Source organism: Astyanax mexicanus, unplaced genomic scaffold, assembly GCF_023375975.1.
Source record: "Astyanax mexicanus isolate ESR-SI-001 unplaced genomic scaffold, AstMex3_surface scaffold_31, whole genome shotgun sequence".
NCBI lineage: Eukaryota > Metazoa > Chordata > Actinopteri > Characiformes > Acestrorhamphidae > Astyanax > Astyanax mexicanus.
Window position 1 is genome coordinate 307,299 of NW_026040041.1, and position 130,202 is coordinate 437,500.

Here is a 130,202-nt window from a genome sequence, read left to right on the forward strand (position 1 = left end):
TCTAGATCACTTGAAATTGCCAAGTGCCTACAAACTTGCTCAGGCTTACATGTACGACCCTACTCCCTACACTACAGCTCTGCATGCTCTCCAGGAGAAATATGGGCAACCACGCCAGCTTGTCCAGAGCGAATTGGGAACTATCCTGAATGCCCCTCTCCTCAGAATTGGAGATACAGAAGGCTTTGATAACTTTGCGCTTGCCGTACATGCTCTAGTTGGCATGCTCCGTTCCCTGGAGGGAGACAATGGCTATGAGCTAAAGTGTGGCTCGCATGTGGATAGACTTCTAAGTAAGCTTCCTGCAAACTACCGTGATGGGTTTGTTGAATATTGCTTCAGTCATGGTATACTGCAGACTGGAACTGATAGAACTTACACACTTCCTGAGTTCTCTGCATGGCTACAGCTGAAATCAAAGGCCAAGCGTATCTCAAGCCGCGCTGCTGAACTGTTCCATGAGCCAGTTAAACCAATGAAGAAGGTACAAAGAAATCAGAGACTGGCATCCACCATCTACTATGGAGCAGAGCACAGTGTTGCGAGAGACTCCACACCATCATCCATCAACAAAGGAGCCTTCATGAAAGGTAAAGACAAGCCTAAACCATACTGCCCTTACTGCAACACCAGGGAGCACTACCTTAGTGTCTGTGCCAAGTTCAAGTCCCTAAACCCCAGCCAGATCTCAGAATGGCTAAAGGACAAAGGCTGCTGGCGCTGTGGACGAAATCATAAACCGGAGAAATGCACTCTTAAGAAACCTTGCAGCATCTGTAAAAGACAACATCTTACCGTACTGCATGAAGCAAGTCAGCAAGAGACTCGTCAAGTCCTCATGGTCAATGCCTCTCCAGACACTATATATCTGGATCGTCCCAATCGCCCTCAGAGAGTTATGCTAAAGGTAGTCAAAGTCATTCTGCACAGTGGGGACAAATCATTGGAAGCCTTCGCAGTGTTGGATGATGGTTCGGAGCGAACCATAATCCTCTCCCCTGCTGTCCAGTGTCTGGGTCTGAGGAAAGAGCCTGAAATCCTTTCTTTGAGAACCATCCGCCATGATGTCATACAACTACAACGATCATCTGTCTCGTTTGACATTTCACCTGCTCATAACCCAAGCAAGAGATTCAAGATTCATCATGCCTTTTCTGCAGATGAGCTTGGACTATCCGAACATAGCTACCCAGTAAAGGCTCTGACTGCAAAGTACCATCATCTACAGGGTCTACCCCTGTCACCTATAGACAGAGTTCACCCAGTAGTACTTATTGGGTCAGATTTCCCCCACTTGCTTGTTCCTACCCAGCCAGTCAGAATTGGTCCACCTGGAGGCCCTGTCGCAGTCTGCACATCTCTTGGATGGGCTCTACAAGGCCCATCAAACATATTTCCTTTGACTGCAAGTGACCAGCAATGCCTCTTCACAACAGTCACGTCGCCTGCTTCTGATCTCCTGCGCCATGTAGAGAAACTTTGGCAATTAGACACACTGCCTTATGCTGGAGACAAACGTGTCACACGCTCAAAGTTGGATCAGCAAGCTCTAGCTTTATTGGAGCAACATACTGCCCAAGTCAAGGTTGATGAAGTAATGAGGTACGCAACACCTCTGCTGAGGCGCAAGGACTCACCACTTCTCAAAGCACCCACAACAGCCTGTCTTTCTTTACTAAGGAGCACAGAGCGCCGCAACGCAAAAAATGTGAAGCAAGCCCAAGACTACCATCAAGAAATGGCAAAATTAGAGCAAGCAGGTCATGTCCAGAGGTTGTCACCTGAATCTGTTGAGTCTACCACAGAGTCATGGTTTCTTCCCCACCACCTTGTGTACCATAATGGTAAAGCCAGGCTGGTCTTCAACTGCTCTTTCCAGTATGGGGGCCAGAGTCTCAATAACAACCTCCTAGCCGGTCCAGTCCTGGGACCCTCCTTATTGGGAGTTCTACTACGGTTTCGTGAACACACAGTTGCCATAAGTGGGGACATCAAATCCATGTTCCATCAAATTTGTCTGCTTCCTCAAGATAGACCACTGCTGCATTTCCTCTGGAGAGAGAGAAAGGAGGATGAACCCACTGTGTTTGAGTGGCAGGTGCTCCCCTTTGGGACGACATGCAGCTTCAGCATCACGTGAGAGAGCACAGAGAGGGCAATGAGGACATTGTGAATTCCGTAGAACAGGCATTTTATGTCGACAACTGCCTCCAAAGTTTCACTTCTGTTGAGAAAGCCAAGAACCTCATCGACCGCATTCGAGCACTGCTAGCTGCAGGGGGCTTTGAAATAAGGCAATGGGCCAGTAACGTCCCAGAAACCATAAAACACCTTCCAGCAGATGCTAAAGCAACCAGCACAGAACTCTGGCTGTCCCAGCAAAGTCAAGACCCACAAGAATCCACCCTGGGCCTGCGCTGGAATTTTCTCACAGATTGTTTGGGCTACCGACATCGACCAGTGGAATACTCCGAGCCTACTCTCCGAAATGTGTATAAAGTCCTAGCTACACAATATGACCCCTTGGGGTACCTTGTACCCTTCACGACAGAGCTAAAGTCATCATACAAGATCTGTGGAAGACAGAGATTGGCTGGGATGAGCTACTTCCTGCTGGCCTACTGGAGCTGTGGAGAAATTGGGAAGCTGAGCTTGTAAATCTACCTCTAGTTGAGATCTCTCGATGCTATGTTCCCCCATGTGCAGACAGTGAAGCAGCAATAAGAGAGGCACATGTATTCTGTGACGCTTCAGAAAGGGTGTACGGCTCAGTAGCGTATCTTCGTACACAATGTGCACAGGAGCATGTCCATGTTTCATTTGTGATGGCAAGATCCAGAGTGGCTCCCCGCAAGCAGATTTCTATGCCACGCCTAGAATTGTGTGCCGCACTCACTGGAGCACAGCTGGCAGGAGTCCTTAATTCAGAGCTGGCCATTCCTATCAGTGACATCACCATGTGGACTGACTCAACAACTGTGCTAAACTGGATTCAGTCTGATTCATGTCGCTATAAGGTGTTCGTGGGCACACGCATCTCTGAAATCCAGACTCTCACAGAAGTCACCAACTGGAGGTATGTCAACACAGCTGATAACCCAGCAGATGATCTGACCAGAGGCAAATCACTGCTAGAGCTCAGCCGCCCACATCGCTGGAATCAAGGGCCGCAATTTCTTCATTACCATCCAAGTTCCTGGCCATCTTTACCCGTCCTAGAGCCCCACAGCGAGGATAAAGAATTGAAGAAAGCTGTCTTTTGTGGCAGTACCACAGTTACAAGTCCTCAGCTGCCCGACATCAGTCAGTTCAAGACTTGGACTGACCTCATAAACACCACTCACCAGTTCCTTTATGGGGCGGCTTGTGGTCCAGAAAAGTGTAATGGGACTGCTGCAGATGCCTTGGACACCGAACTCTATTTACTGAAAAGAGCACAAGAAGAGAGTTTCCCAGATTAACTATCTGCTCTGCCCACCAAAGGATCAGTATCTCCTCAAAGTCGATTAGCTGCTCTTGCTCCAGAGTGGGACAAAGCTCTTGGTCTCATACGGGTCGGAGGAAGACTTCGGAGGGCAGAAGACTTAGATCCAGACACTATCCATCCTATAGTGCTGGATTCTAAGCACCGTATCACACAGCTGCTTATTCAGAAATATGATGATGAATTGCACCATCCTGGGCCAGAACGAGTTTTTGGTGAAATTAGGCGCAGATACTGGGTCTTAAGAGGCAGAGAGGCAGTTAAACGTCACCAGCATAATTGCCCCGAGTGTAGAAGGTGGCGAGCTACTCCTGTGATACCCAAGATGGCAGATTTACCATCCGCCAGGCTCCGTCTGTACAAGCCACCCTTTTGGTCCACTGGAGTGGACTGTTTTGGCCCGTACAGTGCCAAGATTGGACGGCGATTAGAGAAACGCTGGGGAGTCATATTCAAGTGTATGACTACAAGTTGTGTACACCTGGATCTATTGGAGAGCATAGATACAGATGCTTTTCTGATGGCACTGCGGAGATTTGTAGCCAGACGGGGTAAGCCTTTTGAGATTCTGTCTGACAGGGGCACAAATTTCAGAGGTGGAGCAGCGGAACTTCAAGATGCCTTTGCTTCACTGGAAGATTCTCTCCGTCAGCATCTTGCAGACCAACAGATTGCCTTCAGATTTAACCCTCCAAATGCACCACACTTCGGTGGTACGTGGGAACGAGAGATCAAATCTGTTAAAGCTGCTCTTCAAGTGGTGCTCGGGAATCAGACAGTGATGGAATCCGTCTTGCGCACTGTCCTGATAGAAGTTGAGGGCATCATTAATTCAAAGCCACTCGGATACATCTCTTCAGACGTCGCCGATCCTGACCCTGTAACCCCGAATCTGTTATTGATGGGCCGAAAAGATGCTTCACTTCCTCAGGCAGTCTACTCTCCAAGTGATCTCTGCAGACGGCGCTGGCGCCACAGCCAAATTCTGGCAGACCATTTCTGGTCTAATTTCATCCGTCATCATCTGCCAGATCTTCAGAAACGTCAGAAATGGCAAGCAGAAACTGACAACCTAACCACTGACCAGGTGGTAATGGTAGTGGATCCTCAGTTGCCACGAGCCATGTGGCTTATAGGCCGAGTGACTAACACCTTCCCTGGTGAAGATGGACGCATTCGTGCAGCAGAAGTACAGGTGAAGGGTCGGACATACATCCGGCCAGTTGCGCGGCTGGTGAGGCTACCAGTATGGACTGATGATGACGACACGTCATGCTGAAGGAGCTTAAAGACTTTCCTTTATACATTCAAATTTAGTTCTAAATTTGGGGGCGGCTTTGTAGGAAAGTCTTATTGATTATATTTCAGAGGTGTAGTTCATAGACGCCCACTAGATGGCGCCAAAGCCCCACAGTTAATTGTTATTTTCTAAGTGTTAGTTTGTGTTTTGTCCCTTGCGAGCTCCTGTAGTTCCCTCGTGCAGTCTACCGAGCTGGAAGCAGCTGCACTGTGCGTTTGGTGGCAAATACTCTTTAAATTCACCATTTGTGTGCGTCAATTTGACCAAAGTAAGTTTCTTGGTAAATATCTCTCTAATGAGTCATATTTGGTAATTAGTTCATATATTTACGCTATATTTTATCCATTTCTCTATATGCTAAATGCCAGTAGTGAACACGAGTAATTAGCCGAGTGAACTGTAGGAGCTGAATTCAGTGATATTGTATGTATGTTAATTCTATGTCGATATTTGTGCTGTTTAAATACTTAAGCACTTAGTTAAGCTATTAATGTGTGTTTATTGGTAGAGTAACTGCTTTGTGTGATTAGTTTGCACTAAATTTAATCAGTATGAGAGATGTGAGTCTCAGCTGCTGTTTATGTGTTAGGCAGACACATTATACACATTGTAATTTATTTTCTCTTCTCTGTTCACAGCCACACATATACCATACACTTACGCTCCACAGACACACACCTCTGATCACAACACTATCTTGTACCGAGCTGATGTCCCAGTGCTGTGTACTCAACACTAAATTGGCTATTAAAGATCTGTTGAATGAACATCTCTCTGAGCCCTGCTCTCTTACCGGAGCCTCCTGTTTCTAAGAACTACTAAGCCAGCACCCCCTGAGTACCATACTCTATTTCAGTTTCATTATTGCTGAGTGGATGCCAAGTTTCTGTGTCCCAGAAATAGAGAAGGGGGGGGGGGGGGTGGGGGGGGTCGTGATTTGGTGTTCACAGCTAATATACACAAAAACACACTAAATATACACAAAAACACACTTAATATACACAAAAACACACTTAATATACACAAAAATACACTTAATATACACAAAAACACACTTAATATACACAAAAACACACCTAATATACACAAAAATACATCTAATATACACAAAAACACACTTAATATACACAAACATACATTTCATATACACAAAAACACACTTAATATACACAAAAATACATCTAATATACACAAAAACACACCTAATATACACAAAAATACATCTAATATACACAAAAACACACTTAATATACACAAAAACACACTTAATATACACAAAAATACATCTAATATACACAAAAACACACTTAATATACAGAATTAGGCATAAAAAAAGAAAGAAAAATATTATTTAAAATTCCAGGACACTGTCATATTATTCTGATATTTCCCTGTATGTTAACCTTTTCTACATTAATTTATGGATGTGTGATGTAACCTGTTTCAAAAAGCAAATACTTTCATTATTGCTGAGTGGATGCCAAGTTTCTGTTTCCCAGAAATAGAGAGGGGGGGGGGGGGGTCGTGATTTGGTGTTCACAGCTAATATACACAAAAACACACTTAATATACACAAAAACACACTTAATATACACAAACATACACTTCATATACACAAAAACACACTTAATATACACAAAAACACACTTAATATACACAAAAACACACTTAATATACACAAAAACACACTTAATATACACAAACATACACTTCATATACACAAAAACACACTTAATATACACAAAAACACACTTAATATACACAAACATACACTTAATATACACAAAAACACACTTAATATACACAAACATACACTTCATATACACAAAAACACACTTCATATACACAATAACACACTTAATATACACAAAAACACACTTAATATACACAAAAACACACTTAATATACACAAACATACACTTAATATACACAAAAACACACTTAATATACACAAACATACACTTCATATACACAAAAACACACTTCATATACACAATAACACACTTAATATACAGAAAAACACACTTAATATACAGAAAAACACACTTAATATACACAAAAACACACTTAATATACACAAACATACACTTCATATACACAAAAACACACTTCATATACACAATAACACACTTAATATACAGAAAAACACACTTAATATACAGAAAAACACACTTAATATACACAAAAACACACTTAATATACACAAAAACACACTTAATATACACAAAAACACACTTAATATACACAAAAACACACTTAATATACACAAAAATACATCTAATATACACAAAACACACTTAATATACACAAAAATACATCTAATATACACAAAAACACACTTAATATACACAAAAATACATCTAATATACACAATAACACACTTAATATACACAAAAATACATCTAATATACACAAAAACACACTTAATATACACAAAAATACACTTAATATACACAAAAACACACTTAATATACACAAAAACACACCTAATATACACAAAAATACATCTAATATACACAAAAACACACTTAATATACACAAAAACACACTTAATATACACAAAAACACACTTAATATACACAAAAATACATCTAATATACACAAAAACACACTTAATATACACAAAAATACACTTAATATACACAAAAACACACTTAATATACACAAAAACACACTTAATATACACAAACATACATTTCATATACACAAAAACACACTTAATATACACAAAAATACATCTAATATACACAAAAACACACTTAATATACAGAATTAGGCATAAAAAAAGAAAGAAAAATATTATTTAAAATTCCAGGACACTGTCATATTATTCTGATATTTCCCTGTATGTTAACCTTTTCTACATTAATTTATGGATGTGTGATGTAACCTGTTTCAAAAAGCAAATACTTTCATTATTGCTGAGTGGATGCCAAGTTTCTGTTTCCCAGAAATAGAGAGGGGGGGGGGTCGTGATTTGGTGTTCACAGCTAATATACACAAAAACACACTTCATATACACAAAAACACACTTAATATACACAAAAACACACTTAATATACACAAAAACACACTTAATATACAGAAAAACACACTTAATATACACAAAAAACATCTAATATACACAAAAACACACTTAATATACACAAAAACACACTTAATATACACAAACATACATCTAATATACACAAAAACACACTTAATATACACAAAAATACATCTAATATACACAAAACACACTTAATATACACAAAAATACATCTAATATACACAAAAACACACTTAATATACACAAACATACACTTCATATACACAAAAACACACTTAATATACACAAAAACACACTTAATATACACAAAAACACACTTAATATACACAAAAACACACTTAATATACACAAAAACACACTTAATATACAGAAAAACACACTTAATATACACAAAAAACATCTAATATACACAAAAACACACTTAATATACACAAAAACACACTTAATATACACAAACATACATCTAATATACACAAAAACACACTTAATATACACAAAAATACATCTAATATACACAAAACACACTTAATATACACAAAAATACATCTAATATACACAAAACACACTTAATATACACAAAAATACATCTAATATACACAAAAACACACTTAATATACACAAAAATACATCTAATATACACAATAACACACTTAATATACACAAAAATACATCTAATATACACAAAAACACACTTAATATACACAAAAACACACTTAATATACACAAAACACACTTAATATACACAAAAATACATCTAATATACACAAAACACACTTAATATACACAAAAATACATCTAATATACACAAAAACACACTTAATATACACAAAAATACATCTAATATACACAATAACACACTTAATATACACAAAAATACATCTAATATACACAAAACACACTTAATATACACAAAAATACATCTAATATACACAAAAACACACTTAATATACACAAAAACACACTTAATATACACAAAAACACACTTAATATACACAAAAACACACTTAATATACACAAAAACACACTTAATATACACAAACATACACTTCATATACACAAAAACACACTTAATATACAGAACAACACACTTAATATACACAAAAACACACTTCATATACACAAAAACACACTTAATATACACAAAAATACACTTAATATACAAAAAAACACACTTAATATACACAAAAACACACTTCATATACACAAAAACACACTTAATATACACAAAAACACACTTAATATACACAAACATACACTTCATATACACAAAAACACACTTAATATACACAAAAATACATCTAATATACACAAAAACACACTTAATATACAGAAAAACACACTTAATATACACAAAAACACACTTAATATACACAAAAAACATCTAATATACACAAAAACACACTTAATATACACAAAAACACACTTAATATACACAAAAACACACTTAATATACACAAAAACACACTTAATATACACAAACATACACTTCATATACACAAAAACACACTTAATATACAGAAAAACACACTTAATATACACAAAAACACACTTAATATACACAAAAATACATCTAATATACACAAAAACACACTTAATATACACAAAAATACATCTAATATACACAATAACACACTTAATATACACAAAAACACACTTAATATACACAAAAACACACTTAATATACACAAAAATACATCTAATATACACAAAACACACTTAATATACACAAAAATACATCTAATATACACAAAACACACTTAATATACACAAAAATACATCTAATATACACAAAAACACACTTAATATACACAAAAATACATCTAATATACACAATAACACACTTAATATACACAAAAATACATCTAATATACACAAAACACACTTAATATACACAAAAATACATCTAATATACACAAAAACACACTTAATATACACAAAAACACACTTAATATACACAAAAACACACTTAATATACACAAACATACACTTCATATACACAAAAACACACTTAATATACAGAAAAACACACTTAATATACACAAAAACACACTTCATATACACAAAAACACACTTAATATACACAAAAATACACTTAATATACAGAAAAACACACTTAATATACACAAAAACACACTTCATATACACAAAAACACACTTAATATACACAAAAACACACTTAATATACACAAACATACACTTCATATACACAAAAACACACTTAATATACACAAAAATACATCTAATATACACAAAAACACACTTAATATACAGAAAAACACACTTAATATACACAAAAACACACTTAATATACACAAAAAACATCTAATATACACAAAAACACACTTAATATACACAAAAACACACTTAATATACACAAAAACACACTTAATATACACAAACATACACTTCATATACACAAAAACACACTTAATATACACAAAAATACATCTAATATACACAAAAACACACTTAATATACAGAAAAACACACTTAATATACACAAAAACACACTTAATATACACAAAAAACATCTAATATACACAAAAACACACTTAATATACACAAAAACACACTTAATATACACAAACATACATCTAATATACACAAAAACACACTTAATATACACAAAAATACATCTAATATACACAAAACACACTTAATATACACAAAAATACATCTAATATACACAAAACACACTTAATATACACAAAAATACATCTAATATACACAAAAACACACTTAATATACACAAAAACACACTTAATATACACAAAAACACACTTAATATACACAAACATACATCTAATATACACAATAACACACTTAATATACACAAAAACACACTTAATATACACAAAAACACACTTAATATACACAAAAATACATCTAATATACACAAAACACACTTAATATACACAAAAATACATCTAATATACACAAAACACACTTAAAATACACAAAAATACATCTAATATACACAAAAACACACTTAATATACACAAAAATACATCTAATATACACAAAAACACACTTAATATACACAAAAATACATCTAATATACACAATAACACACTTAATATACACAAAAACACACTTAATATACACAAAAACACACTTAATATACACAAAAATACATCTAATATACACAAAACACACTTAATATACACAAAAATACATCTAATATACACAAAACACACTTAATATATACAAAAATACATCTAATATACACAAAACACACTTAATATACACAAAATAACATCTAATATACACAATAACACACTTAATATACACAAAAACACACTTAATATACACAAAAATACACTTAATATACAGAAAAACACACTTAATATACACAAAAACACACTTCATATACACAAAAACACACTTAATATACACAAAAACACACTTAATATACACAAACATACACTTCATATACACAAAAACACACTTAATATACACAAAAATACATCTAATATACACAAAAACACACTTAATATACAGAAAAACACACTTAATATACACAAAAACACACTTAATATACACAAAAAACATCTAATATACACAAAAACACACTTAATATACACAAAAACACACTTAATATACACAAAAACACACTTAATATACACAAAAACACACTTAATATACACAAACATACACTTCATATACACAAAAACACACTTAATATACACAAAAATACATCTAATATACACAAAAACACACTTAATATACAGAAAAACACACTTAATATACACAAAAACACACTTAATATACACAAAAAACATCTAATATACACAAAAACACACTTAATATACACAAAAACACACTTAATATACACAAACATACATCTAATATACACAAAAACACACTTAATATACACAAAAATACATCTAATATACACAAAACACACTTAATATACACAAAAATACATCTAATATACACAAAACACACTTAATATACACAAAAATACATCTAATATACACAAAAACACACTTAATATACACAAAAACACACTTAATATACACAAAAACACACTTAATATACACAAACATACATCTAATATACACAATAACACACTTAATATACACAAAAACACACTTAATATACACAAAAACACACTTAATATACACAAAAATACATCTAATATACACAAAACACACTTAATATACACAAAAATACATCTAATATACACAAAACACACTTAAAATACACAAAAATACATCTAATATACACAAAAACACACTTAATATACACAAAAATACATCTAATATACACAAAAACACACTTAATATACACAAAAATACATCTAATATACACAATAACACACTTAATATACACAAAAACACACTTAATATACACAAAAACACACTTAATATACACAAAAATACATCTAATATACACAAAACACACTTAATATACACAAAAATACATCTAATATACACAAAACACACTTAATATATACAAAAATACATCTAATATACACAAAACACACTTAATATACACAAAAATACATCTAATATACACAATAACACACTTAATATACACAAAAACACACTTAATATACACAAAAACACACTTAATATACACAAAAATACATCTAATATACACAAAACACACTTAATATACACAAAAATACATCTAATATACACAAAAACACACTTAATATACACAAAAATACATCTAATATACACAATAACACACTTAATATACACAAAAACACACTTAATATACACAAAAACACACTTAATATACACAAAAATACATCTAATATACACAAAACACACTTAATATACACAAAAATACATCTAATTGTCACATATAGGCCTGGGAATTCTCCTCCCAACCACCAGAGGTCACTCTCTCCAGAATACTGAATGTTTGGTTCTGCATTAGGCGGCCATTTTGTCTTTGTCCTTGAGCCTTTATAAGGGCAAGCTTGTGTGTGATTCTTTGCAAGGTCTTGTATGTATCTCAGTTAATGTTTGCTGCAAGTCTGAGCCTGGATTTTGTTTATATTGATCTGATCTTTCGTGTTTCTGAACTTTTGGACTGTTTTTGGATTTTTGCCTTTGGATTACCCTCTTTTTGTACTTTTGCTGTGTGTTATATTAAACCTGCTCTTGGATCCTAAAAACCTGGTCTGCTGGGTCTTTCATGACACTAATATACACAAAAACACACTTAATATACACAAAAATACATCTAATATACACAAAACACACTTAATATACACAAAAATACATCTAATATACACAAAACACACTTAATATACACAAAAATACATCTAATATACACAAAAACACACTTAATATACACAAAAATACATCTAATATACACAAAAACACACTTAATATACACAAAAACACACATATTATACAGAATTAGGCATAAAAAAGAAAGAAAAATATTATTTAAAATTCCAGGACACTGTCATATTATTCTGATATTTCCCTGTATGTTAACCTTTTCTACATTAATTTATGGATGTGTGATGTAACCTGTTTCAAAAAGCAAATACTTTCATTATTGCTGAGTGGATGACAAGTTTCTGTTTCCCAGAAATAGAGAGGGGGGGGGGGGGTCGTGATTTCCTATTCAGCACAATCCCGCTACTGCAGAATAAACACGCAGACCTGGATATACGACTCTATTATATATCCAAAAGACTTATGTAAGATTTATGTAATTTACAGTGAAACATTTCTTGAATACACTTCATTTTTAGTAGTGTCTTATTTTGATTTAAATAGACATATCAAAATAAAGAAACAGAATGAACAACACTAATGTAAAGATCATTCAATCTAATTTACAAAAATAATAAATAAATTAAGACATTTAAAAAATCTGTTTTTATTTACTTACTTTAGTCCTGATAGCCCGGGTCAGCAGACAGAGTGCACACAGCAGCTGCAGTGATCTACTGGAAAATAAAAGTATTTTGTCTTTTATACTGCTAGCATCCAGCTTCCCAGAGGAGGAGGACTGTAATCCTACACCTTCCCTCAGGATCTGCCACACCCTGTTTCATCTGAGGTGTTTTGTTCATGTTTTGTTCTTGTTACGAGTGCACGTGTGTTTTTTCTATTTGCTCCCTCCCCTGTGTCTCTCTCTCGCTCTCTCTCGCTCTCTCTCTGTCTCTCTGTAAGGTTACGTTAATGGAGAAAGGTGATTGGCTGAGCACCAATGAAGATCCTCCTCCAGCTTGGCTGCAGCTGCCAATCACACTCTGCGCTGAGACAGGAAGAGGCGGGCCTTACTGTGTAAGAGGAGCCTGAGGGGAGCCGCATGGCACGCAGCAGCATGGAGCGGTGTGAGCGCGTCCGAGGCGGCAGATACAAACGCTGGTTGTGAGAGTGAGAGCGGTTTAAGAGTGTGTGCATCTGAGTGAGTGTGTTTGCTGCCCAGTTAATGTTGAGGTAGTCCTGTTGAACAGTTGTGCTGTGAGTTTGTTCATTCTGATCCTGTGTAGATCCTATTGTTGCACTCTAGTCCAATTGTGCTGAGTTTATTGATTCTGATCCTATGTATACTTAAATCTACACTCTAGCTCTTAAATCTAAACTTTGGTAACAACTCACATTGTTTGAGCACATTAATTACTCCACCTCACTTCTGTTTGTCTACTGTGTGGACAGGTAAGATGGGCGCCCTACATTTACACACACGCAGGAGCATATTTGTTTAGATACACTAGGTTAGGGGCGGGTGCTACCTCTGTATTTTGGTTAGTTTAGTTTTTGGTTAGGCAGTTTAGTTTGGTTTTATTATTTTCTTTTCGTTAGCACCGTCCTTTAGTCCACCTTTAGACATTACAGTTTCTGTTGATTTATTTTCTCTAAGATACACTTTCTAGTTTTGTTATCAACATACTTAATTGCTTTATTCTCTTTATATTCAGTTTATTCACTTATTTTCCTGATCCATTGTATATTTGTGTTTATACTTTGACTTTTGTAATAAATTTCCATTTGTTTTACCGCCAATTGTTGTCCTCCCACTTCCTCCTCATCACATGCATTAATGTTACTCCTCCTCACCCCTAGACAAAAGGGGAGGAGCATAACAGTTCTCCTTTATTTCATTCATTTCTTTTTATTTTCAGTTAGTTTAGTTTTTAGCACCTGTCTTAAACTCTATCTGGACATAATTAGTTTCTCAGGGGGTTCTGGGGTAATTTTCTCTTTTATGGGGTTTTTATCCTCTGTGATTTCAAGATTTTATTGTTATTCACATCACATGTGGTACATGAGGTGGAACGAAATTGTGATCTCACGATCCAGTTTACACCCAGGAGCAACTGTTAAATAGATCAATATAGATAAAATAAAATAAAATAAAAATAAGAACACAATAAAATAGAATAGAACAAAGTAGACAATAAGATAAATACACAAAAAATATGGAGAGTAGACAGGTAGCAGCAACATGAAGTCCAGAGTGCAGGTTTTGCTATAGCAGCATGATATGAAATTAGAGCTGTAGAAGATAAATTGTCTCAGTGCGGTTTGAGGTGACAGTCTTTGTAAACAGTAATTTGTCCTTAGTGTCAGTGCAGTGTGTTGATAGGTGGAGTTTAAGAGTCTTACAGCTTCCGGAATGAAGCTGTTTCTGAGTCTTGTTGTTTTGCACTTAATGCTCCGCAGCCTCCGGCCTGAGGGGAGCGGGACAGGAAGTGCGTGTGCTGGGTGGGTGGGATCCTTCCTGATGCAGGTGGCCCTTTTCCTGCATCTGGAGGTGTAAATGTCTGTGGTGCTGGGGAAGCTAACTCCAACAATCCTCTGTGCAGCCTTCACCACCCTCTGCAGAGCTTTCCTGTCTGCAGCAGAGCAGCTTCCATGCCACACGTTGATGCTGGAGCACACGACGCTCTCCACCACACATCTGTAGAAGGAGGTGAGGACTGCGCTCCCGAGTCCAGCTCGTCTCAGCCTCCTGAGGAAGTAGAGCCGCTGATGTGCCTTCCTGACCAGAGTGGAACTGTTGTTGCTCCAGGTGAGGTTGCTGGTCAGGTGCACACCCAAGTACCTGTAGCTGTCAACCACTTCCACCGCAGATCCTCCAATGTGCAGGGGGAGGTGGACATGCTGGCCTCTTCTGAAGTCCACAATCATCTCCTTTGTCTTTTTTACATTGATGCAGAGGTTGTTTTCTCTGCACCAATCCTCCAGGTGTTCCACCTCCTGCCTGTAGCTGGACTCATCTCTGTTCGTGATGCATCCAACCACTGCCGTGTCGTCCGCAAACTTCACAATATGACAGCCTGGATGGAGAGGTGAGCAGTCATATGTGAGCAGTGTGAACAGGAGGGGGCTCAGCACACAGCCCTGAGGGGAGCCAGTGCTGAGGATTATGGAGGGGGAGGAGATGTTGTGAATCCTCACAGACTGCGGCCTGTTGGTTAGGAAGTCTAGGACCCAGTTGCACAGGGAAGAGCTCAGTCCAAGTGAGAAGAGTTTGGTTATCAGTGTCTGAGGAATCATGGTGTTGAAAGCAGATGTGAAGTCCACAAAGAGCATACGGACGTAGGAATCCTTCTGCTCCAGGTGGGTGAGGGCAGTGTGGACCACGGAGGAGATGGCATCCTCTGTGGATCGGTTCTTCCTGTATGCATACTGGTGTGGATCCACAGTGATGTTGATGGTGGCTTTGATGTGGGTCTGAACCAGTCTTTCAAAGCAACTTGTGACTATCGGAGTGAGGGCTACTGGCCGGTAGTCATTCAGACCTGTCACTGTGGAGCTCTTGGGGACCGGGATGATGGTGGCAGTCTTCAGGCAAGTGGGGACAGCTGCCTGGAAGAGGGACGCATTGAAAATGTCGGCCAGGACGTCCGAGAGCTGGTCTGCGCAGTCTCTTAGCACCCGTCCGGGGATGTTGTCCGGGCCGGCAGCTTTCCGGGGGTTAATCCTCCTCAGCGTCCTCCTTACTTCTGCTGGTGTCACGCTGAGGGGCTCCTCTCCTGGTGAGTGTGGGAGTCTGGTGCTGAGGGGTGTGTCAGGATTCTCAAATCGGGCGTAGAACTTGTTGAGAGCCTCAGGCAGGGATGGGTCTTTGGAGCTTTGTGCAACGTTAGATTTGTGGTCCGTGATGCACTTGATGCCCCTCCACATGCTCTGTGGATCCTGGGAGGAAAAGTGTCCCTGGATTTTCTGAGCATATGCAGCTTTTGCCCTCTTAACTCCAGCAGTCAGCTCTCTTCTAGCCCTCCTGAGTTCATCCGAGTCTCCAGATCTGAAGGCAGCATCCCTGGCTTTCAGCAGGGAACGCACCTCTGCGTTCAGCCAGGGCTTCTGGTTCGGGTAGCAAGTCACAGTCTTGGTAGTAGTGACATCCTCCACACACTTGCTGATGTACCCGAGAACAGCAGATGTGTATTCCTCCAGATCCAGCTTCCCCTCACACTCAGCAGCCTCCCTGAAGACCTGCCAGTCTGTGCAGCCGAAGCAGTCCTGCAGCACAGCGTCGCCGTCACTGGGCCACACCGTGATGGTTTTCTGTGTGGGTTTGGAGTGTCACAGTTGTCATAAAGCTCCTTTAGCGCATTGTTAGCATTAGCATCTGGTGCTATGTATACAGCAATCACGAACACCGCCGAAAACTCACGAGGCAGATAGTGAGGACAACACTTCACAGTCAGCTGTTCTGTCGCCTCGGAGCAGTGTCTGTTTACCAACACGCAGTTTGTGCACCAACCTTTGTTTATGTAGACGCACAAGCCGCCCCCCCGGGCTTTCCTGGATAGCTGGCTGCGGTCCGCTCGGAACAGCTGCCGGCCGGCGAGCTGGAAGGCTGAGTCCGGCATGGTCTGGTTCAGCCAGGTTTCCGTGAGACAAATCACAGCGCAGTTCCTCATCTCCTCAGAAACATTCATCCTCAGCCGCAGCAGGTCCAGCTTGTTATCCAGAGAGCGGACGTTAGAGAGGAAAAGCGACGGAATCGGGGGTCGGTTAGCATTAGCCTTTAGCCTGGCTAGCACCCCAGCGCGTTTTCCTCTCTTCTGACGGCGCTCGCACCGCCTCCTCCTCTTGCCTTTTGTCTGCAGCGATCCGCTCCCCCACGCCGGAGCGCGGAGGAGCTGCAGCTCGCCCAGCGTAGCTCGGATATTATTGTCCATAGTTGCTGTTTTACTGACCAAACTGTCCTTAATCCTCAGAAGTTCGGTTCTGCTGTAACTCACATGCGTGGAGCGCGTAAAGTTCAGAACCAACATAAAAACAGCTCAAAATAGGGTCTTTGCTAGGAGCGTGAGAAGCCGCTGCACTACTGCGCGCCGCCATCTTGCCATGTGCAAGCAGTGTGTAAGACTGGTGGAGGAGAACATGATGCCAAGATGCATGAAAAAAACTGTAATTAAAAACCAGGATTATTCCACCAAATATTGATTATTTCTGAACTCTTAAAACTTTATTAATATGAACTTGTTTGTTTTCTTTGCATTATTTGAGGTCTGAAAGCTCTGCAACTTTTTTGTTATTTCAGTCATTTCTCATTTTCTGTAAATAAATGCTCTAAATGAGAACAATGTTAATTTTACTCAAACATAAACCTATAAATAACAAAATCAGTGTGATTTAGAGTGTTATTTAGATTAAATTTAAAATTAAAATTAAATTAAATGTAGTGATTTTATAAAAAATAAAAACTCCCATAAAAAAGTCATAAATATTTGGTTTACAAATCTTTGTGTTTCAGTTTCTCGATGGAGAAAATCTATTTTGAGCTACAAATACATCAATTAAATTAATTCATAATTTATCTCTAAACAATGGAGCTCTCAGGATCTCAGATTCATTTTAGACCTATTATAATCAATTTTAATTATAGTTTTATTTAATTGTTAGTTTTATTGTCCATATTTGCTTTGTTTTAAAAAAAAACATATGGTCATGGAATTTTGCCTTGAAGGCATGAAAAAGTCCTGTAAAAATAATGGAAATTTATTGGTTATTTTTGAGGGGTTACTCCCCTCACACGTTTATTCCAGAGAATCTCTATAGAGGAGAATACGCACTTAAAGTGAGTTCAGAATGAATGGGTTTATATGAAGCAACTGAGTAAAATCTTATGGGTTCATAAATGTCTGGTGAGCACTGCTGGAGCAGCATTAGCACTGTCCACTTACCGCTCTAAGCGGTAGCTCTTTTGTCATTCAGAGGCGAGTATTATTGGCCTGTAGCATGCTGCTAACCATGGCTAGCACTGCTGGAGCAGTATTAGCATTAGCCATTCACCTCAGCGCTAAGTGCTAGCACTTTCACTGTTCAGAGGTGAGTATTATAGAACTGTAACCTGCTGCTAACCATGGCTTGCACTGCTGGAGCAGCATTAGCATTAGCCGCTAACTGCAGCACTAAGTGCTAGCTCTTTCACTGTTCAGAGATGAGTATTATTGACCTAGCATGGCTAGCACTGCTGGAGCAGCATTAGCATTTGCATTAACCCTCAGCACTAAGTGCTAGCTAGCTCTTTCACTGTTCAGAGGTGAGTATATCAGCCTGTAACCTGCTGCGAACCATGGCTAGCACTGCTGGAGCAGTATTAGCATTATCCCTTTACGCTATGTGCTAGCTCTTTCGCCTTTCAGAGGTGAGAATTATAGGCCTGTAGCCTGCTGCTAACCCCAGCTAGCACTGCCGGAGCATTATTAGCATTAGCCACTAACCGTCTGCGTATTTAGAGTGTTAAAACAAGCTACGTGGGACGAACGGCTAGCTATCATCACTCTGGGTTACCAAAAAACTCTGTCGGGCTGCGATTACTAGCGCTAACCGCAGCTAATTACAGTTTTATTTATTTAAGTCACTCCCCCAGCGGCAAGATCTGGTGAATTAGAAGGAAAACATGGCGACACCCCTGTTCCTTACTATTGTCACATAAAATGTGACGGTAAAAAATACGGTAACTTGTTTGTGTCGCTGCTTAAAAATGCTTAAAGTTAGAGGGAACTCTGCAGTGAGACTCAACTTTTCACTTTTATTTTAAGTTGCTAAAATTTATACTAAAATATAACGTATTATTTTTCGTTTTGCAGTTCGTAAGTCTGTGAGGAAGTCCACTAGTGAACACACGAGGAAAACGTTCGAGCGTTTGCAGGAGCGCCAGCAGGAGGCGCCGCGCCGCAGGAAAGCCAATACTGAACCGGTGCTGAGCCAGGAAGAACTGCTGAAAGAGGCTCAGATCACAGCCCAGAGTAACCTGCAGTCTTTAGGTATCTACAGTCTTAGTCCTGTCTGTCCTCCTTTACAACACAGTCTTAGTCCTGTCTGTCCTCCTTTACAACACAGTCTTAGTCCTGTCTGTCCTCCTTTACAACACAGCCTTAGTCCTGTCTGTTCTCCTTTACAACACAGTCTTAGTCCTCTCTGTCCTCTTTTACAACACAGTCTTAGTCCTGTCTGTCCTCCTTTACAACACAGTCTTAGTCCTTGCTGTCCTCCTTTATAACACAGTCTTAGTCCTGTCTGTCCTCCTTTATAACAGTCTTAGTCCTGTCTGTCCTCCTTCATAACACAGTCTTAGTCCTTGCTGTTCTCCTTTACAGCACAGTCTTAGTCCTGTCTGTCCTCCTTCATAACACAGTCTTAGTCCTGTCTGTTCTCCTTTATAACACAGTCTTAGTCCTGTCTGTCCTCCTCTATAACACAGTCTTAGTCCTCCCTGCTATGTTGTTCTCCTTTATAATACAGTTAGTTACTTAGTCCTTCCTGTTACACTGTTTCTGTTTATAATGCAGTCTTAGTCCTCCCTCTTACACTGTTCTCTTTCATAATGCAGTCTTAGTCCTCCCAATAACACTATCTCTTTAAAATCTTGTTTTGTCTTAGTCCTCCCTGTAGCACTGTGTCCCTCAATAACATAGTCTTAGTCCTCCTTGTTAAACTGTTCTCCTTTTTAACGTATTCTTGGTCCTGTCTGTAACACTGTTCTTCTTTATAATGCAGTCTTAGTCCTGTCTGTTCTCCTCTATAACACAGTCTTAGTCCTGTCTGTTCTCCTGTATAACACAGTCTTAGTCCTGTCTGTCCTCCTTAAACACAGTCTTAGTCCTGTCTGTTCTCCTCTATAACACAGTCTTAGTCCTGTCTGTTCTCCTCTATAGCAGTCTTAGTCCTGTCTGTTCTCCTTTACAACACAGTCTTAGTCCTGTCTGTTCTCTATAATACAGTCTTAGTCCTGTCTGTCCTCCTTTATAACACAGTCTTAGTCCTGTCTGTATTCACTATTGACCTTTATAACACACTCTTGGTCCTCCTTATAACACTGTACCAATTCATAACCTGCAGTCTTTAAATATGTCCACAGTCTTAGTCCTATCTTTAAAATGGTTATTTTTCATAATGTAGTCTTAGTCCTGTCTGTAACACTTTTCTTCTTTATAATGCAGTCTTGGTCCTCCCAATAACACTATCTCTAAAATCTTGTCTTGTCTTAGTCCTCCCTGTAGCACTGTGTCCCTCAATAACATAGTCTTAGTCCTCCTTGTTACACTGTTCTTTATAATACAGTTTTAGTCCTCCTTATACTACTGTACCTATTTATAATCTGCAGTATTTAGATATGTCCACAGTCTTAGTTCTGTCTCTAACATCATTCTCTTTTATATGTAGTCTTAGTTTTCTTGTGTAACACAGTCTTAGTCCCTTTATAACGCATTAATAACGTGTGTGTGTGTGTGTGTGTGTGTGTGTTGTAGAGAACTACGAGCGTCTGGAGGCGGATAAGAAGAAGCAGGTCCATAAGAAGAGACGTTTTGAGGGACCGACGGTTCGCTATCACTCTGTACTGATGCCCCTCGCTACAGACGCCCTGCTGAAGGAGGAGAACGTGGACGTGGAGGGGTACAACACACACACACACACACAAACACACTTATACACACACACACACACACACACACTCACACACGCACACACTTATACACATGGATTTCTGGACAAGCTGACTCTGCGTTCACTCTAACAGGAGTCAGAGTAACGAGAGACGGGTCCTCATCATAAAACTTTACATCATAAATCTTATTCAGTCTTTAAGCATTTAATTATTTAGGTGTCCCAGTCTTTCAGTTTCTATTTATACATTTTTTGTGTCCTTGTGTCCTGTTATTTTTATTGTCCCAGTGAGCATTCCCTCCTTTACTGTCTCTTAATCTTTAGTGTTTCATCGTTCGTAGTGTCCCAGTCTATTTTAATTTTTATTGTCTACCTGTCCTGTTCTTTTTAGTGTCCAATTTTTTATGTAATTCTATCCCATATTGGTAGCGTCTCAGTTTGCCAACATTTTTTTTCTGTCCCTGTGTCCCATCCTGTTTTAGTAGCTGTAGTAGTCTTCAGTATCCCACCTTTTTACTGTCCCAGTGTTCTGTCATTTCTAGTGTCTGAACATTTTTGTGTCCCATTCTTTCATGAATATGTTTGTCCCTGTGTCTTTTTGTTTTTAGTGTTTCATAATTTTTTTATAGCTATTGACTCATCATTTTTAGTCACCCAATATCCTTTCATGTTGGCCCATTGTTTCTTTGTTGTCCATCATATGTAATTTTGTCCTAGTGTGTCCAAGATAGACCATTTCTTAGTGTCCCATATTTTTATTTAACTTAACATCCTGATGCTTTTAGTCATTTTGTGCCTTCTAATCTGCCATCATTTGTAGCGTCCCAGTGTCCCACCGTTTTTAGTGTCCCACCACTGTTAGTGTCCCACCATTTTTTAATGTTCTTTTGTCCCACCATTTTGTGTCTGACCATTTTTATGTCCAACAATTGTTACTAACCCACCATATTTAGTGTCCCACCATTTTTTTATGTCCTAGTGTCCCACCATTCTTATTGTCCCAACATTTTTATGTCCAACCATTGTTACTGACCCACCATTTTTTAGTGTCCCACCATTCTTAGTGTCCCTCCATATTTTAATGTCCCAGTGTCCTACCATTTTAAGTGTCTCACCATTTTAAGTGTCCCATCATATTTTATTATCTCAGTCTCCCATTATTTATTAGTGTCCCACAAGTTGAACATAATGATCCAGTCAGTTTTTTTTTATTTCACGTTGTTTGTTTATTATTAAAAATGCTCATGAATATTCATGTGCTGATGTCGTCGCTCTCCCCCTATAGGCTGGATCAGGACACGCCTCAGTCCAGCTCGTCCTCCGGGGCGGTGGGGACGAGGTCCCTGTGCTCCCGAACCTTCATCACCTTCAGCGACGACGAGGCCTTCAGGACCGCCTTCCCCCAGGTGTCCTCCCCTGACCCCGCCCTCCCCGTGCAGGAGGTGTGTCCTGTTACCCACAAGCCCGCGCTGTACCGCGACCCGGTGACCGACATCCCGTACTCCGACTCCCGCGCCTTCCGCATCATCCGAGAGGCGTACCGGAAATACATCTCCGCCCACGGTTTCCCCGGCAACAGCGACTCCGCCCAATCAGCAGGGGGCAGCAGTGCACCCGCCAAGACTCTCAAACCCAAAACACTGATTAAACAGGGGCTGGTTACAGCGTAACACACACCCAGTATACACAAACACTTACACATACACTATACTCACTATACACACACTATACACACTTATACACACACACACACACTATACACACACACACTATACACACACACATTTACTTACACACTATACACACACACTATACACACACACACTATACACACTATACACACACACACACACACAATACACACACACTATCCAGCAGGGGGCAGCACTCTGGAAGCAGCAGGACTGATATATTAAGGGCTAATAAAAGTATAAACTGATTCTGTTTTATTGTTTATTATAAATCTGTTGGATTGAGATGTGAGGTTTTTTCATGTTGGCTAAGAGCCAGATTAAAGCGATAGTTCACCCTAAAATCACCCCACCTAAAAGTTTTGTTTAAGTACTTTTTTACTTTTGACTTAAATGATTACAATGCTAACAAACTACTAGCTTGTTTTGGTGGTACTGTGTCCCACCCGTTAGCTTTAATGCTACATGAATAATGAAGCTAATGAGGACTATAACCCATACATTACTACAGTACAGGGCTACTGATGCTAATAAGTAATGGAACCTTATAGCTCACCAGTTAGCACTGGGGATACAATGCTAATGTAGCTAACCAGCAATGATTGATTATTATACCCCATCAATTAGCACCCGGGCTAATGAACAAACTACCTGTGTTCGTTTCTAACAAGCCAATTATCTCGTTAGCTGCAAGGCTATTTAAGCTAATATTTTTCCATCAACAAGCAGTGTATGATTCTACCCCACCAACTAGCACTGAGGCTGAAGGGCTAATGAAGCTAACTAGCAGTGGGAGACTGTACTCCATAAATTATTACAGATACGATGCTAATGATGCTAATAAGTAATGGAAGCTCATATCCCCTTAATTAGTACTGGAGTTTCAAGGCTAATGATGCTAACGAGTAATAATAGTAGTACTGGACCACAAGTCTGATGAACCAGCTAGCAGTGCAATCGCAAGGCTATGAAAGCTAATATCCTAACCAAATAGCGATGGGGCTATATTCAATGCTAATGATGCTAACAGCCTATTGAAAAGTACACTCCATCAATTATTAGCACTGGAGATAAGATGCTAACAATGCTAAAAAAAAAAAAAAGTAATGGGTGATTATAACTCACCTATTAGCATTCAGGATAAGAAGTAAACAAAGCTAACAAGCATTGAAATTAATTACTCCACCAATTAGCACAGTGCTAAGTGCTAACAGGTATCGTAACATTCCTCAAATCATATGGAAACATTGTGGAAACGTTGATGATTATGAGGTTATTAATTATTCATAATGTTTACAACTCTGTAGGTGCACGGCTTCAACACTTACTGTCCAGAGCTAACTGCTGGGCTAATTGTCTTTCTTTAACTGTTAGCTACATTAGCATTGTACCCTTCAGTGCTAACTGCTGGGCTAATTGTCTTTCTTTACCTGTTAGCTACATTAGCATTGTACCTTCAGTGCTAACTGCTGGGCTAATTGTCTTTCTTTAACTGTTAGCTACATTAGCATTGTACCTTCAGTGCTAACTGCTGGGCTAATTGTCTTTCTTTAACTGTTAGCTACATTAGCATTGTGTATTGTACGGTAAAGCTAAATAATGCTTGGGACTTTTTCACAGCAGCTCTAATATTGTTTTCATTTTTAAATGTTCTGAGATATTTGTTAATAAAGTGTAAAAAAAGAAAAAGTGTTTGGAGTAAATTGGTTTGTGGTCTGTATATTTGTGCTACTTTAATAATTTGCAAAAACAGCAGCTTTACAAACGAGAGATGAAGCTGGATGGTGGCGTAGTGATTTGCACGTTCACCTCCCAGCACTCGGTGTTGAGTTTCAGTCACTATCTGGGTGATGTTCTTCCTGATCCGCCCCATAAACATTATGATTAAATGATGTTAATTAACATTGCAACACTGAAGAAGCATAGACCTGTTATTTAATAATGATGTTTATTAAGAACAGCTACAAACAGCGCTGCAAGTCAAGTGGATAATGCGGACACGTGGAGGAACTTTTTGTGCAACTTTTTAAAAAACAGTTTGATCTGTTACTTTGCTATAGTGTGATTACCATGCTATAGCTTTATATAAAATAAATGTAGCATTAAAAACAGACGCCTACATTGCAGACCAATTTCTTGAGTCCGACCCTTCCTGAGAAAAGTGGTGAGAAATTTCAGCCTGAGCACTGATTAAATATGTTTAAAACAGTAGCTTTTAACGGTACATTGCAGAGACTAAATTGCTCACGTTTAGATAAATGCAGTGCCCTCCAAAAGTTTTGTAAGAGTGAGACCCTTTATTTTTTTGCTGTAGACTGAAAACTTTTGGGTTTGACATAAAAAGATGAAAATGAGACAAAATATCAACATTTCAGCTTTTATTTCCTGGATCTGATGCACAGTTCAGAAGAATCAGCACCTTCTGTCTGAACCCACACTTTCTTCTTATTGGTAAATGTACTGAAACAGATTAATCTAAAGTAAATTAAAGTGAATAAAACTTAATATTTAGGTGAAAATCCTTCACTTGCAGTAACTGCATCGAACCTACCTACCATTTTTCTTTAAAATCACAGATAAAATGTTACTATAGATTTCTGAGTTAATTAAACATCAATTAATATTCACGAACCGGTCCCAGAATAAACCATGCAAGATTAATTCATAACACTACCACCACCATGTTTCACAGATGAGCTGGTATTTTTGAGATCATGATCAGATCCCCTCTTTCTCCAAACTTTAGTCTTTTCATCACACTGGTAAAAAGCTCTCAAAGACTCTCAAACCCAAAATCCTGATTAAACAGGGGCTGGTTACAGCGTAACACACACTATATACACCCATTATACACATACACACACACACACACACACACACACACTATACACACACACTATACACACACACTATACACACACACTATACACACACAGCCAGCAGGGGGCAGCAGTGCACCCAACAAGACTCTCAAACCCAAAACCCTGATTAAACAGGGGCTGGTTACAGCGTAACACACACCCAGTATACACACTATACACACACACACACACACTATACACACACAAACACACTATACACACACACACTATACACACACAGCCAGCAGGGGGCAGCAGTGCACCCAACAAGACTCTCAAACCCATAACCCTGATTAAACAGGGGCTGGTTACAGCGTAACACACACCCAGTATACACACTATACACACACACACACACACTATACACACACAAACACACTATACACACACACACTATACACACACAGCCAGCAGGGGGCAGCAGTGCACCCAACAAGACTCTCAAACCCATAACCCTGATTAAACAGGGGCTGGTTACAGCGTAACACACACCCACTATACACAAACACTACACACACACACTATACACACACAGACACATGTAAATGTTCATCTCCAGTCTTTATTTTCTGTACTGCTTGGTAATTTCCAGTCCTGTCTTCCTAATTACCTCGTTAATAGTGGTTTTAATCTTCTGGTGAAGTTTCTGTGAGCAGTAGATTGTGATGTCTTCACTCCTGCCCTCTGGAGGTTGTTGGTCAGGTGTGTCCTGATACTGAATTTTTAAACGCTCAATTTCAGATTTGGGTTTTATCTGTTCAGACTGAGTTTTTATAGTTAGAGGAGAAACCAGTAATATTAAAATCAGAGATCTTTGAGAGCATGAGATCGTTGTGGGTCTATGAGTGAAAAACAAGCAGCTGTGAAGCTGAGAGAAGAGAGAAAATCAATCAGAACCATTAGAGCACAGATATTGTTCTTAGCCAGAACAACTGTGTGGAATGTTCTGAAGAAGAAAGTCGTCACTGGTGTAGTGAGTAAATAACAGATGACGGAACAGAAACATTGTGATTTCTGTGAAGAAAAACCCCCTGCAACAAAACACACCTGACAGTAACATGTTCCAATACTTTTGCTAACAAAAAAGGGAGGGTTTAGACAGAAGATGCTTCTTCTGAAATATGTATCACATTTTAATGGCAAAACCAAACGCTTTCAGTCTACAGCAGAAACAATGTTAAGAGCCTCACTTTTTCAATACTTTTGGAGGGTACTGCGTATAAAAAATAAGAGAGCACTTAAAAATGATGAGTTTCTTTGATTTCACCAAATTAAAAACCTCTGGAATATAATCAAGAGGAAGATGGATGATCACAAACCATCAAACCACCAAACTGAACTGCTTGGTGCAAAGGCATACAGTTAGGCAGTCCAAAAGTAGTGTGTAAGACTGGTGTAGATAGATAGATAGATAGATAGATAGATAGATAGATAGATAGATAGATAGATAGATAGATAGATAGATAGATAGATAGATAGATAGATAGATAGATAGATAGATAGATAGATAGATAGATAGATAGATAGATAGATAGATAGATAGATAGATAGATTATTGATCCCCGAGGGGAAAGTTTTCATGCCAAGATGCATGAAAAAACTGTGATTAAAAACCAGGGTTATTCCACTAAATATTGATTATTGCTGAACTCTTAAAACTTTGAGTATGATATTGTTTTCTTTGCATTATTTGAGGTATGAAATCTTTTTTGGTATTGCAGCCATATAGATATATGTAATATCAAATGCATGACAAATTGTTTAAAATAAACCTTTTTTTTTTACTTTATTGTCAATAGGGTTGTAAGGTTGAAGGGGGGTGGAAGCAGATTATTATGAAATATATAATATAATAAAAATATATGTATTTTGGCTCCAAACAAAATGTATTTTTTTAACATGACTGTGTCGGTATTTAGGTTTCTGTTTCTGGTAATTAGTAAATTTCGGGTCGACCCGCTCAGTACAAACAAATAACAAACAACAAATAAATAACAGAACAAAACAACAGTACAGAGAGACAATGTGAGTTATAGCTAATGTAACAGGTACTGAGTTATGAATATGAAAAGGTGTGCCTCTCCAGGAACCATCACCTCATCGTGGTGGAGAGGTTTGAAATACCCCCATGAACCTGGGAACCTGTCCAGAGGTGCCCCGGGGCCCATGTCAGGAGCTAGGCCTGGACGGGGGCCCGTCAGCGAGCACCTGGTGGTCGGGTCAGCCAAAAAGCAGCGCGGCAATCCATCCTGAAGTATCCCATGGGCCCACCACACGCAGAAGAAACCGATGGGGTTGGGTGCACTGCCATAAGGGTGGCAGTAAAGGCTTGTATAGCTTGGGGCCTCAGCAACCTAGACTTGGGCGGCAGAGGCAAACTCTGGGGACGAGGAACGTCACCTCACTGTGGGGGAAGGAGTCAGAACTGGTGCGAAAGGTGGAGTGCTATCATTATCTGGTAGGACTTACCTCTGCACACCATATGGGCTCTACATCCATAGTCCTGGACAGGGGCAGGAATTTATTCTTCTATGGAGTTGCCCAAGGCATGAGGTGTCAGGCGGGGGTGAGGATACTCACAAGTCCCTGGCTGAGTGCTGCTGTGTTGGAGTTTACACCGGTGGATGAGAGGGTCTCCTACCTGTGCTTAAAGCTCAGGAGAAAAACTCTGTTGTTTGTGCATATGCACCGAATATCAGTTTGGAGTATTCAACCTTCTTGAAGTTCCTACACGGATTTCTACATGGAGCTCCAGGAGGGGAACCCGTAGTTCTACTGGGGGATTTCAATGCACACATGGGCAACGATAGAGATACCTGGAGTGGTGTGACTGGAAGGAACGGCCTCCCCAATCTGAACCTGAGTGGTGTTCTTTTGTTGGACTTTTGTGCAAGTCACGGCTTGTCCATAAAAAACACCATATTCAAACATAAGGAGGCTCAAAGGTGTATGTGGTACGAGAGCAGCCTAGGTCGAAGGTCAATGATCGATTTTGTGATTGTATCATCTGATCTGAGGCTGTATGTTTTGGACACTGGGGTAAGAAGAGAAGCAGAGCTGTCAACTGATCACCATCTCGTGGTGAGTTGGGTCAGGTGGCAGGGGAAAACCATGGATAGACCTGGTAAGCCCAAACGAGTAGTGCGGGTAAACTGGGAATGTCTGGGGGAGACCTCTGTCCAAGAGACCTTTAACTCCCACCTCTGAAGAAGCTTCTCAAACATCCCTGTGGAGACTGGGGACATCGAATCAGAACGGTCGATGTTCAAAGCCTACATTGGTGAAGCTGCAGCTGTGAGCTGTGGTCTTAGGGGCCTCAAGGGGCAGTAAACCTCGAACGCCGCGGTGGACACCGGTGGTGAGGAAAACCGCCCAGCTGAAGAAGGAGGACTCTGGAGATAGTTGTGGGGTACCGGCAGGCCCGAAGAGTGGCATCTGCAGCAGTGGGAGAGGCAAAACAGCAGGTGTGGGAGGAGTTTGGAGAGGCTATGGAGCAAGTACCAAGGTGCTTCTGGAAAACGATCCGGCACCTCAGGAGGGGGAAGTGGGGAACCATCCAGGCAGTATATAGCAAGAGTGGGACACTGCTTACCTCAACTAAGGAGGTAATCGGACATTGGAAAGAGCACTTTGAGGAACTCCTAGCCCCACTATTTGAGGAACTCAAATAGATCCACTCACTGTACCAGCTCAACACTCACTAACACCTCATACACCACCACCATGCTAATCACTGCTGTATCTGATCCACTCACTGTACCACCAGCTCAACACACACTAACACCTCATACACCACCACCATGCTAATCACTGCTAATCACTGCTGTATCTGATCCACTCACTGTACCACCAGCTCAACACTCACTAACACCTCATACACCACCACCATGCTAATCACTGCTGTATCTGATCCACTCACTGTACCAGCTCAACACACACTAACACCACATACACCACCACCATGCTAATCACTGCTGTATCTGATCCACTCACTGTACCACCAGCTCAACACTCACTAACACCTCATACACCACCACCATGCTAATCACTGCTAATCACTGCTGTATCTGATCCACTCACTGTACCACCAGCTCAACACACACTAACACCTCATACACCACCACGCTAATCACTGCTAATCACTGCTGTATCTGATCCACTCACTGTACCACCAGCTCAACACACACTAACACCTCATACACCACCACCATGCTAATCACTGCTAATCACTGCTGTATCTGATCCACTCACTGTACCACCAGCTCAACACACACTAACACCTCATACACCACCACGCTAATCACTGCTGTATCTGATCCACTCACTGTACCACCAGCTCAACACTCACTAACACCTCATACACCACCACCATGCTAATCAGTGCTAATCACTGCTGTATCTGATCCACTCACTGTACCACCAGCTCAACACACACTAACACCCCATACACCACCACCATGCTAATCACTGCTAATCACTGCTGTATCTGATCCACTCACTGTACCAGCTCAACACACACTAACACCTCATACACCACCACCATGCTAATCACTGCTAATCACTGCTGTATCTGATCCACTCACTGTACCACCAGCTCAACACTCACTAACACCTCATACACCACCACCATGCTAATCACTGCTAATCACTGCTGTATCTGATCCACTCACTGTACCACCAGCTCAACACTCACTAACACCTCATACACCACCACCATGCTAATCACTGCTAATCACTGCTGTATCTGATCCACTCACTGTACCACCAGCTCAACACTCACTAACACCTCATACACCACCACCATGCTAATCACTGCTGTATCTGATCCACTCACTGTACCACCAGCTCAACACTCACTAACACCTCATACACCACCACCATGCTAATCACTGCTAATCACTGCTGTATCTGATCCACTCACTGTACCACCAGCTCAACACACACTAACACCTCATACACCACCACCATGCTAATCACTGCTAATCACTGCTGTATCTGATCCACTCACTGTACCACCAGCTCAACACTCACTAACACCTCATACACCACCACCATGCTAATCACTGCTGTATCTGATCCACTCACTGTACCAGCTCAACACACACTAACACCACATACACCACCACCATGCTAATCACTGCTGTATCTGATCCACTCACTGTACCACCAGCTCTACACACACTAACACCTCATACACCACCACCATGCTAATCACTGCTAATCACTGCTGTATCTGATCCACTCACTGTACCACCAGCTCAACACTCACTAACACCTCATACACCACCACCATGCTAATCACTGCTAATCACTGCTGTATCTGATCCACTCACTGTACCAGCTCAACACACACTAACACCTCATACACCACCACCATGCTAATCACTGCTGTATCTGATCCACTCACTGTACCACCAGCTCAACACACACTAACACCTCATACACCACCACCATGCTAATCACTGCTAATCACTGCTGTATCTGATCCACTCACTGTACCAGCTCAACACTCACTAACACCTCATACACCACCACCATGCTAATCACTGCTAATCACTGCTGTATCTGATCCACTCACTGTACCACCAGCTCAACACTCACTAACACCTCATACACCACCACCATGCTAATCACTGCTGTATCTGATCCACTCACTGTACCAGCTCAACACTCACTAACACCTCATACACCACCACCATGCTAATCACTGCTAATCACTGCTGTATCTGATCCACTCACTGTACCACCAGCTCAACACACACTAACACCTCATACACCACCACCATGCTAATCACTGCTAATCACTGCTGTATCTGATCCACTCACTGTACCACCAGCTCAACACTCACTAACACCTCATACACCACCACCATGCTAATCACTGCTAATCACTGCTGTATCTGATCCACTCACTGTACCACCAGCTCAACACACACTAACACCTCATACACCACCACCATGCTAATCACTGCTAATCACTGCTGTATCTGATCCACTCACTGTACCACCAGCTCAACACTCACTAACACCTCATACACCACCACCATGCTAATCACTGCTAATCACTGCTGTATCTGATCCACTCACTGTACCACCAGCTCAACACTCACTAACACCTCATACACCACCACCATGCTAATCACTGCTAATCACTGCTGTATCTGATCCACTCACTGTACCACCAGCTCAACACTCACTAACACCACATACACCACCACCATGCTAATCACTGCTAATCACTGCTGTATCTGATCCACTCACTATACCACCAGCTCAACACACACTGACACCTCATACACCACCACCATGCTAATCACTGCTGTATCTGATCCACTCACTGTACCACCAGCTCAACACACACTAACACCTCATACACCACCACCATGCTAATCACTGCTAATCACTGCTGTATCTGATCCACTCACTGTACCACCAGCTCAACACTCACTAACACCTCATACACCACCACCATGCTAATCACTGCTGTATCTGATCCACTCACTGTACCACCAGCTCAACACACACTAACACCTCATACACCACCACCATGCTAATCACTGCTGTATCTGATCCACTCACTGTACCACCAGCTCAACACTCACTAACACCTCATACACCACCACCATGCTAAGAACCTAGGTTCTCAGTTGGAAACCGATGGACTTTCTACTCCAGGTGGGGGGTGAGTTCTTGCCCCAAGAGAAGGAGTTTAAGTATTTTGGGGTCTTGATCCTTGAGGGAAGGACGGAGTGTGAGATTGGCCGGAGAATCATCTCAGCAGGGGCGGTATTGTGTTTACTTTACTGCACTGTTGTGACAAAAAGGGAGCTAAGCAAAAAAGCAAAGCTCTCAATCTACCTGTCTATCTACGATTCTAGTCTCACCTGTGGTCATGAGCGAGGGGTCATGACTGAAAGAACGAGGTCGTGAATACAAGCGGCTGAAATGGGTTTCCTCAGAAGGGTGGCTGGGGTCTCCCTCAGAGAGATAGGGTGAGAAGCTCAGTCATCGGCGAGGGACTCGGAGTAAAACAGCTGCTTCTTTACATTGAAAGGAGCTGATTGAGGTGGTTCAGGTATCTGATGATCTGATGACGCCTCCCTAAGGAGGTGTTCCTCCTGACACGTCCAGCTGGGCACTAGGACCAGGTGGAGAGATTATATCTCAACTCTGGCATGGGAACGCCTGGGGATCCCCTGATCAGAGTTGAACAATGTAGCCCGGGACGTGGAAGAGAGATAAAAAAGGAAGGGAGGGAAGAAAAAGGAGTTAGAATGTTTTATAAAACTCTCCTGGAGTGGGATGAAAAAGAGAGATTACCTATTACTGCGCAGGTAATCGTTTCCACAGTTCAGCCACAGTACTGAAGAGGAATCTAAGGTTGTCTCTGTTTTTCTCAATAAACACTGAGATATACTGAGATTTAGTTTTAATTAGGGCTTTTTTTGTAGTCCGAGAGACTATGCTGCCATGCGAGCGTAAAAGTCCGAGTTTTGTTTGTTGCCATTTACGTTCAGAGAAGTTACGAGAATGTTGATGTTTTGTCTCATTTTCGTCTTTTAATGCCAAACCCAAACGTTTTAGGTCTACAGCTCAAAAAATGTTATACATGTGTGATTTGTATTATTATTTTTTAATTTATTATGATTTTTTTATACTATAGTTACTCTATTTTTTTATATTATTTATTTTATTTTATTGATTCATGTTTTATTGTACAACGTAAAAGTTAGTTTTGGCTTCATTTTAACTGTTTTTTATTGTATCAATCTTATCTTTATCTTATCTTTTGATCTTAATTTATCTTAATTAATCTTAAAGTTTTATTATTAATATTTAATTTGTATTAATTTGATTTTTTTATTAATTTTAATTGTATTTATTATTAATTGATTTTTATCTTTTATTCTCTGTTATTCTGAAATGATTAAATGTAGTTCTTATTTTCTTTGTCGGGTCAATCCCTGTATTTGTAAATGCTCGACTACACTGCAAATGAGGTTTACCCTCAGTGTACTTCCAAGTTAAAACTGATTAAAGAAATGTACATATATATTGTAAATATTATATATAATTATATAATGTAAATATTATATATATATAATTATTATAATATATAATAAAAGTATATACATTATTTTTCTCTCTTCTTTTTTTTTTTACCATGACTGTTTTCTGTTTCTGTCATTAGTAAATCTGCATGCCATTAGTGACGTATGCTGAATACAGATCAGAACCGGTTAGTTTGGTAACGCCTGGAGCTCCAGACTAAAGTCTTTGGAATTGTTTTGCTGTTCTGTAATTATAGAGGGACACACCCATTCCATCAAACCCAGCAGCTTCCCATAAACACCTTTACTGATTACCAGAAACAGAAACCTAACAATACATCATTATTATTATTATTATTATTATTATTATTATTATTATTATTATTATATTATTATTATTATTATTATTATTATTATTATATTATTATTATTATTATTATTATTATTATTATTATATTATTATTATTATTATTATTATTATATTATTTCTTTTTATTATTATTATTATTATTATTATTTTATTATTATTATTATTATTATTATTATTATTATATTATTATTATTATTATTATTATTATTATTATTATTATTATTATTATTATATTATTATTATTATTATTAGTATTATTATTATTATTAGTATTATTATTATATTATTTCTTTTATTATTATTATTATTATTATTAGTATTATTATTATTTGGGAGGTTATTCTCATCACTGAAGTGATTAGCAGTGATTAGCATGGTGGTGGTGTATGAGGTGTTAATGAGTGTTGAGCTGGTGGTATAGTGAGTGGATCAGATACAGCAGTGATTAGCAGTGATTAGCATGGTGGTGGTGTATGAGGTGTTAGTGTGTGTTGAGCTGGTACAGTGAGTGGATCAGATACAGCAGTGATTAGCAGTGATTAGCATGGTGGTGGTGTATGAGGTGTTAGTGTGTGTTGAGCTGGTGGTACAGTGAGTGGATCAGATACAGCAGTGATTAGCAGTGATTAGCATGGTGGTGGTGTATGAGGTGTTAGTGAGTGTTGAGCTGGTGGTACAGTGAGTGGATCAGATACAGCAGTGATTAGCATGGTGGTGGTGTATGAGGTGTTAGTGAGTGTTGAGCTGGTGGTACAGTGAGTGGATCAGATACAGCAGTGATTAGCAGTGATTAGCATGGTGGTGGTGTATGAGGTGTTAGTGTGTGTTGAGCTGGTGGTACAGTGAGTGGATCAGATACAGCAGTGATTAGCATGGTGGTGGTGTATGAGGTGTTAGTGTGTGTTGAGCTGGTGGTACAGTGAGTGGATCAGATACAGCAGTGATTAGCAGTGATTAGCATGGTGGTGGTGTATGAGGTGTTAGTGAGTGTTGAGCTGGTACAGTGAGTGGATCAGATACAGCAGTGATTAGCAGTGATTAGCATGGTGGTGGTGTATGAGGTGTTAGTGTGTGTTGAGCTGGTGGTACAGTGAGTGGATCAGATACAGCAGTGATTAGCAGTGATTAGCATGGTGGTGGTGTATGAGGTGTTAGTGAGTGTTGAGCTGGTGGTACAGTGAGTGGATCAGATACAGCAGTGATTAGCAGTGATTAGCATGGTGGTGGTGTATGAGGTGTTAGTGAGTGTTGAGCTGGTGGTACAGTGAGTGGATCAGATACAGCAGTGATTAGCAGTGATTAGCATGGTGGTGGTGTATGAGGTGTTAGTGAGTGTTGAGCTGGTGGTACAGTGAGTGGATCAGATACAGCAGTGATTAGCATGGTGGTGGTGTATGAGGTGTTAGTGTGTGTTCAGCTGGTACAGTGAGTGGATCAGATACAGCAGTGATTAGCAGTGATTAGCATGGTGGTGGTGTATGAGGTGTTAGTGTGTGTTGAGCTGGTGGTACAGTGAGTGGATCAGATACAGCAGTGATTAGCATGGTGGTGGTGTATGAGGTGTTAGCGTGTGTTGAGCTGGTGGTACAGTGAGTGGATCAGATACAGCAGTGATTAGCATGGTGGTGGTGTATGAGGTGATAGTGAGTGTTGAACTGGTACAGTGAGTGGATCAGATACAGCAGTGATTAGCAGTGATTAGCATGGTGGTGGTGTATGAGGTGTTAGTGAGTGTTGAGCTGGTACAGTGAGTGGATCAGATACAGCAGTGATTAGCAGTGATTAGCATGGTGGTGGTGTATGGGGTGTTAGTGTGTGTTGAGCTGGTGGTACAGTGAGTGGATCAGATACAGCAGTGATTAGCAGTGATTAGCATGGTGGTGGTGTATGAGGTGTTAGTGAGTGTTGAGCTGGTACAGTGAGTGGATCAGATACAGCAGTGATTAGCAGTGATTAGCATGGTGGTGGTGTATGAGGTGTTAGTGAGTGTTGAGCTGGTGGTACAGTGAGTGGATCAGATACAGCAGTGATTAGCATGGTGGTGGTGTATGAGGTGTTAGTGAGTGTTGAGCTGGTGGTACAGTGAGTGGATCAGATACAGCAGTGATTAGCAGTGATTAGCATGGTGGTGGTGTATGAGGTGTTAGTGAGTGTTGAGCTGGTACAGTGAGTGGATCAGATACAGCAGTGATTAGCAGTGATTAGCATGGTGGTGGTGTATGAGGTGTTAGTGAGTGTTGAGCTGGTGGTACAGTGAGTGGATCAAATACAGCAGTGATTAGCAGTGATTAGCATGGTGGTGGTGTATGAGGTGTTAGTGAGTGTTGAGCTGGTGGTACAGTGAGTGGATCAGATACAGCAGTGATTAGCATGGTGGTGGTGTATGAGGTGTTAGTGAGTGTTGAGCTGGTGGTACAGTGAGTGGATCAGATACAGCAGTGATTAGCAGTGATTAGCATGGTGGTGGTGTATGAGGTGTTAGTGTGTGTTGAGCTGGTGGTACAGTGAGTGGATCAGATACAGCAGTGATTACCAGTGATTAGCATGGTGGTGGTGTATGAGGTGTTAGTGAGTGTTGAGCTGGTACAAACAGCACTTCTTACGTCTTTCTTTCTTACGCTCTTCTATTAAGATCAGATTTGTATCAGTGTAGGACTCATTGTTGTCTTATGCACAGTGTCTTCCAGCTCAGCTGTAGATCTCTGCGGTTCATCTAGAGTGATCATGGGTCTCTTGGTTGCATCTCTGATCAGTCTTCTTCTCCTTGTTTGAGCTGAGAGTTTAGAGGGACGGCTGGGTCTTGGTTAGTAGATTAGCAGTGGTCTGATACTCCCTCCATTTCAGTATGATCTCTTGCACAGAGAACCAAGAACCCGTAGTCAAAACTGGTTTTCGAACAGGTCTCACGTGAAACGTCAGCTCAGGGAAGTTTCTGTTCATCAGAATCAGAAGATCAGAGGCCCCGCCCATCCCTCCCCGCTCTCGCGCAACACTATAAAACTCACAGGCATCTCGTCTTTCTCCACAAAACTCTTTTCCATTATTTTCTCTACTTCTCGCAAGACTAAAATGAGTTTAAACGAGGGCTGGGACAGGATGAAGCGCAGGTCCCTGTCTGATCCAGAATCTACAGAAGATACGGTCAGTGGTGGAGAAAGTCCTTTAGAGATGAATCCCTGTGTGGACGGGACGTCCTGCATGGTGAGTAATACTGTGTTAGAGTGAGCGTGTGTGAGAGAGAGAGAATGTGAGTGTGTGTATAGTGTATGTGTGTGTGTGTGTGTGTACATTAACAGAAGTGCTTATCTTTTATCATGCTGTGAAAGTAGTGTTTGGCATTAAAACACTTTAGTTCTGTTTTTGATTGTTTTAGATCATGTTACTGGATATAATTTTAATATAATAAAGTTTATTATTCTGAATATTGTTATTTTTTTTATCTACTTCTATCTCAGGCTCCTGTAGAGGGCAGTATACCTGTGCAGCCTGTATGGTAAGTCACTAACTGTTTATAATAAACAGTATCTGCAGTTAATACTGAATATAATCACACTACTACTCTAAAACAGAGATTCACAGCTTTTAAATAGAGATGTTTGATTTGATCTCCAGGAAGAAGAGTCGTCAGAGTGAGAGTTCGAGTCCTGCTGATGATGAAGCAGATTCTGCTGAAGACCCGCACAGTATTAACACCACTCTCACCACCACTGACCCCCCAGCTGATGTAGACACCAGTCTCACCACCACTGACCCCCCAGCTGATGTAGACACCAGTCTCACCACCACCGACCCCCCAGCTGACAAAGGTCAGGTTCACAGTGAGGATTTCATAATTGAGGCAGTACGAGATCATATCAATAATGGAAGCATCGGGCAGTCCTGTGAGCTGTGGATCTTCTCACAGAACAGTCCGTGTTTGGGGAGAGGAGGTACCGATTAAATTAACCAGGTTATCAGATGAACTGGACAGATTTTATCAGATTAAAACTTTCATCACATTCTCAAAACCATACGGCCCAACAGGTTCCATCGTTTCTAAATTACCAGATCACATCTACAGAACCTGTTCCTACAGAACCATCCAGAACAGTGCTCACCATCAGGACCCTCCACCAACCATTCCTGAAACTGATCAATCCACTAAATCCACTAAATTTAGAAGAAAGAGATGTGATTCGTTACCACCTGATATCTCTAATAAACCCCTGACTTCTCTAATAGTTAATCAGAACAATTATCAGTCTTCTACCAGACTGCCCCCTCCTAATTCTGAACCTCAGTTTAACAGGTCCAATTCTGACCGTTCACTAAAAACAGTGATATAGTCCAGTTACTGGAGTCAGAGAGGGACACACTTCTCACCACAGCCGATCAAGAATCTAAATTCCTCATGAAAATGTTTTCTAGATTTAAACCAAAAATTAATTCGATTAAAGAAAACATTCCCAAAGATAAATGGAAAATACTTCTGTTGGTGACATCACTGATTCTCAGAGTATAGACTAGAGTAATTCAGAGAATACTTTGAGTTTCTGTTCAGATGCTGTTTCTTTATCACACAGTGCACAGCTGTAATACATTAAAATCTGTCTAAATTTCATTAAATCATTTTACCCCTGATTCCTGTTGTGTTGATTTATGTCTGTACAGTATAAAAGATTCACACATTATTATGGTGATATTTGATATTTTTATATGATTTTTATATTTTTATATGATATTTTTGTTATTTTATAATTTGAGTGGTAATAGTTTTATCAGTTTAATTATGCATCAGTGAGTGAACTCTGTACTGAATATTGAGGTGATATAAATTAACATTTATTATTATTATTATTAGGGTTCAAGCACCGAAGGTGCGTAGAACCCTATTGTTTTTGCTAAGATTTTTCTTCTTATTATTATTATTATTATTATTATTATTCTTTTTCTCCTGTAAAAACAGTTGTGCAGCCTAAACCGTAAGTCATAGAGAAATGAAACTTGGTAGGTAGATGTAGGATCAGTGCATCTCGGTGGACAACAAAAATGGCACCGAGTGGTCAAGTGGTGGCGCTATAAACAAGGAAATTCATTTTTCACAATTTTCTCAATAACTCAAAAACCATAAGACCTACATTCAAAATTCTTTTTTTGATGGATTCCTTGGGTCAATACCAACAACTTTCCAATTTGGACCATGCACTTCCGTCTATATAGATTTTGTGCTAATTTGCATAATATGCAAAACCTACTTTTGCAAACTAGTCCTAGGAATTTTGACCAATCCTGGCATGTTTGGTATCAAAACACTCGTGAGAGCATGCGCTTCAATATTCAGTAAGAAAAAGTTGAAATATGTAAACAATATGGCCGCCATATGCAAATTAGTCCTTCCGGATATATGCCCCATTCACTTCAAGAGGTAAATTTGGAGCACTGTTTCTCAGCAACCGTGCAACCTAGCAAGTTGAAACTTTGCATGCAGAATCTATCATACAGCCTCTAAAGGATGTTCAAAGGGCAACTTAATCAATCAACATGGCTGAACACCATCAGCCAATCAGCATTCAGCAGACATTTTGGCAGGCTGAATGTTGCCCAATCTGGATGATATTTGGCAGTTATGTTCAGGTGGAGACACTGTAGTGACCTGCAAAGTGCTGAAACAATCCGCCCACTGGGGGGCGCTGTTCCAAAAAAACGAGTATATGTCAATCATGCTGTACTATTTTGACATCTAATTGTTTTTGCCATATTTAGTACAGTGGCTCTGACAAATTTCTCAATACAACTATGTTTAAAAAGTGCTTTGTTCATTCATAATTGCTAATTGTTTGAAAATAGCTATATTGAAACTACTCTCTGGATATTTGGCCTATCACCTCCATTTCAGTCTTGCTGCACACTGTAGAGTCTCTAGGTAAATGTTCATTAAAAACATTTGTGAAAATTTCACATACAATACTCTCCAGGCATCAAGCAATCTGTGCGTCCTTGGAATTTCTAACCTAAATTGCTGTAACTCTGCAGTATTTGCTGTAATCTCACAATGTTAAAGACCTCTGTACAATATCACTCTGATGAAGCGCCATTTAATACAGAACTAGATTAAGAATAACTTGACATTACATGTCATATCAGAACATTCACTCCTTTGTGCCTCTTCTCAACATTAATAACAGGTGAAAGACTTTTGATCATTTTAAATGTGACAGAATGTCTCCAATTGTGTTAGACCTTCTTACACATCACCATCCTATGCTCTAGTAGGCACCATTGTGCTAGTTGGTGCTTGATGAAGCGCCATTTAATTCAGAACTAGATTTATAATAACTTCGTAATTACATGTCATATCAGAACATTCACTCCTTTGTGTTAATTCAAACTTGTTTGGTCAAACATTTCAGCTTGTTCTGCAAAGGTTCAAAGGTCAATCTGAATACCACTTTGTGAACATTCTGGTTGAAGCCACCTGATCAATACCAATAACATGTAGACACCTTTTGACTAGTTCTAACTCACTTAATGAATATCCTACAAAGTTCACTAGATTTACATGTGAATTTAAGCACTGATCAGGTTGAAAGGCCTCTGCTCAACATTAATAACAGGTGAAAAACTTGATAATTTCTAAATGTGACAGGGCATCTCCAATCATATTAGACCTTCTTACACATCACCATTCAATGCTCCAGTAGGCACCATTGTGCAAGTTGGTGCTTGAACCCGATGATTGCCGCTTGCGGCTATATTTATTATTATTATTATCAGTGAAAGACAAAGAGATGCAGTTAGCATCAATCAGAAGTACAGATATTATTAATATGCAAAAAAATATGAATATGAGAAAAGTAATATGTGCATATTTAGGATACAGCCAGTTTACTGCTAATCTAGTTCTTTTTAGCACTTTAGTGATTTTTATATAAATTCTAACCACCTTCAGGCAGCCTTTACCTGTTTTAGCTGAGTTTAACACTTTTTTACCCTTATATTATTTGTTATTTATTTTAAATTATTATATATATAGTATTTATTTAAGTATTATTTTCTTTTTACTGTCTCATTATGTACACAATCGTATAAATAAAACTGAATTTGAAATATTAATACATATACACATACAGTTAAGAGCTGGTCTAGGATCAGAGAGTGGGTTCTCCTCTCAGACCCTCTGCTATTTTAAACACTGGAGATCATGAATAAATGAAGCAGAAAGAGTAAAAAAATACACCTGAAAAAAATTAATAAAAACAACCAAATCTATCCATAACTCCACGTTAAGAAATCAGAAGGAGTTGGTAGCAAAATAAAAGTGAGTTATTATTATTATTATTATTATGATAAATAATAAAAATAAACTGGAATAAAGCCAGTGAACAGACAGGGTGAGATATGGAGGTGCTGGGTTGGGCTGATCAGGATGTGTTTCCAGGTCATTAAAGGGGAGGAGCTCTAAAAGTCTCTTTTCCAGGTCAGACATTTCCCCACTGTTTATAGATAGATAGATAGATACATAGATACTTTATTCATCCCGAAGGAAATTTAGGCATCCAGCAGCAACAACACAATACAATAAGAAACATATTCAAACATAAATTAAAACAGAGAAGAATAGAAAATATATAAGGCTACAAATCATGATACTGCGCCTACAGAAACACAGAGAAAAACAGCACAAGCAGACACACAGCCGGCCTATCGCCTATAGAGAAATATTCTACATAGTTTGTGTCAACAAACCTTTTTTTCAAGAAGAAAACGAGACGATAACTAAATAAAAACAGCATTAAAAAATAAAAACAAGACGATAACTAAATAAAAACAGCATTAAAAAATAAAAACAAGACGATAACTAAATAAAAACAGCATTAAAAAATAAAAACGAGACGATAACTAAATAAAAACAGCATTAAAAAATAAAAACGAGACGATAACTAAATAAAAAGAGCATTAAAAAATAAAAACGAGACGATAACTAAATAAAAACAGCATTAAAAAATAAAAACGAGACGATAACTAAATAAAAAGAGCATTAAAAAAATAAAAACGAGACGATAACTAAATAAAAACAGCATAAAAAAATAAAAACGAGACGATAACTAAATAAAAAGAGCATTAAAAAATAAAAACGAGATGATAACTAAATAAAAAGAGCATTAAAAAATTAAAATGAGATGATAACTAAATAAAAACAGCATAAAAAATTAAAATGAGATGATAACTAAATAAAAAGAGCATTAAAAAAATAAAAACGAGATGATAACTAAATAAAAAGAACATGAAAAAAATAAAAACGAGACGATAACTAAATAAAAACAGCATTAAAAAAATAAAAACGAGACAATAACTAAATAAAAAGGGCATGAAAAAAATAAAAACGAGACGATAAGTAAATAAAAAGAGCATGACTAAAAATTTAAACGAGACGATAACTAAATAAAAAGAGCATTACAAAAAATTTAAACGAGACGATAACTAAATAAAAACAGCATAAAAAAATAAAAACGAGACGATAACTAAATAAAAACAGCATAAAAAAATAAAAACGAGACGATAACTAAATAAAAAGAGCAAAAAAAAAATACAAACGAGACAATAACTAAATAAAAAGAGCATTAAAAAAATAAAAACGAGACGATAACTAAATAAAAATAGCATTAAAAAATGAGACGATAACTAAATAAAAACAGCATAAAAAATAAAAACGAGATGATAACTAAATAAAAACAGCATTAAAAAATAAAAATGAGACAATAACTAAATAAAAACAGCATAAAAAATAAAAATGAGACGATAACTAAATAAAAAGAGCATAAAAAATAAAAATGAGACGATAGCTAAATAAAAACAGCATAAAAAAAATAAAAACGAGACGATAACTAAATAAAAACAGCATTAAAAAATAAAAACGAGACGATAACTAAATAAAAAGAGCATTAAAAAAATAAAAACAAGACGATATCTAAATAAAATTAGCATTAAAAAATAAAAACGAGACGATAACTAAATAAAAAGAGCATTAAAAAATAAAAACGAGACGATAACTAAATAAAAAGAGGATGAAAAAAATAAAAACTAGACGATAACTAAATAAAAAGAGCATGAAAAAAATAAAAACGGGACGATAACTAAATAAAAACAGCATTACAAAAAATTTAAACGAGTCGATAACTAAATAAAAACAGCATAAAAAAATAAAAACGAGACGATAACTAAATAAAAACAGCATAAAAAAATAAAAACGAGACGATAACTAAATAAAAACAGCATAAAAAAATAAAAACGAGACGATAACTAAATAAAAAGAGCATTAAAAAATAAAAACGAGATGATAACTAAATAAAAAGAGCATTAAAAAATTAAAATGAGATGATAACTAAATAAAAACAGCATAAAAAATTAAAATGAGATGATAACTAAATAAAAAGAGCATTAAAAAAATAAAAACGAGATGATAACTAAATAAAAAGAACATGAAAAAAATAAAAACGAGACGATAACTAAATAAAAACAGCATTAAAAAAATAAAAAAGAGACAATAACTAAATAAAAAGGGCATGAAAAAAATAAAAACGAGACGATAAGTAAATAAAAAGAGCATGACTAAAAATTTAAACGAGACGATAACTAAATAAAAAGAGCATTACAAAAAATTTAAACGAGACGATAACTAAATAAAAACAGCATAAAAAAATAAAAACGAGACGATAACTAAATAAAAACAGCATAAAAAAATAAAAACGAGACGATAACTAAATAAAAAGAGCAAAAAAAAAATACAAACGAGACAATAACTAAATAAAAAGAGCATTAAAAAAATAAAAACGAGACGATAACTAAATAAAAATAGCATTAAAAAATGAGACGATAACTAAATAAAAACAGCATAAAAAATAAAAACGAGATAATAACTAAATAAAAACAGCATTAAAAAATAAAAATGAGACAATAACTAAATAAAAACAGCATAAAAAATAAAAATGAGACGATAACTAAATAAAAAGAGCATAAAAAATAAAAATGAGACGATAGCTAAATAAAAACAGCATAAAAAAAATAAAAACGAGACGATAACTAAATAAAAACAGCATTAAAAAATAAAAACGAGACGATAACTAAATAAAAAGAGCATTAAAAAAATAAAAACAAGACGATATCTAAATAAAATTAGCATTAAAAAATAAAAACGAGACGATAACTAAATAAAAAGAGCATTAAAAAATAAAAACGAGACGATAACTAAATAAAAAGAGGATGAAAAAAATAAAAACTAGACGATAACTAAATAAAAAGAGCATGAAAAAAATAAAAACGGGACGATAACTAAATAAAAACAGCATTACAAAAAATTTTAACGAGTCGATAACTAAATAAAAACAGCATAAAAAAATAAAAACGAGACGATAACTAAATAAAAACAGCATAAAAAAATAAAAACGAGACGATAACTAAATAAAAACAGCATAAAAAAATAAAAACGAGACGATAACTAAATAAAAAGAGCATTAAAAAATAAAAACGAGATGATAACTAAATAAAAAGAGCATTAAAAAATTTAAATGAGATGATAACTAAATGAAAACAGCATAAAAAATTAAAATGAGATGATAACTAAATAAAAAGAGCATTAAAAAAATAAAAACGAGACGATAACTAAATAAAAAGAACATGAAAAAATTAAAAACGAGACGATAACTAAATAAAAACAGCATTAAAAAAATAAAAACGAGACAATAACTAAATAAAAAGGGCATGAAAAAAATAAAAACGAGACGATAAGTAAATAAAAAGAGCATGACTAAAAATTTAAACGAGACGATAACTAAATAAAAAGAGCATTACAAAAAATTTAAACGAGACGATAACTAAATAAAAACAGCATAAAAAAATAAAAACGAGACGATAACTAAATAAAAACAGCATAAAAAAATAAAAACGAGACGATAACTAAATAAAAAGAGCAAAAAAAAATACAAACGAGACAATAACTAAATAAAAAGAGCATTAAAAAAATAAAAACGAGACGATAACTAAATAAAAATAGCATTAAAAAAATGAGACGATAACTAAATAAAAACAGCATAAAAAATAAAAACGAGATGATAACTAAATAAAAACAGCATTAAAAAATAAAAATGAGACAATAACTAAATAAAAACAGCATAAAAAATAAAAATGAGACGATAACTAAATAAAAAGAGCATAAAAAATAAAAATGAGACGAAAGCTAAATAAAAACAGCATAAAAAAAATAAAAACGAGATGATAGCTAAATAGAAACAGCATTAAAAAATAAAAACGAGATGATAACTAAATAAAAAGAGCATTAAAAAAATAAAAACAAGACGATATCTAAATAAAATTAGCATTAAAAAATAAAAACGAGACGATAACTAAATAAAAAGAGCATTAAAAAATAAAAACGAGACGATAACTAAATAAAAAGAGGATGAAAAAAATAAAAACGAGACGATAACTAAATAAAAACAGCATTAAAAAATAAAAACGAGACGATAACTAAATAAAAAGAGCATGAAAAAAATAAAAACGAGACGATAACTAAATAAAAACAGCATTAAAAAAATAAAAACGAGACAATAACTAAATAAAAAGGGCATGAAAAAAATAAAAACGAGACGATAAGTAAATAAAAAGAGCATGACTAAAAATTTAAACGAGACGATAACTAAATAAAAAGAGCATGAAAAAAATAAAAACGGGACGATAACTAAATAAAAACAGCATTACAAAAAATTTAAACGAGACGATAACTAAATAAAAACAGCATAAAAAAATAAAAACGAGACGATAACTAAATAAAAACAGCATAAAAAAATAAAAACGAGACGATAACTAAATAAAAAGAGCAAAAAAAAAATACAAACGAGACAATAACTAAATAAAAAGAGCATTAAAAAATTAAAAACGATACGATAACTAAATAAAAATAGCATTAAAAAAATGAGACGATAACTAAATAAAAACAGCATAAAAAATAAAAACGAGATGATAACTAAATAAAAACAGCATTAAAAAATAAAAATGAGACAATAACTAAATAAAAAGAGCATTAAAAAATAAAAACGAGACGATAACTAAATAAAAAGAGCATTAAAAAAAAAAAACGAGACGATAACTAAATAAAAACAGCATAAAAAAATAAAAACGAGACGATAACTAAATAAAAAGAGCATTAAAAAAATAAAAACGAGACGATAACTAAATAAAAACAGCATTACAAAAAATTGAAATGAGACGATAACTAAATAAAAACAGCATAAAAAATAAAAACGAGACGATAACTAAATAAAAATAGCATTAAAACAATGAGACGATAACTAAATAAAAACAGCATAAAAAAATAAAAATGAGACGATAACTAAATAAAAACAGCATTAAAAAATAAAAATGAGACGATAACTAAATAAAAACAGCATAAAAAATAAAAATGAGACAACTAAATAAAAAGAGCATAAAAAATAAAAATGAGACGATAACTAAATAAAAACAGCATTAAAAAATAAAAACGTCACGATAACTAAATAAAAACAGCATAAAAAATGAAAACGAGACGATAACTAAATAAAAAGAGCAAAAAAAAAATACAAACGAGACAATAACTAAATAAAAAGAGCATTAAAAAAATAAAAACGAGACGATAACTAAATAAAAATAGCATTAAAAAAATGAGACGATAACTAAATAAAAACAGCATAAAAAAATAAAAACGAGATGATAACTAAATAAAAACAGCATTAAAAAATAAAAATGAGACAATAACTAAATAAAAACAGCATAAAAAATGAAAACGAGACGATAACTAAATAAAAAGAGCAAAAAAAAAATACAAACGAGACAATAACTAAATAAAAAGAGCATTAAAAAAATAAAAACGAGACGATAACTAAATAAAAATAGCATTAAAAAAATGAGACGATAACTAAATAAAAACAGCATAAAAAAATAAAAACGAGATGATAACTAAATAAAAACAGCATTAAAAAATAAAAATGAGACAATAACTAAATAAAAACAGCATAAAAAATAAAAATGAGACGATAACTAAATAAAAAGAGCATAAAAAATAAAAATGAGACGATAGCTAAATAAAAACAGCATAAAAAAAATAAAAACGAGACGATAACTAAATAAAAACAGCATTAAAAAATAAAAACGAGACGATAACTAAATAAAAACAGCATTAAAAAAATAAAAACAAGACGATAACTAAATAAAAACAGCATTAAAAAATAAAAACGAGACGATAACTAAATAAAAAGAGCATTAAGAAATAAAAACGAGACGATAACTAAATAAAAAGAGCATTAAAAAAATAAAAACGAGACGATAACTAAATAAAAACAGCATAAAAAATGAAAACGAGACGATAACTAAATAAAAAGAGCAAAAAAAAAAATACAAACGAGACAATAACTAAATAAAAAGAGCATTAAAAAAATAAAAACGAGACGATAACTAAATAAAAATAGCATTAAAAAAATGAGACGATAACTAAATAAAAACAGCATAAAAAAATAAAAACGAGATGATAACTAAATAAAAACAGCATTAAAAAATAAAAATGAGACAATAACTAAATAAAAACAGCATAAAAAATGAAAACGAGACGATAACTAAATAAAAAGAGCAAAAAAAAAATACAAACGAGACAATAACTAAATAAAAAGAGCATTAAAAAAATAAAAACGAGACGATAACTAAATAAAAATACCATTAAAAAAATGAGACGATAACTAAATAAAAACAGCATAAAAAATAAAAACGAGATGATAACTAAATAAAAACAGCATAAAAAAATAAAAACGAGACGATAACTAAATAAAAAGAGCATTAAAAAATAAAAACGAGACGATAACTAAATAAAAAGAGCATTAAAAAATAAAAACAAGACGATAACTAAATAAAAACAGCATAAAAAAATAAAAACGAGACGGAAACTAAATAAAAACAGCATTACAAAAAATTGAAATGAGACGATAACTAAATAAAAACAGCATAAAAAATAAAAACGAGACGATAACTAAATAAAAATAGCATTAAAACAATGAGACGATAACTAAATAAAAACAGCATAAAAAAATAAAAATGAGACGATAACTAAATAAAAACAGCATTAAAAAATAAAAATGAGACGATAACTAAATAAAAACAGCATAAAAAATAAAAATGAGACGACTAAATAAAAAGAGCATAAAAAATAAAAATGAGACGATAACTAAATAAAAACAGCATTAAAAAATAAAAACGTCACGATAACTAAATAAAAACAGCATAAAAAATGAAAACGAGACGATAACTACATAAAAAGAGCATTAAAAAATTAAAATGAGATGATAACTAAATAAAAACAGCATAAAAAATAAAAACGAGACGATAAGTAAATAAAAAGGGCAAAAAAAATACAAACGAGACGATAACTAAATAAAAAGAGCATTAAAAAAATAAAAACGAGACGATAACTAAATAAAAACAGCATTAAAAAATGAGACGATAACTAAATAAAAACAGCATAAAAAAATAAAAACGAGACGGTAACTAAATAAAAACAGCATTAAAAAATAAAAATGAGACAATAACTAAATAAAAACAACATAAAAAATAAAAATGAGACGATAACTAAATAAAAAGAGCATAAAAAATAAAAATGAGACGATAGCTAAATAAAAACAGCATAAAAAATAAAAACAACACGATAACTAAATAAAAACAGCATGAAAAAAATAAAAACGAGACAATAAGTAAATAAAAAGAGCATGACAAAAAATTTAAACGAGACGATAACTAAATAAAAAGAGCATGAAACAAATAAAAACGGGACGATAACTAAATAAAAAGAGCATTACAAAAAATTTAAATGAGACGATAACTAAATAAAAACAGCATAAAAAAATAAAAACGAGACGATAACTAAATAAAAACAGCATTAAAAAATAAAAACGAGACGATAACTAAATAAAAAGAGCATTAAAAAAATAAAAACGAGACGATAACTAAATAAAAACAGCATGAAAAAATAAAAATGAGACGATAACTAAATAAAAACAGCATTAAAAAATAAAAACGACACGATAACTAAATAAAAAGAGCATTAAAAAAATAAAAACGACACGATAACTAAATAAAAAGAGCATAAAAAGTTAAAAACGAGACGATAACTAAATAAAAACAGCATAAAAAAATAAAAACGAGACGATAACTAAATAAAAACAGCATTAAAAAATAAAAACGACACGATAACTAAATAAAGAGAACATTAAAAAAATAAAAACGAGACGATAACTAAATAAAAAAGGAATAGAGTGATTTTAGAGTGATATAGAGTGATTATAGGGTGATACAGAGTGATATAGAGTCAATACAGAGTGATATAGAGTGATATAGGGTGATACAGAGTGTAGTAAAGGGGTTAAATAGTGTGAATAAAGTGTAAATATGAGTTTAGCTCAGGGCAGAGAGCAGCGCTGCACTGCAGGAAACCGCATGGGGAAATTACTGGACGCGGAGGAAGAAGATGATTTCTATAAAACTACATACGGAGGATTTAACGACGTGAGTCTCTTACTGTTATAGACCCAGCTTAACCTTTATTATATACATACACTATACACACACTATACACTATATACACTACTATAGACCCAGCTTAACCTTTATTATATACATACACTATACACACACTATACACTATATACACTACTATAGACCCAGCTTAACCTTTATTATATACATACACTATACACACACTATACACTATATACACTACTATAGACCCAGCTTAACCTTTATTATATACATACACTATACACACACTATACACTATATACACTACTATAGACCCAGCCTTTATTATACTATACACACTATACACTATATACACTACTATAGACCCAGCCTTTATTATACTATACACACTATACACACACTATACACTATATACACTACTACAGACCGAGCCTTTATTATACTATACACACACTACTATAGACCCAGCCTTTATTATACTATACACACTATACACACACTATACACTATATACACTACTATAGACCCAGCCTTTATTATACTATACACACACTACTATAGACCCAGCCTTTATTATACTATACACACTATACACACACTATACACTATATACACTACTATAGACCCAGCCTTTATTATACTATACACACACTACTATAGACCCAGCCTTTATTATACTATACACACTATACACACACTATACACTATATACACTACTATAGACCCAGCCTTTATTATACTATACACACACTACTATAGACCCAGCCTTTATTATACTATACACACACTACTATAGACCCAGCCTTTATTATACTATACACACTATACACACACTATACACTATATACACTACTATAGACCCAGCCTTTATCACACACACACTATACACACACACTACTATAGACCCAGCCTTTATTACACACACACTATACACACACACACTACTATAGACCCAGCCTTTATTATACACACACTGTACACACTATACACAAACTACTATAGACCCAGCCTTTATTATACTATACACACTATACACACACTATACACTATATACACTACTATAGACCCAGCCTTTATTATACTATACACACACTACTATAGACCCAGCCTTTATTATACTATACACACACTACTATAGACCCAGCCTTTATTATACTATACACACTATACACACACTATACACTATATACACTACTATAGACCCAGCCTTTATCACACACACACTATACACACACACTACTATAGACCCAGCCTTTATTACACACACACTATACACACACACACTACTATAGACCCAGCCTTTAATATACACACACTATACACACACACACACTACTATAGACCCAGCCTTTATTATACACACACTATACACACACACACACACTACCATAGACCCAGCCTTTATTATACACACACTACACACACACACACACTACTATAGACCCAGCCTTTATTATACACACACTATACACACACACACACACTACTATAGACAAGCCTTTATTACACACACACTATACACACACACACTACTATAGACCCAGCCTTTATTATACACACACTATACACACACACACTACTATAGACCCAGCCTTTATTATACACACACTATACACACACACACACTACTATAGACCCAGCCTTTATTATACACACACTATACACACACACACACTACTATAGACCCAGCCTTTATTATACACACACTATACACACACACACTACTATAGACCCAGCCTTTATTATACACACACTATACACACACACACTACTATAGACCCAGCCTTTATTATACACACACTATACACACACACACACTACTATAGACCCAGCCTTTATTATACACACACTATAAACACACACACTACTATAGACCCAGCCTTTATTATACTATACACACACTACTATAGACCCAGGCTTTATTACACACACACACTATACACACACACACTACTATAGACCCAGCCTTTATTATACTAAACACACACACTACTATAGACCCAGCCTTTATTATACACACACTATACACACACACTACTATAGACCCAGCCTTTATTACACACACACTATACACACACACACTACTATAGACCCAGCCTTTATTATACACACACTATACACACACACACACACTACTATAGACCCAGCCTTTATTATACTAAACACACACACTACTATAGACCCAGCCTTTATTATACACACACTATACACACACACTACTATAGACCCAGCCTTTATTATACACACACTATACACACACACACTACTATAGACCCAGCCTTTATTACACACACACTATACACACACACACTACTATAGACCCAGACTTTATTATACTAAACACACACACTACTATAGACCCAGCCTTTATTATACACACACTATACACACACACTACTATAGACCCAGCCTTTATTATACACACACTATACACACACACTACTATAGACCCAGCCTTTATTATACACACACTATACACACACACACACACACACACACACTACTATAGACCCAGCCTTTATTATACTATACACACACTACTATAGACCCAGCCTTTATTACACACACACTATACACACACACACTACTATAGACCCAGCCTTTATTATACACACACTATACACACACACACACTACTATAGACCCAGCCTTTATTACACACACACTATATACACACACACACACACACACACACTACTATAGACCCAGCCTTAATTATACACACACTATACACACACAAACTACTATAGACAAGCCTTTATTACACACACACTATACACACACACACTACTATAGACCCAGCCTTTATTATACACACACTATACACACACACACACACACACACACTACTATAGACCCAGCCTTTATTATACTATACACACACTACTATAGACCCAGCCTTTATTACACACACACTATACACACACACACTACTATAGACCCAGCCTTTATTATACACACACTATACACACACACACACTACTATAGACCCAGCCTTTATTACACACACACTATATACACACACACACACACTACTATAGACCCAGCCTTTATTATACACACACTATACACACACACACACACTACTATAGACAAGCCTTTATTATACACACACTATACACACACACACACACTACCATAGACCCAGCCTTTATTATACACACACTACACACACACACACTACTATAGACCCAGCCTTTATTATACACACACTATACACACACACACACTACTATAGACCCAGCCTTTATTATACACACACTATACACACACACACTACTATAGACCCAGCCTTTATTATACACACACTATACACACACACACTACTATAGACCCAGCCTTTATTATACACACACTATACACACACACACTACTATAGACCCAGCCTTTATTATACACACACTATAAACACACACACTACTATAGACCCAGCCTTTATTATACTATACACACACTACTATAGACCCAGGCTTTATTACACACACACACACTATACACACACACACTACTATAGACCCAGCCTTTATTATACTAAACACACACACTACTATAGACCCAGCCTTTATTACACACACACTATACACACACACACTACTATAGACCCAGACTTTATTATACTAAACACACACACTACTATAGACCCAGCCTTTATTACACACACACTATACACACACACTACTATAGACCCAGCCTTTATTATACACACACTATACACACACACTACTATAGACCCAGCCTTTATTATACACACACTATACACACACACTACTATAGACCCAGCCTTTATTATACACACACTATACACACACACACACACACACACACTACTATAGACCCAGCCTTTATTATACTATACACACACTACTATAGACCCAGCCTTTATTACACACACACTATACACACACACACTACTATAGACCCAGCCTTTATTATACACACACTATACACACACACACACTACTATAGACCCAGCCTTTATTACACACACACTATATACACACACACACACACACACTACTATAGACCCAGCCTTTATTACACACACACTATACACACACACTACTATAGACCCAGCCTTTATTACACTATACACACACTACTATAGACCCAGCCTTTATTATACTATACACACACTACTATAGACCCAGCCATTATTACACACACTATACACACACACTACTATAGACCCAGCCTTTATTATACACACACTATACACACACACACTACTATAGACCCAGCCTTTATTACACACACACTATATACACACACACACACACACTACTATAGACCCAGCCTTTATTACACACACACTATACACACACACTACTATAGACCCAGCCTTTATTACACTATACACACACTACTATAGACCCAGCCTTTATTATACTATACACACACTACTATAGACCCAGCCTTTATTATACTATACACACACTACTATAGACCCAGCCTTTATTATACTATACACACACTACTATAGACCCAGCCTTTATTATACACACACTATACACACACACACACACTACTATAGACCCAGCCTTTATTATACTATACACACACTACTATAGACCCAGCCTTTATTATACACACACTATACACACACACACTACTATAGACCCAGCCTTTATTACATTATACACACTACTATAGACCCAGCCTTTATTATACTATACACACACTACTGTAGACCCAGCCTTTATTACACACACACTATACACACACACTACTATAGACCCAGCCTTTATTATACTATACACTATACACTATACACTATACATGCACTACTATAGACCCAGCCTTTATTATACACACACTATACACACACACTACTATAGACCCAGCCTTTATTACACACACACTATACACACACACTACTATAGACCCAGCCTTTATTACACACACACTATACACACACACACTACTATAGACCCAGCCTTTATTATACACACACTACACACACACACACACACTACTATAGACCCAGCCTTTATTATACACACACTGTACACACTATACACACACTACTATAGACCCAGCCTTTATTATACACACACTGTACACACTATACACACACTACTATAGACCCAGCCTTTATTACACACACACTATACACACACACACACACTACTATAGACCCAGCCTTTATTACACTATACACACACTACTATAGACCCAGTCTTTATTACACACACACTATACACACACACACTACTATAGACCCAGCCTTTATTATACACACACTACACACACACACTACTATAGACCCAGCCTTTATTACACACACACTATACACACACACACACACACACACACTACTATAGACCCAGCCTTTATTACACTATACACACACTACTATAGACCCAGTCTTTATTACACACACACTATACACACACACACACTACTATAGACCCAGCCTTTATTATACACACACTACACACACACACTACTATAGACCCAGCCTTTATTACACACACACTATACACACACACACACTACTATAGACCCAGCCTTTATTATACACACACACACTACTATAGACCCAGCCTTTATTACACACACACTATACACACACACACTACTATAGACCCAGCCTTTATTACACACACACTATACACACACACACTACTATAGACCCAGCCTTTATTATACACACACTACACACACACACTACTATAGACCCAGCCTTTATTATACACACACACTACTATAGACCCAGCCTTTATTATACACACACTATACACACACACACTACTATAGACCCAGCCTTTATTATACACACACTATACACACTATACACACACTACTATAGATCCAGCCTTTATTATACTATACACTATACATGCACACACTACTATAGACAAGCCTTTATTACACACACACTATACACACACACACTACTATAGACCCAGCCTTTATTATACACACACTATACACACACACACACACTACCATAGACCCAGCCTTTATTATACACACACTACACACACACACACACTACTATAGACCCAGCCTTTATTATACACACACTATACATACACACACTACTATAGACCCAGCCTTTATTATACACACACTATACATACACACACACTACTATAGACCCAGCCTTTATTATACACACACTATACATACACACACACTACTATAGACCCAGCCTTTATTATACACACACTATACACACACACACTACTATAGACCCAGCCTTTATTATACACACACTATACACACACACACTACTATAGACCCAGCCTTTATTATACACACACTATACACACACACTACTATAGACCCAGCCTTTATTATACACACACTATACACACACACACTACTATAGACCCAGCCTTTATTATACACACACTATACACACACACACACACTACCATAGACCCAGCCTTTATTATACACACACTACACACACACACACACTACTATAGACCCAGCCTTTATTATACACACACTATACATACACACACACTACTATAGACCCAGCCTTTATTATACACACACTATACACACACACACTACTATAGACCCAGCCTTTATTATACACACACTATACACACACACACTACTATAGACCCAGCCTTTATTATACACACACTATACACACACACTACTATAGACCCAGCCTTTATTATACACACACTATACACACACACACACTACTATAGACCCAGCCTTTATTATACACACACTATACACACACACACTACTATAGACCCAGCCTTTATTATACACACACTATACACACACACACTACTATAGACCCAGCCTTTATTATACACACACTATACACACACACACACTACTATAGACCCAGCCTTTATTATACACACACTATAAACACACACACTACTATAGACCCAGCCTTTATTATAGACACACTATACACACACACACTACTATAGACCCAGCCTTTATTATACACACACTATACACACACACACACACTACTATAGACCCAGCCTTTATTATACACACACTATACACACACTACTATAGACCCAGCCTTTATTATACTATACACACACTACTATAGACCCAGCCTTTATTATACTATACACACACTACTATAGACCCAGACTTTATTATACTAAACACACACACTACTATAGACCCAGCCTTTATTATACACACACTATACACACACACACACACACTACTATAGACCCAGACTTTATTATACTAAACACACACACTACTATAGACCCAGCCTTTATTATACACACACTATACACACACACTACTATAGACCCAGCCTTTATTATACTATACACACACTACTATAGACCCAGCCTTTATTATACTATACACACACTACTATAGACCCAGACTTTATTATACTAAACACACACACTACTATAGACCCAGCCTTTATTACACACACACTATACACACACACTACTATAGGCCCAGCCTTTATTATACACACACTACACACACACACACACACACACTCTACTATAGACCCAGCCTTTATTATACTATACACACACTACTATAGACCCAGCCTTTATTACACACACACTACACACACACACACTACTATAGACCCAGCCTTTATTATACACACACTATACACACACACACACTACTATAGACCCAGCCTTTATTACACACACACTATATACACACACACACACACACACTACTATAGACCCAGCCTTTATTACACACACACTATACACACACACTACTATAGACCCAGCCTTTATTACACTATACACACACTACTATAGACCCAGCCTTTATTATACTATACACACACTACTATAGACCCAGCCTTTATTATACTATACACACACTACTATAGACCCAGCCTTTATTATACTATACACACACTACTATAGACCCAGCCTTTATTATACTATACACACACTACTATAGACCCAGACTTTATTACACACACACTATACACACACACTACTATAGACCCAGCCTTTATTATACACACACTATACACACACACTACTATAGACCCAGCCTTTATTATACACACACTATACACACACACACACACTACTATAGACCCAGCCTTTATTATACACACACTATACACACACACACTACTATAGACCCAGCCTTTATTATACACACACTATACACACACACACTACTATAGACCCAGCCTTTATTATACACACACTATACACACACTACTATAGATCCAGCCTTTATTATACTATACACTATACATACACACACTACTATAGACAAGCCTTTATTACACACACACTATACACACACACACTACTATAGACCCAGCCTTTATTATACACACACTATACACACACACACACACTACCATAGACCCAGCCTTTATTATACACACACTACACACACACACTACTATAGACCCAGCCTTTATTATACACACACTATACACACACACACACTACTATAGACCCAGCCTTTATTATACACACACTATACACACACACACTACTATAGACCCAGCCTTTATTATACACACACTATACACACACACACTACTATAGACCCAGCCTTTATTATACACACACTATACACACACACACACACTACTATAGACCCAGCCTTTATTATACACACACTATACACACACACACTACTATAGACCCAGCCTTTATTATACACACACTATACACACACACACTACTATAGACCCAGCCTTTATTATACTATACACACACTACTATAGACCCAGCCTTTATTATACTAAACACACACACTACTATAGACCCAGCCTTTATTATACACACACTATACACACACACACACACACTACTATAGACCCAGACTTTATTATACTAAACACACACACTACTATAGACCCAGCCTTTATTATACACACACTATACACACACACTACTATAGACCCAGCCTTTATTATACACACACTATACACACACACTACTATAGACCCAGCCTTTATTATACTAAACACACACAATACTATAGACCCAGCCTTTATTACACACACACTATACACACACACTACTATAGGCCCAGCCTTTATTATACACACACTACACACACACACACACACACACACACACTCTACTATAGACCCAGCCTTTATTATACTATACACACACTACTATAGACCCAGCCTTTATTATACTATACACACACACACACTACTATAGACCCAGCCTTTATTACACACACACTATACACACACACACTACTATAGACCCAGCCTTTATTATACACACACTATACACACACACACACTACTATAGACCCAGCCTTTATTACACACACACTATATACACACACACACACACACTACTATAGACCCAGCCTTTATTACACACACACTATACACACACACTACTATAGACCCAGCCTTTATTACACTATACACACACTACTATAGACCCAGCCTTTATTATACTATACACACACTACTATAGACCCAGCCTTTATTATACTATACACACACTACTATAGACCCAGCCTTTATTATACTATACACACACTACTATAGACCCAGCCTTTATTATACTATACACACACTACTATAGACCCAGACTTTATTACACACACACTATACACACACACTACTATAGACCCAGCCTTTATTATACACACACTATACACACACACACTACCATAGACCCAGCCTTTATTATACACACACTATACACACACACACACACTACTATAGACCCAGCCTTTATTATACACACACTATACACACACACTACTATAGACCCAGCCTTTATTATACACACACTATACACACACACACTACTATAGACCCAGCCTTTATTATACACACACTATACACACACACTACTATAGACCCAGCCTTTATTATACACACACTATACACACACACTACTATAGACCCAGCCTTTATTATACACACACTACACACACACACACTACTATAGACCCAGCCTTTATTATACACACACTATACACACACACACACTACTATAGACCCAGCTTTTATTATACACACACTATACACACACACACTACTATAGACCCAGCCTTTATTATACACACACTATACACACACACACACACTACTATAGACCCAGCCTTTATTACACTATACACACACTACTATAGACCCTGCCTTTATTATACTATACACACACTACTATAGCCTTTATTATACTATACACACACTACTATAGACCCAGCCTTTATTATACTATACACACACTACTATAGACCCAGCCTTTATTATACTATACACACACTACTATAGACCCAGGCTTTATTACACACACACACTATACACACACACACTACTATAGACCCAGCCTTTATTATACTAAACACACACACTACTATAGACCCAGCCTTTATTACACACACACTATACACACACACACTACTATAGACCCAGACTTTATTATACTAAACACACACACTACTATAGACCCAGCCTTTATTACACACACACTATACACACACACTACTATAGACCCAGCCTTTATTATACACACACTATACACACACACTACTATAGACCCAGCCTTTATTATACACACACTATACACACACACTACTATAGACCCAGCCTTTATTATACACACACTATACACACACACACACTACTATAGACCCAGCCTTTTATTATACTATACACACACTACTATAGACCCAGCCTTTATTACACACACACTATACACACACACACTACTATAGACCCAGCCTTTATTATACACACACTATACACACACACACTACTATAGACCCAGCCTTTATTATACACACACTATACACACACACACACACTACTATAGACCCAGCCTTTATTACACACACACTATACACACACACACTACTATAGACCCAGCCTTTATTATACACACACTATACACACACACACACTACTATAGACCCAGCCTTTATTACACACACACTATATACACACACACACACACACTACTATAGACCCAGCCTTTATTATACACACACTATACACACACACACACACTACTATAGACAAGCCTTTATTATACACACACACACTACCATAGACCCAGCCTTTATTATACACACACTACACACACACACACTACTATAGACCCAGCCTTTATTATACACACACTATACACACACACACACTACTATAGACCCAGCCTTTATTATACACACACTATACACACACACACTACTATAGACCCAGCCTTTATTATACACACACTATACACACACACTACTATAGACCCAGCCTTTATTATACACACACTATACACACACACACTACTATAGACCCAGCCTTTATTATACACACACTATACACACACACACACTACTATAGACCCAGCCTTTATTATACACACACTATAAACACACACACTACTATAGACCCAGCCTTTATTATACTATACACACACTACTATAGACCCAGGCTTTATTACACACACACACACTATACACACACACACTACTATAGACCCAGCCTTTATTATACTAAACACACACACTACTATAGACCCAGCCTTTATTACACACACACTATACACACACACACTACTATAGACCCAGCCTTTATTATACACACACTATACACACACACTACTATAGACCCAGCCTTTATTATACACACACTATACACACACACTACTATAGACCCAGCCTTTATTATACACACACTATACACACACACACACACACACACACTACTATAGACCCAGCCTTTATTATACTATACACACACTACTATAGACCCAGCCTTTATTACACACACACTATACACACACACACTACTATAGACCCAGCCTTTATTATACACACACTATACACACACACACACTACTAAAGACCCAGCCTTTATTACACACACACTATATACACACACACACACACACTACTATAGACCCAGCCTTTATTACACACACACTATACACACACACTACTATAGACCCAGCCTTTATTATACTATACACACACTACTATAGACCCAGCCATTATTATACACACTATACACACACACTACTATAGACCCAGCCTTTATTATACACACACTATACACACACACACACTACTATAGACCCAGCCTTTATTACACACACACTATATACACACACACACACACTACTATAGACCCAGCCTTTATTACACACACACTATACACACACACTACTATAGACCCAGCCTTTATTACACTATACACACACTACTATAGACCCAGCCTTTATTATACTATACACACACTACTATAGACCCAGCCTTTATTATACACACACTATACACACACACACTACTATAGACCCAGCCTTTATTACACACACACTATACACACACACTACTATAGACCCAGCCTTTATTATACACACACTATACACACACACTACTATAGACCCAGCCTTTATTATACACACACTATACACACACACTACTATAGACCCAGCCTTTATTACACTATACACACACTACTATAGACCCAGCCTTTATTATACTATACACTATACACACACACACTACTATAGACCCAGCCTTTATTATACACACACTATACACACACACACACACACACACACACTACTATAGACCCAGCCTTTATTATACTATACACACACTACTATAGACCCAGCCTTTATTACACACACACTATACACACACACACTACTATAGACCCAGCCTTTATTATACACACACTATACACACACACACACTACTAAAGACCCAGCCTTTATTACACACACACTATATACACACACACACACACACACACTACTATAGACCCAGCCTTTATTACACACACACTATACACACACACTACTATAGACCCAGCCTTTATTATACTATACACACACTACTATAGACCCAGCCTTTATTATACTATACACACACTACTATAGACCCAGCCTTTATTACACACACACTATACACACACACACTACTATAGACCCAGCCTTTATTATACACACACTATACACACACACTACTATAGACCCAGCCTTTATTATACACACACTATACACACACACACACTACTATAGACCCAGCCTTTATTACACACACACTATATACACACACACACACACAACTATAGACCCAGCCTTTATTACACACACACTATACACACACACTACTATAGACCCAGCCTTTATTACACTATACACACACTACTATAGACCCAGCCTTTATTATACTATACACACACTACTATAGACCCAGCCTTTATTATACACACACTATACACACACACACTACTATAGACCCAGCCTTTATTATACACACACTATACACACACACACACTACTATAGACCCAGCCTTTATTATACTATACACACACTACTATAGACCCAGCCTTTATTATACACACACTATACACACACACACTACTATAGACCCAGCCTTTATTACACACACACTATACACACACACTACTATAGACCCAGCCTTTATTATACTATACACTATACACTATACACTATACATGCACTACTATAGACCCAGCCTTTATTATACACACACTATACACACACACTACTATAGACCCAGCCTTTATTACACACACACTATACATACACACTACTATAGACCCAGCCTTTATTACACACACACTATACACACACACACTACTATAGACCCAGCCTTTATTATACACACACTATACACACACACACACACACTACTATAGACCCAGCCTTTATTATACACACACTGTACACACTATACACACACTAATATAGACCCAGCCCTTATTATACACACACTGTACACACTATACACACACTACTATAGACCCAGCCTTTATTACACACACACTATACACACACACACTACTATAGACCCAGACTTTATTATACTAAACACACACACTACTATAGACCCAGCCTTTATTACACTATACACACACTACTATAGACCCAGCCTTTATTACACTATACACACACTACTATAGACCCAGTCTTTATTACACACACACTATACACACACACACTACTATAGACCCAGCCTTTATTATACACACACTACACACACACACACTACTATAGACCCAGCCTTTATTATACACACACTATACACACACACACACTACTATAGACCCAGCCTTTATTATACACACACTATACACACACACACTACTATAGACCCAGCCTTTATTATACACACACTATACACACACACACTACTATAGACCCAGCCTTTATTATACACACACTATACACACACACACACTACTATAGACCCAGCCTTTATTACACACACTATACACACACACACACACTACTATAGACCCAGCCTTTATTATACACACACTATACACACACACTACTATAGACCCAGCCTTTATTATACACACACTATACACACACACACACTACTATAGACCCAGCCTTTATTATACACACACTATAAACACACACACTACTATAGACCCAGCCTTTATTATACACACACTATACACACACACACACTACTATAGACCCAGCCTTTATTATACACACACTATAAACACACACACTACTATAGACCCAGCCTTTATTATACTATACACACACTACTATAGACCCAGGCTTTATTACACACACACACACTACTATAGACCCAGACTTTATTATACTAAACACACACACTACTATAGACCCAGCCTTTATTACACACACACTATACACACACACACTACTATAGACCCAGACTTTATTATACTAAACACACACACTACTATAGACCCAGCCTTTATTACACACACACTATACACACACACTACTATAGACCCAGCCTTTATTATACACACACTATACACACACACTACTATAGACCCAGCCTTTATTATACACACACTATACACACACACACACACACACACACTACTATAGACCCAGCCTTTATTATACTATACACACACTACTATAGACCAGTGTTGGGAGTAACGGCGTTAAAACTAACGGCGTTACTAACGCCGTTACTTTTTTTCAGTAACGAGTAATCTAACTAATTACTATGACTGTAACTATAACGCCGTTACCATTTCCGACACCCCGTTACTGCACGTTACTTTAGCAGCTCTATGAACTTTTTTTTTTTACTTCGCTTTGCCCTGGTTAACCCCTCCTCTGTCCGGTGAACTTGAGCTTCTGGCCGCTGTGCCTGTGGTTTGGCGTGGTGAAGTGAGGCACAATTGTGACGATTTGCGTGCTCTAATTAATTCAGTGATTGCCGTGGACAGCCCAAGTTCCGAATTAAGGACGTTAAGCTCTTTTTAGCTGCTCCGGTTTTTGTGGTGCTGCTGCTTTCTATTTTAGAGCTTAGATTCTCTGCCCGAATCCCACCTGACCTGAGGACCGACCCGAAATCAGGCTCCTATTTTTATTTTATATAAAGCTCTGGTGTGATAATCACAATGTTGCTAAGTAACCAATTATTATTGTTCACTAAAGCGAACGAAATAGCGAAAATTGAAAGTGAAAAACATTTGTGTTAACTGAATCTAATAAAAACGGTAATTAAAAGGAAAAACATAACTATCTCGAACTGTATTTTGTGTTTATAAAACTAACTAAAACGAACTGAAATTACTGATAGAATACCCTCATTTTCGTGTTTAATTTATTTATAAGCGCTGTTGTACAGCGGAGTTGTACAGCAGGGTGTTGTGCCGAGCGCGCGGCACTCGTGGTCCGTTAGTTCTTGTGTAAAGCGCTCGCGCTAGCAAGTCCACCCTAAAATGAACAGAAAAAATAAAAACAAAATAAAATTAAACTATAATAAAAATGAAAAATGCAGTCACGTAGCTCTGGGCGCACGTGAACGCCTCCGCGTTTGACTTGCAGCATTGTGTGTAGCTGTTCTTAAAAATCATTTAAATTAAATAATAGTTCTATGCTTCTATGTTACAGTGTTAATTAACATAATTCTGATTATATTTCGCTCATTCAATCAGCCCGAAAAGCCCGTTTATGGGGCGGATCGGGTCAGGCTCATAATGACAGTTTATGGTTCGGGCTTGGGCAGAATGTGCACGGGCTCCGGCTGGGTCGGATTTTTTGGGCACGATCTAAGCTCTATTCTCTTTTGGTGAAGCTGTTATATTAATACCATTTTAACGGGCATTAAATTGTTGTTTTTGTCCATTATTTTGTTTTATATATACATATTTCTTTTGAGTGTGGCTTGGTTTGTTAAATTTCGCGTTTTCCCGCTTTTTTCAGTATTACAAGTTTTAGTAATTTTCTTTGGTTGTGTGGAGAATTTCGTTTTATTTTTTTTAAATTCGTTAGATTATATTTTTGTCAACATTTTGGGTTTATTTTCGTTTGTTATTTTTTGTTATTTTTCTAATAATAATAGTACATGCATAATTGATTTCCTTTTTTTGACGGGCGAATAATAAAAAGTAACACGATAGTTACTTTTACTGGTAACTAATTACTTTTATAGTGGAGTAACTCCGTTAGTAACTCAGTTACTTTTTTGGAGAAGTAACGAGTAACTATAACTAATTACTTTTTCAAAGTAAGGTGCCCAACACTGCTATAGACCCAGCCTTTATTACACACACACTATACACACACACACTACTATAGACCCAGCCTTTATTATACACACACTATACACACACACACACTACTATAGACCCAGCCTTTATTACACACACACTATATACACACACACACACACACACTACTATAGACCCAGCCTTTATTACACACACACTATACACACACACTACTATAGACCCAGCCTTTATTATACTATACACACACTACTATAGACCCAGCCATTATTATACACACTATACACACACACTACTATAGACCCAGTCTTTATTACACACACACTATATACACACACACACACACTACTATAGACCCAGCCTTTATTACACACACACTATACACACACACTACTATAGACCCAGCCTTTATTACACTATACACACACTACTATAGACCCAGCCTTTATTATACTATACACACACTACTATAGACCCAGCCTTTATTATACTATACACACACTACTATAGACCCAGCCTTTATTATACTATACACACACTACTATAGACCCAGCCTTTATTATACACACACTATACACACACACACTACTATAGACCCAGCCTTTATTACATTATACACACTACTATAGACCCAGCCTTTATTATACTATACACTATACACTATACACACACACTACTGTAGACCCAGCCTTTATTACACACACACTATACACACACACTACTATAGACCCAGCCTTTATTATACACACACTATACACACACACTACTATAGACCCAGACTTTATTACACACACACTATACATACACACTACTATAGACCCAGCCTTTATTACACACACACTATACACACACACACACTACTATAGACCCAGCCTTTATTATACACACACTATACACACACACACACACTACTATAGACCCAGCCTTTATTATACACACACTGTACACACTATACACACACTAATATAGACCCAGCCCTTATTATACACACACTGTACACACTATACACACACTACTATAGACCCAGCCTTTATTACACACACACTATACACACACACACACACTACTATAGACCCAGCCTTTATTACACTATACACACACTACTATAGACCCAGTCTTTATTATACACACACTACTATAGACCCAGCCTTTATTACACACACACTATACACACACACACTACTATAGACCCAGCCTTTATTATACACACACTACACACACACACACTACTATAGACCCAGCCTTTATTACACACACACTATACACACACACACACACACACACACACTACTATAGACCCAGCCTTTATTACACTATACACACACTACTATAGACCCAGCCTTTATTATACACACACTACACACACACACTACTATAGACCCAGCCTTTATTACACACACACACTATACACACACACACACACACACACACACACTACTATAGACCCAGCCTTTATTATACAAACACATACACTACTATAGACCCAGCCTTTATTACACACACACTATACACACACACACTACTATAGACCCAGCCTTTATTACACACACACTATACACACACACACTACTATAGACCCAGCCTTTATTATACACACACTACACACACACACTACTATAGACCCAGCCTTTATTATACACACACACACTACTATAGACCCAGCCTTTATTATACACACACTATACACACACACTACTATAGACCCAGCCTTTATTATACACACACTATACACACACTACTATAGATCCAGCCTTTATTATACTATACACTATACATGCACACACTACTATAGACAAGCCTTTATTACACACACACTATACACACACACACTACTATAGACCCAGCCTTTATTATACACACACTATACACACACACACACACTACCATAGACCCAGCCTTTATTATACACACACTACACACACACACACACTACTATAGACCCAGCCTTTATTATACACACACTATACATACACACACTACTATAGACCCAGCCTTTATTATACACACACTATACACACACACACTACTATAGACCCAGCCTTTATTATACACACACTATACACACACACACTACTATAGACCCAGCCTTTATTATACACACACTATACACACACACACTACTATAGACCCAGCCTTTATTATACACACACTATACACACACACACTACTATAGACCCAGCCTTTATTATACACACACTACACACACACTACTATAGACCCAGCCTTTATTATACACACACACACTACTATAGACCCAGCCTTTATTATACACACACTATACACACACACACACTACTATAGACACAGCCTTTATTATACACACACTATACACACACACACACACTACTATAGACCCAGCCTTTATTATACACACACTATACACACACACTACTATAGACCCAGCCTTTATTATACACACACTATACACACACACACTACTATAGACCCAGCCTTTATTATACACACACTATACACACACACTACTATAGACCCAGCCTTTATTATACACACACTATACACACACACTACTATAGACCCAGCCTTTATTATACACACACTACACACACACACACTACTATAGACCCAGCCTTTATTATACACACACTATACACACACACACTACTATAGACCCAGCCTTTATTATACACACACTATACACACACACACTACTATAGACCCAGCCTTTATTATACACACACTATACACACACACACACACTACTATAGACCCAGCCTTTATTACACTATACACACACTACTATAGACCCTGCCTTTATTATACTATACACACACTACTATAGACCCAGCCTTTATTATACTATACACACACTACTATAGACCCAGCCTTTATTATACTATACACACACTACTATAGACCCAGCCTTTATTATACTATACACACACTACTATAGACCCAGACTTTATTACACACACACTATACACACACACTACTATAGACCCAGCCTTTATTATACACACACTATACACACACACACTACTATAGACCCAGCCTTTATTATACACACACTATACACACACACTACTATAGACCCAGCCTTTATTATACACACACTATACACACACACACACTACTATAGACCCAGCCTTTATTATACACACACTATACACACACACTACTACAGACCCAGCCTTTATTATACACACACTATACACACACACACACTACTATAGACCCAGCCTTTATTATACACACACTACACACACACACACTACTATAGACCCAGCCTTTATTATACACACACTATACACACACACACACTACTATAGACCCAGCCTTTATTATACACACACTGTACACACACACACTACTATAGACCCAGCCTTTATTATACACACACTATACACACACACACACTACTATAGACCCAGCCTTTATTATACACACACTATACACACACACTACTATAGACCCAGCCTTTATTATACACACACTATACACACACACACTACTATAGACCCAGCCTTTATTACACACACACTATACACACACACACACACTACTATAGACCCAGCCTTTATTATACACACACTACACACACACACTACTATAGACCCAGCCTTTATTATACACACACACTACTATAGACCCAGCCTTTATTATACACACACTATACACACTATACACACACTACTATAGATCCAGCCTTTATTGTACTATACACTATACATACACACACACTACTATAGACAAGCCTTTATTACACACACACTATACACACACACACTACTATAGACCCAGCCTTTATTATACACACACTATACACACACACACTACTATAGACCCAGCCTTTATTATACACACACTACACACACACACTACCATAGACCCAGCCTTTATTATACACACACTACACACACATACACACTACTATAGACCCAGCCTTTATTATACACACACTATACACACACACACACACTACTATAGACCCAGCCTTTATTATACACACACTATACACACACACACTACTATAGACCCAGCCTTTATTATACACACACACACTACTATAGACCCAGCCTTTATTATACACACACTATACACACACACACTACTATAGACCCAGCCTTTATTATACACACACAATACACACACACACTACTATAGACCCAGCCTTTATTATACACACACTACACACACACACTACTATAGACCCAGCCTTTATTATACACACACACACTACTATAGACCCAGCCTTTATTATACACACACTATACACACTATACACACACTACTATAGATCCAGCCTTTATTATACTATACACTATACATACACACACTACTATAGACAAGCCTTTATTACACACACACTATACACACACACACTACTATAGACCCAGCCTTTATTATACACACACTATACACACACACACACACTACCATAGACCCAGCCTTTATTATACACACACTACACACACACACACTACTATAGACCCAGCCTTTATTATACACACACTATACACACACACACACTACTATAGACCCAGCCTTTATTATACACACACTATACACACACACTACTATAGACCCAGCCTTTATTATACACACACTATACACACACACTACTATAGACCCAGCCTTTATTATACACACACTATACACACACACACACTACTATAGACCCAGCCATTATTAGACACACACTATAAACACACACACTACTATAGACCCAGCCTTTATTATACTATACACACACTACTATAGACCCAGCCTTTATTATACTATACACACACTACTATAGACCCAGACTTTATTATACTAAACACACACACTACTATAGACTCAGCCTTTATTACACACACACTATACACACACACTACTATAGGCCCAGCCTTTATTATACACACACTATACACACACACACACACACACACACTACTATAGACCCAGCCTTTATTATACTATACACACACTACTATAGACCCAGCCTTTATTACACACACACTATACACACACACACTACTATAGACCCAGCCTTTATTATACACACACTATACACACACACACACTACTATAGACCCAGCCTTTATTACACACACACTATACACACACACACTACTATAGACCCAGCCTTTATTACACACACACTATACACACACACTACTATAGACCCAGCCTTTATTACACTATACACACACTACTATAGACCCAGCCTTTATTATACTATACACACACTACTATAGACCCAGCCTTTATTACACACACACTATACACACACTATACACACACACTACTATAGACCCAGCCTTTATTACACTATACACACACTACTATAGACCCAGCCTTTATTATACTATACACACACTACTATAGACCCAGCCTTTATTACACACACACTATACACACACTATACACACACACTACTATAGACCCAGCCTTTATTACACTATACACACACTACTATAGACCCAGCCTTTATTATACTATACACACACTACTATAGACCCAGCCTTTATTATACTATACACACACTACTATAGACCCAGACTTTATTACACTATACACACACTACTATAGACCCAGCCTTTATTACACACACACTATACACACACACTACTATAGACCCAGCCTTTATTATACACACACTATACACACACACACTACTATAGACCCAGCCTTTATTATACACACACTATACACACACACACACTACTATAGACCCAGCCTTTATTATACACACACTATACACACACACACACACACTACTATAGACCCAGCCTTTATTATACACACACTACTATAGACCCAGCCTTTATTATACACACACTATACACACACACACTACTATAGACCCAGCCTTTATTATACACACACTATACACACACACTACTATAGACCCAGCCTTTATTATACACACACTATACACACACACACTACTATAGACCCAGCCTTTATTATACACACACTACACACACTACTATAGACCCAGCCTTTATTATACACACACTATACACACACACACACTACTATAGACCCAGCCTTTATTATACACACACTATACACACACACTACTATAGACCCAGCCTTTATTATACACACACTATACACACACACACACTACTATAGACCCAGCCTTTATTACACTATACACACACTACTATAGACCCAGCCTTTATTATACTATACACACACTACTATAGACCCAGCCTTTATTATACTATACACACACTACTATAGACCCAGACTTTATTACACACACACTATACACACACACTACTATAGACCCAGCCTTTATTATACACACACTATACACACACACACTACTATAGACCCAGCCTTTATTATACACACACTATACACACACACTACTATAGACCCAGCCTTTATTATACACACACTATACACACACACACTACTATAGACCCAGCCTTTATTATACACACACTACACAGACACACACTACTATAGACCCAGCCTTTATTATACACACACTATACACACACACACACTACTATAGACCCAGCCTTTATTATACACACACTATACACACACACTACTATAGACCCAGCCTTTATTATACACACACTATACACACACACACTACTATAGACCCAGCCTTTATTATACACACACTACACAGACACACACTACTATAGACCCAGCCTTTATTATACACACACTATACACACACACACACTACTATAGACCCAGCCTTTATTATACACACACTATACACACACACTACTATAGACCCAGCCTTTATTATACACACACTATACACACACACTACTATAGACCCAGCCTTTATTATACACACACTATACACACACACTACTATAGACCCAGCCTTTATTATACACACACTATACACACACACACACTACTATAGACCCAGCCTTTATTATACACACACTATACACACACACTACTATAGACCCAGCCTTTATTATACACACACTATACACACACACTACTATAGACCCAGCCTTTATTATACACACACTATACACACACACACTACTATAGACCCAGCCTTTATTATACACACACTATACACACACACTACTATAGACCCAGCCTTTATTATACACACACTATACACACACACTACTATAGACCCAGCCTTTATTATACACACACTATACACACACACTACTATAGACCCAGCCTTTATTATACACACACTATACACACACACACACTACTATAGACCCAGCCTTTATTACACACACACTATATACACACACACTACTATAGACCCAGCCTTTATTACACACACACTATATACACACACACTACTATAGACCCAGCCTTTATTATACACACACTATACACACACACACACTACTATAGACCCAGCCTTTATTATACACACACTATACAAACACACACACACACACTACTATAGACCCAGCCTTTATTATACACACACACACACACACACACACACTACTATAGACCCAGCCTTTATTATACACACACTATACACACACACACTACTATAGACCCAGCCTTTATTACACACACACTATACACACACACACTACTATAGACCCAGCCTTTATTATACACACACTATACACACACACACACTACTATAGACCCAGCCTTTATTATACACACACTACACACACACTACTATAGACCCAGCCTTTATTATACACACACTATATACACACACACTACTATAGACCCAGCCTTTATTACACACACACTATATACACACACACTACTATAGACCCAGCCTTTATTATACACACACTATACACACACACTACTATAGACCCAGCCTTTATTATACACACACTATACACACACACACACACACTACTATAGACCCAGCCTTTATTATACACACACTATACACACACACACACACACACTACTATAGACCCAGCCTTTATTACACTATACACACACTATACACACACACACTACTATAGACCCAGCCTTTATTATACACACACTATACACACACACTACTATAGACCCAGCCTTTATTATACACATACTATACACACACACTACTATAGACCCAGCCTTTATTACACTATACACACACTATACACACACACACTACTATAGACCCAGCCTTTATTATACACACACTATACACACACACTACTATAGACCCAGCCTTTATTATACACATACTATACACACACACACACACTACTATAGACCCAGCCTTTATTACACACACACTATATACACACACACACTACTATAGACCCAGCCTTTAATATACACACACTATACACACACACACACACACACACACACACACACTACTATAGACCCAGCCTTTATTATACACACACTATACACACACACACACACACACTACTATAGACCCAGCCTTTATTATACACACACTATACACACACACACACACACACACACTACTATAGACCCAGCCTTTATTATACTATACACTATACATACACACACAAAGCTGTTATTTACTCACTACACCAGTGACGACTTTCTTCTTCAGGATATTCCATACGGTTGTACTTGCTATGGACAATATTTGTTCTCTGATAATTCTGATTCTCATTTCCCATCTTCTAACTATAAATGCTCAAAAATAATCAAATCCAAATCAGCGCTATTTATTTATTTTTTATTGTTTGAATAATTAATGCATCAATAATACACTTCTCAGAGTCCAATGTATTTTCTAATACTTTTACTCATGGTACAAATGGTTGGGTTCAGACAGAAGGTGCTGAATCTTTGCATAAATATCTGCAAAAAAAACTGAAATATTTTTTTTTTGTATTATATTAATTTTAATAATGTCTAGCCACATGCTAATACACTAATAATGCTGTTAAATAACTGTGTGTATGTAGGAGCCTGTAAAAGCAGTGAAGCCGAAGGTGAAGCGTCCGTCTGAAGAACCCAAGAGAACCGAGAGACTGAAGCCGGAGAAACGTTCTCACCAGGACCTGCAGGAGTACGGAGAACGTACGTACCAATGTTTAGAACCTAAAAATTAAGCAAAATTTAGCCTGATTAGCGAAACGGGGTCACGAATTACACAATGTTTCATCGTAGGAAATCGATAACTCACCTGACTGCTCCTTAAAAACACGTTTATACTAGAGAATCTCTATAGAGGAGAATACGCACTTAAAGTGAGTTCAGAATGAAGGGGTTTATATGAAGCAACTGAGTAAAATCTTATGGGTTCATAAATGTCTGGTGAGCACTGCTGGAGCAGCATTAGCACTGTCCACTTACCGCTTTAAGTGGTAGCTCTTTATCGGCCTGTAGCATGCTGCTAACCATGGCTAGCACTGCTGGAGCAGTATTAGCATTAGCCATTCACCTCAGTGCTAAGTGCTAGCACTTTCACTGTTCAGAGGTGAGTATTATAGAACTGTAACCTCCTGCTAACCATGGCTTGCACTGCTGGAGCAGCATTATCATTAGCCGCTAACTGCAGCACTAAGTGCTAGCTCTTTCACTGTTCAGAGGTGAGTATTATAGACCTAGCATGGCTAACACTGCTGGAGCAGCATTAGCATTTGCATTAACCCTCAGCACTAAGTGCTAGCTAGCTCTTTTACGGTTCAGGGGGAGTATATTGGACTGTACCCTTCTGCTAATCCTGGCTAGCACTGCTGGAGCAGCATTAGCACTGTCCACTTACCGCTTTAAGTGGTAGCTCTTTATCGGCCTGTAGCATGCTGCTAACCACGGCAAGCACTGCTGGAGCAGTATTAGCATTAGCCATTCACCTCAGCGCTAAGTGCTAGCACTTTCACTGTTCAGAGGTGAGTATTATAGAACTGTAACCTGCTGCTAACCATGGCTTGCACTGCTGGAGCAGCATTAGCATTAGCCGCTAACTGCAGCACTAAGTGCTAGCTCTTTCACTGTTCAGAGATGAGTATTATTGACCTAGCATGGCTAGCACTGCTGGAGCAGCATTAGCATTTGCATTAACCCTCAGCACTAAGTGCTAGCTAGCTCTTTCTCTGTTCAGAGGTGAGTATATCGGCCTGTAACCTGCTGCGAACCATGGCTAGCACTGCTGGAGCAGTATTAGCATTATCCCTTTACACTATGTGCTAGCTCTTTCGCCTTTCAGAGGTGAGAATTATAGGCCTGTAGCATGCTGCTAACCCCAGCTAGCACTGCCGGAGCATTATTAGCATTAGCCACTAACCGTCTGCGTATTTACCGTGTTAAAACAAGCTACGTGGGACGAACGCCTAGCTATCATCGCTCTGGGTTACCAAAAAACTCTGTCGGGCGGCGATTATTAGCGCTAACTGCAGCTAATTACAGTTTTGTTTATTTAAGTCACTCCCCCAGCGGCAAGATCTGTTGACACCCCTGTTCCTTACTAGTGTCACATAAAATGCCCGTAATAGTGCGAAAAATACGGTAACTTGTTTGTGTCGCTGCTTAAAAATGCTTAAAGTTAGAGGAAACACTGTAGTGAGACTCAACTTTTCACTTTTATTTTAAGTTGCTAAAATGTCTACTAAAATATAACGTATTATTTTTCGTTTTGCAGTTCGTAAGTCTGTGAGGAAGTCCACTAGTGAACACACGAGGAAAACGTTCGAGCGTCTGCAGGAGCGCCAGCAGGAGGCGCCGCGCCGCAGGAAAGCCAATACTGAACCAGTGCTGAGCCAGGAAGAACTGCTGAAAGAGGCTCAGATCACAGCCCAGAGTAACCTGCAGTCTTTAGGTATCTACAATATGATCTATTGATACAATAGATCATACTATCCTTTTAGAAAGACTAGAGAACATGGTCGGTGTAACCGGAACTGCCTTAGCATGGTTTAAATCGTACTTAACCGATCGCTGTCAGTTTGTGAGGATAAATGATATGTCTTCCAGTTATACCAAGGTAAGATATGGAATTCCACAAGGCTCTATATTAGGACCGTTATTATTTACATTATATATGCTCCCACTGGGCAAAGTTATTAGAAAACATGTAAATTTTCATTGTTATGCGGATGACACGCAGCTCTTCATATCAGCCAAACCTGATGACAGAGTGAGATTAAAGAAAATCGAGGATTGTGTAGAAGATGTAAAATCATGGATGTCGCACAACTTCCTACTATTAAATAGTGATAAAACAGAAGTTCTCCTATTAGGCCCCAAAGCTGCTAGAAATAAATTATCAGACTTAATGCTAAATCTGGCTGACTTCTCAGCCACCCCTGGTTCAGCAGCTAAAAACCTTGGAGTTATCATAGATTCAGATCTAGCATTCGATAAACACATATCTAATGTTACTAGAACAGCTTTTCTACACCTCCGTAACATCGCCAAGCTAAGAAATGCCCTATCACTGCATGACGCAGAAAAATTAGTACATGCCTTTATTACCTCAAGGCTAGATTATTGTAATGCGCTACTGTCTGGATGTTCCGGCAGTAACTTAAATAAACTTCAGCTAGTTCAAAATGCTGCAGCCAGGGTCCTTACTAAAACTAGAAAATTTGACCATATTAGTCCAGTACTATCAGCACTGCACTGGCTTCCAGTCAAATTCCGCATAGACTATAAAATTCTCCTGTTAACGTATAAAGCCCTACACGGGCTCGCTCCTGAGTATTTACAAGACCTCATCTCCTGTTATGAACCACCGCGATTACTCAGATCTCAGGGTGCTGGTTTATTAGTAGTGCCTAAAATTCAGAGGAGCTCTGCAGGAGGAAGAGCTTTCTCTTATAAAGCGACTCAACTCTGGAATAATCTCCCCGAATATGTTCGGGACTCAGACACAGTCTCAATCTTTAAGTCTAGACTGAAAACTTACTTGTTTAGTTTAGCTTTTGGTAATTAATGTTTTTCCCTTTAGATAAGGCTGCAGATCCAGGGGTTCATGGACAGAGGAAATTGTGGTAAACTGAGATGCTGGTGCTGTTGTTCTCCCACTGCACACGGTCACTCAGGTTTGTGGACGGTGGAGTGGGTGGATGCTGGTGTTTCAGGGTGCCTCCATGTCTATGTTACCTTCTGGCTCTCTGCCTTTAGTTAGGCTGTTTTATTCAGTTCTGCCGGAGTCATTTGCCACACTCTGATAATGTTTTATATTCTCTGTTTTACATAAATCCAGTCAAAACTAATTCCATCTCTCTGCCTTCCTCCGAGTTACTGACTGCCCACCTGTCTGACCCGATACCGATGTTGGACCCTCAGGCTCTCGCGTCTCCTGTCCGGCCAGACTGATGGAAGTTTCTGAAGTCAGCTCTTCTCCACCACCACCACAGATCAGCTGCTCATCGACCATCTTACTCTCCACTACAGATTATATCCAAGCCATTAGTGGCGCTATTACACTCCTGAGTACATAAAACCTATATAGATGTATAAAAGACTTTTTAAATTTTTATTTAAAAGCCGTTTGACCAGTGGTAGGATGGTCCCCCCTTTAATGTGAGTCTTGGTCCTCCCAAGGTTTCTTCCTCCTCCTGCAGCTCTGAGGGAGTTTTTCACTGGGGGTTCTGTATTCTGTATTTTCTATGTGTAATGTTTTGCCTGATTCTTTGTCCTGTAATCATGTTTCTGTAAAGCTGCTTTGTGCCAACACCTGTTGTAAAAAGCGCTATACAAATAAATTTGATTTGATTTGATTTGATACAGTCTTAGTCCTGTCTGTCCTCCTTTACAACACAGTCTTAGTCCTGTCGGTCCTCCTTTATAACACAGTCTTAGTCCTGTCTGTCCTCCTTTATAACACAGTCTTAGTCCTGTCTGTTCTCCTTTACAACACAGTCTTAGTCCTGTCTGTCCTCCTTTATAACACAGTCTTAGTCCTGTCTGTTCTCCTTTACATCACAGTCTTAGTCCTGTCTGTCCTCTTGTATAACACAGTCTTAGTCCTGTCTGTCCTCCTCTATAACACAGTTTTAGTCCTGTCTGTCCTCATTTATAACAGTCTTAGTCTTGTCTGTTCTCCTTTATAACACAGTCTTAGTCCTGTATGTCCTCCTTTTTAACACAGCCTTAGTCCTGTCTGTTCTCCTTTATAACACAGTCTTAGTCCTGTCTGTTCTCCTTTACAACAAAGTCTTAGTCCTGTCTGTCCTCCTCTATAACAGTCTTAGTCCTGTCTGTCCTCCTCTATAACACAGTCTTAGTCCTGTCTGTCCTCCTTTACAACACAGTCTTAGTCCTGTCTCTTCTCCTCTATAACACAGTCTAAGTCCTGTCTATTATCCTTTACATCACAGTCTTAGTCCTGTCTGTCCTCTTTTATAACACACTCTTAGTCCTGTCTGTTCTCTTTTACAACACAGTCTTAGTCCTGTCTGTCCTCCTCTATAACACAGTCTTAGTCCTGTCTGTTCTCCTCTATAACACAGTCTTAGTCCTGTCTGTTCTCCTTTACAACACAGTCTTAGTCCTGTCTGTTCTCCTGTATAACACAGTCTTAGTCCTGTCTGTTCTCCTTTACAACACAGTCTTAGTCCGGTCTATTTTCCTCTATAACACAGTCTTAGTCCTGTCTGTTCTCCTCTATAACACACTCTTAGTCCTGTCTGTTCTCCTTTACAACACAGTCTCAGTCCTGTCTGTTCTCCTCTATAACACAGTCTTAGTCTTGTCTGTTCTCCTTTATAACACAGTCTTAGTCCTGTCTGTTCTCCTCTATAACACAGTCTTAGTCCTGTCTGTTCTCCTTTACAACACAGTCTTAGTCCGGTCTATTTTCCTCTATAACACAGTCTTAGTCCTGTCTGTCCTCCTTTACAACACACTCTTAGTCCTGTCTGTTCTCCTTTACAACACAGTCTTAGTCCTGTCTGTTCTCCTCTATAACACAGTCTTAGTAATCTCTGTCCTCATTTATAACAGTCTTAGTCCTGTCTGTTCTCCTTTACAACACAGTCTTAGTCCTGTCTGTTCTCCCTTACAACACACTCTTGGTCCTATCTGCTTCCTTTATAACACAGTCTTAGTCCTGTCTGTTCTCCTTTACAACACAGTCTTAGTCTTGTCTGTTCTCCTTTACAACACAGTCTTAGCCCTGTCTGTCCTCATCTATAACACAATCTAAGTACTGTCTGTTCTCCTTTACAATAATCTTAGTTCTGTCTGTCCTCCTTTGTAACACAGTTTTAGTTCTGTCTGTTCTCCTTTATAACGCAGTCTTAGACCTGTCTGTAATACCGTCCTTCTTTACAATGCAGTCTTTGTCCTGTCTTTTCTCCTGAATAACACAGTCTTAGTCCTGTCTGTTACACTGTTCTCCTTTATAACATGGTCTTAGACCTGTCTGTAACACTGTTCTCATCCTTTATAATACAGTCTTAGTCCTTCTAATCACACTGTACCCATTCATAACCTGCAGTATTTAGGTATGTACACAGTCTTAGTAGTCCTGTCCCTAAAATCATCCTTTATAACAGTCTTAGTCCTCCCTGCTATGTTGTTCTCCTTTATAATACAGTTAGTTACTTAGTCCTTCCTGTTACACTGCTTCTGTTTATAATGCAGTCTTAGTCCTCCCTCTTACACTGTTCTCCTTCATAATGCAGTCTTAGTCCTCCCAATAACACTATCTCTTTAAAATCTTGTTTTGTCTTAGTCCTCCCTGTAGCACTGTGTCCCTCAATAACATAGTCTTAGTCCTCCTTGTTAAACTGTTCTCCTTTTTAACGTATTCTTAGTCCTGTCTGTAACACTGTTCTTCTTTATAACACAGTCTTAGTCCTGTCTGTTCTCCTCTATAACACAGTCTTAGTCCTGTCTGTTCTCCTGTATAACAGTCTTAGTCCTGTCTGTCCTCCTTAAACACAGTCTTAGTCCTGTCTGTTCTCTCTATAACACAGTCTTAGTCCTGTCTGTTCTCCTCTATAGCAGTCTTAGTCCTGTCTGTTCTCCTTTACAACACAGTCTTAGTCCTGTCTGTTCTCTATAACACAGTCTTAGTCCTGTCTGTCCTCCTTTATAACACAGTCTTAGTCCTGTCTGTATTCACTATTGACCTTTATAACACACTCTTGGTCCTCCTTATAACACTGTACCAATTCATAACCTGCAGTCTTTAAATATGTCCACAGTCTTAGTCCTATCTTTAAAATCGTTATTTTTCATAATGTAGTCTTAGTCCTGTCTGTAACACTTTTCTTCTTTATAATGCAGTCTTGGTCCTCCCAATAACACTATCTCTTTAAAATCTTGTCTTGTCTTAGTCCTCCCTGTAGCACTGTGTCCCTCAATAACATAGTCTTAGTCCTCCTTGTTACACTGTTCTCCTTTATAATACAGTTTTAGTCCTCCTTATACTACTGTACGTATTTATAATCTGCAGTCTTTAGATATGTCCACAGTCTTAGTTCTGTCTCTAACATCGTTCTCTTTTATATGTAGTCTTAGTTTTCTTGTGTAACACAGTCTTAGTCCCTTTATAACGCATTAATAACGTGTGTGTGTGTGTGTGTGTGTATGTGTGTGTTGTAGAGAACTACGAGCGTCTGGAGGCGGATAAGAAGAAGCATGTCCATAAGAAGAGACGGTTCGAGGGACCGACGGTTCGGTATCACTCTGTACTGATGCCCCTCGCTACAGACTCCCTGCTGAAGGAGGAGAACGTGGACGTGGAGGGGTACACACACACACACACACACACACACACACACACTTATACACACACACACACACACACACACATTACACATGGATTTCTGGACAAGCTGACTCTGCGTTCACTCTAACAGGAGACAGAGTAACGAGAGACGGGTCCTCATCATTAAACTCTACATCATAAATCTTATTCAGTCTTTAAGCATTTAATTATTTAGGTGTCCCAGTCTTTCAGTTTTTATTTATACATTTTTAGTGTCCTTGTGTCCTTTTATTTTTAGTGTCCCAGTGAGCATTCCCTCCTTTACTGTCTCTTAATCTTTAGTGTTTCATCGTTCGTAGTGTCCCAGTCTATTTTAATTTTTATTGTCTACATGTCCTGTTCTTTTTAGTGTCCAATTTTTAATGTAATTCTATCCCATATTGTTAGCGTCTCAGTTTGCCATCATTTTTTTCTGTCCCTGTGTCCCATCCTGTTTTAGTAGCTGTAGTAGTCTTCAGTATCCCACCTTTTTATTGTCCCAGTGTTCTGTCATTTCTAGTGTCTGAATATTGTTGTGTCCCATTCTTTCATTTTTAGCGTCCCAGTGTCCCACAATTTTTAGTGTCCCACCACTTTGTGTCCCACCGTTTTTTTCTGTCCCATCACTGTTAGTGTCCCACCATTTTTTAATGTTCTTTTGTCCCACCATTTTTATTGTCCCACCATTTTGTGTCCGACCATTTTTATGTCCAACAATTGTTACTAACCCACCATTTTTAGAGTCCCACCATTTTTTTATGTCCTAGTGTCCCACCATTCTTATTGTCCCAACCTTTTTATGTCCAACCATTGTTACTAACCCACCATTTTTTAGTGTCCCAACCATTCTTAGTGTCCCTCCATTTTTCAATGTACCAGTGTCCTACCATTTTTAGTGTCCCATCATATTTTAATATTTCAGTGTCCCACTAGTTGAACATAATGATCCAGTCAGTTTTTTTAATTTCACGTTGTTTGTTTATTATTAAAAAATGCTCATGAATATTCATGTGCTCATGTTGTCACTCTCCCGCTATAGGCTGGATCAGGACACGCCCCAGTCCAGCTCGTCCTCCGGGGCGGTGGGGACGAGGTCCCTGTGCTCCCGAACCTTCATTACCTTCAGCGACGACGAGGCCTTCAGGACCGCCTTCCCCCAGGTGTCCTCCCCTGACCCCGCCCTCCCCGTGCAGGAGGTGTGTCCCGTTACCCACAAGCCCGCGCTGTACCGCGACCCGGTGACCGACATCCCGTACTCCGACTCCCGCGCCTTCCGCATCATCCGAGAGGCGTACCGGAAATACATCTCCGCCCACGGTTTCCCCGGCAACAGCGACTCCGCCCAATCAGCAGGGGGCAGCAGTGCACCCGCCAAGACTCTCAAACCCAAAACCCTGATTAAACAGGGGCTGGTTACAGCGTAACACACACCCAGTATACACAAACACTTACACACACACTATACTCACTATACACACACACACACTCACTATACACACACTATACACACACACTATACACACTATACACACACACACTCACTATACACACACACTATACACACTTATACACACACACACACACATTTACTTACACACTATACACACACACACTACACACACACACATTTACTTACACACTATACACACACTATACACACTTATACACACAATACACACACACACACTATACACACACACACTGTACACACTATACACAAACACACACTATACACACATTATACACACACACACACACACACTATACACACTATACACACACTATACACACTTATACACACACACACTATACACACTATACACACACTATACACACTTATACACACACACACTATACACACTATACACACACTATACACACTTATACACACAATACACACACACGCACTATCCAGCAGGGGGCAGCACTCTGGAAGCAGCAGGACTGATAAATTAAGGGCTAATAAAAGTATAAACTGATTCTGTTTTATAGTTTATTATAAATCTGTTGGATGGAGATGTGAGGTTTTTTCATGTTGGCTGAAAGCCAGATTAAAGCGATAGTTCACCCTAAAATCACCCCACCTAAAAGTTTTGTTTAAGTACTTTTTTACTTTTGACTTAAACGATTACAATGCTAACAAACTACTAGCTTGTTTTGGTGGTACTGTGTCCCACCCGTTAGCTTTAATGCTACATGAATAATGAAGCTAATGAGGACTATAACCCATACATTACTACAGTACAGGGCTACTGATGCTAATAAGTAATGGAACCTTATAGCTCACCAGTTAGCACTGGGGATACAATGCTAATGTAGCTAACCAGCAATGATTGATTATTATACCCCATCAATTAGCACCCGGGCTAATGAACAAACTACCTGTGTTCGTTTCTAACAAGCCAATTATCTCGTTAGCTGCAAGGCTATTTAAGCTAATAAATTTTTCCATCAACAAGCAGTGTATGATTCTACCCCACCAATTAGCACTGGGGCTGAAGTGCTAATGAAGCTAACTAGCAGTGGGAGACTGTACTCCATAAATTATTACAGATACGATGCTAATGATGCTAATAAGTAATGGAAGCACATATCCCCTTAATTAGTACTGACGTTTCAAGGCTAATGATGCTAACGAGTAATAATAGTAGTACTGGACCACAAGTCTGATGAACCAGCTAGCAGTGCACTCGCAAGGCTATGAAAGCTAATATCCTAACCAAATAGCGATGGGGCTATATTCAATGCTAATGATGCTAACAGCCTATTGAAAAGTATGCTCCACCAATTATTAGCACTGGAGATAAGATGCTAACAATGCTAAAAAAAAGTAATGGGTGATTATAACTCACCTATTAACATTCAGGATAAGAAGTAAACAAAGCTAACAAGCATTGAAATTAATTACTCCACCAATTAGCACAGTGCTAAGTGCTAACAGGTATCGTAACATTCCTCAAATCATATGGAAACGTTGTGGAAACGTTGATGATTATGAGGTTATTAATTATTCATGATGTTTACAACTCTGTAGGTGCAGGGCTTCAACACTTACTGTCCAGAGCTAACTGCTGGGCTAATTGGCTTTCTTTACCTGTTAGCTACATTAGCATTGTACCTTCAGTGCTAACTGCTGGGCTAATTGGCTGCGTCCAGAAACCCCAAAAGTGTCTCCTTTTTCCTACCGATCCTCCTCCTCTCCTCCGTGACCCGGAAACTGATTTCGTGACGCCATCTTGCCGCCTGTCCAAATACCGTAGGAGACGAAAGAAGCCGCTTAAAATCCACCTGTAGTAGGCTTCCAACGGAGGTTACATCAGTGTATCCTACTCCGGAAGACTTTTAAGGATTTTCCAATGACATCACTGCATCCACGCCCACAGAGCACGCGAAAATGGGGAAGGCAACGCCCAAATATACGTCATAAACATATTAATTAACTAGGTTCCTTATCTAATTAAACAGCCAGTAAAGCAGTAATATAATTTATAGTTTAGATAAACTGTATGCTCAGTAAAACTATATTTATGACCCTATGTGTATCATGTTATACATATAAAAACATTATTTATAATATATATAATTTTAATTAATTCATTTATTTACTTATTTATTTTAACTTAGGGACTGATGAGTAAACTGAATCCCTCATAAGGCTGAGGTCAGACAGGGCTGCCAGAGTCACTGGTCAGAGATGCGGCCAAAAATGCGGCTGGGAGTAAACAGGATTTTATTGGAATATCTGAATTTTTAGCTGCGTGTGATAGTAATGTTCTGAAACGTGCTGAAAGTGAGCGTTGTGATTGGCTCAGTTCAACGGTAGTCAACATCCTATCTAAAAGGGATCAGCTGTCCCATTTCCCCAATTACAGCTCATTCCCTCCATTCCTCCTCCTCTCCTCTCCTCGATTCCTCCACCTTCTTCCAGGGTAGGAGAGGAGGAGTAGGAAAGGAGGAGTAGGAGAGGAGGAGTAGCAAAAGTTTCTGGACGCAGCCATTGTCTTTCTTTACCTGTTAGCTACATTAGCATTGTACCTTCAGAGCTAACTGCTGGGCTAATTGTCTTTCTTTAACTGTTAGCTACATTAGCATTGTACCTTCAGTGCTAACTGCTGGGCTAATTGTCTTTCTTTAACTGTTAGCTACATTAGCATTGTACCTTCAGTGCTAACTGCTGGGCTAATTGTCTTTCTTTACCTGTTAGCTACATTAGCATTGTACCTTCAGTGCTAACTGCTGGGCTAATTGTCTTTCTTTAACTGTTAGCTACATTAGCATTGTGTGTTGTACTGTAAAGCTAAATAATGCTTGGGACTTTTTCACAGCAGCTCTAATATTGTTTTCATTTTTAAATGTTCTGAGATATTTGTTAATAAAGTGTAAAAAAAGAAAAAGTGTTTGGAGTAAATTGGTTTGTGGTCTGTATATTTGTGCTACTTTAATAATTTGTAAAAACAGCAGCTTTACAAACGAGAGATGAAGCTGGATGGTGGCGTAGTGATTTGCACGTTTACCTCCCAGCACTCGGTGTTGAGTTTCAGTCACTATCTGGGTGATGTTCTTCCTGATCCGCCCCATAAACATTATGATTAAATGATGTTAATTAACATTGCAACACTGAAGAAGCATAGACCTGTTATTTAATAATGATGTTTATTAAGAACAGCTACAAACAGCGCTGCAAGTCAAGTGGATAATGCGGACACGTGGAGGAACTTTTTGTACAACTTTTTAAAAAACAGTTTGATCTGTTACTTTGCTATAGTGTGATTACCATGCTATAGCTTTATATGAAATAAATGTAGCATTAAAAACAGACGCCTACATTGCAGACCAATTTCTTGAGTCCGACCCTTCCTGAGAAAAGTGGTGAGAAATCTCAGCCTGAGAACTGATTAAATATGTTTAAAACAGTAGCTTTTAACGGTACATTGCAGAGACTAAATTGCTCACGTTTTGATAAATGCAGTGCCCTCCAAAAGTTTTGTAAGAGTGAGACCCTTTATTTTTTTGCTGTAGACTGAAAACTTTTGGGTTTGACATAAAAAGATGAAAATGAGACAAAATATCAACATTTCAGCTTTTATTTCCTGGATCTGATGCACAGTTCAGAAGAATCAGCACCTTCTGTCTGAACCCACACTTTCTTCTTATGGGTAAATGTACTGAAACAGATTAATCTAAAGTAAATTAAAGTGAATAAAACTTAATATTTAGGTGAAAATCCTTCACTTGCAGTAACTGCATCAAACCTACCTACCATTTTTCTTTAAAATCACAGATAAAATGTTACTATAGATTTCTGAGTTAATTAAACATCAATTAATATTAACGAACCGGTCCCAGAATAAACCATGCAAGATTAATTCATAACACTACCACCACCATGTTTCACAGATGAGCTGGAATTTTTGAGATCATGATCAGATCCCCTCTTTCTCCAAACTTTAGTCTTTTCATCACACTGGTAAAAAGCTCTCAAAGACTCTCAAACCCAAAACCCTGATTAAACAGGGGCTGGTTACAGCGTAACACACACTATATACACCCATTATACACACACACACACACACACACACACACTATACACACACACACTCACTATACACACACACACGGGCAGCAGTGCACCCAACAAGACTCTCAAACCCAAAACCCTGATTAAACAGGGGCTGGTTACAGCGTAACACACACTATATACACCCATTATACACATACACACACACACACACACACTATACACACACAAACACACTATACACACACAAACACACTATACACACACAAACACACTATACACACACATACACCCAGCAGGGGGCAGCAGTGCACCCAACAAGACTCTCAAACCCAAAACCCTGATTAAACAGGGGCTGGTTACAGCGTAACACACACTATATACACCCATTATACACACACACACATACACACACACACACTATACACACACAAACACACTATACACACACACACAGCCAGCAGGGGGCAGCAGTGCACCCAACAAAACTCTCAAACCCAAAACCCTGATTAAACAGGGGCTGGTTACAGCATAACACACACTATATACACCCATTATACACACACACACACACATACACACACACACACACAGAAACACACTATACACACACAAACACACTATACACACAAACACACTATACACACACAGCCAGCTGGGGGCAGCAGTGCACCCAACAAGACTCTCAAACCCAAAACCCTGATTAAACAGGGGCTGGTTACAGCGTAACACACACCCACTATACACAAACACTATACACACACACACACACTATACACACACACCCACTATACACAAACACTATACACACAGACACACACTCACTATACACAAACACTATACACACACACACTATACACACACACTATACACACACACTCACTATACACAAACACACACTATACACACACACTATACACACAGACACTCACTATACACCAACACACACTACACACACACACTATATACACACACTCACTACACACACACACTATACACACAGACACATGTAAATGTTCATCTCCAGTCTTTATTGTCTGTACTTCTTGGTAAATTCCAGTCTGCTCTTCCTAATTACCTCGTTAATAGTGGTTTTAATCTTCTGGTGAAGTTTCTGTGAGCAGTAGATTGTGATGTCTTCACTCCTGCCCTCTGGAGGTTGTTGGTCAGGTGTGTCCTGATACTGAATTTTTAAACGCTCAATTTCAGATTTGGGTTTTATCTGTTCAGACTGAGTTTTTATAGTTAGAGGAGAAACCAGTAATATTAAAATCAGAGATCTTTGAGAGCATGAGATCATTGTGGGTCTATGAGTGAAAAACAAGCAGCTGTGAAGCTGAGAGAAGAGAGAAAATCAATCAGAACCATTAGAGCACAGATATTGTTCTTAGCCAGAACAACTGTGTGGAATGTTCTGAAGAAGAAAGTCGTCACTGGTGTAGTGAGTAAATAACAGATGACGGAACAGAAACATTGTGATTTCTGTGAAGAAAACCCCCCTGCAACAAAACACACCTGACAGTAACATGTTCCAATACTTTTGCTAACAAAAAAGGGAGGGTTTAGACAGAAGATGCTTCTTCTGAAATGTGTATCACATTTTAATGGCAAAACCAAACGCTTAAACAATGTTAAGAGCCTCACTTTTTCAATACTTTTGGAGGGTACTGCGTATAAGAAAAAAGAGATCACTTAAAAATGATGAGTTTCTTTGATTTCACCAAATTAAAAACCTCTGGAATATAATCAAGAGGAAGATGGATGATCACAAACCATCAAACCACCAAACTGAACTGCTTGGTGCAAAGGCATACAGTTAGGCAGTCCAAAAGTAGTGTGTAAGACTGGTGTAGATAGATAGATAGATAGATAGATAGATAGATAGATAGATAGATAGATAGATAGATAGATAGATAGATAGATAGATAGATAGATAGAAAACTGTGATTAAAAACCAGGGTTATTCCACTAAATATTGATTATTTCTGAACTCTTAAAACTTTGAGTATGATATTGTTTTCTTTGCATTATTTGAGGTATGAAATCTTTTTTGGTATTGCAGCCATATAGATATATGTAATATCAAATGCATGACAAATTGTTTAAAATAAACCTTTTTTTTTACTTTATTGTCAATAGGGTTGTAAGGTTGAAGGGGGGTGGAAGCAGATTATTATAAAATATATAATATAATAAAAATATATGTATTTTGGCTCCAAACAAAATGTATTTTTTAACATGACTGTGTCGGTATTTAGGTTTCTGTTTCTGGTAATTAGTAAATTTGCACGTAATGGGTAAAGTATGCAGGAATGTTGTCTCACCGGCTGTACTGTAACTACTGGAAGACACCCATTCCATCAAACCCAGCCGCTTCCAATAAACACCTTTACTGATTACCAGAAACAGAAACCTAAACACTGACACACCCCAATAAAACAGCATACATTATCAAATTCAATTCAATTCCATTTTGTTTCTATAGCTCTTTTTATAACAGAAGTTATCACAAAGCTTTACAGTGAAAAACAGTTCCACGCCTCTTATGAGCAGCACCACAGAGATGCTGATTATTGTGGAAAAACTCCCTTTAAGAGGAAGAAACCTTAAGAGGAACCAAGACTCAGTCCGAGGAACCCATCCTACTCGGGTCGACCCGCTCAGTACAAACAAATAACAAACAAACAGAACAAATCCACAGTACAGAGAGATAATGTGAGCTATAGCTAATGTAACAGGTACTGAGTTATGAATGTGAAAAGGTGTGCCTCTCCAGGAACCATCACCTCATCGTGGTGGAGAGGTTTGAAATGCCCCCATGAACCTGGGAACCTGTCCAGAGGTGCCCCGGGGCCCATGTCAGGAGCTAGGCCTGGACGGGAGCCCGTCAGCGAGCACCTGGTGGTCGGGTCAGCCAAAAAGCAGCGCGGCAATCCATCCTGAAGTATCCCATGGGCCCACCACACGCAGAAGAAACCGATGGGGTTGGGTGCACTGCCATAAGGGTGGCAGTAAAGGCTTGTATAGCTTGGGGCCTCAGCAACCTAGACTTGGGCGGCTGAGGCAAACTCTGGGGACGAGGAACGTCACCTCACTGTGGGGGAAGGAGTCAGAACTGGTGCGAAAGGTGGAGTGCTATCATTATCTGGTAGGACTTACCTCTGCACACCATATGGGCTCTACATCCATAGTCCTGGACAGGGGCAGGAATTTATTCTTCTATGGAGTTGCCCAAGGCATGAGGTGTCAGGCGGGGGTGAGGATACTCACAAGTCCCTGGCTGAGTGCTGCTGTGTTGGAGTTTACACCGGTGGATGAGAGGGTCTCCTACCTGTGCTTAAAGCTCAGGAGAAAAACTCTGTTGTTTGTCCATATGCACCGAATATCAGTTTGGAGTATTCAACCTTCTTGAAGTTCCTACACGGATTTCTACATGGAGCTCCAGGAGGGGAACCCGTAGTTCTACTGGGGGATTTCAATGCACACATGGGCAACGATAGCGATACCTGGAGTGGTGTGACTGGAAGGAACGGCCTCCCCAATCTGAACCTGAGTGGTGTTCTTTTGTTGGACTTTTGTGCTAGTCACGGCTTGTCCATAAAAAACACCATATTCAAACATAAGGAGGCTCAAAGGTGTATGTGGTACGAGAGCAGCCTAGGTCGAAGGTCAATGATCGATTTTGTGATTGTATCATCTGATCTGAGGCTGTATGTTTTGGACACTGGGATAAGGAGAGAAGCAGAGCTGTCAACTGATCACCATCTTGTGGTGAGTTGGGTCAGGTGGCAGGGGAAAACCATGGATAGACCTGGCAAACCCAAACGAGTAGTGCGGGTAAACTGGGAATGTCTGGGGGAGACCTCTGTCCAAGAGACCTTTAACTCCCACCTCTGAAGAAGCTTCTCAAACATCCCTATGGATGCCTACATTGGTGAAGCTGCAGCTGTGAGCTGTGGTCTTAGGTTCTTGGGTGCCTCAAGGGGCGGTAACCCTCGAACGCCGCGGTGGACACCGGTGGTGAGGAAAGCCGCCCGGCTGAAGAAGGAGGACTTCTTTGTGGCCAGAGGATTGCATCGCTGCTTTGTGCGTATGACACAGTCCTGATGGCGTCATCATCCTGCGACCTGCAGCGCTCACTGGATCGGGTCACAGCTGAGTGTGAAGTGGCAGGGATGAGGATAAGCACCTCTAAATCAGAAGCCATGGTTCTCAGTAGGAAACCGATGGACTTTCTACTCCAGGTGGGGGGTGAGTTCTTGCCCCAAGAGAAGGAGTTTAAGTATTTTGGGGTCTTGATCACGAGTGAGGGAAGGACGGAGTGTGAGATTGGCCGGAGAATCATCTCAGCAGGGGCGGTATTGTGTTTACTTTACTGCACTGTTGTGACAAAAAGGGAGCTAAGCAAAAAAGCAAAGCTCTCAATCTACCTGTCTGTCTACGATTCTAGTCTCACCTGTGGTCATGAGCGATGGGTCATGACTGAAAGAACGAGGTCGTGAATACAAGCGGCTGAAATGGGTTTCCTCAGAAGGGTGGCTGGGGTCTCCCTCAGAGTGATAGGGTGAGAAGCTCAGTCATCGGCGAGGGACTAAAACAGCTGCTTCTTTACATTGAAAGGAGCTGATTGAGGTGGTTCAGGTATCTGATGATCTGATGATGCCTCCCTAAGGAGGTGTTCCTCCTGACACGTCCAGCTGGGCACTAGGACCAGGTGGAGAGATTATATCTCAACTCTGGCATGGGAACGCCTGGGGATCCCCTGATCAGAGTTGAACAATGTAGCCCGGGACGTGGAAGAGAGATAAAACAGGAATGGAGGGAAGAAAAAGCAGTTAGAATGTTTTTATAAAACTCTCCTGGAGTGGGATGAAAAAGAGAGATTACCTATTACTGCGCAGGTAATCGTTTCCACAGTTCAGCCACAGTACTGAAGAGGAATCTAAGGTTGTCTCTGTTTTTCTCAATAAACACTGAGATATACTGAGATTTAGTTTTAATTAGGGCTTTTTTTGTAGTCCGAGAGACTATGCTGCCATGCGAGCGTAAAAGTCCGAGTTTTGTTTGTTGCCATTTACGTTCAGAGAAGTTACGAGAATGTTGATGTTTTGTCTCATTTTCATCTTTTAATGCCAAACCCAAATGTTTTAGGTCTACAGCTCAAAAAATGTTATACATGTGTGTTTTGTATTATTATTTTTTAATTTATTATGATTTTTTTATACTATAGTTACTCTATTTTTTTATATTATTTATTTTATTTTATTGATTCATGTTTTATTGTACAACGTAAAAGTTAGTTTTGGCTTCATTTTAACTGTTTTTTATTGTATCAATCTTATCTTTATCTTATCTTTTGATCTTAATTTATCTTAATTAATCTTAAAGTTTTATTATTAATATTTAATTTGTATTAATTTGATTTTTTAAATAATTTTAATTGTATTTATTATTAATTTGATTTTTATCTTTTATTCTCTGTTATTCTGAAATGATTAAATGTAGTTCTTATTTTCTTTGTCGGGTCAATCCCTGTATTTGTAAATGCTCGACTACACTGCAAATGAAGTTTACCCTCAGTGTACTTCCAAGTTAAAACTGATTAAAGAAATGTACATATATATTGTAAATATTATATATAATTATATAATGTAAATATTATATATATATAATTATTATAATATATAATAAAAGTATATACATTATTTTTCTCTCTTCTTTTTTTTTACCATGACTTGCGTGTTTTCTGTTTCTGTCATTAGTAAATCTGCATTCCATTGGTGACGTATGCTGAATACAGATCAGAACCGGTTAGTTTGGTAACACCTGGAGACACACCCATTCCATCAAACCCAGCGGCTTCCCATAAACACCTTTACTGATTACCAGAAACAGAAACCTAAAAATACATTATTATTATTATTATTATTATTATTATTATTATTATTATTATTAGTATTATTATTATTATTATATTATTATATTATTAATATTATTATTATTATTATTATTATTATTATATTATTTCTTTTTATTAGTATTATTATTATTATTATTATTTTATTATTATTATTATTATTGTTATTAATATTATTTGGGAGGTTATTCTCATCACTGAAGTGATTAGCAGTGATTAGCATGGTGGTGGTGTATGAGGTGTTAGTGAGTGTTGAGCTGGTACAGTGAGTGGATCAGATACAGCAGTGATTAGCAGTGATTAGCATGGTGGTGGTGTATGAGGTGTTAGTGAGTGTTGAGCTGGTACAGTGAGTGGATCAGATACAGCAGTGATTAGCATGGTGGTGGTGTATGAGGTGTTAGTGTGTGTTGAGCTGGTGGTACAGTGAGTGGATCAGATACAGCAGTGATTAGCAGTGATTAGCATGGTGGTGGTGTATGAGGTGTTAGTGAGTGTTGAGCTGGTGGTACAGTGAGTGGATCAGATACAGCAGTGATTAGCAGTGATTAGCATGGTGGTGGTGTATGAGGTGTTAGTGTGTGTTGAGCTGGTGGTACAGTGAGTGGATCAGATACAGCAGTGATTAGCATGGTGGTGGTGTATGAGGTGTTAGTGAGTGTTGAGCTGGTGGTACAGTGAGTGGATCAGATACAGCAGTGATTAGCGTGGTGGTGTATGAGGTGTTAGTGTGTGTTGAGCTGGTGGTACAGTGAGTGGATCAGATACAGCAGTGATTAGCAGTGATTAGCATGGTGGTGGTGTATGAGGTGTTAGTGTGTGTTGAGCTGGTACAGTGAGTGGATCAGATACAGCAGTGATTAGCAGTGATTAGCATGGTGGTGGTGTATGAGGTGTTAGTGAGTGTTGAGCTGGTACAGTGAGTGGATCAGATACAGCAGTGATTAGCAGTGATTAGCATGGTGGTGGTGTATGAGGTGTTAGTGTGTGTTGAGCTGGTGGTACAGTGAGTGGATCAGATACAGCAGTGATTAGCACTGATTAGCATGGTGGTGGTGTATGAGGTGTTAGTGAGTGTTGAGCTGGTGGTACAGTGAGTGGATCAGATACAGCAGTGATTAGCAGTGATTAGCATGGTGGTGGTGTATGAGGTGTTAGTGTGTGTTGAGCTGGTACAGTGAGTGGATCAGATACAGCAGTGATTAGCATGGTGGTGGTGTATGAGGTGTTAGTGAGTGTTGAGCTGGTACAGTGAGTGGATCAGATACAGCAGTGATTAGCAGTGATTAGCATGGTGGTGGTGTATGAGGTGTTAGTGAGTGTTGAGCTGGTGGTACAGTGAGTGGATCAGATACAGCAGTGATTAGCACTGATTAGCATGGTGGTGGTGTATGAGGTGTTAGTGAGTGTTGAGCTGGTGGTACAGTGAGTGGATCAGATACAGCAGTGATTAGCAGTGATTAGCATGGTGGTGGTGTATGAGGTGTTAGTGAGTGTTGAGCTGGTACAGTGAGTGGATCAGATACAGCAGTGATTAGCAGTGATTAGCATGGTGGTGGTGTATGAGGTGTTAGTGAGTGTTGAGCTGGTACAGTGAGTGGATCAGATACAGCAGTGATTAGCATGGTGGTGGTGTATGAGGTGTTAGTGTGTGTTGAGCTGGTACAGTGAGTGGATCAGATACAGCAGTGATTAGCAGTGATTAGCATGGTGGTGGTGTATGAGGTGTTAGTGAGTGTTGAGCTGGTGGTACAGTGAGTGGATCAGATACAGCAGTGATTAGCATGGTGGTGGTGTATGAGGTGTTAGTGTGTGTTGAGCTGGTACAGTGAGTGGATCAGATACAGCAGTGATTAGCAGTGATTAGCATGGTGGTGGTGTATGAGGTGTTAGTGAGTGTTGAGCTGGTGGTACAGTGAGTGGATCAGATACAGCAGTGATTAGCAGTGATTAGCATGGTGGTGGTGTATGAGGTGTTAGTGTGTGTTGAGCTGGTACAGTGAGTGGATCAGATACAGCAGTGATTAGCAGTGATTAGCATGGTGGTGGTGTATGAGGTGTTAGTGAGTGTTGAGCTGGTGGTACAGTGAGTGGATCAGATACAGCAGTGATTAGCATGGTGGTGGTGTATGAGGTGTTAGTGTGTGTTGAGCTGGTACAGTGAGTGGATCAGATACAGCAGTGATTAGCAGTGATTAGCATGGTGGTGGTGTATGAGGTGTTAGTGAGTGTTGAGCTGGTGGTACAGTGAGTGGATCAGATACAGCAGTGATTAGCAGTGATTAGCATGGTGGTGGTGTATGAGGTGTTAGTGTGTGTTGAGCTGGTGGTACAGTGAGTGGATCAGATACAGCATTGATTAGCAGTGATTAGCATGGTGGTGGTGTATGAGGTGTTAGTGTGTGTTCAGCTGGTACAGTGAGTGGATCAGATACAGCAGTGATTAGCATGGTGGTGGTGTATGAGGTGTTAGTGTGTGTTGTGCTGGTGGTACAGTGAGTGGATCAGATACAGCAGTGATTAGCAGTGATTAGCATGGTGGTGGTGTATGAGGTGTTAGTGAGTGTTGAGCTGGTACAGTGAGTGGATCAGATACAGCAGTGATTAGCACTGATTAGCATGGTGGTGGTGTATGAGGTGTTAGTGTGTGTTCAGCTGGTGGTACAGTGAGTGGATCAGATACAGCAGTGATTAGCAGTGATTAGCATGGTGATGGTGTATGAGGTGTTAGTGTGTGTTGAGCTGGTACAGTGAGTGGATCAGATACAGCAGTGATTAGCAGTGATTAGCATGGTGGTGGTGTATGAGGTGTTAGTGTGTGTTGAGCTGGTGGTACAGTGAGTGGATCAGATACAGCAGTGATTAGCATGGTGGTGGTGTATGAGGTGTTAGTGTGTGTTGAGCTGGTGGTACAGTGAGTGGATCAGATACAGCAGTGATTAGCAGTGATTAGCATGGTGGTGGTGTATGAGGTGTTAGTGTGTGTTGAGCTGGTGGTACAGTGAGTGGATCAGATACAGCAGTGATTAGCATGGTGGTGGTGTATGAGGTGTTAGTGAGTGTTGAGCTGGTACAAACAGCACTTCTTATGTCTTTCTTTCTTACACTCTTCTATAAAGATCAAATTTGTATCAGTGTATGACTGATGTTGTTGTTCTCCCATTTCAGCTGTAGATCTCTGCGGTTCATCCAGAGTGATCATGGGCCTCTCGGCTGCATCTCTGATCAGTTTTCTCCTTGTTTGAGCTGAGAGTTTAGAGGGACGGCAGGGTCTTGGTAGATTTGCAGTGGTCTGATACTCCTTACATTTCAGTATGATAATCTTGCACAGAGCTGCTTGAGATGTTTAAAGAATGGGGAAATCTTTTTTTTGTATCCGAATCCAGCTTTAAACTTCTCCACAGCAGTATCTCAGACCTGTCTGAAGCCTGAAATGTGGCAAAAGGTTGAAAAGTTCAGGGGGGCTGAATACTTTAGCAAGGTACTGTAGTTATATATATATAGTATACGCTTAAGAAAAGGAAGATAAGTGATCAGAAAGGGTGTTTTGGTCGTAACTATTTTATTTTCTTTAAATCTGGGCTGAAACAGTGTCAGGAACATTCTCGTACGTGTGAAGGGCAGGGAACGGCTAACTCTCTGAGCTAATTGGAACACAACATAGTTTATATCAATATCAACAGTAATATTGACATATTGATAATTAAAATATATATTGATATTTCTGAAATAAATGGTAGAAAGCATGCGGCAGCAGCAACATGAAGGATCTGGGAGATCTACACAGTGTTTAATCCAGACTGGCCCCATCACCAACATCCATGTGGGTAGAGAACCAAGAACCCGTGGTCAAAACTGGTTTTCGAACAGGTCTCACGTGAAACGTCAGCTCAGGGAAGTTTCTGTTCATCAGAATCAGAAGATCAGAGGCCCCGCCCATCCCTCTCCGCTCTCGCGCAACACTATAAAACTCACAGGCATCTCGTCTTTCTCCACAAAACTCTTTATCTCCTTCAAACCTTCAAACCTCTTTACCTCATCTCTTTAAAGTTATCTTCTCTTTTTCTCGCAAGACTAAGAGGAGTTTAAACGAGGGGACAGGATGAAGCGCAGGTCCCTGTCTGATCCAGAATCTCCAGTGGAAATGGTCAGTGGTGGAGAAAATCCTTTAGATATGAATAACTATGTAGACACAGGTCAGCACAGGGGCCAGCACCTCACATCACAGCTCACCTGTCCCAGCCCTCCAGAGCACGGGACGTCCTGCAGGGTGAGTAATACTGTGTGAGAGTGTGTGTGAGAGAGTGTGTGTGATATAGAATGAGTGAGTGTGTGTGAGAGAGTGTGTGCAGGGCTGGACTGTGACAAAAAATCGGCCCTGGTATTTTTGTTTTAGACCAACCCTCATAATTAGCGGAGCACAACCGACTTGTAGTTTATGTTTGTGGAGATAAAGAGGAGCATAATGTATCTTCAACATATTAAATATAAGAAGTTCAGTGTCTATTATTAACTCCACCATTTTTATCTGCTCTGTGTAGTTCAAATTATTTTTTATCCTTTTTATTGAAATCATCTCTAATATGTATTTTCTGAATTTCTCTGATATAACAGCTCAATTCTGATTCTTCAGGTTAAAGGTGCTTCCTCTTTTAAACAGCTATAACATGTATTTGTATCAGGCTACAAACAGAGCTGCTTTATTAATTCATGCAATGCAACTATGTCTTAAAAGCATTTAACACTGTTTTACTCTTATTCAGTGTGGGAATACCTTTTGCTAATATTACGTTTATATTTTTTACATTTACGTTTTAAGTTAACTGATCATTTATCAGTTTTAAAATCGGTTATTTCCTTCACTGAAACTTTATCAGCTATCAGCACAGCTTAAATATATTCTAGAATGGATTATTGATGATTCCAGTTCGACCTGGATCAGCTCTGAGGCGGCATCACTAAAGAATATTCCCCTTCGCAATCTTCTTTATGTATCTCAGGCTACTGCTGCAGAGTTATCAAGAAACAATATGATACTGAAGAACATGGTTTATATCTGGAAGCAAGTAAGGAGATTAGAAGGATTCAGTAATTGCCTATCCTTATTAACTCCCCTACACGAAAATCCAGATTTCCCCCCTGGTCTCAATTCTGGGATTAGTGGTTGGAAACTAAAAGGGATAAAAGTTATTGGCGACACAGAGTGCAGAACGGAGTGATCCTCTCATTCCAAGAGCTCAGAGATAGGTTTGACATTCTGGAGTCTGATTTTCTAAGATACCTACAGATACGAAATTTTACACATACCATGTTAAAGAAGTTTGTAGGAGGCTTTGCTATCTCACCTATTGAGTTATTATTGAGAGCACTATTCAATTGAGGGCTGTGTCAAGAAAATTCTACAGTGTGTTATGTAATACCAATATGGACAATTCAGAAAAGGTTCAAAGGTTATGGGAGGCAGATCTTGGCTGTACAATTGATTTGGAAGACTGGAGAACCATATGTGGGCATCCCATACATGCAGTAGCTAGTAATGCAGATTGGGAAAGGCAATTCAAAATTCTAAACCGTCTTTTTTTACACGCCAGAATCTAGAAACAGGATGAATCCAAAACTATCTAAATATTGTAATAAATGTCATACAGCGGTTGGATGACTTTATCACTGCTTGTGGGATTGTCCGCATATACAGGGCTTCTGGTCTAAAGTCTTCGGAGAGATTGAGAAGATTTTTCATTGTTCTTTTAAGCTAGATGCCAAGATCTGCTTGTTGGATGTCAAACATGGATTGCCAAAGGGTTTCTCAGGCGCGCAGTTGCTGTTTATTCTTTTGTACTGTGCTAAAAAGTGCGTTTTACGTCTCTGGATAACGGATAAGGTTCAGTACATCAATGGCAACAATCTATAACAAGTATTATCCCTTTTGAAGCATTTTCCTCTGCCCTACAAGACAAACCTCATTTATTCTTCAAAATATTCAATTCAATTCAATTCAATTTATTGTCATTATACTGATACAGGGTTGTACAGTAAAACGAAACACTATTAGGCTAGATCTCCAGTGCAGACAAGAAAAGTGTAGGACAGAGTAAATAGTGCACAGACGATAGATACAGAGAAGTGCAAAACAAAACACACAGTGTAGGGGCAGAAGGTACAGGGGACATCAAACACACTTATAGGGCAAAAGTACAGGGGACACAGACAATAGTTACAATAAGATTATTGGTATGTTTATGTTTGTGTGATGAGGTACTGTTTAAAGTTAAAGTGTTTAAAGTGCAGTAGTGACAGCGGTACATTGTATATAGTCCATATGTGTATAATAGTAGAGGTAGGCCAGGTTGATTAAAGTGCAGAGTGCATATAAGTGAAATGATTAAAGTGCAAAGTGCATACAGTCTCTGTGCTGAAGCAATCAGTGGCCATGTAGGAAACTGGGAGTGGTCAGTGGTCAGTCTGTGTACTGTTCAGGATGAAGTTAGTGTTGCTGGATTCAGCAGTTTCACAGCACGTGGGAAAAAGCTGTTCTTCAGTCTGGTGGTTCTGGTTCTAATGTTCCTGTACCTTTTCCTGGAAGGCAGGGGTTGGAACAGGAAGTGGCTGGGGTGGGTAGGATCGGAGGAGATGCTGATAGCCTTCCTCAGGCATCTCTTGTTGTAGAGGTGATGTATGGATGGAAGGGTAGTTGCGGTGATGTGTTGGGCAGACTTCACCACTCTCTGCAGGGCCTTGTGTTCAGCAGCAGTGGCACTGCCGTACCATACTGTGATGCAGCTTGTGAGGATGCTCTCTACAGTGGCTCTGTAGAAGTTGCAGAGGAGCTGTTGCGGTAGATCGACACTCCTCAGCCGCCGGAGAAAGTGGAGGCGTTGCTGGGCTTTTCTGATGATGTGAGATGTGTTCAGTGACCAGGTGAGGTCCTCGGAGATGTGGACACCAAGGAACCTGAAGCTGCTGACTTTCTCCACTGTTGCTCCCTCGATGCTCAGGGGTGCGTGCACTCTGTTCCCCCGCCTGAAATCAACAATCAGCTCCTTGGTTTTGTTGACGTTGAGGGAGAGATTGTTGACGGTGCACCACTTTGCCAGGAGCTCCACTTCCTCCCTATATGCTCCTTCATCATTTTTGATAATTTTGCCAATGACTGTAGTGTCGTCAGCAAACTTGATGATGGTGTTGGAGCTGTGCTTAGCAGAGCAGTCGTGGGTGTAGAGAGTGAAGAGCAGAGGTGAGAGCACACAGCCTTGGGGGCATCCAGTGTTGAGTATAAGTGGGGGGGAGGTGTGATCCCCCATTCTGACGGACTGAGGTCTACCAGTAAGAAAGTCCAAGATCCAGTTACAGAGTGAGTTGCTGATTCCAAGAGTGCTAAGCTTGGAGACCAGTCTGGATGGGATGATGGTGTTGAATGCGGAGCTGAAATCAACAAACAACAATCTGACATATGAGTTTGTTCCCTCCAAGTGGTTGAGTGCAGTGTGCATTGCCAGGGCAACAGCATCATCCGTGGACCTGTTTGCTCGGTAGGCAAACTGATGCAGGTCCAGAGTGTTGGGTAGGCTGTTCTTTATGTGAGCTGAGATCAGCCTCTCAAAGCACTTCATCACAATGGGTGTGAGAGCAATGGGACGGTAATCGTTCAGACAGGAGATGGAGGATTTCTTCGGAATAGGGATGATTGTTGTGACTTTTAGGCAGTCAGGAACTGTGGACTGTGCCAGGGAGACATTGAAGAGGTCCGTGAAGGGGGCCGTGAGTTGGCTGGAGCAAGCTTTTAGAACTCTACCCGGGATACCATCTGGACCAGCTGCTTTCCGAGTAGAGACCCGCTTCAGTGCTTTCCTCACCTCTTCTGTAGCCAGTATGAGTGGCTCATCTGTGGCAGAGGGCAGGGCAGTGATAGGTGGACGTGCCTGAACAGTGTTCTCAAACCGGGCATAAAAGTTATTCAGTTCTGCAGGAAGGGAGGCGTCCGAGCAAGTAGGGCTGTTGGCTTGGCTCTTGTAATCAGTGACTGCTTGGATTCCTTGCCACATGCGTCTGGGGTCTGAGTTGGCATTGAAGTATGCTGCGATCTGAGAGCTGTGTGTGCGTTTGGCAGCTCTGATGCCAACCTTTAGGTTGTGTCTGGCAGCTTTGAGGTCTTCACTGTTGCCAGATTTGAAGGCAGCATCACGAGCTTTCAGCAGACTGCGGACTTCACTGTTCATCCATGGCTTTTGGTTTGGAAATGTGCGGATTTGTTTCTTTTCAGTCACATCATCCACACACTTCTTGATGAACGCGGTGACAGAAGATGCATATTCATTAACATCCACAAGTGAGTCCCTGGTGGCTGCAGTTTTGAACATATCCCAGTCCGCACACTCAAAGCAGTCTTGTAGCATTGACTCTGCCCCCTCTGGCCATACACGCACTGTCTTTGCTGTTGCTTTCACCCGCTTCAGCAGCTGCTTGTATGTGGGTTTCAGGAGAAGTGAAATGTGATCACTCTTACCAAATGGAGGCAGAGGAGTGGAGTTGTAAGCATCTGTAATGTTTGTGTAGACGTGATCCAGCGTATTTTCCCCTCGTGTAGGACAGGAGATGTGTTGGTGGAGTCTGTGGCAGACTGACCTGAGATCAGTCTGGTTGAAATCTCCAGCGATAATTAGTGCAGCCTCTGGGTAACGGGACTGCAGCTTATTGATAGCATTAGCCAGTGTGGCTAGCGCTAGCTTAGCATCGCTTTGAGGGGGGATGTAAACAGCCCAAATTAAAGTTACGTTAAATTCCTGGGGGAGGTAGAAGGGCCAACATCTCACCGCCATGTACTCCAGGTCCGGGGAGCAGCAGTGCTCAATAACAGCGGAGTTGGTGCACCAGCGGTTGTTTACATACACACAGAGTCCGCCTCCTTTTGTTTTTTAGAGATGCGGACGTCCGATCACCGCGATGAGCTGTTAGCCCGTCTAGCTTGATGGCAGAGTCCGGGATGCCGTTGTGGAGCCAGGTTTCCGTGAAAATGAGAGCACAGCTGTTTCTGGTTTGGCGATCAGTAGTGAGCCGGAGTCTCAGTTCGTCCGGTTTGTTCTCTAGTGACATTTGCAAGCAACAGCGTGGGAAGTGGTATGCTAGCTAGCTTAGCTAGCCGCACTCGGACACCAGCTCGCTTCCCCCGCCTCTGGCTACGCTTGCGTGCCCGCCGCCTGCTTCTTCCGGTCGGATGCGGGGCCGAGCACGGCAGCGGTCTGCTGGGGCGGACAATGTCCAGCGTGGTATCAGCAAACGGTAGGCTGAAAGTTATGTCCTTACAGCGCTTACCGATGTCTAGCAGCGTTTCTTTGTCGTAGGCGATGATAGGTTTGCACATTCTGGAAGTATGTGCAAGTAGGTGCACAAGAAAACAGAAATATAAACAAAAAGTCTACACGTTCGCCGGAGAGCTAGCCAGCTGCTGCCGTCGCCTGGCGCTGCCGGAAAAATATGGGACCCATACATTGACTATTTAGGTAATGAGAAAGCCTGCAAGTTGATCTCTGGACACTGGCCTAGAAAGAGGCTGATCTGGATTAAAAGCCTTCATTCATCATGGTTTCTTGATAGACTTAATTCTTTGAGGTTTTTTTGCTGATAGACGTTTGAGGACCTTTTTTCACTTGCCTAACTGTCTACTGTATCAATATAATGCACAAAATGCTCCTGGCTTTTTTTTTTTCTTTTCTTTGCTTACTCTCCTTGATTTTCTGTTAGCCCACAAGTAAAAAAAAAAAAAATGTTATTTCCGTTGACTGTATTACTGCTATTTGTAATTCTTGCAATAAAAATAGTTTTCAAAAAAAAAAAATCGGTTATTTCACTTGTTTTAGTGCTTTATAACATGTTGTATATACATGTTGATCCACAGCATAGAGACTACAAAACTCAAACTATGCAGCCTTTCAACACCTTTAATCTAAATATCATCTAAAATAAAATGATGTAGCCTAAAATACACACTTACTGCTCATCCAACGCTATTTTATCAGAATAAGGGGGCGTGGCTGCAATATTTTGGGAAGTATGCAAATACTAATTAACATTGATACAAATCAATCGCCATTGCTCATCATTCTCATGTAATAGAGCTAACGTTACCTCCATCACCTCAAAGTCCCTGTGTAACCCTAATGTGTGTGTGTGTATAGTGTGTGTGTGTGTGTGTGTGTGTGAGGGATAATGTGTGTGTGTACATTTACAGAAATGCTTATCTTTTTGATGGTGAATGTCATCATGCAGTGAAAGTAAAACTTTAGTCCCTTATTTGTCTGCTAGTAATCTAATAGTCTGACAGGAATCTGAGAGTTATCTGAATGTAATTTAATAAAGATATTTCAGATCATGTTACTGGGTATAATTTAATGTAATTGAGTTTATTATTCTGAATATTATTAATTTTTTATCTACTTTTATCTCAGGCTTCTGAAAATGATCATCCATCACCTTCAGGGGGCAGTATACCTGTGCAGCCTGTACAGTAAGTCACTAACTGTTTATAATAAACAGTATCTGCAGTTAATACTGACTATAATCACACTATTACTCTAAAACAGAGATTCACAGATTTATATAGAAATGTTTAATTTGATCTCCAGGAAGAAGAGTCGTCAGAGAGAGAGTTCGAATCCTGCTGATGATGAAGCAGATTATGCTGAAGACTTGCACAGTATGGAGACCACTCTCACCACCACTGACCTCCCAGCTGATGTAGACACCAGTCTCACCACCACTGACGTAGACAATATGAAGTGAGTACCAATAATAAAGGATTATAAGCTCTTCAGTTGTGATGTAGTAATAATGATTTTATAATCTCGTAACTTCATCATTTACAGTTCTGTCCTTATTTAACTCTTTAATGATAAATCAGTATCACATGTTCATGTTAGCTCTAGTGATTCATATTCGTGCTTTTTATCATGTTTTACAGGATGGATCCAGCTAGAATCCCTAAGAAAAAGAGGAATATATTGTGGCGTCTGTGTGTGTGTGTGTGTGGCAATTGTATGCCTGTGTGCCTGTCTCTGTGTGCCCGCCTCTGTGTGTCTGTGTGTGTGGATGTGTGCTGTGTGCCCTAGCCTACGTAGTTGGCCCCTCCCCCGTTTCCTAGGTTATGGGGAGGGGCTATGCAGATGGATGCCGGTTAGGGCACTCACCATAAAGTAGATGAGTAGGGGGTTTAGTGACCTGGCTGTGTGTGTATGTGTGTTTGAGTTGGGTTTCGCTCTCCTAGCCTTGTTAAAGGCTGTAAGCGAGTGGCAAGCCAGTTCAATAAAGAGCTTCGAGTACTTGTCACGAGTCTCACGGGTCCTCCTTCCTCTTCCATGCCACATTATTACGTTTTATTGCTTTTTTTTTTTGCTCTTATTAAATTATTCATTATTAAATTATTTCATTATCATTATTGTGGATATAATTTTAATAATGTTGTTTCTATTCAGCATAAAAAAATGCTTCAGTCATTAGATACAAAGAAAAAGCAAAAGGTCATTAAGAAGAATCAGTATGCATTTTACTTTTTTAGAAGAAAAGACGGCTCGTTTACAGACCCCTCTCAACTGTATTTCCCGATAATAAAAGAAAATGTTCACAGTGAGGATCGTATAATTAAGGAAATACGAAATTATATTAATAATGGAAGCATCAGGCAGTACTGTGAGCTGTGGATCTTCACTCTGAACAGTCCGTGTTTGGAGAGAAACGTTAAGGATCCCTGTATGAATAAGTTAACCAGTTTATCAGATAAACTGTGCAGATGTTATCAGATTAAAACTATCATCACATATTCACAACAATACAGACCAAGACATTCTTCCATCTTACAAAACCAAATGGAGTCTTTTATTCTCAGTTTTATTGAGTTCATTTACAACATCCTGCACCCTACATGTACTATAGTCTGTGTTGGTGACATCACTGATTCTCAGAATATAGACTCTACTAGTAACATCGCTGATTCTCAGAGTATAGACTGTACTATTAACATCGCTGATTCTCAGAATATAGACTCTACTAGTAACATCGCTGATTCTCAGAGTATAGACTGTACTATTAACATCGCTGATTCTCAGAATATAGACTCTACTAGTAACATCGCTGATTCTCAGAGTATAGACTGTACTATTAACATCGCTGATTCTCAGAATATAGACTCTACTAGTAACATCGCTGATTCTCAGAGTATAGACTGTACTATTAACATCGCTGATTCTCAGAGTATAGACTGTACTATTAACATCGCTGATTCTCAGAATATAGACTCTACTAGTAACATCGCTGATTCTCAGAGTATAGACTGTACTATTAACATCGCTGATTCTCAGAATATAGACTCTACTAGTAACATCGCTGATTCTCAGAGTATAGACTGTACTATTAACATCGCTGATTCTCAGAGTATAGACTGTACTATTAACATCGCTGATTCTCAGAGTATAGACTGTACTATTAACATCGCTGATTCTCAGAGTATAGACTGTACTATTAACATCGCTGATTCTCAGAGTATAGACTGTACTATTAACATCGCTGATTCTCAGAGTATAGACTGTACTATTAACATCGCTGATTCTCAGAGTATAGACTGTACTATTAACATCGCTGATTCTCAGAGTATAGACTCTACTAGTAACATCGCTGATTCTCAGAGTATAGACTGTACTATTAACATCGCTGATTCTCAGAGTATAGACTGTACTATTAACATCGCTGATTCTCAGAGTATAGACTGTACTATTAACATCGCTGATTCTCAGAGTATAGACTCTACTAGTAACATCGCTGATTCTCAGAGTATAGACTGTGTTGGTGACATCACAGATTCTACTTTGAGTTTCTGTTCAGATGCTTCAGATGTTTCTTCATCACACAGTGCACAGCTGTAATACATTAAAATCTGTTTAAATTTTATTAAATAATTTTATCCCTGATTCCTGTGTGATGGAAGGTGTTTATTGAAATGATTCATAATCAATGACGTGTGATGATTCATAAACAATGACGACTATTAATGATATTACTTTTTGTTCTATGCGATGATAATGTGTACTGAACTGGACATTCTACCCTCAGTAAGCATTTCTGAAATGCTGAGTGAGAGCTTTCTCTATCTGGCGCCAGCAGTGTGTATCTATGTGTGTGTGTAAGGAATGCACGTCACAGCTGTCCTGTCTACAAGCCCTGGCGCCAGAGCCCCTGCTTGCAATGTTTTGAGAACCAGCCTGATATGCTCACTAAGGGATTATGTCATTTCACATGACGTGTCACAATGGTGGCACTGTGCCCATAATTGGGAAAGCCAGATAGTAAGGGTGGGGTATAAAGAGAGTTTTGGCACTCTTGCAAGACAGGAGATCACTCTGTATTCACATGTGTGTCTTCTCAATAAATCTTGTTACTCATTCTGATCAAGACTCAGAGACTCTGAAAATTTCTTTCTTCCTGTCATTATTTTTCCACCACAATTTGGCGTCACGGAACAGGATGAGCATGGTCTTGCGGCGGAGGGGGAGAGACTAGCACCTGCCGAGGACGCTCTCCAGCAAAACAGCTGGGCCCCAGAAGCAAGGGAAAATTCCACAGAATAAAGGACAAGTACCGCGGGGGTAAGTGCGGCCTCTCCCCCCCATTCGCAAATCCAGGCCTCATCGACAAACATTGGTGGTGAGTGACAGGTTAACTAATTTACTCATTAAGGAAATTTTAAATGTAAACAATTGTTCTTAAATTAATTTACTCCCCTCCATCCTTCCTTCAGCACTCCGCCCTGGACAGTGTATAGTTACATGACGGTGTACAAGACTAGCCTGGTCATAGCGAGGCCTTTATTGATGTATGTAAATATATCTTTAAAGTAAAGAGAAGACTAGCCTGGTCATAGCGAGGCCTCTATTGATAGACGTGTCATTAGAGTAATAGGTCCCGGGACCGTGGGGAGGAGTGCATAAATAATACTATAATAGTACAGGGTACTGATTGTGTATTAAGCAGGGATAGAAGAAGGAAGGTGAGACGTGATTATTGGGGCTAAATTACTCTGAGTCATTAAAATCGAATGAGAGAACAAAATGGGATCCCAAGTAACTAAAGAATTGAAATTTAATCCAAAAATTCATGACGCAGCTCTTTTCAATCAAATGAGCCAAGACTATATGTGTATGTCTGTGTGTGTGTGTGTTTATGTAGTGTTGTTCAAAGGTTTGGAATCATTAGCATATTAACCCAATATACATATATTAAAGTAGGGCAGAATATTGAGCCATGCTGGTACTCTTCAATGTAACACGTTTCATTATCTTTGTGGAGAATGCTGTAGAATTCGGAGGATGGCAGTTTAGTGAATATGTGAGACTGCTTCATGTTTAAATAGTAGTGATGAGTTATGTACAAATGTCCACATTGTGAAAGTCATCCCTGATTGAAACAGAAAAGAGATGAGGATTCCAGGCTTTTGATACAATGTGTGTGTGTGTGTTTCTGCGTGTGTTGAATAAAGCAGTGAGAGAGATAGACAAAACATCTCTTCTCTGCTATCTTCTATCACATTTGGTGTGCGTGTCTGTGTGTGTGTAAGTGTGTAGGTTTCTAACATTTGTCTAACTCTGATATTCTATAAACTAATCTAATGATGAATATAATGTGTGTGTGGCTGTGTCAGAATCGCTCCCTATTCCAGAAATAGTGCACTATATAGTGTAAAACCATTTTTGCAATACTGTTTAAAAACCGCAGCAGTACATTCTGTTCCCTATATAGTTCACTATGAAAAACCTAATGCATCACAAAATTTAGAAATTCCAAAATATACTATAATGCAATGCAGTGCTGTTGTATCAGACGTCCTCAGAGCAGGACAAACATGCTTTATTGTTTGGTTGTTCCATAATTCGTTTAGTAAATAGAAAATGCTACATAGTGAAAGAGTTAATGAGTGAGCCATTCTGAACACAGCTTCTGTCTTCATGTGGTTTAGGCCTTTTTCTATTATTATTCTTTTTTATTGAGACTGATTTCAGCTCAGTCTCAGCTGAATGAGATTTAAAGAATACACATATCTAATTTCTCTAGTGGTTCTCATGTATCTCAGTCTATGCTGATCTTTTGATTCTCTTAATGAGGATAGTAGATTTTAGAAACCAGTAAGAAAAGACCTTACTTTCTTTGGAAAGGTTTAATTTGACAAACTTAATATTGTATCTATTACGAGCTGTAGTGAATTGGGTCTCTCTTTCTGACTTTTAAACAAGGAGACATCAGATGTTTTTTTTTAAAAAATATATATATATATATATATGGAGCTTTCTGTTTTGCTTTCCATATGTTTTCTATTTCTCGCAATGAAGAACTTGCTTGCATATTCTTGGCTATATTTTGAGTCCCCATCAGAGCACAACAATATAATGTTAATGTTTATACAGTTTAGAAATATCAAGCATCGTTTGGCTGGAAATAATTTTTGTCTTAGTTATTTCATGAGGCTAAACAATTTTTAACCATGTTAGAATTCCTTTCAGGATTTCTTTTTTATTATTATTTTTTTCTTTTAAGGTTTTTTTTTGGAGGGATTTTTCTCTTTTGACTGATTGTTGCTCAGTGCTGTTTTCTGGGTGTTTGAGAAGGCGGGGGTGGTGCTCATCACAGGAGTTTTGACCCTCAGAGACAGGGTACTCTGCAACAGTACTGTGAACATCATCTGAACCAGAGCACTTCATGAGGAGAGTCTCAGATGAGAGACTATGTTTGGTCCAGCTGTCGGTCGATGGCTGGACTGCGTCTTCACCGGACCTGCTGTGATTGAAATGTTACAGCACTGGTCCAGGAAACTGGTTTCAGATCTGGAAGAACTGAGCGATCAGAGACCGCTTCAGACAGCACCTGCTCAACCATCAACACCACCCACCCCCAGCAGCCAATCAGCCCAGTGGATCCACCCCTCAGCCTGAGCCAGCAACAGAGACGTGAGACCAGATTTTTTTTTATTTTTATGCCTGTTTACTTTTTTCCATTAAAAGGAGTGATTTTATTTAATTTTTTGATGTTTATGCCTCATGTAGAAAATGTTTGGTTAAACTTTAAATCTGGTGGTGACTCAAATTATGACTGTTTTACCTTTCTTTTTAAGAAAAAAAAAAGGGAGGTTTTAGCTTTTTTGTTTCTCTTTTAAATAGTGTTTCTCATCAAAAACTTTGATGAATTAAAAATAATATCTAGTTCAGGAAAAAAAAAAAAAATCTTTTTGTAAACAGTAGCCAAACATGGTTGCTGGGCAGATTAATACATTACAGGCCTATCACACATTGGCCCTCAATTTTCACTGGAAAGTTTTTTTTTTTTTTTTTTTTTAGATTTACATTATGTAATTTATGTTGCCTAATGACTATGATTTGTATAAAACATTTTTAATAACAATCATCTCCATTAAGGCTTATGTAAGGGAAGTTGTTTACTGGCTTTTGACCAAATTAATACATATAAACTCAGATGTAGTTGTAACTAGCTAAAGTAACCAAGCATGCTGGCTTAAATAAAATCAACCATTTAAAATCTTATTAATACATCAATGTAGACTATCAACTACAAAAAGAGCTTTGCTTGCTCCAAAAGTTTTTAAAAAATATATATAGGGTAAGATAGAAATCTTCCTCTTATATGTGCATTAATATTAATGCTAAATTAATTCAATATATATAATAATAACTAGCTTGCTAAACCACCAGCTAACAGTCTTGCAACTATGCCAAACAAGTGAAACTTAAATATGTTTTTATTTTTTGCAATTAATTTACAGGTAGCACAGTTCGCAAAAATATATATTGGAACTGAACAAGGAAAATAAATATTAGGCCAATAACTTCAAACAGGACCACTGCAGCTCATAGCTTCAAAATCACTGTCATAGGAACTAGTTAGTCTAAACTTAGGTGGACCATCCCTACAACAGCTTGTGGACACAACTCCACACACATTTAAATTCTAACATCAGCCAAATGTTTTTAGACTCAAGTTAACAGATGGAAAATAAGTTTACGAAGGATATAGAGGAAATGCACTGACTGCATCATACTCATCAGTGTTTTGGAAGAACTGAACTCTCTACTTAATAACTAAAATAAAAAGGGGGTGTTTTATGCTCTTTGTGTGTTCGCCCTCAAATAACAGCACTAATCAGACTAAATATTATGAGCAATGCTTTAAGGATTTCTGAGTATGTGTAAAGTTGAGGATTGTTTGTCTACAGATTGGCATTAAGAATTTTGGCACATAACAAACTATTTTAAAATAAATAAAACTAAGATTAATCTGAAGTGCACAAATAAGTTTTAGATGTGCTTCAAATGAAGAACTGGGTGATCCCTGATGGATATAAACTGATAGAGAGTTACAAATCTTTGGTGCATAAATACAGAATGCAACGCTAAATGTTCTCAACAAATGAGCTGGAATTGTCGATCTGTCAGGAGTCCTGATATATACTTAGCTGCTAAGCAGTTAAGAGATTTTTACACTTTTTACACTAAATGAATATTAAAATCCAATCTAAATAATCTTCTCTCTTTTTTATGTGTGTGAGTTAGAACTGTAGCTGCAGCATTTTGACCACGATGTAATTTGTAAATTGTAGAGAATAATAATTGTAATCCAGAGAATAATGCATTACAATACTCTAATCAAAACAAAGGTGTAGATCAGCTTCTCAGCATCTAGTGTAAGAAAATGTCTAATTAATGTATAAAAAATATATACATTATTGTGGTTGAAGATTAAATTAGACAATGTGAAAGGTTAAAAGAAAATATGAAGGCATTTGATAAATAAATGTTGAGACTATGTATTCTATAGTCTAGAGCGAAAACAGTGACAATGTTGAAAAACATTGACTTGATTTTAACACTTTTAAACTTCATGTTGTAATTCTGGAAAAAAAAAAAGAGAAAGTTAATGTAGTAAAATTTGTTTATGAATCTTCTCAGATCCATGGTGGGCATGACGAGGCAGGGAGAGTCCGGCGTGGGGACTGGTGTGCAATAGGCCCCAGCATGTCCACAGCTGAGATGAAGAAACACTTGTTCTCATACTCTGTATGCGGACACTTGTCATTACTCCCGGGGCTTCTTAGGCGTTATGTAGACCATCATGGAATCTTGGATGATTCCATTTGGTCTAGAAGGGGGGAGTAAAGGGTGTGATTGGAGATAACCACACCTTTACACTCTTATTCTTAAATGTTTTATACATTTATATATACAGTTATTATTTTTACTGTTCACATTATAATTCACTTAATAACTTTATGATCTTTGCTCTCTTTTTAACTGTCACTATGACAAGGCTTTGGAGGTTGTTTGTACTTTTTCAGGAATCAGGAAGGTCAGAGTGTTTTCATCAACAATGAGAGCTGTGAGGAGAACGTGACCCTGAGCGGCAGAGAAGCTTCACTGCTGTTCTGCTGTTCTGGGACCAGTGCATATGAACTAGGAGACAACAAGTTATCTGAGTGAAGTGCTGGAAACCTCTCCTCAGATAGCCAGAAGATCTTTACATCCACTCTTTTCCTCTGTCTCATCTTCTCACAGACTTTAGGACACTTAAGGACTGTCTGCTGTGTTCATGAAGGACACAGAGCTGAACAACATCATGATAAGAACTTGTTGCTCAGACAGGCTGGAGCTAATCACGTCATTAAAACTGGACAACATGCTGTTAACTGGACTCTGCTGACGTAATCATATTGATAAGTTCTGTACAATCACATGTCATTTGCAAAATGTATAACTGCTTGGATGAAGTCTGAGGAATTCTCTCTGGCCCTCGACTGGCTTTAGTTTATTTCTTTCTTTCTCTCTCTCTCTCTCTCTCTCTCTCTCTCTCTCTCTCTCTCTCTCTCTCTCTCTCTCTCTCTCTCTCTCGCGCGAATGTGTTGACCTATCGAGATTTTATTTGTTGATGTACTTTTACTCTTTTCTAATATATATCTATTAATTTTTGTTCCGCCATATGCAGAAGAAAGGCCAGTTCCTGCAAGTTACAGTAGATACAATAGAGTTAGATAGTGCATTTGGGCTAGACCGTTTGTTTAATGAAGGTAAAGAAAATTAGCTGTAAAAAGAAAATTTCATTATTGATTCAGAATCAAAGGGGGGAGTGTGATGGAAGGTGTTTATTGAAATGATTCATAATCAATGACGTGTGATGATTCATAAACAATGACGACTATTAATGATATTACTTTTTGTTCTATGCGATGATAATGTGTACTGAACTGGACATTCTACCCTCAGTAAGCATTTCTGAAATGCTGAGTGAGAGCTTTCTCTATCTGGCGCCAGCAGTGTGTATCTATGTGTGTGTGTAAGGAATGCACGTCACAGCTGTCCTGTCTACAAGCCCTGGCGCCAGAGCCCCTGCTTGCAATGTTTTGAGAACCAGCCTGATATGCTCACTAAGGGATTATGTCATTTCACATGACGTGTCACAATGGTGGCACTGTGCCCATAATTGGGAAAGCCAGATAGTAAGGGTGGGGTATAAAGAGAGTTTTGGCACTCTTGCAAGACAGGAGATCACTCTGTATTCACATGTGTGTCTTCTCAATAAATCTTGTTACTCATTCTGATCAAGACTCAGAGACTCTGAAAATTTCTTTCTTCCTGTCATTATTTTTCCACCACACCTGTTGTGTTGATTTATTTCCGTACAGTATAAAAGATTCACACATTATTATGGTATGATATATTTTTTGATATTTTTTTTTAATTGAGTGGTAATAGTTTTATCAGTTTAATTATGCATCAGTGAACAATTATTATTATTATTATTATTATTATTATTATTATCAGTACAAGACAAAGAGATGCAGTTAGCATCAATCAGAGGTGCAGATATTATTAATGTGCAAAAAAATATTAATATGAGAAAAGTAATATGTGGATACTTTATACTAATACTAATATTTAGGATACTAACCTAGTTAATTTAAATAATAGATAGTTGAAAGAACAGAGCTTTTGAGCACTTTAGTGATTTTTATATAAATTCTAACCACCTTCAAGCAGCCTGTACCTGTTTTAGCTGAGTTTAACACTTTTTTACCCTTATATTATGTGTTATTTATTTTAAATTGTATATATATATAGCATTTATTTTAGTATTATTTTCTTTTTATACACATACAGTTAAGAGCTGGTCTAGGATCAGAGAGTGGTAATATAAGTCCTTTCCCTCTTACTGTTCTGATAAATAATAATAATAAACTGGAATAAAGACAGTAAACAGACAGGGTGAGATATGGAGGTGCTGGGCTGGGCTCAGCAGGTTGTGTTTCCAGGTCATTAAAGGGGAGGAGCTCTAAAAGTCTCTTTTCCAGGTCAGACATTTCCCCACCATTTATAGATAGATAGATAGATACTTTATTTATCCCGAAGGAAATTTAGGCATCCAGCAGCAACAACACAATACAATAAGAAACATATTCAACCATAAATTAAAACACAGAAGAATAGAAAATATATAAGGCTACAAAAAAAAAGAGCTATACGGTAATACGGTATATCTGTATATCTTATATTGTCTAATCTTGATACTGCGCCTACAGAAACACAGAGAAAAACAGCACAAGCAGACACACTCAAGAAAAAAACGAGACGATAACTAAATAAAAACAGCATTAAAAAATAAAAACGAGACGATAACTAAATAAAAAGAGCATTAAAAATAAAAACGAGACGATAAGTAAATAAAAACAGCATTACAAAATAAAAACGAGACGATAAGTAAATAAAAACAGCATTAAAAATAAAAACGAGACGATAACTAAATAAAAACAGCATTACAAAATAAAAACGAGACGATAACTAAATAAAAACAGCATTACAAAATAAAAACGAGACGATAACTAAATAAAAACAGCATTAAAAAATAAAAACAAGACGATAACTAAATAAAAACAGCATTACAAAATAAAAACGAGACAATAACTAAATAAAAACAGCATTAAAAAATTTAAAAAAACGAGACGATAACTAAATAAAAAGAGCATTAAAAAATAAAAACGAGACGATTACTAAATAAAAAAACACCATTAAAAAAAATAAAAACGATACAAAAATTAAATTTTCTCAGAGGACGTCTGAGAAAAACACCTACATGATCGTTCTGGATGGGAATAAAATCACAGAGGATAAAAAAAAACCATAAAAGAGAAAATTACCCAGAACCCCCTGAGAAACTAATCCTGTATGGATAGAGCTTTATAAGATAAATACAAGAGTGATGCTGATTTAAATAATAAAGTAGTTTCTTAAAAAAATACAGGACTTATTTACGGTATTTAGGTTTTATTTTTCTATTTAGTTTTATTCTTCTAGTCTGTTTTTTGTTTTAACTCCTGATTCAGACTCCAGTCCTGATGAGGGCAGTATTGCTATATATAGGTTGGGCTCCACCTCCCATAAAAACAGATAAAGAAGAGATGGAGCGATCTGAGCAGCAGGTACTGTCTGATTACTGTCTGATTACTGTCTGATTACTGAAGATCTGCTCTGTAGGTGTGTGTATGTGGTGTTGGAGGTGATTATTGGGAGCTGTATTGATCAGTAGAAGTTATTGATCAGCTTGGTTACAGTGTAGATATAGAGGATATATATATATAAATACTGTATGTACTGTGTGATTACCAGTGATAGTATAGTTACTTTTAAAATATAATCTGATTACTGATTACTCCTTAGTGGAACTACTTAGTGGATTATTTGATTTTAAAAGTAACAAAGTTACACCACACCCCCGAATAATTCGAGTTTATTGCTGTCTGAAAGTATTATATAATTCCATTATTTATACTATTGGATTATCGTTATATCATTGCCATGCAGTGGACTTAAAATCACAATAATATGAATTTTTATATATATATTTTATAATATATAATCCACAAATGTGGTTATTGCAGAAGTCCTATACCTATAAAGATCAATATTAAGAATTACACAGATATTCACTGTTACATACTATTATATACTCTTATTTCCTCTTATATACTGTTACTTGTGGTTATTTACAATTATATACTGTTATTTATGGTTATATACTGATTGTGGTTTACTGTTCTACTGTTATATACTGAAATATATTATTTTACGGTTATTTACATCTATATACAGGTATTTACTGATACATATTGTGGTTTACTGTTATATACTAAAATATACTGTTACATACTGCTATTTACAGTTATATACTGTTACATACTGCTATTTACAGTTATATGCTGATACATACTGTTATTTACAGTTATTTACTGATACATACTCTTATTTACTGATACATACTCTTATTTACGGTTATATAATATTATATACTCTTATTTCCGCTTACATATACTGTTATTTATGGTAATTTTCTCTTATATACTGTTATTTGTGGTTATTTACAATTATATACTGTTATTTAAGGTTATATACTGATGCATATTGTGGTTTACTGTTATATACTAAAATATACTGTTACATACTGTTATTTACACTTATTTGCTGATACATACTGTTATTTACTATTATTTACGGTTATATACTGTTATTTACAGTTATATACTGTTGTATACACTGATTTTGTGACGTGTTTTTGTGTTATATCTTTAGGGAGGATCTTTGAGTGAAGATCAGGATGAACACAATACCCAAGAAATGTAAGAATTTATACCCCTGAATTCTGACTATCAGATTTATATTAATAACTTTGTTTTCTCATCTGTTGTTGATTTTTTTTTTGATATTTGTATGATCTCTAACTTTTAAGTATCTTTTTGTCTACATCTCTTTTTTACCAAAAATCTAAAGAATGCGTTTAACTAGCAGTATAAGTAGGTTGATAGTTGCCATCTGCTGGTAAGATTTCATATTGTGGTTTAAAGAGAAGATTTTTATTAAGAGAGCACTTCAGTTTCTGAATCAGTTTCTCTGATTTTGCTATTTATAGGTTTATGTTTGAGTAAAATGAACATTGTTGTTTTATTCTATAAACTACAGACAACATTTCTCCCAAATTACAAATAAAAATATTCTCATTTAGAGCATTTATTTACAGAAAATGAGAAATGACTGAAATAACAAAAAGATGCAGAGCTTTCAGACCTCAAATAATGCAAAGAAAACAAGTTCATATTCATAAAGTTTTAAGAGTTCAGAAATAATCAATATTTGGTGGAATAATCCTGGTTGGTTTTTAATCACAGTTTTAATTTCATGCATCTTGGCATCATGTTCTCCTCCTCCACCAGTCTTACACACTGCTTTTGGATAACTTTATGCTGCTTTACTCCTGGTGTAAAAATTCAAGCAGTTCAGTTTGGTGGTTTGATGGTTTGTGATCATCCATCTTCCTCTTGATTATATTCCAGAGGTTTTGGAATTTGATAAAATTAAAGAAACTCATCATTTATATTTGATTAAATAGCTGTTGGTAATGTTGGTATATAACGGTATATTGTTATTGTATTGATCTGTGTGTATATGGATAATTAAAAAAAATGAACTTCTATTTAGTTGTTTTTTGTTTTAACTCCTGATTCAGACTCCAGTCCTGATGAGGGCAGTATTGCTATATATAGGTTGGGCTCCACCTCCCATAAAAGCAGATAAAGAAGAGATGGAGCGATCTGAGTAATGCTGAGCAGCAGGTACTGTTTGATTACTGTCTGATTACTGAAGATCTGCTCTATAGGTGTGTGTATGTGGTGTTGGTGGTGATTATTGGGAGCTGTATTGATCAGTAGAAGTTATTGATCAGCTTGGTTACAGTGTAGATATAGAGGATATATATATATAAATACTGTATGTACTGTGTGATTACCAGTGATAGTATAGTTACTTTTAAAAAGTACTCTGATTACTGATTACTACTTAGTGGATTATTTGATTTTATAAGTAAAAAAAGTTAGATTACAGTTTGTAATGTTTTGTAATGTAACATTTTATATATATATTACACTATTTTATACATTATTTACACTCATATAAATAATACTCAGTAATCAGAGCTGTAATTTTAGCTCATATTAATGCAGTTTAATTTTATAATATCAGAGTCATTTCTACTTTACTCTATCTGACCTTACTTAATACTAAACCCACACCCCCGAATAATTCGAGTTTATTGCTGTCTGAAAGTATTATATAATTCCATTATTTATACTATTGGATTATCGTTATATCATTGCCATGCAGTGGACTTAAAATTACAATAATATGCATTTTTATATATTTTTTTATAATATATAATCCACAAATATGGTTATTGCAGCAGCCCTATACCTATAAAGATCTATAATAAGAATTACACAGATATTCACTGTTATATACTATATTATATACTCTTATTTCCTCTTATATACTGTTATTTATGGTAATTTCCTCTTATATACTGTTATTTATGGTAATTTCCTCTTATATACTGTTATTTATGGTTATATACTGACACATACTGTTATTTACTGTTATATAATATTATATACTCTTATTTCCCCTTATATATACTGTTATTTATGGTTATTTACTGATGCATATTGTGGTTTACTGTTCTACTGTTATATACTGAAATATATTATTTTACGGTTATTTACATTTATATACAGGTATTTACTGATACATACTGTGGTTTACGGTTATGTACTGTTGTATCTTGTTGTATACACTGATTTTGTGACGTGTTTTTGTGTTATATCTTTAGAGAGGATCTTTGAGTGAAGATCAGGATGAACAGAATACCCAAGAAATGTAAGACTTTACACTCCTGAATCAGATTTATATTAAAGTCTTTGTTTTCTCATCTGTTGTTGATTTTTTTGGATATTTGTATGATCTCTAACTTTTAAGTATCTTTTTGTCTACATCTTTTTTTTTTACCAAAAATCTAAAGAATGCGTTTAACTAGCAGTATAAGTAGGTTGATAGTTGCCATCTGCTGGTAAGATTTCATATTGTGGTTTAAAGAGAAGATTTTTATTAAGAGAGCACTTCAGTTTCTGAATCAGTTTCTCTGATTTTGTCTATTTATAGGTTTATGTTTGAGTAAAATGAACATTGTTGTTTTATTCTATAAACTACAGACAACATTTCTCCCAAATTACAAATAAAAATATTCTCATTTAGAGCATTTATTTACAGAAAATGAGAAATGACTGAAATAACAAAAAAAATGCAGAGCTTTCAGACCTCAAATAATGCAAAGAAAACAAGTTCATATTCATAAAGTTTTAAGAGTTCTGAAATAATCAATATTTGGTGGAATAGCCCTGGTTTTTAATCACAGTTTTAATTTCATGCATCTTGGCATCATGTTTTCCTCCACCAGTCTTACACACTGCTTTTGGATAACTTTATGCTGCTTTACTCCTGGTGCAAAAATTCAAGCAGTTCAGTTTGGTGGTTTGATGGTTTGTGATCATCCATCTTCCTCTTGATTATATTCCAGAGGTTTTTAATTTGGTAAAATCAGAGAAACTCATCATTTTTAAGTGATTAAATAACTGTTGGTAATGTTTGTATGTAACGGTATATTGTTATTGTATTGATCTGTGTGTATATGGATACAGATGCCTGTAAGCTGACTCTGGATCAGAACACGGCGCACCGGAGACTCCAGCTCTCCGACAGCAACACCCGGGCCGTGCACCAGGACGATGACCTGCCGTATCCGGATCACCCGGACCGGTTCTGTCACTGGGAGCAGGTTCTGAGCGTGGAGAGGCTGACTGGGCGGTGTTACTGGGAGGTGGAGTGGACGGGGAGGGTGGAGGTGGCGGTCTGCTACGCCGGGATCCGGCGGCGAGACGGCAGCGACTGTCTGTTCGGATTAAACGATCAGTCCTGGAGACTCTACGGCTCGCGGGACGGGTACAACGCCTGCCACAACAACCACCTCACCCCCGTACAGACCCCCCTCACCTGTTCCGGCAGAGTCGCCGTTTACCTGGACTGGGAGGCGGGACAACTCACCTTCTACAGCATCTCTCCCAGAACCCACGCCCTCATCCCCCTGCACACCTACAGCACCACCTTCACCCAGCCGCTGCTCGCCGGCTTCAGAGTGTACGAGTACTCCGCCCTGCAGATCTGTGAGATTATATAATCCCTTTATATACCCAGGAGTCGGGGTTACCAGTACTCCGCCCTGCAGATCTGTGAGATTATATAATCCCTCTATATACCCCGGCTTCAGGGTGTACCAGGACTCCGCACTGCAGATATGTGAGATTATATAATCCCTTTATATACCCCGGCTTCAGGGTGTACGAGTACTCCACCCTGCAGATATCTGAGATTATATAATCCCTTTATATACCCCGGAGTCAGGGTGTACGAGTACTCCGCACTGCAGATATGTGAGATTATATAATCCCTATATATACCCCGGAGTCAGAGTGTACCAGTACTCCACCCTGCAGATATCTGAGATTATATAATCCCTTTATATACCCCGGAGTCAGAGTGTACCAGTACTCCACCCTGCAGATATGTGAGATTATATAATCCCTTTATATACCCCGGAGTCAGAGTGTACCAGTACTCCGCACTGCAGATATGTGAGATTATATAATCTCTTTATATACCCCGGAGTCAGGGTGTACGAGTACTCTGCCCTGCAGATCTGTGAGATTATATAATCCCTTTATATACCCAGGAGTCGGGGTTACCAGTACTCCGCCCTGCAGATCTGTGAGATTATATAATCCCTCTATATACCCCGGCTTCAGGGTGTACCAGGACTCCGCACTGCAGATATGTGAGATTATATAATCCCTTTATATACCCCGGCTTCAGGGTGTACGAGTACTCCACCCTGCAGATATCTGAGATTATATAATCCCTTTATATACCCCGGAGTCAGGGTGTACGAGTACTCCGCACTGCAGATATGTGAGATTATATAATCCCTATATATACCCCGGAGTCAGAGTGTACCAGTACTCCACCCTGCAGATATCTGAGATTATATAATCCCTTTATATACCCCGGAGTCAGAGTGTACCAGTACTCCACCCTGCAGATATGTGAGATTATATAATCCCTTTATATACCCCGGAGTCAGAGTGTACCAGTACTCCGCACTGCAGATATGTGAGATTATATAATCTCTTTATATACCCCGGAGTCAGGGTGTACGAGTACTCTGCCCTGCAGATATCTGAGATTATATAATCTCTTTATATACCCCGGAGTCAGGGTGTACGAGTACTCCGCACTGCAGATATGTGAGATTATATAATCCCTTTATATACCCAGGAGTTGGGGTTACCAGTACTCCGCCCTGCAGATATCTGAGATTATATAATCCCTTTATATACCCAGGAGTCGGGGTTACCAGTACTCCACCCTGCAGATATCTGAGATTATATAATCCCTTTATATACCCAGGAGTCAGGGTTACCAGTACTCCGCACTGCAGATATGTGAGATTATATAATCTCTTTGTATACCCAGGAGTCGGGGTTACCAGTACTCCACCCTGCAGATATGTGAGATTATGTAATCCCTATATATACCGCAGAGTCAGAGTGTACCAGTACTCCACACTGCAGATATGTGAGATTATATAATCCCTTTATATACCCAGGAGTCGGGGTTACCAGTACTCCACCCTGCAGATATGTGAGATTATGTAATCCCTATATATACCGCAGAGTCAGAGTGTACCAGTACTCCACACTGCAGATATGTGAGATTATATAATCCCTTTATATACCCAGGAGTCGGGGTTACCAGTACTCCACCCTGCAGATATGTGAGATTATGTAATCCCTATATATACCCAGGAGTCGTGGTTACCAGTACTCTGCACTGCAGATATGTGAGATTATGTAATCCCTATATATACCCAGGAGTCGGGGTTACCAGTACTCTGCACTGCAGATATGTGAGATTATATAATCCCTATATATACCCAGGAGTCGTGGTTACCAGTACTCTGCACTGCAGATATGTGAGATTATGTAATCCCTATATATACCCAGGAGTCGGGGTTACCAGTACTCTGCACTGCAGATATGTGAGATTATATAATCTCTTTGTATACCCAGGAGTCGGGGTTACCATCGGTTTACAGTGCATGTGCTACCAAAACCACCATTAAACCATTCCCAGTACAGCTGATCGTCCCAGTACAACTGAAACACTACAAAAAGCTTCTGATTACAGCTGATCCAGCTTCTAGTGCAGCCCAAATTCCGTTTTGTTTTTTTAAGTCTGTTTATTGTTTATTACAGAATATCATGTGTTATAACGTCTTGCACATTAATGTTCACTAAATTAAATAATGAAAATAAAGAAGTGTTAAAACTGGATGAGACGGGGTGTGTTCAAACATGTTTTATCTGCTACTTTATATCCTTTTATCCTTTGATGTTTTAATGGTTCAGACCGTACAGCTTTTCAGATCATCATTTTAAAGAGCAGAACTACAGTCTAATCTAATCTAATAAACAAATCTAATCATTTGTTTATTGCTATTTGCAGTTTGTGTTTATTGTTTTTATTGGTGCAAAAGATAAAATAAAAAAATATATATTTAGTGTGTGTGTGTAGTGTGTGTATATAGTGTGTGTGTAGTGTGTGTATATATAGTGTGTGTATATAGTGTGTGTGTATAGTGTGTGTGTATAAGTGTGTATAGTGTGTGTGTATAAGTGTGTATAGTGTGTGTGTATAGTGTGTGTGTATAAGTGTGTATAGTGTGTGTGTGTGTGTATAGTGTGTGTGTGTGTGAGCTTCTGTTTCCTCCTGTGATGTGAGTCAGATAGACACCAAACCACCAACTTCCTGCCAGCCTCTGTTGCAACGAGCATCGCTAACTAAGCACTATTACACACACACACACACTATACACACACACACTATACACACACTGAGCTTGTCTCATGCTTTCTTTATGATGATATGTAAGTATCAGTAGCAGCAGTGTAGTGTATAGTATAAATGTAAAGATGGTACATCAGTCAGACGTGCTGCTTGTTTAAGTGAGGAGTGAGGACCCAGTTAAACCACAGGAAGGACCAATGCTCTGTTTTTCAGCTTAGATTAAGTTTCGGTTCTAGATAACAGACAGGTACATATGGGCACAACACAACAGAAGCCTTACATTCACCAAGTCCAGAAGCTAAGCTCCGCCCACTTCTGGAGAGAGTATAGATACTACACTGACCTCCTGCAGTCCTGATCTGTCCCCAATAGAGAATATCAGAAACAAACGTAAAATACAGCTCTGGAAAAAAAAAGAGAGCACTTAAAAATAATGAGTTTCTTTGATTTTACCAAATTGAAAACCTCTGGAATATAATCAAGAGGAAGATGGATGATCACAAACCATCAAACCACCAAACTGAACTGCTTGAATTTTTACACCAGGAGTAAAGCAGCATAAAGTTATCCAAAAGCAGTGTGTAAGACTGGTGGAGGAGAACATGATGCCAAGATGCATGAAAAAAAAACTGTGATTAAAAACCAGGTTTATTCCACCAAATATTGATTATTTCTGAACTCTTAAAACTTTATGAATATGAACTTGTTTTCTTTGCATTATTTGAGGTCTGAAAGCTCTGCATCTTTTTTGTTATTTCAGCCATTTCTCATTTTCTGTAAATAAATGCTCTAAATGAGAATATTTTTATTTGTAATTTGGGAGAAATGTTGTCTGTAGTTTATAGAATAAAACAACAATATTCATTTTACTCAAACATAAACCTATAAATAGCTCTAAATCAGAGAAACTGATTCAGAAACTGAAGTGCTCTCTTCATTTTTTACAGAGCTGTAGAGTAAAATGTGAATAGTGCCGATGAGTGTAGATGTACATGTTGTATAGATAAAAAATAGGCTGGGATTTAAAAATCATATGAGACTCATCTGTCCTCTCTCCTCCGGCTCCACTGTTAGGAGTTGTAGAGTCTGATGGCTCTTGGGACAAAAGATCTCCTGAGTCTAAAACTGAAAAAGAGATTCTGGTTTGTTCAATACTTTTTTATTTACAGAATAATTCTGCATGTGTTCCTGTATAGCTGTAATATATGTAGTCTTCAATGTTAAATTTACAATTAAAAAAAAAATCATAAAAAGAAAGAATAGACTTTGGGCCTTATTTTAGCGATCTTTAACCGTGCACCGTGCAGCTTGATTTAGGGCAGTGTATCAGTGTGTCTTTGCTATCATAACGGTGGAAAAAGTGCAACTTGCGCAGCTCGTAATGCAATGCCAAAGGCATGTATTCATTCTCTTAATTGATCTAGTTGTGTTTGTATAGGTTGTTTTCAGTCAGCTTTTAGTTGCTAAGATAGAAATACCTAAGAAATGTAACTGAACACACCACATTTCCAGAACAAATGAAATAACAAAAAAAGATGCAGAGCTTTCAGACCTCAAATAATGCAAAGAAAACAAGTTCATATTCATAAAGTTTTAAGTTAGTTTTAATCACATTTTTATGCATCTGGACATCATGTTCTCCTCCACCAGTCTTACACACTGCTTTTGGATAATTTTATGCTGCTTTACTCCTGGTTTTATACTGTAGATTGTTGTAAATAAGTATCAGATGTGTGTTTGAGTTCAGATCTGCAGACTCTTGGTGTAAATATATTTTAATCTCAGTATCTCCATGATTTAGAGTCACCTGGAATAGTTTTCTCAGTGTCTTGAAGGAAGGAGTTTCTGGAGGTGCTGAACAATAGCTGCTGCTTTTCCTTCACGCTGTGAAGCTCCAACTCATCCCAATTAAATCACCTCAAATCACCTTAATCTCAGTTCATCAGCTTTAGATCAGGAGATTAATGTGGAGGAATAACACTTTTATACTCTTTAATACAGAATTATATATGATTATATCTTTAATATTCATCTATAATATAGAAAATACATTACTGAAATAAAGCATAAAAACACTGAATGTGTTTGTGCTGGAGTTCAGACTGAGGGAGAGCGTAGAGGAACTATACTGAGTGTACAGGACATCTTCTTCCTCTTTTTCTGCGTGAAGAACAGAATGAGACGGAGGTGAAGACGAGCGCTGGGCGTGTCCTCATCACGACTGCCAGGAAATGATCTGAGAACCGTTACATATACACACTGCAGTGAAGACGTACACTCACCCAGACATCTACAGCTTTCCACAGGTAAGACCTGCATCTACACTTTAATTATATACACTCAGATATATACCCTCAGATACACACGCTCAGATATACACACTCAGATATAAACACTCAGATATATACGCTCAGATACACACACACACTGCAGTGAAGACGTACACTCACCCAGATATCTACAGCTTTCCACAGGTAAGACCTGCATCTACACTTTAATTATATACACTCAAGATATATACCCTCAGATACACATGCTCAGATATACACACTCAGATATAAACACTCAGATATATACGCTCAGATACACACACACACTGCAGTGAAGACGTACATTCACCCAGACATCTACAGCGTTCCACAGGTAAGACCTCTCTATATACTTCAGTTATATACCCTCAGATATATATATATACACTCAGATATACACACACTGCAGTGAAGTCGTACACTCACCCAGACATCTACAGCTTTCCACAGGTAAGACCTGCATCTATACTTTTATTATATACACTCAGATATATACCCTCAGATATACACGCTCAGATATACACAATCAGATATATACACTCTCAGATATACACACTCAGATTTATACACTCTCAGATATATACGCTCAGATATACACGCTCAGATATATACACTCAGATATATACACTCATATATACACTCTCAGATATATACACTCAGATATACACACTGCAGTACAGATTCAAGAGATTCAAGATTCAAAGAGTTTATTGTCATATGTACAGTACAGAAACGGGTTTCAGTGTACAATGAAATTCTTTCTTTGCTCTTCGCCAAGAATGCCAAATAGAAGATAGAAAAAGTGCAAAAAAATACAATAAGGTTATAAATATTAAACTAATTGTCAAAGACATAAAAAAAAAATAAAAGTTACTTAAGCAAAGAAATGTATAAAAAAAAGTGCAAGTGCGAAATAATGCAGTTATGGACATTAACTATATATATTAAAAAAAAGATTAACAGTAAAGTGACGGCTGCAATGTAAACATGTTGAAGTAAAGTGCAGGGTTATTCCTGAGTTGTGTTCAAGAGTCTGATCGCAGGGTTATACCTGAGGTGTGTTTAGAGTCTGAAGGCAGGGTCATTCCTTAGGTGTGTTCAAGAGTCTGATGGCCGTGGGGAAGAAACTGTTCTTTAACCTGGTGGTCTTGCATTTTACACTTCTGTACCTCCGGCCTGAGGGCAGAAGTGTGAACAGTCCATGCTGGGGATGGGTGGAGTCTTTGAGGATGGATGCAGCTCTCCTGTGGACTCTGTGGTGGTAGATGCTCTGCAGGGAGGGCAGTGGAGTCCTGATGATCTTCTCGGCAGTCTTCACCACTCTCTGCAGACGTTTGCGCTCTGCCACAGTCGTGCTGCCGTACCACACGGTGATGCAGCTGGTCAGGAGGCTCTCGATCACACAGCTGTAGAAGTTGTTGAGGATCTTGGGAGACATCCCAAACTTCCTCAGTCTCCTCAGAAAGTACAGCCGCTGTTGAGCCTTTTTGACCAGCTGCGTTGTGTTTATTGTCCATGTGAGGTCCTGACTGATGTGGACGCCCAGGTATTTGAAGCTGCTCACTCCCTCCACTTCAAGTTCCCGGATGAACAGTGGCTGATGAGGTCTCCTCCCCTTTCTCATGTCCACTATCAGCTCCTTCGTCTTGACCGTGTTGAGAGCGAGATTGTTGTCTTCGCACCATAACACCAGCCTGGTCACCTCACTCCTGTAGGCCGCTTCATCTCCGCCAGTGATGCGTCCTATCACCGCGGTATCATCAGCGAACTTCAGGATGATATTGTCCTTGTGTGAGGCAACACAGTCGTGGGTAAACAGTGTGTAAAGGATGGGGCTGAGGACACATCCCTGTGGGGTGCCGGTGTAGGTGGTGATGCTGGCTGAAGTCCTGTTGCCAATCCTTACAGACTGGGGCCTGCCAGTGAGGAAATCCAGGAGCCAGTCACAGAGGGAGGGGTGCAAGCTGAGTGTGGACAGCTTGTGGGTGAGTTTGTGGGGGATGACCGTGTTGAAGGCAGAGCTGTAGTCCACAAAGAGCATCCTAATGTAGGAGTCTTTGTTTTCCAGGTGTGAGAGGGAGTAGTGGAGGGCAGCAGAGATGGCGTCTGAGGTGGATCTGTTATGACGGTAGGCATACTGCAGTGAGTCCAGGGTGTCCGGTATGCTGCGCTGGATGTGGGCCAGCACCACTCTCTCGAAGCACTTCATAATGATCGGAGTGAGTGCTACTGGCCTGTAGTCATTCAAGCAGGTGGGGGGGCTCTTCTTGGGGACGATGGTTGTGGTCTTGTAGCAGGTGGGAACAATGCTCTGGCTGAGGGAATGATTGAAAATGGAGGCCAGAACACCAGCCAGTTCGTTCGCACATGCTCTGAGGGCCCGCCCAGGAATGTTGTCTGGTCCTGCTGCCTTGCGGGGGTTGATTTTACTCAAAGCTCTGCAAACTTGGCCTGGTGATATTGAGAGTGTGGAGGAGGGGGGTTGGGAGAGCTGGGTGTGTGTACCCCTCTCAGTGTTGTTGCTGGAGGTCTCGAAGCGGGTGTAGAATGTGTTGAGATCATCCGGTAGGCTGTCTGTGGAGCTGATGGTGCTGGTGGTGCTCCTGTAGTCTGTGATGTGCTGCAGGCCTTGCCACATCCTCCTTGAGTCAGCAGTGGAGTAGAAGCCATCCAGTTTCTCCCTGTACTGCCTCTTGGCCACTGTGATGGTCTTCCTCAGTTTGTACTTCGCAGCTTTGTACTCAGTCTCATTGCCTGATCTGAATGCAAGAGAACGAGCACGCAGCATGTGTCGTACCTGGTTGTTGACCCAAGGTTTCTGGTTGGGGAACCTCTTCACCTGTACGGTGGGCACGATGTTGTCCACACACGTGCTGATGTAACCGGACACGTGCTCAGCATACTCCTGTATGTTGATTGAAGAGTCCCCCATAGTGGCTGCAGCCTCAAACATATCCCAGTCTGTTGTAGCAAAACCGTCCTGCAGGATGCCCTCAGTCTCCGGAGTCCATATTTTCACTGTTCTGGTTGTGGGGGTTGTCTGTTTCAGTCTCTGATGTACACTCACCCAGACATCTACAGCTTTCCAAAGGTAAGACCTGCATCTATACTTTAAATATATACCCTCAGATATATACGCTCAGATATACACACTCATATATATATACACTCAGATATATACACTCATATATACATTCTAAGATATATACACTCAGATATACATTCTAAGATATATACACTCAGATATATACACTCATATATACACTCTCAGATATATACACTCAGATATACACTCTGATATACACACTGCAGTACAGATGTACACTCACCCAGACATCTACAGCTTTCTACATGTAAGACCTGCATCTTTACTTTAAATATATACCCTCAGATATATACGCTCAGATGTACACACTCAGATATATACACTCTCAGATATATACGCTCAGATATACATGCTCAGATATATACACTCATATATACATTCTAAGATATATACACTCAGATATACAAGCTCAGATATACACACTCATATATATACTCAGATATATACACTCATATATACACTCTCAGATATATACACTCAGATATACACTCTCAGATATATACACTCAGATATACACACTGCAGTACAGATGTACACTCACCCAGACATCTACAGCTTTCCACATGTAAGATCTGTATCTATACTTTAATTATATACCCTCAGATATATACGCTCAGATATACACACTCAGATATATACACTCTCAGATATATACGCTCAGATATACACGCTCAGATATATACACTCAGATATATACACTCATATATACATTCTAAGATATATACACTCAGATATATACACTCATATATACACTCTCAGATATATACACTCAGATATACACTCTTAGATATATACACTCAGATATACACACTGCAGTACAGATCACTCACCCAGACATCTACAGCTTTCCACAGGTAAGACCTGCATCTATACTTTAAATATATAGCCTCAGATATACACCCTCAGATATACACACTCAGATATACACACTCAGATATATACGCTCAGATATACACTGTAGATTAATTACAGAGCAGTATGGATACAACAGATTACGGTGCTGGTGATTCTGTATCTACTGTAACTGTAGATTAATTACAGAGCAGTACGGGTACAACAGATTACAGTGCTGGTGATTCTGTATCTACTGTAACTGTAGATTAATTACAGAGCAGTACGGGTACAACAGATTACAGTGCTGGTGATTCTGTATCTACTGTAACTGTAGATTAATTACAGAGCAGTACGGGTACAACAGATTACGGTGCTGGTGATTCTGTATCTACTGTAACTGTAGATTAATTACAGAGCAGTACGGGTACAACAGATTACAGTGCTGGTGATTCTGTATCTACTGTAACTGTAGATTAATTACAGAGCAGTACGGGTACAACAGATTACAGTGCTGGTGATTCTGTATCTACTGTAACTGTAGATTAATTACAGAGCAGTATGGGTACAACAGATTACGGTGCGGGTGATTCTGTATATACTGTAACTGTAGATTAATTACAGAGCAGTACGGGTACAACAGATTACGGTGCTGGTGATTCTGCATCTACTGTAACTGTAGATTAATTACAGAGCAGTACGGGTACAACAGATTACGGTGCTGGTGATTCTGTATCTACTGTAACTGTAGATTAATTACAGAGCAGTACGGGTACAACAGATTACGGTGCGGGTGATTCTGTATATACTGTAACTGTAGATTAATTACAGAGCAGTACGGGTACAACAGATTACGGTGCTGGTGATTCTGCATCTACTGTAACTGTAGATTAATTACAGAGCAGTACGGGTACAACAGATTACAGTGCTGGTGATTCTGTATCTACTGTAACTGTAGATTAATAACAGAGCAGTACGGGTACAACAGATTACAGTGCTGGTGATTCTGTATCTACTGTAACTGTAGATTAATTACAGAGCAGTATGGGTACAACAGATTACGGTGCGGGTGATTCTGTATATACTGTAACTGTAGATTAATTACAGAGCAGTACGGGTACAACAGATTACAGTGCTGGTGATTCTGTATCTACTGTAACTGTAGATTAATTACAGAGCAGTACGGGTACAACAGATTACGGTGCTGGTGATTCTGTATCTACTGTAACTGTAGATTAATTACAGAGCAGTACGGGTACAACAGATTACGGTGCTGGTGATTCTGTATCTACTGTAACTGTAGATTAATTACAGAGCAGTACGGGTACAACAGATTACGGTGCTGGTGATTGTGTTAGTCTCAGTGTGAGTGTGTCTGGGATGTAGTGGGTAAAGTCTGGTATTGTGTTCATGTGACTCAATTTCCTCTCTAACAGACAGCGGAAACGCTCACTTCCTCAAACACATTCTAAACATTTCTACATAAACACTGAGGCTCACACATGTGAAATGATGCTCA

At 38.2% G+C, this 130,202-nt stretch overlaps 4 protein-coding genes and 1 long non-coding RNA gene across 12 annotated transcripts in view; all 5 read left to right on the plus strand.

Moving 5' to 3' along the window:
• The first annotated feature begins 4,905 nt into the window (after positions 1-4,905).
• On the plus strand, positions 4,906-5,551 carry LOC111191726 (uncharacterized). Its single transcript, XR_002649618.2, has 2 exons — positions 4,906-5,052; positions 5,423-5,551. It is a non-coding gene; the product is annotated as an uncharacterized LOC111191726 (long non-coding RNA).
• A 13,358-nt stretch (positions 5,552-18,909) lies between these two features.
• Positions 18,910-23,434, plus strand: LOC125788829 (vacuolar protein sorting-associated protein 72 homolog). Its single transcript, XM_049472704.1, has 4 exons — positions 18,910-18,916; positions 19,865-20,041; positions 21,527-21,671; positions 22,948-23,434. The coding sequence occupies exons 1-4, from the start codon at positions 18,910-18,912 to the stop codon at positions 23,330-23,332; spliced, it is 714 nt and encodes a 237-aa protein (XP_049328661.1). The 3' UTR covers positions 23,333-23,434.
• A 26,639-nt stretch (positions 23,435-50,073) lies between these two features.
• LOC125780509 (vacuolar protein sorting-associated protein 72 homolog) lies at positions 50,074-83,612 on the plus strand. Its single transcript, XM_049472705.1, has 5 exons — positions 50,074-50,190; positions 75,395-75,509; positions 77,071-77,247; positions 81,987-82,131; positions 83,171-83,612. Exons 1-5 carry the CDS (start codon positions 50,074-50,076, stop codon positions 83,553-83,555), a joined length of 939 nt encoding a protein of 312 aa, XP_049328662.1. The 3' UTR covers positions 83,556-83,612.
• Positions 83,613-116,212: 32,600 nt separating this feature from the next.
• LOC111190730 (stonustoxin subunit beta-like) lies at positions 116,213-121,928 on the plus strand. Of its 2 annotated transcripts, XM_049472957.1 has the most exons (3): positions 117,212-117,261; positions 118,311-118,357; positions 119,176-121,928. In XM_049472957.1, exons 2-3 carry the CDS (start codon positions 118,336-118,338, stop codon positions 119,709-119,711), a joined length of 558 nt encoding a protein of 185 aa, XP_049328914.1. In that variant the 5' UTR covers positions 117,212-117,261; positions 118,311-118,335; the 3' UTR covers positions 119,712-121,928. The 2 variants fall into 2 exon arrangements, with proteins under 2 accessions (XP_049328913.1, XP_049328914.1); XM_049472956.1 differs by lacking the exons at positions 117,212-117,261; positions 118,311-118,357 and adding an exon at positions 116,213-116,271.
• A 2,758-nt stretch (positions 121,929-124,686) lies between these two features.
• Positions 124,687-130,202, plus strand: part of LOC125788973 (tumor necrosis factor alpha-induced protein 8-like protein 2) — a 21,580-nt gene continuing 16,064 nt past the window's right edge. For 4 of the 7 annotated variants that reach the window (XM_049472947.1, XM_049472953.1, XM_049472949.1 and 1 more), the window contains exon 1: positions 128,681-128,706. The gene's annotated coding sequence lies outside the window, so the exon portion shown is untranslated. Of the gene's footprint in view, positions 124,744-124,858; positions 124,912-125,166; positions 125,197-128,680; positions 128,707-130,202 lie in introns of those variants that run through there. The other 3 variants (XM_049472948.1, XM_049472951.1, XM_049472950.1) reach the window with 3 other exon arrangements.

Coding starts and splice junctions, on each gene's coding strand:
- LOC125788829 (XM_049472704.1), top strand. Junction 20,042..21,526: donor GAGTAACCTGCAGTCTTTAG/GTATCTACAGTC, acceptor TGTGTGTTGTAG/AGAACTACGAGCGTCTGGAG. Junction 21,672..22,947: donor GAGAACGTGGACGTGGAGGG/GTACAACACACA, acceptor CTCCCCCTATAG/GCTGGATCAGGACACGCCTC.
- LOC125780509 (XM_049472705.1), top strand. CDS start 50,074: ATGAGTTTAGCTCAGGGCAGAGAGCAGCGCTGCACTGCAGGAAACCGC. Junction 50,191..75,394: donor CATACGGAGGATTTAACGAC/GTGAGTCTCTTA, acceptor GTGTGTATGTAG/GAGCCTGTAAAAGCAGTGAA. Junction 82,132..83,170: donor GAGAACGTGGACGTGGAGGG/GTACACACACAC, acceptor CTCCCGCTATAG/GCTGGATCAGGACACGCCCC.
- LOC111190730 (XM_049472956.1), top strand. CDS start 116,250: ATGAACACAATACCCAAGAAAT. Junction 116,272..119,175: donor GAACACAATACCCAAGAAAT/GTAAGAATTTAT, acceptor ATATGGATACAG/ATGCCTGTAAGCTGACTCTG.